We start from the raw sequence: 144,179 nt of genomic DNA, 5'->3' as shown, positions 1-144,179 counted from the left end.
CCTAAAAACTTCGACTTAAGGGAAAAAATTTTAGCACTCAAGGTACAAAAAAAGTTCTTGGGCTGAAGTAAAACTTGACTTAGACCGGGATTACACTATAAGTTTCCTAAAAGTTCTTTTATAAAATTTCAACCAAAAAGATCATCGCGAATTGACTATTTCTTCATACAAGCACATAACTTATAGAGCTGTTCCCTTGTACAGAGATTAACCACAACTTAAATTTTGCAGAAACAGACACGCAATAGACTGACTGACTGAGGTAGATACATTTTCTCAGGGCGTACCGAGTCTTAAAGACTCCCATAAGCTTCCCTGTTTGATGCTGCTCCGTACGAGCTGGATGAAGAAGTTAAGAAGCTGTTTGTATGTGATAGTTGAGTGTGTGAGTGTAAGTGTATAAGAGGCGTGTCAATAAAAGATAATAAAATTTACAGCCCATGCTGTACTCAGAGAGTCAGTATACGTCAAATTAATTCTGATCATATTAGAAAAAAATTAATTCGGTAAGTTGTGGCTTACTTATCACAGAAATTTGAAATTTGTAGAGCTATGTCCGAAGGAGGTGAAGTATCAAAATTCAAGAACGCATTTTATACACAATTACAAAATCAGTCAATTATCTCAGCAAATAATTGACAAAAAAGTGGAATACTGCACCTAATGGTTACAAAAGAGTATATATATATATGTTCATTCTAATAAATGGCGTGAATACAATATATATGATTACACGTGGACCAGACCAGACCAGCATCAGAATTTTTCCCCCATTCCCAGCTCCAAAGGGCTGATAGTGGGAATAAAGACGGGCCAAGATAGGCCTATGAAGAGGTGAAAAATGTGTATGTCAGTTAGTGAGTGCATGTAGGTTTAAAAGAAAGAAATTTTTTTTTTTTTGTCAATTTCGAGGGTTCTGGTCATGGCTGAAATGAATTAAGCCCAGTAATTTTTCTCCGAAAAAATGCCACCACAAGTCATCAGGTTTCAGAAGTGAGCTGAAAATAAAGTCAGTTATAGCACAAAAATGGTAGGTGGATCATCATGTAAATTCTATGCAAGTTCCGAGAGGTCCATACATTAACTGCTCGACTGAGCCATTTTCAAAGACTCCTACTTCGAAAGTAGCCCATTGTCGTTCGGGTGAAGATATATTTTTTTTTTTTTCAAAGTTTTGATATAAATAAGTTTGCAAAGAGAATAAATAGGTGCCACAAAAATGATAGAATATATAGGTGCCAATAAATGAAAAAATATATAGGTGCCAAGATTAACAATATGAGGACCAGATGAATATATAGGGTCCAAAGATTAAATAGGTGCCAAAATACACAAAAATTCAAAGAAAAGAAGAGACTTTATATATACACTTTATACAGATGATGATTAGTACCTTAGATTTTCCCAACGAAGATGGAAAATTTGTTTGGGTCTTCTATAAATTTTCCTCCGTGCATTTGATCGAGGCGGAAGAGCTTCATCATAATCAACAATATCTTTTATATGTTGAAATTCGGAGTTACTCATTAGCTCAAATTGATTTTTATTGAGTTGTTTTATGTAGGAAAAAATTTTTGGAAGTGACAGGTCTTGGTGAATGTTGTAATTACGAATGAAATAAGGAGCTCTAACAAATCTCCTTAAAATTTTGTTCTGCATTCTTTGCAAGATTCTTATATTGGTTATAGACGCCGGAGCCCACGCCGGGGAAGCATAAAGTAATGTGGGTCTAAGAATCGACTTAAAAAGCAAAATTTTGTTTTTGAGAGATAATTTAGCCTGGGGGAAAGTGATTTTGTTTAATGCTCCCAAAATTTTATTAGCTTTATTACAGGCATATTTGACATGTGGTGTGAAAGTCATTGTCCTGTTAAAGATGCAGCCAAGATATTTAACACTCCTTACAGGCCGCATTGGTCGATCGTCAATGTACAAACGGCGAAGCGGTGGAATTTTTGTACGTTTGGCAAACCAAACAAATTTGCATTTGTCTTGATTGAGAACAATATCGTTCTCTTCGCACCAGTCAGTTATTTCATCCACTGTTTCCTGAAGGTTGTTTGCAGCCCTACTGGCCGTTCTTGCATTACACAGGACAACTGCATCATCAGCAAACAACGCCAGGATCCCAACGTCAGGTGCTGGAAAGGTGTTGATGTAAATAAGAAACAACTGTGGCCCAAGGACACTTCCCTGCGGGACCGAAGCTCTAATATTTTTTTTTGAGGATAACACATCGCCATTCTTCACCTGGAAGGTTCTTCCAGTGAGATAATAGTAGAAAAAAATAACAAAGTGAGCAGGAATACCAGAGTCTATCATTTTAGCAAGAAGTGTAGGGTGGTCACACTTATCAAAAGCCTTACTTATATCGAAGAAGGCAGCAGCAACATATTCATAATGGTTAATTGATTCAGTTATAAAGTCGGTGACACGGATTAATTGGGTAACACAAGAGTGTTCCCGCCTGAATCCATGCTGCTCAGGACGGATGATGTTATTGGTTGTCAGTACATTTTCGAATCTATGAGCAATAATTCTTTCAAAGACCTTACTTCCATTAGAAAGTAAACTAATGGGTCTGTAAGAGCCTGGTAGCATGGGATCCAGGCCATTTTTGTGAATTGCACGAATGATTGAGTGTTTCCAAGGGCTTGGAAAATAATTAAGGTTGATAGCTGCATTAAAAATATTAGAGAGGGTAAGAAGCATGTTGTGCGGGAGGTTCTTAAGTGCTAGATTACCAATACCATCGTAGCCCGCAGCTTTTTTTATGTTGAGCTTCTTAATGACGTCGATAACCTCCGTTATGTCAGTGGGTTCAATGTGCTGAGTGTGGTTATGTATATGATGATGTATATATTGTGCTACTCTTCTCCTAAGTGAAACCTGTGTATCATATGACTGAATCTGATTGGGTGTAAATTGTCTTTCAAAGGAAGTGGCAAGTGTATTGGCTATTTCACTGTCAGAAACAATGATACCACTAGGGCTTTGCAACTTATTTATTATGTTAAAACTCTTAGGTTTGCAAAGCTTCCACGCTTTCCATATGCTATTATCCTCTGTGGAGGCTGATTCAATGAAGTCAGTAAACCTACCGTTTACATGATTCTGGACTTCATTTTTAATTTCTCTGTTGAGCCTGTTTAGGGCAATTTTGTCAGTTCTCCTTCGATAACGCTGCCATAAACCACGGATGTAATTTTTGTGACGAATTTTTTGCAGGATATCTCTAGGAAGTCCATATTGATTTCCAGGCCTGATGATTTCATTTGAGGATTCTTTAATATCATTTTGCATGACCTGCGTGAATTGAGTAACTGCGTCATCAACACTCTGAGCAGTATTTAGATCACTCTGTGACACAGTATGTTCATTCGTCAAAAGATCATGATAAACTGGCCAGTCAGTTCTTTTTACAATATGCCTTTTGTGTGTACATAAAAAATCAATTTGGAAAAAAAATGGGATTATGAGGAGATCGAAGTATGTGTTTTGTGTACATTTTGATATTAAAAAGAAAATTCCTAGAGAGGCCAAAGTCAATAACGTCAGGTCGATATCTGACTTGAGGTGGGATATGTGTGGGTGTTGTAGACGAATGAATGTTTATAAATTTGTTAAGACAATACCTTCTCAAAATCCTACCACATCTATTAGAGCCGAGGCTATAAAAAATACCATTTTTACAATTCCAATCTCCTGCAATAAGCGTCGGCAAGTTAGTATTAAAAATGTGGTCAAGGAGTGGAATGTCAAGGCTATTCCGTGGAGGTTTGTAAATTGAACAGAAGGTCATTGTTGTTCTATTGATGATAATATTAATTGCAATAACTTCCATTTGTGTGGAGGCAGGGAGAGAAATTTCATAGAATGAAAAGGAATTGCGTACAAAAATTGCAACCCCACCACCTCGATTGTGACGTCTATCTTTGCGTACACCAGTATAACCATTAATTTTCAATTGTTGGCTAGGTAAAAGCCATGTTTCATTCAAAAGCAATATATCAATTTGATTGTTATACAGTTCTTCTTTAAGTTCGTGTAAACTGTCCTTGATACCATTGGCATTCCACGCCATCACAGTTAATGGCCGTGGTATTGAATTCTGTAAATTACTAATTGTTAGGGAGTGCAAGAATACTAATCAGAGCTCTTACCGTCAAATTAACCTTTTTTGTAGAAAAACCAGCAGCATATAAGAGTTCCGTAAACATTCCCTTAAAGAGAATGAATTCCGGAGTATTTTCAATAATTTCTTGATGATATTCGGTTGAATTTAGGTTTGAAATGTTCACAAGGGGGTTCATTGCATTAAAATCACCCTCAAGAGCATTGTTTGCTTCCTGGGGGATGCGGTTCGTATTATATCTTACCTCCGTCATCATATTTTGCACATTCACATCATTTTGCACAGAGTTCATTTCATTAGTTTGTTCAAGATACGAAATATCAGATGTAGACGTAATATTGAATCTGTTAGTATTCAATATGAGTTGGTGCAATACCTCTCTGTAGGAGATTTTTGCATGCAACTCGGTGAGTGACAGCTTGGCTTCCTTTACTGATTGATTAATTAATTTACCCCTAGCAAGCGGATGGGTGCCAACTCTAACTGTATTATGTACTTCAATTTGTTTTTTGATGTTATCCTGAATTTGTTGGTAATTTTCATTTTTTTCAGTATTTTCAGGGACATTCCACCTCTTTTTTTGTGCAGAGGGGCTAATAGTAATTGTTCCAGTTGTTGGTGTAACAGTTTCATCAAAATTTATAAGATCAGTGTTGACATCTGTTGCCATATTTACATTTTTATCAGTACTTTGCCCCGCAACAGATTTCTGCAATTCAGGGGGAACCTTTGGGATAAACACTCTGCCCCTATTTGTGTTCGCAATTGGTCGTTTTGGGCAGCCTGAATATGTAGATGTGTGCTTGTCACCACAATGAAAGCATCTGATTTTCTCAGGGTTCCCCTTATCCTGACAAAATCTTGTTTCATGTTGGCCGCTGCAAAATGCACAAATAGGTGACCGTCGGCACCTATAGGCACTATGCCCGTACTCTTGGCATGATCGGCATTGAAGGGGCCCTTGAACACCTCTGTATCTCTCAATCTGTATATTTATCTCTGCTATTTCCGTAATGTTAGCAAAAAGTTTCTCAGCAACTGGAATTTCCACCAGAAACAGTGGAAGAGCCCTTCCCGTATGAAAATTCCTCATGTTTGTAACCTTTAAGGGGTTAAAACCCTTGCTTTCAAGGTTTGACTTGATTTCGTTAGTATTAACATTAGCAGGCAAGCCTCTAATTACAAATTTTAAAGTGCGATCTCCAGGTGTATTATAAGTATAGTATTTAAAATTTTTCTCATCAAAAATTCTAGTCACCAGTCTGTGATCCTTTTCTGTATATACTTGAAATACCAATGTATTTGAAGTCGTTTTAAACTGGGGAGGCACCTCACATTCTTTCTTTATTGAGGCAAAATCTGTGAGCCATTGTTTCCCCCAGTCTGATAAAATGATGGGGGGGATGCCCTTGTGTCCCATTAATTTAGTATTTTGAATTGGGGCTGCCATGTTCACTTTGAAGGTGTTCCCTTTATCAGTGTCATCAACAGCTGTTGTTTTAGCAGATTTCTTTTTTTTCCTTGACACGGAAACAAAACCATTATTATTCACTTCAACATCAGAAATACCATCAGAAATACCATTACTAATTGGCAAGGTCCCATTTGTAGGGTTCTCATTAGAACCATTATTACTGTTATTGTCAGTATTATGAATAGAATGATCAATTATTTTAGGTGTCCCTGAGGTGCTAGCATCCTGATTTATAGGGGTCTCCTTAGCAGTCAAAATGGAGCTGTTTTCAGGTGATATTGGATGCAATACCGCCCCAGTTATATTGTTAGCTATTTCATCAGAAGTATCGCAGCCATCAGATGATCTTTCAGATCCAGTACTACTCGACGATGTCGAAGAACTATTAGTTCCATTAGTAGAACTTGACTCCGATGTCCCACTGCTATCTGCACTACCCCTATCAGAACTAGAGCCACTTTGTCGCTGATTACTTTGCCCACTAGTGTCAACATCATTTACAGATCCCACCTGAGGGTCATTTGAGGAGGTTTGAGCACTGTCACTCACCAAGTCACCGCAAAGTTCCGTGGATTTATCCCCAGATGTATCCAGAGAACTAGACCTCTTTTTCTTTTTTTTCTTATTTTTCTCCTTCCCAGCCTTATGAGATCCAATTTTCGGTGTCGAAGTTAGGGGGGTGACATCAGAATTTTTTTTGAACATAGCAGATTGCTTATGCTTGCATGACTCCAAATTTAATGCATCAAAATATGTTATGGAATTAAATACAAAATTTTCATAGTATTGTACCTTATTCTTACTTTCAGAGGTTTCCCACAAAACGTACTCCGCCATGACAATTAACTCAAACTCTCTGGCCAAATTACAGTTTTCACCAATGTGACTAAGTTCATCACTCTCCTTTCTTTTTTTTTTAACAAAGTCCAGTAATAATTCCTCAAATTTGTCTCTAATTTCCTTAGATTCGTAAGCTTCAGTGGCCCATGAAGATAATTTTCTAACTATTTCAATATTAGAACTTGCATAGGGGCATATACGGCCCATATTTACATATGATTCCACTTACCTCTCGCAGGGAGATCACTACTCCACAGAATTGCACGATGGGGGGAATTATTAGGGGCAGACGTAACACTTGGGAGGGGGAAATCACAATTATCACTAATTGAGAGCGATGACACACGCCGGATCTCCAGAGACCGTTATGTCGCATTGCAGGTATCCATAGGCCAATAGAAATACTCCTTGATGGCAGGTCACACTCAACACCGTAGAGTTCCTGAAGTCCGTAGCTCAATGAACAAGAATCCCGTAGCGTTATGGTACTGACGCTAACGTAGTCCTTATATGAAGCTTGACTCGGCAACGAAGAGCGAAGAAAAAACACGTCCGTTCACTGCGCAGGCTGTCACCTTTCCCATATGATTACACGTGGATACAAGATTAAATGCGATAAATATTGGTAGGCGTTCAGTATATATGCAACACTATGCTTCCAATCAATGAAGAGAGAATTAGAACTATTTACACTTTTTACAAAACTAAACCAATTCATTGGGCCATATCAGGCCAGTATGTTCTTAGGTCGAAGAAACCTCAACACCTCTACCGCAGGATAAGGCGAGATGTCTCTTATGTGCTGATATTCTGATGTTTCAGCTCTATCGAAATATCCTCTACATAGTTTGACTAAGTAGTCATGTATGGTTTCAATGTTCAAATCCTTCATTATGTCAAGATTTCTGATATACCATTGTGCCCCGGTATATCGCCGAAGTATTTTATTTTGCTGCACTTGTAATTGTTTGATGACCGAGGGTTTCGCTGTGAAAAAGCATGGTGCTGCATAGCACATAATTGGTCTAATGACTGACTTGTACATAATGGTTTTGTTTTTGAGGCTAAGTGCAGAGCGTGTGTAACAGACTCTGTTTAGAAGTCCTGCAGCCTTAGCGGCTCGAACTTTTGCCTCATGAATGTGAGCTTTGAAACTGAGCTTTTTATCCAAAATAACACCAAGATATTTTGTCTGAGACTTGGGTTGTAATATGGTCTGCCCCACTGTGATAGTGGTGTTCGGAGGGAGTTGTCTCCTTGCAAACCATATAAAGTTGCATTTACCCTCGTTTAAGACCACTGCATGTAGCTGACACCAGATCTCGACCCTTCGGACCATTTCTTGCAAGTTCCTCAGAGCTTGCTGAGGGTCCCTAGATGCCATAAGGATTTTCGAGTCGTCAGCATAAGAAGCTAAGATTCCTCTTTGTGGAGCAGGAAAATCGTTAATAAAAATATTGAAGAGTATTGGGCCAATTACCGACCCTTGACAAATAGATGCCTTTAGTGGACGTCTGGTGGAGAGGGCGTTTTTGATACGGACCTGAAATGTCCTATCCCTGAGGTAGCTGTGAACCATATGTATAAAGTGGGAAGGAAACCTTCTAAGTATCATAATGGCAATCAGTGTTGAGTGCTTAACCTTATCGAAGGCCTTCTGTATGTCTGAATCAAAACATGCTACATATTCCTTGTGGATGAAAGCATCCTGTATGTACTCCACAACACGGACCAGTTGTGTTACACAAGAATGTCCGCTACGAAAGGCATGTTGTTCATCTCGGATAAAGCTGTTATCCTCGAGATACAAAGATAATCTCGCCTTAAAAACTCGTTCAAAAATCTTGGACAATCCCGGAAGCAAGCTGATCGGGCGAAAATCATTCGCAAATAGACTTATCTCCCTAGTTTTTGGAATGACTTTAATAATGGCATGTTTCCAGCTATACGGAAAATGACAAATTTTTAACATACCATTAAAGATGTTTACTAATGTGGTGATAATATTATATGGAAGTATCTTCAAAGCTGTGTTAGTAATATTATCAAACCCAGGGGCCTTTTTTTCTTTAAGTCCTTTAATTATCTCGAGGATCTCCTCACGATCAGTGGGAGCAGCCGTCACGATGTTATGTGGCTGGTTGTTTTGTAGAAAGTTGTTAACCACCTGTTCAAAGTGTGTTTCTACAATAGGCGGTTGGTTACTATTTGGTGAAAACTGGTCTTCATATGTATTAGCGAATGACTCCGCTATCTCTTCATCAGTGTATACAAGACCATTTGTACCATGTATTCTGTTGATGTTGATGGCTCTGGGCTTACAAATTCTAATTAATTTCCAGAGAGACCCATCCGATACATCAGCCTCATCAAGAAAATCATTCCACTTCTGAGAGTGATATTCCTTGAGGCTGTTTCTTATTTCTCTGGATATACGGTTCAGCATGTTACGGAGATTGGGATCTCTCGTACGCTGTACTCGTCTTCGGAGTTGATTTTTGAAGTTAATTTTACACTTCAACTCCTCAGGGATGCCATAATTTTTAAAAGGCTTAATACGCCTTGTCGAATTATTTACGGCATTTTGAATTACCTCAGTAATTTTTTCTGCTGCTATATCAATGCTCTCTTTTGTCAAACTATTGATCTCAATGACCGGTTCATTTTCCAGTGTTGTACGGACGTTGGTCCAATCTGTACGAAGCATGTATGGAATTTCATAAGTGATACCACTGTCAATCTCGAATAGTACCGGATTATGGTCAGATCCGAGAGCACTGAGTACCTCAATGGTGACTCCGTGTAGAAGGTTTTTTGTCAAACCAAAGTCAAGTACGTCTGGCCTATGCTGAAGGTTGTAGGGGTAATGTGTAGATGATTGCGGCGCATGAACATCAATCATATTTGAATGACAAAAATTTGCGAGCATCCTACCATCCTGATTTGTTGTGTTGCTATTGAAAAGTTGGCTTTTAGAGTTGAAATCACCAGCTACAAATATGGGCTTATTACCGTTACTTCTAAATATCGCTTTTACTAAGGTGATATCGAGTCGATATCGTGGTGGCTTGTAGAAGGAACAGATTACCATCGGTTGTTGATTTGGGTGATGTACCCTAATAGCGATGGCCTCACAAGTTGTGGATGTAGGAAGATCAACTGTCTCAATATGAAAATTCCTCTTGATAAGAATAAGGACACCCCCTCCCTGTAGGTTGGGGCGGTCAAGCCTATGGCATTCATATTTATGGACTTTGAAGTTGCGTGCCGGTGAAAGCCACGATTCTTGTATGAGAACCGCATCCGGGTCAAATTCATCAATAGTTTCACGCAATTCATGGCGGTTATTATGGATTCCGTCAGCATTCCAGCTGATGATTCTAAAAGGCTTAGGAGCCGTTGTAAAAGTGGTGTTACTAATTGTTATCGTATTAGTGTTTGATATTCGCAAAAAGCAGAAAGTGATAAGTGAATTAGATTTTCTTGGCCAATAGGATAACCTCTATAAAGCTCTGCCAGATAACTGCGAGCTTATCTTTCTCTTCAGTGGTATCCTTAAGCTTTTGGAAGGTGGTATTTGTGATGGTTGTTAGAGCAGTAGCAATGTCATTTGCGTCATGCTCAATAGTGTGCTCGTTCCTCTCAACAACCTTTTTCGACGGCCCTTGTGATTCTACATCGATCAGTGATGGGACCAGTGGGTCCTGGGCCTCCGTTGTTGAGGTCATTGTTGAAGCATGTTCCCCACTCAAAGTATGAGGGATAGGACGTTTCTTCAGCGCTCCCACAAATTTGTGGATTTTGTTAACCACCTTTTTAGGCTGAGCCACATCGGAAAAACTTACCCTGGGCTGAGTGTTTGTTTCCTTGTTTTTATCTTGGAAGTCTATGAGATTAACCTCTTTTTCTACTTGAGGTGCGTTTTCACCCGAAGGAGTGAAAGAGAGGGTCTTAGGTTTAGGCCAGGGCCACTTCGGACATCCTTGAAATGAGCTTCTGTGTTCCAGACCACAACGAGAACACTTGTTTTTATGCGCTTTGTTCGTGTGTTGGGGGCAATCTTGAACCCTGTGTTTTTGTGCGCAAATGCCACAGACTGCAGAATTAAAACAGGTCTGGGCCGAATGGCCAAACCTCTGACATTTTCTACACATTAATTTTCCAGGGCCACCCCTAAGTTTCTTAATTGTGACTGGAAGCCCCATCAACTCCTTGATTTTATATATTCCACTATTTCCTTTTCCCGTTTCAATTATGAACAGGGGCATGAATCTCTTGGTTCTGAAGTGTCTCATTGGGCTTACTTTCCGAACATCATGACCCTCACTAATAAGAGCCGTTTGTATGCTAGTAACTTCCATGTTTACTGGAAGCCCTCTGATAACCACTCTTAGTGGACGTTCAACGTCCACCTGGAAAGTATGATACTCAAAACCAAGCTCATTAAAGAGCTTCGTACAGTTACGAAAATCATCAGTGTGAAAGAATTTAACTGACATCTTATTAGCACCCGATTTAACCTCGGGTTTGTGCTTGCACATATCAACGATCTTAGGATAGTGCTCATGCCAACCCGTCCATTTATTCAACATGACAGGAGGGATATTGTCTTTTTTCTTAGTGTGGGTCACCTTCTGAAAACCGGTAAGATCAATATCTTCATTAGCTATATCATCTTCATTACCCTTATCCTCTGAGCTAATGAGATCCTGTAGTACCGTGCTACTGCCGCCTTGGTCCGATTGTTGTATTCTACGATTCCCATCTTCATCCTCACTTTGTGACAGCACCTCACAATGGGCTTCATTGGAAGCAGAGGGGATATTACTGTCGTCATCTGGGACAGATTGAGAATGAGAAACCAACTTTGGGACAGAATCCTGCGACTTATTGTGTTTCTTTTTAGCCTTCTTTGCACTTCTAAGAGAAGACTTGCTAATGAGCGGCGATGATACCGGGGAATTTTCCTGGGCCTTGAATTTGGATGCAAGCGTGTGCTTACAGGGGGCCTCATCGATTTCGAGAAAGAAACAAACAGAATACTTGAGGAGTTCATCTAAGTTAGAAGTATTAGTCTCATCAGCTAAGTAATCCTCATAGTGTGCCATAACGGTGCTGAAATTTGTAGCAACGCTACATTTGTCCTCAACAAGAAGAAGACGATTGTCATAGTCAGCTAAGTAAAGTCCCAAGAACGACATTAGACGTTTTTGGTATATCTGACGTATATCGTCATGTTCAAGAGCGAGTTTCGCTAGCTTGCTCAAGGCTTCGAAATCGCTAGTGGCCTGACCAGGAGCGGGCAGACGGATGGGACAGACCTTCATGTTTACGCCTGTAAGATTGTAAGCCACAACTTACCTTTACTGATGTGCCATATAGTATGGCGCTTGAAAGAATTCAGTGAATTAGGATATTGAGAAAGTTTAGAAATTAAGATTGGCCTATCCTGGTGGCCGAAATAGAAAAAAGAAGAGAAAATAGGAAAGATCAGAAAGTCGAATCTTTTCCACGGGAGCTCGAGCCTCATCAAGGCTGTTTATTCACACGAATAAGTCCACGCCGGAGCCACGTGCAAGTTTAAAAAGTTCCGTAACATAAGATTACGCAATAGAAACCGAAACCGAAAACCGAAAACCGTAATTGGTGAAACGGGGTTCCAATGGATAGTTATAATCCATCAAACCCCCTTCATCATGACTCTGCCAATTCCTGTGCAGTAGTGCGCTTTGCAATGATAGTTAGATTCTAATAAGGTGGGTGAAGACGTAGGTTCACCTGAGACCCAAGGGGTTTTTTTTTTTTTTTTCAAAAGTTTTCAAATCTTCATAGACCTGGCAACACAGGTCGAGGCATGTGTAGAAAATTTTTTGGTCTTTTTAATCGTGCTTTGTGTCCACTGTCGTATGATGAAATCTCCGCAAGGTGTGGAAATTCAGAATCGTTCAATTTATCAAATAAGTTCTTTGCCAGTTTCTTTGCATATGACGTTACATCAGTCACTCCGGAATCACGTCTGATATTAACGTTTCTAACGTACCAAGGTAGTCCGGTGTATCTCCTCAGAGTCTTGTTCTGAAATCTCTCCAGAGCGATGATATTCATTTTCTTCGAGAACAACCAGACAGGCGCAGCATACAGAAGAATCGGTCTAATTGCCATCTTATACAGAATAATTTTATTTCGAATTGAAAGACTTGAGTGCCTGTGGCTTAGTCTGTTGAGCATGACCGAGGCCACGGTCGCCCTACGGATGGCATCAACACACTGCCGGGAGAAACTGAATCTCTTGTCCATTATCACCCCCAAATATTTATTGTGAATGACTGGGTTGATTATAACTCCTTGTACCTCTATGTGTGATTGTTGTGGTAATGAGGACTTGTTAGTGAACCACATGAATTTGGTTTTATCTGCATTCAGTTCAACACGGGTTCGCACACACCAGCGCTCGACCAATCTTACCATTTCTTGCAAGTTTGAAAGGGCCTTGCCAGGGTCCCTATCTGTGCAACAAAGGGCACTATCGTCGGCATAAAGAGCGGTGAAACCCTTAGGGGCAACTGGGAAGTCATTCATATGAAAATTGTGTAGGATAGGACCTAACACACTTCCCTGAGCTATTGATGAACGAATCTGTCTAGAATTAGATATTGAGTCATTTATCTGTACTCGGAAGGAGCGCGAGTCGAGATAATTGCTCACAAATTTGATGATGTTATACGGCATTCCCATGCGAATTATCTTAAACAGCAGCCCATTGTGCCAAACTTTATCAAAAGATTTCTTTAAATCGAAAAAGGCTACTGCTGCAGTGTCTTTATAAATTTTGGCTTCTTGAATTCGTTCTACGAACCGCAGTAATTGAGTGGTGGTCGAGTGCTTGCTGCGGAAACCGTGCTGCTCTGGACCGATAATGTTATTGTCCTCTACAAATTTGTGTAGTCTGATGGCTACCACTCTCTCAAAAAGTTTCCCTAATGAACTGAGAAGTGAGATTGGGCGCCAATTCTGTGGATAGTGTAGGTCATGTCCAGCTTTGGGGATGACCTTAACTTTAGCGAGTTTCCATTCTGCCGGAAAGTGGTTTGTACGAAGTAATTCGTTGAATATGTTGACCAGCTGGCGAACCATATTTTCGGGGAGATTCTTGATAGTGTTGTTGGTGATGGTGTCCTGACCAGGTGCTTTTTTCTTTTTGAGGTTTTTGATAATGTTTGTTACTTCTTCAGTGTTCGTAGGAAATAAAGCAGAGGGTTGTTCTGGGGGAATATCCCTAAAGAATACTTGAACTTCTCTGTCAACACTAGCAATAAGCTGAGGAGGAGTGTTATCATATGGAGAGAACTGTCTCTCATATGTGTCAGCAAATACTTCCGCTTTATCACTGTCACTATATACTGTTCTGCTTGTGCCGACAATAGGAGGAATCCTCGAATAAGTGGGCTTACAAGTTTTATACACTTTGTATAACGTGCCATCAGCACAATTTGCCTCACGTAAAAAGCTGAAGTAACGCTCACTCATAAATTCTTTGATTTCTCTAGATACTTCTCTTTTTATAGATCTGTATCTATCTTGGTAGTACGGATTTAACGTTCTTTGCCATTTCCTCCTAAATTTGTTTTTTAATTTGATGCGTTCCTTAATCCAGCGGGGAATACCCAGTGGGTTATTAGTGGGAGCATCTCGGGTGGATTCCTTAGCAGTGTTAGTGATGGTTTCTGTGAGAAACAATAAGTCAGATTCAATTTGATCAATATTGCCACCCGTGAAGGAAGGCAAGGTGATTCTGGCCAGCTTTCGCTTAAATAATGGCCATATCACTATTTTCTTTGGTTTACATATAAAAGGAATATTGAAATCCGCTACCAGAAATATAGGGTTGTGATCAGAATCCGTGACAGGGTGAACGTGAACCGACATAGCAAATGTAAGGTTCTTAGCAAGCGCTATGTCAAGAATATCTGGTGACTGGCCAGCCTGGTCAGGAAAATGAGTTGGAGTGTATGGCGCATAAGGTTGAATGCTCTTTCTGATACAAAAATTTTCGAGCACCCTGCCTTGGGTGTTTGTAGAGTACGAGTTCCACAGAAAGGATTTAGCATTCATGTCGCCACACATTATCACTGGGTACTGACAATTGAAAAATTCGTTAAAAAGTGGAATGTCTATAGTATTTCTCGGAGGTTTATAGCACACTCCTATCCTAATTTTTTGATTGTTTACATAGATCTCTATTGCTATTACCTCACATTGTGTCGAGGGAGGTAGCTGAATAATATCATAATTAATGTGTCGTTTTACATATATAGCTACTCCTCCTCCTGGACCAAAGCTTCTATCCTGTCTGATACAGTCATAATTTGCTACTTTGGCAGTGTGATAAGGACGAAGCCAAGTTTCCCCCACCAGTGCCAAATGAACACCCTCAGTGTCAAGGATGTCCCTGAACTCAGTCATGCTAGAGACCAAGCTTTGGGCATTCCAAGCCATGATCTTCATGTTATGCAACACAACATTTGGTGTACTAGACATTTGTGAGTGTTGAAGCAAATAAGTGTTCAGCTGCAGTTAGAAAACAGTTGAAGAAGATTTCTATTTTCTCCTCGTTTGAAGTAGCTCTGAGGATTTTCAGAAAGCAATCCTTCGTAATAGATATTAGTTGTTGAATCGGGAAAATTATGCTATTAGAGTTCATATTGATATTGTTATTTGCTATTTTCGTGGGTTCTTTTTCCACACGGTTGCCACCACACATGTCAGATCGTTGATTCGAAGCTGTTGGTTTCACCACATTGCAGTTTACTTTACTGCTATTGGAAGCTGCTTTGGAGACCCGCACGTCTCTAACAGCTGTTGCCGGTGATTCACTTCGTCGAGGAGGGGACCTTAGTATTTTGGCAAAAGGCACCATCTCGTCGGTAGCCCGCTGAACCACGGCACTCTCGTCATCATGAGTTGGCACTGCCTCGGCCGTTGGTACAGTAGAAGTCCTTTTAGGTTCGTTGAACCTTCCCTTCCATCCTTTGGGCCAGCCTCTAGCTGAACTGACGCTTGAGCAGTCATCATCATGGTCATCTTGAGATTTATATTGAGATTTGTGACTTGGTCTCAACTTGTCGGATTGTCTATCATTTTCACGATTATGCATACCAATATTTGGTCTGTTTCTTGGTACATCTGGACGTCTTGTCATGTTTTCATTTCTGGCCATTCTGCCTTTGCTAGTGGGGCACGATAAACAGCCTCTGTAATTTGCACTGTGTTTTCCACCACAGTTGGTGCATATCGGGTCTTGCTCACCCCGCTTCAGACTGCATTCAGAGGAGTGATGTTCCCCTGGACACTTGACACAGCGTGGATCATTATGACATGACTTCGATGTATGTCGCCAGGCCTGACAATTGAAACACTGGACCACACCCTGGCGTTTTCTATACATCTCAACTCGAATTCTGATGTAGTTCAAAGAAGTCAACTTATAAATTTCCTTACTCCGATTTTTTCGAGGCATTTCCACTAGCCAAATCGGAATTGGTACTACTATTCTGTCAGGGCCCTGTCCTCTATGGCTTTTTAACTGAGCAACATTTATGATTTCGAAGCCCTCGGTTTCCAGCGACTCTTTGATCACTTCACAGGGGGTATTTCTTTCTAAGTCCTTGATAACCACTTTTATTGTCTTATCTGAATGGAGCATGTATGTGCTATACTTTATGTTATTCGCATCGAACATTTTTGTAATCGCACGGTGGTCATTTTCACAGTTCAAAAACAACATCATATTTTTACCGGCTGTTTTTGCCGAAAAAGTCTCTTGGCAGGTGCTTTTAATTTTTTGCAGCAATTCCATCCAGTTCCCATACTTGGTAAGAGTCAATGGGGGAATGCGAACTTTCTTATGAGCGACTTCTCTCCATTGATTAGGATTATCAGGGTCTGGATCATCAATTTCTTCATTTTTTGAATTATTTCCAGAGTTTCCGATATTTTGTCCTGTATTTCCCGCATTTCCTACGGTACTTGTTGATGGTATAGCTTTAGTGACATCGCTCCTGCGCGTCTTATTGCTGGTTGAGTCCTGATTGGCTGTAGCAATGACGTCACGAGTAGCTGTTTGCCCATTGGCTGGAGCGACCACGTCATTACTGGCTGTTACAGCATTAGCCAAATCGACCTTTGATGCGCTGGCCACAGCGTAGGCACTAACAAGCGGGGATTCGTTTGAACCATCATTACACAGGGTACCCTGGGGCACCTCACACCTTTCTACAATAATGGGCTCACAAATAATGTCCTTCGGGCCATTATCTCTCTTCTTTTTCTTCTTATTTCTCTTTTTCTTCTGACCTCCCTTTCCATTGACGCTATTTGCATCGTCATCAGATGATTGACGGGGAGAAGGGCTGTTTTTGCGAAATATACCACAAGATGATGCCTTGGCATCGAGCACTTCACCCAGTTTCCATATCATAGCATCCTCAATTTCGTATTTGTCATAATCAACTTCACAGTTTACGAGCCTAAAGCCCAGTTCAATAAGTTCACAGAAAGAATTGTTACCACTGCACGCGCCTCTTGAAGACGATTTAATCTCTGCATGTCTCGTACGGGACGAATGCATGTCGAGAGTTTTTAGTATGGCGACTATTAGGTCGTGTCTAACACTAGTTTCGTTAGGGACCTCGTCGTCGTCACTACGTGCGTTCACATCATATTCAAGTAATGAAATATAAGCATTAGATACCTTGTCCCACGCCGCACGATGGCTGGCAAAAGAAATCCCATGCAAAAAACACAGTTTCGACATACTCTTACTTCCCATTTTCAAGCGCACTGACTGCCCAACAAAAATGAAATCGGCATAATCAGAAGACTCACCCCTCACAGCAACGAATATCTTCCGACCAGAGCGATTGCAATAGATTTAATAATTAGAATTTTATCAAATAATATTCCTCAAGAAAGTTTTAACGAACAAAATAATTAATAAAAATTGTTTTTATTTTTATTATATTTCAAATTTTTTTCATAACTAAAAATAATTTCTTTCGATTTCTTACATAAAATAATCTAAAATTCATAAATAAAGTTTACTCCATAGATGTCACTTTCATGTTCATGTAAGTCATTTTTTTTTTTTTTTTTTTGTGATATGTAGAGCCCGGAAGTTTAGGCACTAAAAATGGTCGAAATAGGCAGGCAAAGAGGCACTAAAAATGCCTAAAAAAGGCATTTATAATTTATGGAAGAAAGAAAGAAAGAAAAGGGTCCAAAAACTAGCTGAAAAATTGGTTACATTTAATCCTTCTACTGCTTTAATTATGGTTTTACAATAACGACATTATTATCCAAGTTATTTGATAATTTTGATTGAGCTGATTACAAGCCCAGAATAAAATGCTAGTAGACCCTAAGGATTAGGTTAATTACAGGGCCACTATTACCAGACGCGGAGCCAGTAGAGAAAATTACCCGTGGGGCTCCTTCCAGTTGCGAACAATTCTCGTTTATTTGTTGCATTATATTTGGAACTAGCTGATACCCGGCGACGTTGCCCGTCCCGTAAAAAATGTATATATGTATAGCTTATTAATTATTTCTTAATCAAAAAAATTTCTGCATCTAGTAAGAAAAAAATTACTTTTATTTTTAAATGTTTTAATTAAAAACTTGAGGCAATCGCTTGTGGATACACAATATTTTTTGTTTTTCCACCTGGTGTGTAGATGTACAACTTTTCAGGATTACCAACACGCGAACAGGCGACGAAAAGCTGTCCGCGAGAAATACAGGACTCAAGTAGGATGATACCTGCCACTGCCAACGACTGGCCTTGCGCTTTGTTGATTGTCATGGCAAAAGTTAAACGAATCGGGAACTGTAATCGCTATAAAGTGAATGGTATTTCTTCAGTGATAATTGGGATAGGGGCCATTAAAGTATTACGAAAGCAGATTTTCATCCATTTTTGACCCCCTCCCTGCCCTTGTCAGCTAAAGTCAGCAAAACACTGACCCACCCCCCCCCCTTCCCCCTGTCAGCAAAATTTTGTTAGCGGCTTAGAATATTTCATACCATCAAAAAGGGGTGGTTGATGACGTAAGCAACCTTCAAAACCCCCTTCCCCCTGTCATCAAAAGTCAGCAAATCCAAAACCCCCTCCCCCCGATGCTGACGTAATACTTGAATGACCCCATACGTGGAATGAAGACGTCTTCTCCTTTGGCACATCCAGTTAGAATCGGTGGTTCGATGATGTGATTGTGCAATTTCTTCACGCAGAGTCTGCTGCCATTGCAGTCTCGGTGTCTCCAAATTTCTTAAAAGCATTATAGGTGCTCCGACTTTGAGGGTCAAATTGTGGCACACCCGGAATATCCAAAGAGTTCAGAAATTCTGCAGAATACAGAACTGTCTGCTCTGTGTCTGTGACAGTGTCAACCGATTTGTAAGATGTGGAGTCTCCCGGAATAATTTTTAGGATTTTTTTGTTGATCTTGTTCACACTGTCATTTTTCGATGCCAGAATCGCTCTCTCACAAAGTCACTCATGGTTTCGGTGATTTTGTTCAATGTTGGGAAGACTTTGTCTGCAAATTCTTGAACTGAGTTTAACAACTGGCAAAATTCATTTGGGAACGTAATGAGTCCAGTCCTTGGGTCTCTATGGGAATTCTTCCATTGCCAAGTTTTACCAACTGACGTGAAAATGATCGCAGTGCTGAGTCATTTTTCAGTTGAACTCGCATGTTGGTGGATAATGATAATTGTTTAACTTCGTGCCAGAGTGTTGATGATTTGAGGCAAGGATTGAGTTCATCAGCTGGCGTTAAACATTTTTATTCCCAATTTTGTCGTCGTAGTTGTTGTCCTCTGTTGTTAGCGACGTCATACGTCCAGCTTGTGCAGCGAATATTATTCAAACACCTTTTAAGCATTTTTTAATTTGAAACTATAGCTCTACGATGGGCGGTTGATGAGATCAAGGCCGCATTAGCACTTACAGGATACCCAGCTCTGACGAACTTTTAAAGTAGTCTACGGTTCAATCCCGGTCCTGTTTGGTATATATATGCAAAATCTGGCGACGATCTGCCTAAAACTGTAGATTTGCATAAGGAACAGACAGACATACTTTCACGTTTATATATAAGATAATCATTATCATTTCTATAGTTGAAACATAACTACCTTGTTTTCTATTGTAGTAAAAAAAATATCTTATTTTATATAACCACGTATGCGAGTCTCCTTAAATCGCGGGGCCCTGTGTGGCCGCATCTGCCACACACACACCCTTCTCGAGGATAACCGGTCAATTTAACTCACACGTTGCTTCGTTCGCCTGCGAGAGAGAGAGGCCTCATTATGAACCGAAAAGCCACTTGGAGGTAGCTTTTCATCCAGCATGAGACATCCGATTTTTTACGTTGATACAGATCTCACATTTTATTTTAAAGTGATGTTTAATACATTTTTTTACTGTGTTGTTTTATATTTACTTTGTTTTTCATTAATTAAAAATTAATCAAATTCAAACATTTTTATATTTAAAACAATATTTAAAAAACTATCTTCCAACAGAAAAACTGGAGGGGATGGTAAAGGGGGGTTGTAAATTAATTATGGTTTCATGGGCGAAAAAAGACTGAGAACCACTGTTCTAAAGCCCGATTTACTGGTCATGTTACCGCCCTGCAGTCGTGACACCATACAAGCTTTTGCTGATGACGTAGTGTTGTGATATCCGGCAATAATCACACTGATATAGCAGAAGAGGCCAGTGAGCGTCTAGAACGCTTCCAAGAGTGGCTTCGGTCTAACAAACTTCAAATAACCAAGGATAAGACCTGCTTTTTATCACATGGAAAGAAGAAAAACCCCTATAATCAAAGTTGATGGCATAAAGATCCGGTCGTCTCGATTTATTAAGTATTTAGGTATTTACATCGATCAGAAGCTCAGTTTTATCGACCACCAAATTAGGCAGGCAAATAAAGCAAGAGATAAGCTACAGTTACTCAGACGAACAGCTGCAGCCAAATGGGGCTTACCGCAATAGCCTCTATAAGTCAATGGTTCAAAGGATGATGGCATATGGCTGTGCTTCATGATTCGCTCAGCCAACACAAAGGCTGATACGGAAGCTAGACACACTGCAGAAGCCATTCCTACTTAACATTTCGGGAGCCTATGCAACAACATCAAACGAAGTATTGAGGGCAGCCACTGGAAATGCACTGCTCAGCACATACTTGAGCGCTGAAGCAAACAAAAACTTCTGCTTTAAATGAGAGTGGACGTCTCGGATGGTGTAGCATAGCAGTGCATTGAGCAAGCGACTACGAGGAACTGATCAACACGAGTGTCGACCTGCAGGAGGGACAAGTGTAGCAATTTGGATTACACGAGGATGCATCAATTTAGCAAAAGATCTACGGACGGCTCGAAATCAGAGCTTGGCACAGGATCAGAGTTTGTGGTATACAGAGGCAGGGCCGGATTAATATGTTTGAAGGCCCTAAGCACTTAAATACACTGCTGGCCACCGTAAATGCAACACCCTGAAGGAAGCATGCAAATAATATCAAATTTACCACATGCATTAGCGGAGGTGAGATATGCAAATGATTAGAATTTCAGCGTAGACGCACATCACGCGCGCCTGTGGCGCCACTTCAAAGCGCTATTTAAGGCTTGGAGATTTCGACGATTTGAAGTACGGCAATCGTGTTTTTCTTGTGGTTTTTTCAAAAAAACGATCAATTATGCCTCGTAGAAAACAGCGATCATCTTTTGATCAAGTATCCGAGTTCGACAGAGGAAGGATAGTGGCCTACCGAGATTGTGGATTATCTTTCAGGGAAATCGGTAGTCGTGTTGGACGAAACCAAACAACTGTAATGCGGATATGTGATCGTTGGATGCAGGAGGGTACGACGGACCGACGTGTTCGATCGCATCCACCTCACTGCACCACTTCACGTTATGACAGGCGTATGGCAGTGTCGGATAGCTCAGCCACATCACGAACCATAGCACAGCACATTCAGTCTGTACCGCATCATCCAGTGTCTGCGCGTACCATTCGACGCCGTTTACAGCAGAGTGGTCTACCCTTGACGCAGAACCACAGACGTCTCCGCCGCCAATGGTGCTATGAAAGAAGGATGTGGGTGGCACAATAGAATGAAATTGTCTTTACTGACGAGTCACGCTTCTGTCCGCAACACCACGATGGTCGGATTCGAGTCTGGAGACACCGTGGAGAGAGGATGCTGAACAGCTGCGTTATGCACCGCCACACTGGTCCTGCACCGGGTATTATGGTATGGGGCGGTATTGGATATCACTCTTATACAAATACAAATACAACGCCACAACAGGCAAATTGCCCAACGAGGTGGCTGGCGGTGGGTCGTAATGAATTTATTAAAGATAAATTTTGTGTTCATTGCCTTCAAATAACAATGAAATTAACAGAAATTGATTATGATAACATTTAAAGGTATTTTCTTCCGAAATTTCCATTTTAAAAAAAAATATTTTTTTGCATTAAAAGAATATATTTTTGATCATGGGAGGGGGCACGAGCCCCCCTATGTCCCCCCCCCCTTGTGTACGTCTCTTACCCCACCAATATGCGTTAGGATTCAGAGGGACAGCACTGATGACGAAATTTTGCTGGCAAGGGGGGGGGGGCAAAAATGGCAAAAAATTTTCTTACATAATACTTGAACGGCCCCTTTTCGATTTTTTTTTTTTTTTTCATTTTTCAGATAGACCATGGATTTACTACAGTATATAGGGTGGCCTCTGTTAATTCGCCCTTCATCTCATCAACTATTTGTCGTAGACGTAAGGTTCCAATTTGAAAAATGCTAAAAATGTGTCCAGAAACTACTCTGTTTCAGTTTTCAGAATGAAAATACAGTGCGTCACAAAATTTAAAAAAAATTCACTTTACATGGACATCCTGTCCTAAAAAACCCAATTAGAAAGTTGGTTCAAATACAAAAATCTGCGAAAATTTTGGGAAGAACATGTAAACTAAGGGACAAGCCACTGTTTCCCTCATTTATGCTGTTTCCCAACTTGTCTCCGACCAGGACCGGACTTGGGGGGGGGGGGGGGTGAAAGGTGCTGTCGCACCGGGCGGCCGCAAAATTTCAGGGGCCGCAATTTTTTCAAAAGAAACCTTTTCCTTTCTCTGCAGATGCTTTGGAAATCTTTTTCACCATTAAACTATTATTGATTGTGAAAGGAGGCTTTCAGTTTAAAGCCCTAAGGGCCCTTTCACACGGAGCGGATGCGGACGCGGATGCGGATGCGGGTCCGGAAGAAGTTTTAACAATTGGAATATACTGCGCCTTTCAGACGAGCCGAAAAATCTCCGCACCTAGGAAATGTTCATGCGGGTCCGGACGTCGTCCGCATGTGTCAAAACCTAAGTGCGGGCTCCGCATCCGCACATAGAAGTTTTGACAATAGGTTTATTCGGAGCTATTCAGACGATGCGGATGCGGAGCGAATTCGTCCGCATCTTTGGCTATTTTTTGAAGGTGATTTTGCACGGAATTTTTTTAATTATTTGCCATAAATACCCTTAAAAACACCATATGATGGTCCCTGCTCATTAATATAATGTACCTACATACGTGTATCCCTTCGTTTCCTTCTGAGATTGAGATATAGCAACTTCAACTGCCTTTTGTCCATATTTCACAATTTTATACAATAAAACCTGTCAACAACGGCCACTGACGGGACCAAAATTATAAGCCGTTCTGTTCATTATGAATATTTAATTGACTAAATACTTTAATAACTTTCAAATTTAATTCAAAAATAATAATTTTTTTCTTTTTAAATTTTTAAAATTCTTTAAAAATATAAATATCTGAAATATTATTTTAAATATTTGTTGTTTTTTTTAATTTTCAATCTGTTAACTTTTTTAAACTTTAAAAAAAATACTTTTATTAAACAACGTTATCCACGTACGGTGTTCACTCAGGGCCGGATTAAGACGTTTGAAGACCCTAGCGCTTGAATAGTTTTGGTGGTTCCCCCCGAATACCTACAAGTTTATTTTACTCGATATTCAGTCTGTAAACTTAAAAAAATAAAATTTTATATTTCAGAAGTGACTAAGGATGGGATTTCACTCTAAAAGGTTTATGAAAGTTATTTTATAAAACTTGAAAAAAGCAACTAATAAATTGCAAGTGCAACCTATAAATATATTAGTTGCTTTTTTAAAAGAATTATTATAAAATTTTTATAGTGTAATCCATACTTGAGGCCGGGATTATACTATAAAGTTTTGTAAAAGATCTTTTATAAAAGTTGAAAAATTCAACCAATAGGCGCATCGGTTGCATTCAAGCAAATGCAACCGGTGATCTTAATGGTTGAATTTTTCACGTTTTATCAAAGAGCTTTTACAAAACTTTTATAGTGTAATCCCGGCCTAAGACAGAATTGTGATGTGAATATTTCTAAGCACAGACATTTTGAAAGTCCCAACCCCTCCCTTTTTTTATACTTGCAAATTCTTTGATATTTGCTGAATTTTTTTTTTTTTGGAACATCGAATGTTTTTGGATTGGATTTTTCGAACATTGGATGTGTTTTTGGAATTTTTCTTTCATATTTTTCCGAAAAGACAGATTTTTTTTCAAAATTTTTTGAAAATATTTCAAGATATTTTCTCCCATCGACTACTTGTGAGGATCGGAATGGAGGCATCTTTAGGCTCAATGATAAAAACCACCAAAGAATGCCTCTAGGCTGCCTATGGGCACTGAATCAGGGGTGAAGGAAAAAAATAATTACAAATAATACAAAAATTGCGCAAAAAACAGTTTTTATGCACGAATTTCGAACTAAAGATGCGGGCGATTCGTCCGCATCTTCAACGCTCGTTTGAAAGGGTATGCGGACCCGCGTCCGCATCCGCATCCGCGTCCGCATCCGCTCCGTGTGAAAGGGGCCTAACAGTATTATTTTTAGCGTTATTAGGTACGGCAGTAGCTTATTTCTAAAAGAAAAAAAGTGTATGTTATGCAGGTGAATGCGTTGTTTATCCCTTAAAAAAGTCTGGCTTTTCTTTAAGCCGTTAAAGAATAACATGGGCTATATTAACTAAAAAACATGTTTAGAGCATCAAACGAAAATGGAAACTAGAAAAGATATCTAGCAATTTTTCCCCCCTGAAAACCTCTCCTCCCGTTAAAGTTACCATCTGGTCTGGAGGTACCAATAGTGCGCACAAGGTGAATGTTTGTAGTTTCATTCGGCGATGCTTCCACTATTGATGTTCCATAGTAGACTGTAGCATGGATATCTCTAGATGACGATTTCCCCGAGGCGAGGCAACATCGACTGTCGTTCGAAGTGTTAAATGCATGTCTTCCTGGGGAACGTCTGAACGGTCACGTTTCCCTTAGGAGGCTTGAGATTTTCAGTCGTAAACATTACCATCTGAATCATTCTCTCATATATTCCGGAAGACGGATAAACAATGTGTGAATTCTAAATTTTGACAATTTTTACTACTGAGCTTCCGAAAAAAAATAAGAGGCTTCTCTCTGATTTTTTCCCCTCAATCTAATTATTTACCTAGAACAGTACCAACATTAGAGATATTTTGTTTCATGAACAGAAGCCGGATCTTGAATCCTGCGAACTACGAGGCCGCAAAAGGCGCCAAATGAAAGGGGTGATTTTTTTATCACCAAAACGTCATTCGCTTACACTTGAAAAACGTCCAGAACCGACCCTGTTCATGAATAGAGAGTTCATGCATGAAAACATTTAAGAGCACAAATTTCCGAACATTTAGGATGTAGGCTGCATTGCTGACAGCCCCGGTAGTTCATTGCCTACCATTAAATTACATCTGAGGTTTAGGCTGATTGCAGCTAGTGTTGTTAATATTCGACACAATCCCTATTCCAGAGCGTTTTTTTTTAAATTTCGAATTTGAATATTCAAATATTGAGATTGCAATCTTGGATTTAAACAAGTAATGTCATTGAATGGTTCATATACAGTGAATCCCACTTATAGCGTTTTCCAAAAACGCTTTTTCCATGAAAAACGTTGTTGGTGGGAAAACGTTTTAAACGGGAAACTTCAATATGTGTTAGCTAGTAAAAGTTAGGAGATCGCGAAAATAAGTCGTACTAAGCGAGAAAACTTTTAAATGGGACCGTTAAGCGGAATATGCTGTAGTAATTTTGAATTAATCTACATTTTCAAATGTAGTTCTAACGGGTTTCAGAATGTTTTTCTTTATTTTTGTGAATTCCACATCCTGGAGCAGGGGCCCCGAGGCTAAGATCTTTAGTGGGTCCCAAGCCAGACTTTTCACGGACCCTTCTGTAATGAATTTATTGCGTGAAAAAATGATGGTTATTGTCCCGGATCCCGGGGCCCCAGTCAGCAGTGCCGTCTTAACGCATGGGCCCGTGCCCTGATGGATCCATGCGTTAAGACGCATGAGAGGTGGGGCCTCAAGAGAAAATGGGCCTCACAAAAAATGAGATATAGTTCAAATTTTCGAGGAGTATGCATGTAAATTTGTCTGGTAGGGCCTCAGAAAAATCACTTGGCCCGGGGGGGGGGGGCCCATAGTGCTCTTAAGACGACCCTGGCACCCGAACAAAGTTATACATGTAAGCCCCCACCCCCTCCCTTCTGGCTGGAAATGTTCACCTGATAATTTTATGAAAAATGCTCCGAAAAAAAGTTCACCAAATCCTATTATTCTGAGCTCCCCCCCTCCCGGGGGGAGCCTGGCCCGTAAAAGAGCTGAGGCAACCAGAGTTATGCCTCGAGCAAATGGGGGGGGGGGGGAGCTTACAAAAAAAATATACACTTATTTTGCATGATAATAAATCTTTTCAAGAGGTCCCAAGAAAGTCTACCCCGGGTCCCCGAGAAGGCACGCTACGTGCCTGGGTGAACCTAGGCTCCTTCCCACAACAGGTAGCAACAGGATCGATGTTAGGTCAGCCGAGCAAGATCACATTTTGACGCCATTTGTAATGTTTGGTGCCCTCTCTGGTCAGGTGTCAGGAGCACTGGACTCGCTTGCCCACCCCACTAGTTGATGCCCTTCGCACAAGCGTACGTTGCAACGACCGCAACTAGATGCTTAGTCAGCCGGGGCAAGGACGCATTTTGGTGCCCACCCCCTCTGATCCGACGCCCGAGTCACAAAATTTACGGTTCGAGAGTAACTCATTCCGCTCCTCTGTGATTGGTCGAGTTCACTAGGGAATGTCGGATTTTCAGCCGCTAGTGTGGTGATGACAAAGCTCAGGTATATAAAAAACTAAATTATCATTCAGCTTTGCTCCTTATGAACAAAGCTTATAAACTGACCTGAAAGATCAAACTTCCAGTTCAGTAATTTTTTCAAGACCCAAGGAGACATCCAAAACAAAGGATAAAACATTCTCCACACCAGCAAACGACAGGTAAGATCGTAAAAAGTGAATTTTTCCACACTCCACTTCATAGTTATGTGCTGCCATCTAATATCGAATTTAAAAACTACTCATTTGGTGATGATGAAGTTCAAAGTAAAAAAACGATATTCTTTATTCGGCCCAGTTCCTTACGAACAAAGCTCATAAACTGAACTGGAAATTCAAACTGAAAGTTCGGTTATTTTATTTGAGCATAAGGAGACGTCCAAAACAAACAACCTCTTAATGAGCAGACGACAGACAAGAAGTCGGTTCCCTACAAGCCACGCTCACAAACAGAACTGGGAGTTCGAACTGCCGGTTCAGTAATTTTTTCAGGACACAAGGAGACGTCCAAAACAAGGGACCTGAGAGAAGCAGACGACTTATTGTCCTGTATTTGTTTTCTTCGATAAATATGGTAACAAAAGGAGCAAATACACCTTTCGAGTTTAACGACATCAAAGTTGGCATCACAAGAGTTTGTTTTGAATTCTTGTCTTTGGCAGAGCGAGCGTGTTCAAACATGATCGCCGGTCACTAGCATGTGACCAGGGATGACATCATTTTGACTCATCTAATGGTAATAATTCACATTGTCATTTTTAATCGAGGGGAAAAACAACCAAAGATTGCACATGAATATTACCATGTTAGCTATTTGGATGCATTTATTGGTCAATTAATTATCCAATCATGTCTTAGTACTTAAGGGAAAGTGCCCACCCCAAGCAAAATCGTTGATTCTGAAAATTCGTTGAAACAGATGCAGTATAATCCAGATCCCTTGGCGACTTTTTTTCCGTCGCCAAAAACGTCATGGTGACTTTTCCTCGGGCCAGGAAAAGTCGCCAAGGCCGTGACTGGTTCCAGATGCCATAAGCGGGGTTTGTGCGCCAAATGTGTGCTATTATTTCATGTCGCCAACTGATCAGTGGCTCCTTCGAAATTTTTCATTGGTGACAGTAATGTTTTTCAAGCTGACATGTTACCCTTATCTATTTTTAAGCCGTTTTTCTAGGAGCAGGCTTTCTATGCCGCGTGCAATGTGAATTGCCCATTGTGATGCTGTTCACTCGCCAATAAGAAAAGCAGTTCAAACTGTTTTCCTACAGAGCGCAACAAGCCTCACGCCGGGTGTGATTGTCAGACTATTTCTGGAGGAGTCATGTGTGTCAAGCATTTCATGGATCTGTTGTTTTCTTTCACTTTAAACCAGAGCTGCCTTAAGCTTATGTGCCACATTAGAAAAATACAAACAGCGCAAAAAAACTTACTTCTAGAAAAACCCAGCTTTATTGCCACCAGTGTCTTACGTCATTATACCGTTTTTGGCATTATCGAAGTTTTATTGAGCCAAAGGGGCCATTTAAGTATTATGTAAGCAGATTTTTAGCCATTTTGACCCCCCCCCCTGTCAGCAAAACACTGACCCCCTCCTCCCCTTGTCAGCAAAATTTCATCAGCAGCTTAGAATATTTCATATCTTCAAAAAGGGTAGTTGATGACGTAAGCAACTTTCAAACCCCCCCCCCCCCCTTGTCATCAAAAGTCAGCAAATCCGAAACCCCCTCCCCCCCTCGATGCTGACGTAATACTTGAATGACCCCGAAGAACATTTCGTCATCATGCATCCTTTTGCTTGGGAATATTTCAATTTTTTTTTCTAGACGAGTATTCTTCATCAAGACAAAAAAAAGCTAAGTTTTTCGACAGAATTTTGTGCGATACTCGCAAATCTTGCCCAAAATGTATAGCATAGTTTCAAACAGCGGAACACATGCAGTATAATCCAGATCCCTTGTAGACTTTTTTCCGGCCAAACACTTTCGACAACCCGAGGAAAAGTCCCCAAGGCCTTGACTGACTATGGATGCTGAAAAAAACCAGCATAGAAAAAATAACAAAAACGGAAACAAATAATAATGGTACAAATAAATATTCTCAGTATGAAAAAAAATAAAACCAGAACTCTCTTCGGAATAATAAATCGATCCGGGCACAAGTCACTCTGGGTATCCAGACTCTTTAAAGTAATAGTAAACTAAAATAATATTACACTGAAAACAAAGCAGAAGTTACAAAAAATAATAAGAAATATATTAGAAAAATATAACCTGAGGGAAGAAGCATAATCCTAGTGAAACAAGACAACAAAACGTTTAGACAACGGAAAAAAAAAATGATGCTTTTTCAAATACTATTATACAAAGGGAGACACCATTTGAATAGCCTGCGTTACCAGCGCCACCTAGAATGGAAAATCTAAAAAAATTACATTAACCTGACACCATTATGCCTGCCTTAGTGACTTACGGCACCCTTGGCGATCTGGATTATACTGCATCTGTACCGTGATGGGTCAGTGTGTGAATCCTATGGCCAATACTTTCTGCCACTGTGATGTGGTCGAGTGGATCACAATGACTATTACTACTTAACCAAGCACCAACTCTGGCCATATCACTATATTGCAGTTTACTGCCATTCATGAGATGCGTTGCAAATGAAGGCGCTGTCTATCAGTGGTCGCCTCAAGCTCATTTGGGAAAATATCTTATCTATTATCCTCCCTCGGATTCGAACCCAAGACTGTGACAGCAACCTTCACAGTGGTACACGAGCATCTTACCACCACACCACTCAGAGACAGGTCATAATGACTAACTCGCATTGAAAGAACCTGGGTTCAAACCCACACCATTGCATAGCTGCCAACTCTCCCAAATTTTCCGGGAGTCTCCCGCATTTTAGCTTCATCTCTCGACCTCCCGAAAAGTTCTTAAATCTCCTGAATTCTTACAAAAATCACAAAAAATCCCTAATGATCTCCTACTTCATTTGGAAAGAATCCACGCTTCTGAAAGCAATCCTTAAGGAATTTCTTGTGGGGGTAAAAAGTCTTTTGTTTCTGTTTTTTCTCCCTTTCGAAATGGCGTCACACGTCGTAAATGGGGGGGGGGGGGGAGATAGTGAAACATTCCTTTTTAAAGAATTTTTACAAACCCCCTGATGGTAACAAGAAAAGTTGTTTGTTTTATTGTGCAGGTAAATAGCTTAGCAGCCAATAGTCCTGGATAATAATTGAAGATTAGAGTGACGTTCATGTGGTCAAAACTTGCTCTTTTGTTGAAGTTACGTACGTGCGATATAAAAAAACATGAATACTGATAAGCAAAAAAATATTTAATTAATTTTAAAGATACTTATTCCAATGAATTTCCTTTCATCAAACGTTCCATAAAATGGCCGACTTTTTCTTTTTGCACAAGTTGTGTTGAGGGGGAAAGACTACTGCTATTTCACCAAACACCAACTCTGGCCATATCGCTATATTGCAATTTACTGCCATTAGTGAGATGGGCTGGAAGCGAAGGCGCTGTCTATCAGTGGTTGCCTCGAGTTCGTTAGGGAAAATATCTTATTGATATCCTCCCTTGGGTTCGAACCCGGGACCCTGACAACAACCTTCACGACGAGCATGGTAGACGAGCATCTTAAAGGTGGAAAGACTGACATCATCACTCATGTGAACTCAAAAAACATCAAGCAAGTGTTATAAAAAGTCAGTGCTCTTCAAAAATTAACGTTTTTTTTCGCTTCATCTTATGATGATTTTGGGTCATTTGCACAGAATGTTTGTTCACATCGTTTCTGATTGAAACTATATATATATATATTTTAGACCATTATTGAAGTTTTGTTCAATTTTTTCACTTGTTTTTTGCATAGGGATTTTATTCCAAGGGTTTAACTTCCATGTGTCAAAAATCCCTATTTTATTTGGAAAAATCCCTTTTGTATTTATTAGGGAGTGGTTTTACTATAAAATACGAGTTTGCGCGAAAATCTCCCGAATTTTCATTTTCAAAGTTGGCAGCTATGCCGTTGCCATAGTGGTGGATGGCGCATAAGATAATAAGAAAACAAATATAAGAGATGCTGATAATTTGCTTACTTATCGTAATGCAAATATGTTGCAATATTTGTGAATCAATGATAGCAGGGCCCAGCTTTGCAACTCGTTGTTATTGTCAACTTGATGCACCTGAAACACATCTGATTAAATCATAGTTTCCCAAACTTTTCGTTCCATCACCCCCTTCTTCAGAATTTTTTTTCTCTCATCGCCCCCCAACTCAACCGAACCCATAGGATCCTATGTTAAATCCGTAACTTCTATCGCCCCCCCTGGACCATTCTATTGCCCACTTTGGGAAACACTGGATTAAATCAAAGAAAACATGATTTTTTTTTATAAAGCCCCCAGTATTAATATTATTTCACTAAGTATGTTTAAAGCCCTAGCAGACTAAGAAGGTTGTATAATCCAGTTGGAGCGAAATCGGCCAAAGTCTGAATTGCGGACACAGTTCGAGACTTTGCCTGGCCATTTCGCGAAGCGGTCTGAAATCCCAGGCCAAAGCTTGATATGGTGATTTAAGATGGCCGGTAGGAGAGCTAAATCCATTTTTTTGTGACGAGAAGGAAAAAAAATGAAATTTGGGAAAAAAACTATAAAAATAATTCTATAAACGTAGTCTTTTCTGCTAAATACTTGAGGGGAAAAAATTATTACCGCATCGTGACTGCGGTTTGATGGGTTGCCAGCTAACATGGACATAATTATCAAGAAAAAATATACCAACTTGACGATTCAGAATCATGTCTTTTGGTAAGGGATCAGCGGTCACTTCGCGAACTGGCTGGCTAATGCCAGTGGTTCGGACATTGGCCAGGTCAATATTTAACGAAGTTGGCCAATTTGAGAAGTGGCCGGCCCAGTCACAAACTGGCCAACTTCAGTGTTTAGTAGTAACATAAATATTAGATCATAACATATATATTAATCAGCTTAGCTAAATTTTTACCCTAAACATCTCAAACGCTAATTTCTGTTTTTGTTTTCAGTACTCTGTATTGACAATCTCACGTGACTATTTATAAGCAGCAAAATGCAGCAAGGCAATAATAATAACAACTTTGACAGTTCCGAACACTATAATCTGAACAACGATGAAGCTTACCTGTTCCACAGTATGCTAGAGTGAGTATTATAATTCATTCCAATTGTAAATACTATAAATTATTGTGGCTTGCTTTCCTCTTGTAATTTTTTTGATAACGGTTGAAAACTTAATTAGTATGTGTGTGTGTCAGGGCTGGAACTGGAGGGGGGGGGGGGCAATTGCTCCAGGAGGGGATAATTTAGGGTTCGACAGTTTTAGGTGGAAACAAAGAACACTGCTATAGAATTATGTAATTTTTTAAGTTTGGGGCAGCAGCAAAATAATGCTTGCCCTGATGCAGCTGAATCAGGTTTGCCCTGGGCGGCTAAAATCCCAGTTAGGGTTAGTGTGTGTTGAAAATTTGATAGTGCTCTGTGCAGTTATTCTTGCATGCTGATGTCTTCTAGCTCAAGTTTTATAAGACACAAATACGAAGTGACTGTATGAGTGACCTTTGATGACCGGACACACCTTGCTTCCCATCTTGGTGAGATATCGAAGCATTCCTAGTATAGGTGTATCCGGAAAGTTTTATCAAAAACGGCATAACATGACCACCTCAGACGAAGGCAGCAAAAACTAAAACAAATTACATAAAAATTGAGTGACAAGTGAGTGGATGAGTGACCATTTGAGTGACTGTGTGGCTATATGAGTGGCCATATTAGTGATCAAATTAGTGACCAAGTGAATGACTATTATTGAGTGATGAAGTTGGTGTCCATATGACTGTATTATTGAGTGATGATGTTAGTGACTAAGTGCATGATCATATGAGTGATCAAGTGCATGACAATGTGAGTGACCATATTAGTTAGTGAGCAAGTTAGTGACTGTATTAGTGAGTGAGGTAATGACCAAGTGTGTGAAGAGTGACCAAGTGAGTGATTAAGTTGGTGACCATATGACTGGCCAAGTGTGTGAATGTATGAGTGACCAAGTGATAGACCATATGAACGACCAATGCAGGGGGTGACTGACCATATACGATAGTGATGCTGTGCATTTGGTGCATTTAAAGGGCTATTTTAATGAATTTGAGGGCCCTTGAGCCTAAACAATTTTTGTTGCGTATGATTTCTGTAGCGTTTTGAGAGGCATAATTTGGCATCAAAGGTACTATAAGTACATGCATGCCAACTACTAGGGAATGTTCATAGTTTCTACAGATTTCTACCATAAAATATAGAATCACAAAAAACTACAGACATCAGTTTTTTTTTCAAAAGTTTTGCCAAATTGTTTTCGATTGAAGATTTCTCTGGATGCTATTATCCTATCGAGTACAAAATAACGCCACAAAGAGGCTGCATCTCCAAAGTAGTGATGGGATGAATAATGATTTGGCCGAATTTGCTGAAAAGACAGAATATATGGCTAATGTTTTGGCTGAATACCAATTTTTTTGAAATCCATCACAATTAAAAATTAAATTGACATTTTTAATCTAAAATAAAATTATTGGTAATTTCAAATAATATTGAATTTTAATTTATGCAATTTATTATTTAAATACATATTGAAAAACTGGTAGCTGAGAGATTTTTATTGCCATGATACTGAGAGAGACAATGAAATTTAACGATGATATATTGCATTTTAATATTACAGTGATACCTTGGCTAACAAAGATGGTTCATTCTAGGATCACATTCGTTAGCTGAAACATGATTTCCCATAAGTTTCTATGGAAAATAATTTGATTTGTTTCAGGTTCTGCCCGAAATTTAAAGATAAGTTTCTAAAACACCAAGGAATGCTATAAAAAGGACAAAAACTGATTGAAGGCTAAAATGAACAGCTTCAAAGTTGTATAAATGGCAATCTATAGGAAGATGAGAGATGCTGAAGATCTTATTTTCTTCACATTATGTACACAACCAACACCATCTGTAGTCTAGTGTAAAGCTAGTGTTGACACAACCCAATCGAGTTCATAAGTGTCCCCATCCATTAGTGAACTGGACACCTTATTTCTTTGTCTAATAGACACAGGTAGAGAAGATAAGCTCTCAGATTGTTCAGCTTGATGCGTTCTTGAGTCTTGCACTGAAAGAATGCATGCTCTGAAAACAAAGGCAACCTTTTTTTTTTTCAATACATTTTCTATTTCGGCTGAATCTTTCATTTTATATGAAATGGTTCACAGAATTTCAGAAAGAAAAGTGTAGGTACATCTGAAAAAAATATTAAGGTGGATATGTGTTAATCCAGCCCTAGTGATCGTAATTCTGATGATGATTAGTGCAAAAATCCAGCTCACGACGCTGGCATTCATATCATTGAAAACGTTCGCTAGCTGAATCTTTATTTGTTAGCCAAAGCAGAAAAATCATGAAAAAAATATTCATTAGAAGGAAAATGTGTAAACTAAGGCATTCGTTAGCCAAAGTATCACTGAACCTACAGAATCAATTTATTTTTCAACACTTCTTACAATTTTACATCTGATTAAAAGAAACTGTTATTTACTCTCAGGTATTAATGTGCATCATAAAATTTTCGATTTATTTTCCTGCTTTAGATGTTCTTTGCTCCTTTCAGTAGCTCAATACATTTCTTGTTTAGATACATCTTTCAATTAGTGAACTTGTGTAATTCATGCTCACTTCCACATTACTACAGTAGAATTCTGTTTTCAGTTTCATGTTTTACTTATTCTAGAGAAATTCACCCTGACGTAACCTCTTGCACAGAAACTCATAGGTATGCACAATAAAATATAATCAGTAAATTGTTAATTTATGTAAAAAATTCTAATTAAAATGATTTTGTAAAGTTAGTCTGTTGTGCTTAGATTTACGCAGATATTTGGCTGAATTACTAAGCATTATTCGGCAAAACAGCCGAATAGGCCAGATACCAAATAGCGGCTGAAAATTTGTCCCATCTCTACTCCAAAGAATGAATATTGAGCTGAATTTGAAATGAAGTGAAGCAACTGAGTATTTCTTAGTAAAGCAACATTGTGGTGTTGATAGTTGTTGTGAAGGTTTGCTTTGTTTAGCTGTCCACACATCTGCAAGTTGAATCCTCCAGGTAGGCCATTATCGAAAATGTTTTAATTGCTGAATTGAAACACAGAAATGAATGAGTAGAAGTTTTTACAAGTTTTTTCATAACATTTTTTATGGATAAGTTTCTACATAGAAAGTGTAAGAGGGATGTTAATGACAACAAAGTAGTGATAGCCTCCTGTTCCAAAAAAATCAAGGACTTTGCTTTCGTGAGGAACATTCACAGCAAACGAGCCCAAACATAAACAAAAGGCTACTTGTCAGAGACTTTTGAAAAGTCTGGCCTGGGTCTCTTGCCAAAGATCCCAGATTATAGGGGCCCCTGCTGCAGAATTTTGGGGGCCCATGAAAGGAACAGATGCGAATCATTTAAGCAAAAATAACATGATGGGCAGAAATTACCTCTCTTCATAGCTCAAATCCAGTGTACCAACAAGAACATGCTTGGCTCTTCTCTGCACCCCTTCGAAAAAGTCCATGTCTCTATGTAGATACAGTCTCCAAAACTTTATGGGATGGGATCATTCAAGTATTATGTCAGATACATATCAACTAATACTTGAACGGCCCCGTACTCCTGTCCAGAATGAACTAAGCTCTTGAAAAGTGGAAGGATGACTTTAGGAGAATGCAAAGACCCCTTTTTAAGAAAGAAGCCGAGCTTTCTTTCCTTCAACTACTGAATGTGATCCTACAATGAACCATCTTTGTTAGCCGAGGATGTTTTAAAATTAATTATGGGCCGATAAAGTACATAGAAGGAATTTTACAGCTTTAATTAAGCATTTTTGGAAGCAGAAACGGGCAGAGATGGATATCTTGAAGTTCAAGGGGTGCAAGGAGAAATAGAAATACTTTGGCACCCCTTAAAATAGAAAACTATTAATTTCTATGTTCTTATTTCTATGTTTCTTTAAATCTAGATTTGTTTCTTTCATAAGCCCCACAGGAAGTCGCCATGTTGGTTAACTTGGACACAGTTTGTATGTCCCTCAAGAAAGAAAGAGGGGGATATCTATGATATCTCTCTCTGTGTATCATTGATAGATTGAGGGAGATCCAAAAAACCTCATTGGAAAAAACACGGGCATCGCCGGGTATTATAGCTAGTAAGAGAAAAACTGAACATTTTATTTAAAAAATAAGTTTTGACAGCCAAAATCACATTAATGTTCTATAAAATAAGGGTCATGTGGTTACTTATACAGGTCTACAAGTTTCTGGTCAACGATTGGAAGAAATAAAGCATATCTGGGCTGCTGTGGTGGTCAAGTGGTAATAGTGACAGACTTTCATCACAAGGACCCGAGTTCAAACTCTACCGTCACCACAGTGATGGTTGGGGGAAGTTTTCTTTCTGTGGTTCCCAACTTCGAGATGCTAATTCGAGCCAATTTCCATTGAAAAGTCACACCTCAGACAGCAACAGGCCTACAATGGTACAATTATTCAATCATTGCACTCCACTCATAGTTAGAAAAATTGATGGCAGATGTGTGGCAACACTACACATAATAAGCATTTCACAAAAATAATCTTCCTGTTTGGTTCGTGCAAACACATTCTAACTTGTATCCATTCATTAGAAGTTCTGCAGAGGAATATATGGAGGAGATGCATGTGGGGTTTAGTAGTAGCATATCTGGACCGTGAACTTGAAAGGTTGTGCACCCCCTGCTCTTAGCCCTAGTCAGTTTTTTTTGCTCATTATTATTATTGATATTGTGTGTTCAGATGTTTGTTTTGTTTCTAACTCACCAGACCGATACCAATGGAAATGCAGAATGATCCTTCTCTACATGTATCCATTTACCAAAACCCTTTAGCAGTGCACCAAGATCTTGTGCCAGCGTATCAAGAAACTGTACCAGCGTATCAAGAAACTGTACCAGCGTATCAAGAAACTGTACCAGCATATCAAGAAACTGTACCAGCATACATGGAATTGGAAAGAACTCAGCATTCAGTAAGCAGTGTGTAATTATACTTATATCGTATAATGCTTAACACTAGAACCGCTGCACTTTCGGTATACCTAGAACCGCGGACTGGGTCAAATTGAGTGACCCAAACTGTGAAAAAACGGTATTTCATAGCGAAAAAAACAGGAATTTATTTTTGGTTCCTGGGTTTTTTCTTACTCTTATTCAATGTTGTTTGATTGTGTATTCATAATGGAAAATTATATTTGTTTATGAATATATTATGGGCTTCAAAATTAGCTAAAAAATGATGTAATTCAGTAAAAATAAGATTTAGTAAACATTATTTACTATATTCAGTCCAAAAACAATTTTCAGTAATCTTATAATAGGACAAAGATGTAAAATAAGCGTGTCAAATTGAATATGAGAAAATCTATAATATGATTCTGTCAAACAAGTATTGATTTCTTACTGATAAGTGGAATTTATGATGAGCAGTTGAGCAATTTTTTTTTTTTTATTATTCTTGCACATTCATCGCATGTTGAAGTTGCACATCCCATGCAAAAATTAACAGTTTTGTTTCCACATTTTTATGTTACCTGGCACATCAGATCGTTTATTTTTATTTATTACTATTTTCTTTTGATCGCTCACGAACAGTTACATGATAAGGAGCGCACGAACGTTTCCTTTTGCTCAAGGACAACACGTATGATGAACGCAGTTCTTCAATAAGATTTGAGGGGAACTGCTTTCAAAAAATAGTTCTGGCCAGCTGCTCATACTGCTCTTTACAAAATACAGAAATGTTTTACAGTGAGATCCAGGATGTTGTAGAAAACATCTGTGATGCCACCTTCACCGAATATTTTCTGGGCATTTGATCGCTACAACTACGATCGTTATACTTTGCTGAATTGTAGTGTGAAATAATTTCTGTGTGTGTGTAGAAGCTTTTTGGGGCTACTACTGCCAATATCGACTGCCAGATGAAACGTGCTGAGTAATGAAAAACTTATATCGTTCTTTCCTTGATAAACTGTCATTTTGGCATCATTGTTCTATACAACTGTAGTTTCACTATCTTTATTGCATCAGATAATATTGCTCTTCGATTTCATCTCACCGTCTCTACTAAGCTCGTATTTTTTGGCTTTTTGCATTTGAGTCAGCTTCAGTGTAATGAAAAAAGGTGTCAGTTGAGGCATTTCTGTCATTCTCAAATGGCTTGATGAGTTATATCACTATGTGCTCTGAAAGAGAGAGATTCGTTGGACGCTGATACTTCCCAAGATTTGGAAATCTATTCAAAACGTATTTGGCCAGGCCAGAATTTTATTCTTTTTCTGTGACATCGTTTGCCTACAGAAATTTCAACTACACATTTTTTCTAGAGTTAAACTTTTACTCCCCCAAAACCTTTATTGAGTCTCGTCAGAATTCCAGGTATTCAAGTTTACAAAGGAAAAAAAATATTTATCTCTACTTGACATTCCTCATACATGACATACGAAGTTTGATTTGGGTCAAATTGACCCACTCTGCGGTTCTAGTGTTAAATCAATGATTCTCAAAATGTGGGTTTTGGCTCCTTGGGGGTATCGCTTGTGAGCTGGTAATACTCATATGTACCTGCTCTTTGCTTTGACAAGACAGTTCTTGGGAGCGATAGATGATAGACTAAGGCATGAGAGTTGTGTATTTCACGCTTAGAGTGAATTGGACGCTCACATCGTTTCCCACGTTGACAACCTTAGTATTTACTACGTTTCGATGGCGAAATTAAAAAAAAAATTTTTTTTTGTTTCTTATAGTTTACCATTTCTGGTCTCCAATACTTAGGGAGGCTTTTTTACATGTTGATAAATATACAGTGAAAACTGGGTATAAGGATAAACTTGCATATAACAATATTTTCTTTGATCCCAGTGAAATTCCTATTCAATAGGAAGTAGCACAAATGTGCTCAAACTACAATGATAGCCTGTCTGTAGCAATATTTTTCCTAAGTCCCTACAGTACCGTTATAGACAGGTTTTACTGTAGTCAGCAATGAGGTTTGTTTAGAATTCATTGTGAAAAAATTTGATTTGGGTTTAATGCAGGGTTGTTTGGTTTAAACCTTGGTTTTAACCAAGTGGTTTTTTTAAAAAAACCACTTTGGTTTTTTTCAAAAAACCAAATAAAAGTTGCCTAAATATAATTTTTTTCCTTAAAAAATATCATATTGGTTCATTATTAGCCAAAATGTTTCATTTTTACCACATTTTATATCCTTGGGGTACATTTTGATGGTATATCTTTAAATGACATAAGATTTTATAAGTGGTTTTTTTAAAAAGTCTCATAAAAGTGGCCAGAATATATATAGATTTTTCATATGAAGTATCTTAGTCATTTAAAGTTATATATAAAAGCCAAAATTTCTCATTCTTACAACATTTTTTAACCTTTGGCTACATTCTGATGCTCTATCTTAAGCAAATTCATGAATAAGGAGTGCATCACACATCTAAATGTAGTGGTGTATTTTATCTCACAGGGTTTCTTTTTCTCTTCACAAAGAAGCAGCTACAGTAGTGACACCATCATGCTAGGGGCAGGTGGTCCTATAATCCAATAAAGACACCGGCTGTCCTTAAAGGACAAAGACTAGTGTACTAGTAGTTACATTACCTCACATTTTCATTTTCTTTCCCATAAGAAGTAGCACATCTCCTACTGTATATCTCCCAGTCTTAATATTCAATAGTTGTTTTTTTTATACTTTCACACACACACACTGTTAAGCCCAGTTAATCAAGGTTCTACTGTATAGTAGTAACATATTTATGAAAAATAATCAGCTATATACAGGGTGATTATAATTTAAGTTTTGATTCCAAAACTATACAATAAGTACTGATCGGAATGACTTGAAAATTTGCATGGATACTCCTGAAGCAATGGAAGTTTCTTTCGCAAAAGAAAAACGTGCAAAATGTGCAAGTAGATGATGCTGTACTTGGCCAGCAGTATAATCTATTTTGTGCAACCACATCATTTCGGCACTTCCACAGCATCAGTGTGTGGATAGAACTTCTATCAAGATGCACATTGCAATACCAGCAAAGCAGCTGCTGAAGACCCATTTTGACAGGATGCACCTTAACCCTTGCAACTTCTGGCTGTGGGGGCACCTCAAAATGTTATGAACAGTGGTCAGATTGCAAACTTTGGTGAATTGCAATCTCCAGCACCCCCAAAGCAGAATGTTTTGCGATGTTCTGCAACGAGCCCTCAGCTGACTGAAAATGTTCTGCGGTAAAAATTCACATATACATAATAGCGCTTTTCTACACTTTTCTTAAAATTCTTCCAGATTGTTCTGCAACAGCACTGGTTGTTCTGCGACATATGTCGCACATTTCGGCATATTCTGCTTTGGGGTCCAGCACATTCCCTATATGTTATAAGTTCCTCAGGAATATTAATGGGGGGGGGGGACGCGTTTGGTTTAATAAAGCAATTGCAAGCACATCCACATTATGACCATGGCATACTCCGATTCTGCTGTTGAACAAGAATTTTTGTGCTTTCAACCTCATAACCAGAACACGCGGTGGACAACATATTTAATATTTCTTAAGTAAGTTGTAGTTATTTGTTCAATTACTTCGTTTTTTGTGATATTTCCATGAATTATGAAATCGTGAAATGCTATAATTAAGCTATCATTCTGCCATGACTGGCTATCGTTTCCATTCTGCGTGCAAATTTCCCACATGTTGGATGATGTTATTAATTTTACATTTTTAAGTATTTTTTCCCCCTTATCAAATAAAGTTGAATTTTTTCAGGAATATTCATGTCAATTTTCAAGTCATCCTGACAATCATTCTTTTTTTTACAGTGTTTTGAAATCAGAACCTTAGTTATAATCACCTTGTATATCGTAAATCATTGCTAATTAATCTGAATTATTTATGCTTCATTAAAGACATTATATTCACCTAATTTTTATTACTTTTTGCGAAATAGCTTCCTAATTAAGTATACTGAAAGTAACTGGAGAAAAAACCTTTATATATTTATATGATTAATAATAACATTAAAAGAATTTTCAAACACGCAGTAATCCATTGAGTTAAGCAAAAAATAATTAAGTAAATTATTAAGTAAAATAATTAATGTAAGAAATATTTTTCGATTAATTAGTATGGGAATAGTGTTAATTACATTAATTACCATTTTATTTCAGTTAATTATTAGAAGTTTGAATGATTTTTCAGAAATTTCATTGTTTTTAATTTTAATACTATTTAAAACAAAAAACCGGTTTAAACCAAAAAAACCTGGTTTAAACCAAAAAAACCGGTTTTTTACCAACCCTGGTTTAATGATATTAAGAGATATGCAAATCTGACGTTGCATTTTGCTTAGTCAGCACTAATTTGATATTTATGCTTGACACACTCAACATGTTCCACCTATTATTTTGGTTGTTCATTTTCAACCTGGACAATGGACAAGTGTTCATACTGTGAATAGTGTTTTTGGCCAATTGCATTTTTATCTCTTCTTTTTGCGGATTTCATGGAGAACAGATTTCTAATTTGTTTTTGTTTTGCTAGAGCACCACTCTCAAAACAAAGTCTTCAGATGAAACATTACTGCAGCTCTGATGTTGCAATCAATAAATCTTTTATCTTTTTTTTTTTTTTTTGTTCTCTTTCCCTAACTTTCAAACTTTCCTTTTGATTGCCTAATATATGTTAGAAGAAAGACATTTTTACATGTTTTGTAACACTGATGAAAGAACTATTCATGTTGAAAGCATGTGCTTTTCGGAAATATAAAAGCAATTTTCAATCATGCATTACTCAGAATATATATATATATAGTTTCAGTGATGGCTATGTATCTCACATGGTCTAGTGGTTAGGATACCTGGCTCTCACCCAGGAGGAGCAGGTTTGATTACTGGTGTGGGATGTGTTTTATGGCCCAACACCTACATGGGTAAAGGGTTAATATCCTGGAAGGGGCAAAGCCCGGGCCTTGTCTGGTCTGGCATTGTTCTTAACCTTTTCAACACAAAATTTGATAGGTGGCAACTGTTGATTTCAATGTCACAAATGGAAAAAAAGAAGCTGGGGAAATTTTTCATGTGACTGTGAACAAAAAATATTTAAAATTATAAAAAAAAGAAAAGATGAAATATGAAAGAAAACCGATCTTTTTATATATAGGCCTATATTATTAAAAACAATGTATTTTTGTTTCAAGATGGAAAAATGGGCTGGGGGGGGGGGGAAAGCCAAGAGAAACACCTTTCCTTTTGAAATGAAAAATTTTTTTAAGCAGATTTTAAAAATCAATTAATAAAAAATTATCAGTAGAGTAGTGACATGTCAGAAACAGGATTATAAATAAACCATGATGAAAAAAAAAAGTTCTGTGCCCAATATATTTATTGTAAACTGCTGTAGACACAATTTAGGCCAATTTCATGAAAATGACTCATTTATAAAAGTCAAAAGTTTTGGCTAGATTATTGCCAAATATTGCTATTTTTGTCCAGCACTTTCAATTTACATGGCATTTTTTTCAAGAAGCTTTCCTATCCATTCCAAAAATTGAAATTGTCATTAGGCTTGAATCAGCCGTATCGGGTGAACTTTTATGTTTAGGTCTACATTTTTAATAAAGGTCTCATACCTTTTAACGTGGTGGAAAAACTGCTCTAATAAAAATATCATTAAAAATACTATTTAACCATCGATTTATTCCACATTTGGTACACATGTTCTCGATTGTATGTGCTATCCTATGCTGGTATAAAGTTTTGCATATCTTAGATACTTAATTTTATTGTAAATTTTCAAAACAATGCATTAAAAATAGCTTGCGCGCATGATAAAATACCACGACATCAATATGATTGAATAAAAATTGATTAAAAATAAAGGAAACTGTTAAATTCCTGAAATGAAGATTGATATTTCATCAGATCAATCTTATTTAAAATTGAATTTTAAATGAGATTGAGTCAATGAAATCTCAACCTTTTGCTTCATTTCATGAATTGAACAGTTTCCTTTATTTTTAATTGATTTTTATTCAATTATATTGATGTCATGGTATTTTATCATGCGTGCAAGCTGTTTTTAATGCATTGTTTTGAAGATTTAGAAAAAAATAAGTATCTAAGATATGCAAAACTTTATACCAGCATAGGATAGCACATACAATCAAGAACATGTGTACTAAATGTGGAATAAATCGATGGTTAAATAATACTTTTAGTGATATTGCTATTAGAGCATAGTTTTTCACCATGTTAGAAAGTATGAGACCCCTTAAATTTCTGAAAAAGAGTAGGCTAGAATAAGTTCATTTAATTGTTTTTTCAATTCTGATAATTTTTGTTGTTTCATTTTCTGACCATCAACGAATAACTGGACAGAGAGTCTTTCTGGCCATCAAGTTTCTCTTTCAGTTGTATTGAGATAAACTACACAAAGGAGTGCCAAATTTTGTAAATAAACATTGCAACAAATCGACCTGAAAAATTGAAAGTCTGTTGCATGTCCGACAAAGATTTATTTTAAATTCGGTACACGTACAGGTGCTTTAGAGGTATGAAAATACCCAATTTTTCAACGACCTGCTCCGCGTATTTGTGGAGCTACATGAATTTAAATTTTGATGAAAAAAGAAAAAAAAATTCGGTTTTTTTCAATGGTTTTGTTTTTGCCACAAAATTTAAATTCATGTTGCTCCAAAAATAAGCGGAGCAGGTCGTTGAAAATTTGGGTATTTTCATACCTCAAACAGCATCTGTACGTGTACAGAGAAAATCCGAGTCGGACATGTGATTGACTTTCAATTTTTTCGGTTGATTTGTTATGATGAGCCCCTTTTTAAAACCTGAAGCAAAGTGTTCTTTTTGATTTTGTGATCCTTTTTCTCCATCTAAGTGGTTTCCATCTCTGGTAAAAATTTCAAAACTATAGTACAACGCATTCGAAGTGGTGGATTTTTAATTTCCGATAAATTAAAATGCTAATAAATTAAAAATAAAAAAAAATCGAAAATTTAGTAGCTACTAAGTTCTCTGAGGGGTGTAAGACAGTTTCGCATAGAGCCATCTGTAAATTTCGAAAAGAAATCGAAAATAATGGTTTTTTTTTTGTTTTTTTTACTTTTAGAAATATAAATTCGGCATCCGATTTTTTTGGATATCTTAACATTGTACTTAATGCAATATTCCCGTGCTATTTGTACCGCATCTCTTTTTTTTTTCTCGACCATTCGTAACTGCCGGAAATGCTTGAAATTCCTGAGTTTTCAACATGATCCTGCATGCACACCGCGCAGAGAAAAAATATGCGATACTCGAACCTCGAGGAGTTGGGCCCCCCTCACTGGTTGTATAGGCCTCTTAGCATGTTCCTAGAAAAGGATCTATATCTTATCCCCATAGGATAAGACGTCCCGAGGGAAAGATAATATTTTTTTGGAGAAAAGACGAAAAAGTGATGGGTTTGTACTTGTTCCAGTAGAATTCCGACAGTATATATATATTTTTTTTACGGTCGACGTAAAATCCGAGACGTAGAATAAAAGTTGTGTTATACTGTGCCTACATTTTCCAATGGGGCGCATAAATAGCATCATCAAAGGTCGTAAAAATTCGAATTTTTTCGCAACATTTTCTCAAGTGCTTGAAGGTAACGTCATACGTACGGATACGTAATTTTCGTATTTCCGATTTAGATGCGATAAATGCGAGATTCGCCAATTTTCGTGTATAAATTTGATTTTTGCTCTTTTTTTTTGCGAAATATCCCTAATAAATATCCCCACTATTTAAAGGGGAAAAAGGACGAAATTTTCCTGATCTGAATTATTTTTAGTTTTCGCTCGCGAAATGCAAGTTCATTTGATTTTCTCACCTGAGTTGGAATCGGCAATTTGGAAGGGTCAAGCTTAGGCGCCTATTGTGCTTTATTGAGGTTTTTCTAGGAGCTCTACATCAAACTATTCCTTCTAGCACGTTTTGTGCAGTAAGTTTGTAGACAAAATTTTCTCACGAGCGCCAAAGTCGTTTTTGCGAAAAGACAAAAATCCAGACAAATGAGAATGGCGAAATCGATGAAGAGCTCAGCGTAATGCTGAAGACGATAACAGATTAATTCAAATAATTTTTTTTATTTTACACGACATCCAGCCGAACAAATGAACCCTTTCAGCGCACAGAAAATGATTCATCTGAAGCCAACAACATTTGCATCATCTCTTAAACCCAAAATGTATTATTGAAAAGCTTATCTCCAATATATATTTATATACAGTAAAATCGCTCGTAACGGTCACCCTTCTTTTACGGCCAATAATAACTTCCCCTTGTATAATAGAATGCATTTAAACTCTTGATTAATGGTCACCTTTCTTTTGTGGAGGAACTTTTTTTGTCCAGCTGGTGTCCGCAAGAGGGGTTTTACTTTTTGTTTGTTCGACGCGCCACGGGTTGAACATCTATGGATACAATCATATAATTACAGTGAAACCTCACTGTTGGGGACACCGGTGGGACAAAAAGTTTCGTCCGTAAAAGATAGGTGACCGTGTCAGGTGTTTGAAATGCGTGCTTTTACTATACAGGGGTAAGTTATTTGGCCGCAAATGAAGGGTGACCGCATCTGAGATGTGTTCGTTAGCAGGGGTTTTACTGTACTTTCACTGGTCAATGAAGAGCTTCCTTTGACAGGGTCACAACTTGGGGGAAAGTGCGGGTGGGTCTGTGCCCCGGGTGTTCTGTACTCTAGCGGACACCGAATCTACCCGTTAACCCTTTCTAAGGCCGTGGGAAGCGCTATATTCCCCACCAAATTCATCAGTTTTAAAGTGTCCATGGTAAGCTGTTTTACTACCTCTCATCAAAGCTACTATCTATTAATAACTTCAAGAAACAACTAAAAAAATTAATTTACCTAACTAATTAAAGAAATAAATCAATTATTTTTTTGAAATTGAGCTAAATGAGTTTCTTTTCTTAAATCGATCTAAATCCCAGAAATATTTTAGTGTACCAACAAAAAAAATGGAAAGTTTTCGTAACTAATAGCATTTCCGCTAATGCTGGATTCTGAGATAGATTTTAGTATCTAAAACGCCGTTATATTACTGACAGAAGACAAAGGCTAAAGGAAGAGAATATTGAAGACTGCTGAAATAGATTTTAACTTAAGTACTTAATACTGAGCCTCATAATTAAACTTAAAAAAAAAAATGTGTCGTTAGTTTTGTCCGTTTTAGCGAATAGAGAATTTTCCCTCAAAATTAATGCAAAATTTCTGATTTTGATTTTTTTTACTTTCGAAATTTATGTATCTGTAGCCATACATATGTTACGGTAAATGTGATAAATCTGGTTATTATGCATAATCGCCTAGCATTTCGGTAAGTTTGATAAATTTTCCTAAATTAATCACAAATACATGCAGTTATGCATAGTACCCAAGCGTGGCGTCGTTGCTAAACATGGTAAATCGCTCTATATGACAGGTTTGAAGCAACGGTTGAATTTTTCGCAAAATGCGAAAGAAAGAAGTAGCCACTTTAGCAAAAATGCGCACAGAAGGTACGAAACGAGTAGACGTTCATCCGTCAATCATTAGCATTTTAGCATTTTGCTAAAGCTTTTTTTTTCCCATTTTCGACATTCTTGCAAAAGAAATTTTTTATCCAGCTTAAACCCTGCTATATGATATACAGTAGAACCTCTTTTTTGCGGAACAAAAAAAAAAAAAAAACAGGTGGAACAAAAAAATTTACTGTACTATACATGATAATTCATATATGTATCATTATATCGGGTCCGACTATGTATTCATCACACATACGAAACTCATTTGGAATCAAATTCACCAATTACACTTGGGTATTACGCATAATCACATATAAAAGCGATAAATTTCATGTATTTATCTAATTTACCAATGCACTTGGTTATTATGCACAATTGCCGGTAAAAATGATAAATTTATCAAACTTACCAAGACGATGGGTAAGTATGCGCAATAACCGATTCATCACATTTACCGTAGCCCATATATTCGATACTGTATATCGAAATTCAATGAAATATATTCATTGGGAAATACTAAAGAAAGGAGTTTCATTCTAAGGCATTTATTTTTTCCTTCAAGTTTATGTAACAAGTTACGTCACGAGTGGCTGAAAACAAAGCCGATGCTTGGGGGGAGGGGGGGGGGACTGTGTCTGGCTTTATGTCTGGCAATGTGTCTTGTTTGGCTGCTGTCGTTCGCGTGTGTTAATGATATGAGTTGGGAGGGAAGGATGAAGAAACCCGTTGGTGTTGTTATCATTATACGCGATGAGATGAATAAATATATATACAAGGCAATGTAAACATGTTCCGACTTGCAGTTCTGCTCGAGTAATCGTATTTTCACTCTCACTGTTGAATATAGCTATCGGAGTAAAAAAAAAGTGGGGGGGGGGGGTGTCCTTGAAGTTGTACATTGAACTCTGGCTGGTCTTGTTGATGTCGGTTACTCGGTGAATTTCAGGTTTCTGAGTGAATTTGGTACATTGATCACGATTCGTGATCATTGTTGAACTCGATGTAAGGTTTTGTATTCTTCGATCTCCTACCCAGAGATATTTCTTAACTGCTCCAACCCTTTCCGGCAGTCTTTTTTGGTAAAAGCAAAATTTTAGATATGGAAACATCAACCAAGACTCCACCTCCTGCCCCCACCCCGCTCTTTCACCATAGTGTAGTGGTTCTCGAACCTTTTTTTCACCGGTGGTTCTCTTGCCCTTTCGCAACGTGGATCCGCGGCTCCCCAGAACAGTTTAAACATATATAATTCAATGCACCGAATAGGCGATCACCAATGTCAACAGCTTGTCGCATCGTTCCAGGATCCGCGATGTACACTCAAGAAAACGCTGCCATCCAAAGAGAGGATTTGAGTCATGGTGGAATATGGAAGACATATAGCAGCACCAACAAGAATACGAAACAATCACAACTCTGACACGTAAGCGGATATAGGCTTTTCGATGTCGAGAGCAGATCACAGAGTGTGTATAGTGAACGGGAGGGGGTGAATGTCCGGCTCCGCCTTCCCACTTATGCTAATAATGAACGAGGGGACAGGGCCGTCATTTCAACTTTTCCCGGGGGGGGGGGGCAAAGTACGTGTACTCAATGTATGTATATATATATTTGTGTATATATATATATATATATATACCCTTTTTAGTGTATTTTCAAAAGCCGGGGGGGAATGGCCCCTCCCTGCGCCCCCCCCTCAAATGACGGGCCTGCGAGGGGATTCCTCCAGGCTTATTAAAAAAATAGATTCTTCTCATTCTCCTGCAAATGCGGTAGGACGTGGGAGATTACTAATACATTTCGTGAGTTATCTAAGTGTGGGCCGACCTTCTCAGACGCGGGGCCAGGTACATCTGAAATATTTCGGGGCACCAAAAATGTTTAGTACCCCCCCCCAATTTTAAATATTTTTCGGGAAGGATCGGCATTTATTATTTCAGAATTTATAGGAAATGTGGAGCAATATCCCTACAAAAAAAATTTTGAACACCCAATTAAATATAAATTACAAAATTAATATAAATTAATAAAAAAAAAACCAATTCAGCGCTGAAAGAAATTTCAAACTAATGAGAGAAATAATGCTCCCGCCGCTTATGGAAATTTTGGGATTGATGATTTAAAAATAATTGAAATAAATAATTCCAGCACCATTGAAGTTTCTTAAATATTGAAAGAAATAATTCCCCAAAATTGATAAAAATTTGGAATTAATGGGAGAAAAAAATTCTAAAATTCATGAAAATTAAAAGCCAATGGTAGTATTAATTAAATATTTGAACAATAGTTCCAGAGTCGATGAAAATTCAGTGTTAATGATAGAAATAATTCAAGAATCGATGAAAAAAATAATTCAAGAATCGATGAAAGAAGTAATTTTCAAGAATCGATGAAAGAAATAATTCAAGAATTAGTTTAAAAACAAAATTCGAGAATTTATGAAAATTCGGAATTGATGCAGCAAATAATTTAAGAATTCGTGAAAGCCTCCAATAATTTACTGTGAGAGCCGGGCCTCACGAAGCGCGGTGGCCGGTGTGACCGCACCTGTCGCATACTCCTAAGGGCGGCTTTGATCTAAGTAGTACTGTATAATATGACAAAGTCGCAGCTAATGCATTAGAAGTAAACGTACTAACGGTACGACAATCCTTCATCATTCAATAACTTGTGTAACAAAATCTCCGCGAAGCAGCTCTTCTTCATTCATGACCCAAACTCACGAATTTTTAATTTCGTTCTTTTTGAAGTAACCACGTTTGTGTTTCGTTACTGTGCTGTTTTTCCCGATTGAATAAGTACATTGTGGCATTGGCGTACGCGGGGGGTGGGGGGGGGATTCTAACCCCCCACTCAAACCAAGATTATAGTGTTGTTTTGCAGGAAAAAACGTCAAAAACCCTCATTGAGAAGAAAAAAATTGGAAACCCTTCCCCCCTGAGAAAATTCTGATTACGCCTATGCATTGTGGCCCTGGGTTTTCATAGTTATAATTGTCTTGAAGTGTACCATCACTGAAAAGAGATGGCAGGTTTTCACAGCCGGAGTTTATAATAAACTTCATACCTTTCGGGCTGTTATGCCGTGTTCTTATTTGAAGCAGACGTTTTGTCCACTATGATGGTGGACGAAACGCGTGCTTCAAAGAAGCCTGGAACACGGCATAACAGCCCGAAAGGTATGAAATTTATTGTACCATCTCTCTTCTTATTTTGTCAGATGGAAAAAATTTTCATCTGAAGAAAAACGTCCAAAATAGTGCTTCTTTTGACGTTTTCAGGGTATACTGACCCCCTTTCATGTTGGCAGATTTGCTGCTATAAATTCCAAACATTTTGTCCTACTCTCATCCCGCAATTTATTAACCACACAAATAAAATTTTAGGCACCAATGTCAATTGTCAATTTTTTAGTCACCATAGCGATCTGATACTTGGTATTTGTCCAGCGAGACAAACACCCGATGGACACGTGACGCCTATTTGCATATGTTTCGGAGTGATTCAAAAATGTTGATAGTTTTTTTATTCTTGTAGGAAAACCTGTGGCAGTTTTTGTTGCAAATTTTTTCGAATATACATGTGGTGTTTTCGGAATTAATTGGTCCTAATTAATCGATATGCAAAATTGCAGCCCGATTTACGCGCGTATCGTCTGGCCCAACCCATATAGTAATACTACTACTAATATATATATATATATACTGTATATATTTAGTCTATGGACCCACCTGTCGCGTAACTTCTGGTATTATATATCGTCGGGCAGTGCCGCAGCTGGGGGGCGGATGTGCAGGAGGGTCTGGTGCCCCGGGCGCCGGACTAGAGGGGGCGAAAATTTCACTCTTTAACCTCTCCTTCGACATTATGGGGGCACCAAAATGCGTGCGTGCCCTGGCTGACCAAGCATCTAGTTGCGGCCCTTGTCGTCGGGGTATATTCTCTGATTAGTAGAGCCCGGATTATAGGCACTAAAAAAGTGGCAAAATATGCTCTAAAAATATGCAAATATGCACTTAAAATACAAAACATAATTAAAATACCAAAATGTGCGCTTGAAATCCCAAAATATGCATTAAACACTCCAGACTTTGTACTAAAAATCTTGAAAAAGTCAAAAATTCCGAAATATGCATTAAAAAATCACCATGCAAAAAAAAACCGCGTTTTTAAAATGCATCTTTTCTATTTCTTGAATCATGTGTATTCGTTTACGGAAAAATATCCCCTCATATATATGCAGTCAAACCTCGTTAATGAGTCACTCTTGGGAGAGCAAAAATATGACTTGATAAGCGGAGTGACTCGTTAAACGGAGTAAGCCATAGCTGTGCCAATTCCTGCCTGAAGATAATTGGGACTTCCAAAAAGTGATCCGGTAAGCGGAGTGACGTGTTAACCGGGTGACGCACTAACGAGGTTTGACTGTATATATATATATACACAGCATATGCACTTAGAAAAGAGGTCAGAAAACTTCTAATGTAAAAGAGGAGAAAACTTCTACATATTTTTTATTCTGCATATTTATTATTTTTTAATTTTCAGTTTGTTGTACCTGCTGAATAACGAAAATACCAGTAGCAAAAGAATTTCGACACTATTTCTAAAAAAACTTTGGCATATCTCTAGAAATAGCCTTACAATAAAACGATTAATATTCGTAAAATATATATAATGCAAAATTTATAAATATGTATTAATTCACTTAATTTCATCTGCGGGAAAAAACTGATGTTATGAAAATATTAGGAACAACATTTATTTGAAAAATTATGAAGGAAATTGAATGGGCTTAAACGAACCTTCAAAAATATGCATTTATACTGAAAATTCTTTGATTTTATGCATTTATATGTATTAATGCTAAAAAGGGCCACAATATGCAAATGCATATAATCCGGGCTCTACTGATTAGTAATCGATCGGTATCTCCGCTGGTCGTTTTCCGCCGAAGTTTTTAGTCGTCGTTGTGTTTTCGAATTTAAATTTTAGAAGAAAGAAATCTAATTTCGGACCATTATTTTCTTTCTCATCAGAGATGGAATAAAGCCAAATTAGCAAACCGCCCACCTCTCCGTTGAAATTATCTCAAGCGCATTTAATAGCTGAGGACCGTATTGTTTGTGCGTTCCGCTTCAACGATCGAACAGAAAGAACTTGTCCATACGTGACTGAATTTTCTCCCATTATTTTTTTTGCGATAGTGGGTTTCGAAATTGAAACTGCCATTCTATTCAAAACAGATTTACCTCCCCACTCGGTTTGTGATAATGATCTGACTCAACACTCCTCTCCGTTATACTGGCAATAACGTAGGCTGTAAAGTTAGCGGCAAGTTCGAACTTGCCGAGAAGAAAGATCTTTTTTTCCTCCTACTCGCATGCTTGTTTGGGTTGCCCTCTGTCGGCCGAAAACGAGCTCGTGACGTAAAAAACGCACACACTTCTCTCTCTCTCTCTTTTCCTGTGCGAGGGATTTTAAATATAATTCGTCTGCTATCGTCATTTTACTGCAATTCTGAGCTTTGGCTGCTGGTCAGTGTCGAAAATGGAGAGTGTGGGAAAGTCAAATTTTCAAACACCCGGTGGCCCTATAACTGTGGTGAGTTGTTCATTTCGTATTCCATTGAATTCGGGTTTTTTTTCCCCCTGGGAATTCGGATTGATTCCCTTTTTCTTTCTCCATAGAGAATTTGATCATCGGAGGCGTGGTTACGTGAGCTTACGCATTGGATTCAGAGAGTGGTATTCCTTTCATTACACTTAAATGTGGTTGAAATTGGTGTTAGAATTTTGTCTGTTTTAGTTTGGATATTCTTAATAATTATAGAAATAAAAATGTGTTTCCAACCAGCATTCTCAGTCAGTTATGAGTGTTCCCTCATGCTGTTTGATTTATTCAAGTCGATCATGACCAAAGATTCCAAACTATGAATGCAGAAAGAGGCATACTTGTGGTTACAGAATCCACAGAAATTATGAAAAACACGTTCCTTCAAAAAAGGAATAATTTTTGGAATCATTTAATGTAATTTCAGAATTGGTGAGAAGAAAAATGATTATGGAATTAATGAAAAATTTTCAATTGTTTGAAAATTTAAACGTTCGATCTCGGGGGGCTACGTTAACCCATCTGTCAAGATGCCACTGTACGTATTAGCCGAGCCGCCCTTGGAGGGAGGGTGCGATATGTGTGGTCGCATCGGGATCAGAGTTTAGCGGTGCCCCGCACTTACGGTAATAATAATTTCTTTCATAAATTCCGAGATTCTCCTCATTTCTGGAATAAAACGTTTCATAAATCCTGAATTTTCATCCATTCTGGAATCCTAAATTTTCATCTATTCTGTGAATCTGCATTTTTTTTTTTAAAATCTAGGAACAAATAATCCTGGAATTTTATGCATTTTTATGCAGAATTAAATGAGTCTGGAATTATTTCTTTAATAAATTCAGAATTTTCATCATATCTGGAATTCGATTTTTTATCAATTTTGGAATTGCTTCCCTTTTTCTATGATTTTTCATAGGTTTTGGAATTGTCTCTGTCAATTATTTTTCTTATTTTCGATTCATCGATCTCGAATTTTCATTAGGTTTCGGACAATTTCTTTCATTAGGTCCTTATTAATTGGTTTCGGTATTATTTCTTTCATCAATTTCTTTCTGTTGAGTTACATTTAATTGTGTTTTTTTTTTGTTTTTTTTTTCTGTATAGATATTTTTCAGCATTCCTATTTATTTTGTAATAATGTAAGGATTTTTTTTTTTCGGATGTCGATTCCTCTTTCCCACAGAATCTAGGCTAAGAGGCCCGGAAATTATTTTCGCACCGGTCCGCGTCTTCTTATAACGGTTCCCCTCCCCCCTCTTCTTCTCAGATCAAATAGAACTAAGTGCACAGACTTGAAACTGATATCGACCGTGTAACGGGGGTACCTACACAAGAGCGTATTTTTTCTAATTCAGTAAAATGACTGAGGACATGATGATGCTTCGATGTATCCAATTCCGCGGGATAACGGGTGTATTTACAGCGTGGTTTTCCAACTGGTGTTCCGTGACAGCTTTTTTTGGGGTTCCGCATGATCAAACGTCACGGAACACTTCAAAATCCCGGAAACCGGAAAACTTTCCTGTTACTGATACCCACAAAGCTTCTTTTTTTTTTTTTTTTTTAATTTTAACGAGAAAGTCTTGCAAAAAAAATCAGACCACTTTGATGATTGAGCAACATAGAAACAGTAGCATTACATTTTTTAAAGTCGATTCAAGATCTCATAGATTCGTAGATTTTAAGATCTCATTTGCAAAGAGGTTTCCACGGTAAGATTTGGGACAATGATTTGCGTTAATAAATATGTAAATTAAGAGGTGGTGCATCTTTAACTTTGCTCTGGGGCTATGATGCTGTTGAGATGGCAGTAGGGAGACACCGTTTTTGGATGAATATCCAAAAATTTGTTCCATAGAACAGCCTCATTATCATGGAAACTTCAATATCATCCACAGCCTCATAACTATATCAAGGGTTCCGCGAGAATAAGGAACCCCCAATGACATCTTCACATATATTTGTTGTCACAAACGGAAGAAATATACCCGGAAGCGATATTTTGTTTGCAGTAATCGGGGACAAAAACCTCAAACCACAACAGGAAGACTAGACTTGCACGATCATGCAGGCAGCGGCTTTCATTTTTTGGCACGCGTTCAAAATACGTGCGTGGCTATTTTGACAGCTGTTATCATATTAACACTCCATCTGCTCTTTTTCTCCCTTCTACAAAATTCTTCTTTTGACTGTTTGTTATTCAATACGGCATGCGCGTGTAGCTCAGTAAGTTTCGAGAAATAAAAATGATACGATAGGAAACATCGATACCAATCTCAGATCCCCTACATCCTGTTACGGGGCCTCCGAGGCCGGGTCCTATGCCTGATCCCTTCCTCGCCTGAGTAAATTTGTTTTTGCTAAATTTATGATGTAAAAGTTTATTCTCTGAGGGGGACGTGGGAATATGGGGATAATGATTCAAAATTTCTCATTTTTGTCTCCTTTTGAAAATTAAAGAAATTTAGGGAAGACAGGGCTCCCACTCGTCCTACTTTTCCTACTTTTTGGTAAAATGTCTTACTTTTGTCCTACTTACTGGGTTTTGTCCTACTTTCTCGGTTTTGTCCTACTTTCTCGGTTTTGTCCTACTTTTCCTACTTTTTTACCAAATCCTATTGACAAAATTTGTGTAATTGATTTTAATTGAGCAGAAAACTATTGATATATTGCCAAATATTACAAATGTCGGAGAATGCAATTAATGATTCTGCCAAAGCAGAAATTGTATCATTTTTAAGGTAATTTGGGGGGGGGGGGTAAGTGGACCATTTGATTGATTAATTTTTCATTTGCTTAGTTTGAGGGTTCAACAAATATAGTAGTGATTAAAAACTTCTGTCTGGATGGAAAAATAATTTTGTATTTATGGTCTTGGACAGTAACTTTCATCATTCAAAATTATGGTGCAAATTGCAAATAAGTGAAACAACAGTTTGCATTTCAAAGCAGTTGGATACATAAGCCTATTCTAGGTTTGGTGATTCTGATGCTACCCAATAGCATTCAGTTGTCTTCTGTATTTTTAAGGCATGAACAAGCATAAACAATATTTACAAGGCTCAGCAAAGAGCTAGAAATGGAAGTGCTTCATTTGTCAAAAATGATTACACTGGCATTGAACAGTAAAATGGGAATAAAACAAAAATTTAAAAAATGATGAACAACGCAGTAAAACTATCTGGTTCACCTTGCCTTATTTACATCGGATCTTGTAATTTACACATTTTGCATTGTGCTTTCGAAAGTGGTCTCGAAGGTGCATCATTCTTAAAAAATGTATGTCTTCAAAATTTGCTGTGCCTTGTCGAAGAGAGTTGACAAGCTCGTCACTTTGGAAGACTCCAAAAAAGAATGTAATATATATGAGGAGAGAGACAGCAAAGAATTATCTGTGGTCGCTAGTGCACTGTTTTGGCCAAAAATTGGTTTTGTAACCAAGTCACTTGTCATTTTGTTTTGGCTTGACTGAAATAGTGCTAGGGGAAAAAAAGTTGATTCAAAATTTAAAAAAAATTTTCTTAATTATTTAAAAAATTTTTTTAGGGATTTTTTTCCATTATACTATGATTATGTTGTCTAAGGGGGTTACCCTCCCCCATCCTACTTTTTAGTCCTGCGTTTTCCTACTTTTTCTCATTTTTTGAGTGGGAGCCCTGAGGGAAGATAAACGTTCCCCCCCCCCCAAAAAAAAAAAAAAATTTAGCCCATTGTCAAAACTTAGACAATAGGCTAGCTATATATTCGAAACATTGGATTGGACACCTGGTATATGGCCGGAATTGGGGGGGACAAATGTCTCGGGTGGCAAGTTTTACGTGGAAACGAGAACACTTGTAAAATCGTTGAATTTTACAGTGCCGATTCAGAAAGACACTCTAAATCAGTGTTTCCAAAATATCATAAATATCAGGGCAATATCACCCCTTAGGGGGGGCGAGGGAATTACCTGGTGTGGGGGGGGGGGTAGAAGCTTTGAGTTTAGTATAAGATTCTATAGGTTGGCATGAGTTGGGGTCTATAAGAAGAAAAAATTTCTGAAGAAGGAAGTGATGTGTGGAACAAAAAGTTTGGAAAACTATGCTCTATACCAGGGGTTCTCAAACTTTTCGCTATAGCTGTCCTGACAAAGGTTTTTCAAAAAAAAATCTGTATTAAACTGTTCCAGAGAGGGAAAAAGGCACTGCAGGTAGAAAAAGTTTGAGAAGCCCTGCTCTACACTAAAGCAGTCTTCTGTATCTCCTTCTGACGGAATGAATGATTTCTTGGCTGCAATACTTAAGCAGTAGCTTTAGCAAACTCAGAACATAACTGTGAATTGCCTGAAGATCAGTAATTTCAGTGTGAGTTGTGCGATTTTCCACAACCAGGCAAATGTCATCTTGAGTGTTTTGTGAAGACAAAAAAAATACAGTTCCATTTCTTTCAATCATCTCTTTATATCTTTTCAAAAGCATGAGATGTTTCAGTTTAACACTTGTTTCAGCAACAAACTCGTTGAATTTTATTAAAAATATTCGAAATTCAAAAGACAAAAGCTGAGTGTGTAAAATACAGAATCTAGATGAAAGGCTTTGTAAACCTTAGCAGATTTTAACATCAGTAATATGACATACTATTTGAGAAAGAGGACTAGTTCACATAAAAATGTGCCAGCTTGTACAATCAAGTTGCAACTGCAGTTTGAATGTTTTTCTACATATGTAAAATTGAACAGATGTTGTTTGTACTGCATGTGCGTGTTGAATTCTGTGTGTTTTTCTCACTCTTAAACTAACTCATGTTTTTTTTTATACTTGCAGATAGATTCAAATGCTCTTCAGACAGCTACTACTTCTGTGAATCTCTGTACTGTTAAACTAGTAGGTTTCTTTAGATTTCTTAGCTTATACTTCAACAGCTCTTTTGTGAGCATTCAATTGCCAAATAATATGGCGACGTTCGGAAAAGTTTTTTTTTTTTTTTTCAAATGTCTAGCTACTAATACCTACTGGCTTTATGAGTAAATCTTTTGCAGTGAAACTTTGGTTTACGAGCACAATTTGTCCAGTGAATGTGCTCCTAATTCAGATACTCAGATGATTCGTTCCACAATTATTCACATAAAAAACTGTATTTAATAAATAGCACTATAGTATAACAAATAATAAAATAACACCATAAGCAGCATTGGAATTAAAAAATTAAAGTCACTTGTTTCATGGACCAGTGAAAACAAGAACCTACTGGTACGCAGAGTGGTCCGTACATCATGAGTGGTCCGCTAAACAAAAAATCTCTTCTGAATAATAATTTATTTTCCTAAATATATTCGCATTTAGAACAGTGATATACCACCAAAGGGTGCAAAAAGCCATTAAAAAAACAATTATAACTGTAGTCAAACCTTATGAAGCCACCACTGTTGATTCTGTGGCTTTATCGATAAACAAGTGGAGGTTTGAAGAGACATTCCATTTTGAAATACATTTTCAAGAAACATTTTGCAAAAGATATTTGCTACTAAGAAATTATAATGTAGTGAATAGTTGAGAAATTGAATTTTCTGGATGTTATGCCGAAAACTAATATTCAGAAAGAAAAGTGATTTGTCTCCTCTGGGAGCTGAACCGGGGTCCCCTTGCATACCGGGCAAGTGTGCGCTATATAAGGGGCTATTTCTGGTATGCAAGGGGACCCGGGTTCGATTCCCGGTAGAGACAAATCACTTTTCTTTCCAAATATTAGTTTTCCCATAACATCCAGAAAATTCAACTTCTCAGTATATTTCAGGCCAAAAAAATACCATCTCTTAATATAGTGAATAGGTTTTTTTTTTTTTTCAATTAAGATGAACAAGCAGCAAATTACAATGCACAGATATATAATACAATATACAAATACAAACATATGTTACACGACACAAAACACACACACACATAATACATACACTATAGGGGACTATGAAGTCCTTCCAGCAGGCCTATATGATTTTTATTACATGATTTTCTCCCTCAGCAACAGCTCTTTTCTTCAAAAAAAAATTGTTTTAACTATTTCATAATCAAAACAAAATACCTTCACATAAAATGCATGTGGGTTTTTTTTTAGCATATTCAGCAATAAATAAGACATTTTCAGTTGTCAAACCAACTGCCAACATTTTTCACTGCTTATCCTGGTGACCAGTAAAATTTTTTTCTCAGTAGTCCATTTGTTTAATCACTGGTCTCGGACCAGTGGACAACCAATGGTTTTGAATGCTGAAAAGTAAATACATCAAATTTTTTTTATAAATTAACCTTCTCTAAACAAGAGAGATAGATGAGGATTGTTGTTTTTGACAACTTACAGACTCACTGCTATCCACTGGCTCCCCGCAATCTTTTTTTTTCTGCATGACTTTTAAAATGAACCAATGGAAAGATATTGTTTTTGCTTCCTTTCCTGGATTTTATGGAAATAGGAAATTGCATTGTTGCTGGACAGATTCATTGCTCGCACCACTACAGCTATATTTTGGTGATTCTTATGTAAAAAATACTGAATTTGTGCTATATTTGTACCAGCTTGAAAAATGATGTATTAAAGCAAAATAAAAAATTTTGCATGCATGCATGATACACATCTTCCTGTTATTTGAGCATTCACAAAATGAATAAAGTAATATGTTTTAATAAATATTAACCTTTTAAGCAGTTTTTAAAATTTTTCTTGATCTGCATTCAGACTTGCCAACTCTCCAGATTTAGGCGGGAAACTGGATTTTTCATCCTTCCTCCCGCTCTCCGGATTTTCACAGAAAATTAGATTTTACGCGAGCTTTCATGTTGTTCTGACGTCAATGACTGTCGTCGTCATTAGGGAAAACACCCATATATGACAGCCATGGTCATTTCCATCGAGCAGCCGTAAAAAAAGGCCTTAGTGATTGCATTTAAACAACTGGCAAAGACGTGACTTTGTTTACGTGTTGTTTATCGGCAATCATTTATCAGGAGCATGGCCTAGGTTGTCAAAACTCCTGTATAATCGTTATTGTATTCCATTAACAGCCGTGCTGGTTTAAACACAAGATTTTTCGTCAGTAGCTTTGTATTTTGAAGTTTTTTAATTGATTCCTCCGATTAAATATGTCTTCAGAAAGAAAATATAAAACTTTAAGCTATATAAAGCTAAATATAAAGCTTTTAAGAGTTCATATACCCAAGATTATCAATCACTGATAGCATCCAAGAAAGGAAACATGTTTTATGAGCAGTATATGTAGATGTGATTTTTCTATTCTGCATGGAAAGACTGACATGGCATTATATTCTGCTCGGGGTGGGGCAATGCAGAACCTGCCTGGGGGGGGGGGGGGGGGTGTAACTTTTTCTTAATTAAAAAAAAAAGTTCGAAAATATTTTTTTTGTGAATTTTTTTTCTTTTGATCGATCGAGTCTATGAGTGCCGGGGGGGGGGGGGGGGGGCAGAATCTCTGGATTTCTGGATTCTGTGCATTATATCTGCGACATTGGAAATAAAAGCATGTTAAGAACCCGAGATATTTCTGGGTCACCGAAATAAAACACATCAAGTTTGACGAGATATCTGGAGATTGCTGCTATGAGGGTTAAAATTTCTAATTAAAATCTCAAATTATTGAATACTTGAATGAAAATATTTGTCAATCATTGTTTTATATGTATATACATATTGTGGACTTCGAACTTTTTGCATTTACATCATTTTTATCAAATAATAATGCAAAATATCTAATGGTTTTTTGTTGTTGTTTTTTTGTAATAAGAGCACAGGCACCAAAAAGAAAAAGAAAAATTGTTTCATTTTTTGAAGCATTCAAAAAAAGAATAACAAACTTCAAGTAATTCCGAATTTATTTGTTTTTCGATATCTTGCTGTCTTTTCCACTTTTGGCTTTCGACCAACTGTACAGCTATAATATTTAAAGCAATAAGTCATGTTTTGCAGTTGGACATTCTTAAAATTTATTTGTATGGGATAAAACCACTACAGCCAATGACCAAATCTAGCTGGAGAATGACAAATGTGCACTAAAGGTCTTTTGGAGATTAGATTCTTGGGAATAAATATTTTCAATCCCTTTTTTTTCTAATGAGGTTTTCTGCAAACAAAATAAGCTATAAGAAAAAGAATGAAACCCTACTAGAATGTTTTCCAAGGAAAGGAAGGAGTCATTATCAGTCGTAGAGAGGTGACTTTACAAATAAGATTAACAAAAAATTTGTTACAATTCCATGTTCAAAAATCAGTCAAAAATTTGTTTTATGCATACTTTGCTGAAGTCTGTGTTCATTGTAAGCAATCAAAATAGTGTTGCTAAGCAATATGAAATTCATGAGACATGGAAAATCTTTGTTATATGTAAAAATTTGTAATATGTAAAAATTTGTAATATCCGTCTTTGTTTTGAGCTAGTCCAATTGTATATTCAATATTCAAATCCCCCACATAATAGACCTCAATAAAATAACCACCATATTTTAACATGAATGAGGAACCCTCTGATCTTTCTGTCTTAAAATTTCGAAGGAAGTTTTCATCAAAGAGGTATTTCTTAATTTCAGACATAAAAAAAAAAGAGATCATCACAGAAACCATTTAATTCCTCATCACTCCCATCTAATTCATCACAATCAGCTACATCAACCAATTCTCTCTGGTCTTGCAGTGTTTCATGTTATGAATATTTGAGTTCCGAGAAATTGAGTAATATGTTAACATGTAAAAAACAATCCATGTGTAAGAAACCCTCCAATTTTTGCAAAAAGGGGGTTTCTTATATACATTTAAATATGGTATAACTCATAATTTTAAAAAAAAACAGTTATTTGGCGCATTTACAATTATAACAATGCACATTTGGTCCTTTCCGACCTATAATAGCACATCCCTTTATTCCAACTATTCTTTAAAAGAAGAGACTTTATGTACTCGCATGCCTCTATTCCCAGAAAGTTAGTGCATCTTATATTGTGGGTCTTTCTGTCAGCAGTTCAATTTTAAAAAAAAACTGCTATCGCAGCGCTACCCAACATTAAATTTTTGTGACATAGAATTGTACTGAATAGTATTCTTTTTTCTATATTTTTTTATAATAAAGGAACAGGGTATGCAAGATGTTCCTGAAAATGATGAATTTACAGTTCCTCCTCCACCCAAAAAACACAGGAAAAAGCGACGTAGGAGAAGCACTTCTAAGGTACTCATTTATATTGCTCATTCAGCTATCAAATCTTCATACCACTGAATTTCTTTCTGTCTGAAGTATATCTTTGTAAAATTGTTAGTTCTTTTTCTTACATTTGCACTGTAAAACATGCCATTTTATTCTTCAGTTGTGTATGACACACACATTTGGAATTGAACAATTTTCATTTATTTTAATTCATAATAGGATGGAGCTTCAGAGAGGTCATTTCATGAAGCAGTTGAAGATCTTCTTGGACCGTTTGATGATGAAGCCAGCAGAACTTCTCGGCCCATTCCAGAATAGTAATTGGCTAATTTATATTGTTATTAATTGATATGTTATATATTACTAATGTAGTTTTCAAAAAATTTTTACATATTTTTTATTTCAAATTTTTTCAAAGGAATGGTTTGTTGCATTTATGTAATTAATTATATAATCCGTCATTTCTTTTCTTCTTCAGTGATTGCTGGCCTGGAAGCTATAAATTTGGTTTGAACTTGCCCGCTGAGAAAAATGGTCCAGATGGAGTTTCGGTGACTGTAAATATGCTTTATCTCGTATAGAAAAATTATGCTATTGTAGTCTCTAACAAAATTGAATCAAGTGCTACACTAAAATTTGTATGTGATTGTGAATATCATTATTCCAATATTGCTGGATTCTGACTGAAAATCCATTTTAATTGGAAGCTGAATTTATTTTAACTTGAATATTACAGGGCATATTCAGTAGAATTCCAATTTAACACCTTTCTCACTTTAAACATTTTTATTTAAGTCCCTGTGTGATCATTCCTTATTCATTTTTTGACCCACCCACATCTTTACTTGAAAAACTTCTGATCTCTCCTGCATGATTTGTTTAACAGGGTTTCAGTCATGTTGGGAATCTACGTGGTGTTTCAAAACTCATGGTGCATATGTTAGGGGGCGATAGAATTCAACTAGACAAACACAAATCAGCAATGCCTGTGCAACATAATGTTTCACTCCCAAATCCTGTTTATCCACAGTTGACAGACAACTAAATGAAAAAGAAGCAGGGAACATTTTTTTCACCAAAAGTCATTTTATTTGTTATAAATTAGTTTTACAGTTAACATTTAATACCTCTTATTTTGTTTAACTCTTTCTCAATGAATTTCAATAAACAATCTAATACAGCATGTTTCATAAATTGAAAAGTCAGTCACTAAGGTCAACCGTCATGGCTGATGAGTAATATAGAACTATATCCTCAAGGTCAGGATATTCTCACTTCACATTAATGTAACTCATTTGTATATGTCATTTGTTGACTGACCAGGAAGAATACAGTAGAAGTCCACAAGTCTTTCGATTATCACCAAAAGCTCTCACAACCAGAACACCATGTAAGCTGAGTATCCAGGGGTTAAGTCGTTATAGGTGACAATGGTGAAACACAGTTTTCACCCAAGTGTGAAAACATGTAAGAAGAGTGAATCTCCTCAGACATCAAATTAACCTAGTTCAGATTGCAAGGTCACTGAGGACATCATTAATCTTGTCTGTCTCAGATCGTCATTGAATTACATTCAGCATTGATTAGCGTTGAAAGGGATTTGAACCTCTGTAACATGCTCAAACAAAAATTAGCTTATTCTTAAAAATACCCAGATCGGCCAGCAACAAGTGGTATGCCTAGGCACTGATTATTGAGTCTTATAAATTCATTCTGGATACTTTTCCTGGGTAACGACCAAATCAAGTGTACAAAGGTACAACCCAGGTACAGAAGTGCAACAGGAGATTCAAGTCAAACAGTGAGAGAGAGTTTTAGTCATGAGCCCTATATACAATTTTAAACAAGTTCTCCAAAACCTATAGAAACACTCCAAAAATATCACAATAGTTTGCATACTTTCAGAATTGCGACAGGCTGCAATCACTGCTCCCGCTATCAACTCAGCAAGGAGAAAGGCAAAAACATTAGGTAAACATTAATATATTTTAACAGTAATTTAAAAATATGACTAGATTAGACTTTTCAGCTGGAATCTGTGAGATCATGTTACACCTGGAACTCAAGTGGTTAAGTGCAAGAGGGCGGTACATGCTGTATCATGAAATGATGAAAAACAAGATAGGTAGAGACAGAATGAAATGACACCAATGATTTTTTTTAAAATTAAAATTTCAAGTAATGTGATCCCCAAGAGATTCATGTGATGAGTCCAGGGAAATTTTTCATTCAACAGATTTGAACATTTGCAAAGGGACATCTCAGCAACAGTACAAAATCGATGAAAGATTCTTGATTCTGGCACGTGTCTTGTCGGGAAAACGTTGTTGTTAAATCTTCTGGCTTCCTTTGCATTACTGTCTGCAGCCCTGTATGTATAACATATGTCAACCTTCTGATTGGTGTCTCCTCGGTCATCGACAGCACAAGTGACAAGGGCTGCTCTGTACAGTATATTTATTGCTTTCACTAGGAAGGGCCCTTAGCACTTTACCACTCAAGTTCTGTGCATGTATTGTATGTTGAGAGAGAGAGGTGTTCTATCTTCCCACTTTCTCCTAATACATATATGCCATGAGTTTTGAAACATGCTGTTTAAAAAAGTCATTGAAATTATTATGCAGTTTTCTGGCTATTAACATTGCAGGTAATGCAACAGCTTTGATATCTCACTGAGATAGGAAGTTGGGTGAGTTTGGTCTTCAAAGATGATGCAACATTCATGCTTTCGACTCAATAAATTTATTTCTCTTTTATTGTTAGTACTCTGAAGCTCGAAACATGTTATATGTCAGAAAAGACCAATCATTCATGGTTACATTCTTCACAGTCAGCATGGTACCCGATGGGACAAAAATCAATGTTATGGGCATGTTCACTCAGCAAGCCCATGTATCTGAGATTGTGAAACGATGTGATCGGCACACCATCATTGATTACAAGAAAGGTGGGAAATAAGTTGTGATTATTTTTCATTTTGTATTTTCCAAGATTTTTCTTTTTTAATTGAATGTGATCCAATGTTTTGTATATATATCAGTGTTTTCAATATGGCCAGAGTTGGTGTATGGTGAAGTAGTGGTGTTTTCAAAGTGGGGAATATTGCCTTCTCTGATGGCACTGGAACAGACTTATTACTACTCGAGCCCTATTCACTCACATTCGCCACAACCACGGGGATCCCACTTTGTCTCAGTTGCAAAAAAATATTCTTCTTGCCTCTGCTAGCCTTTTCATTCACACTCATCTAGGGCTGCAACTAGTGGGGGTGCAGGCAGGTATGGTGCCCTGGGCGCTGAACTAGGGGGGTGCAAATTTCACTTTTTATCCTCTCCTTCAACATTGTGAGGGGGTGCCAAAATGTTTGCTTGCCCCGGCTGACCAAGCATCTAGTTGCAGCCCTGCACTCATCAAGTGCTGTGCAAAATCCAACCCATCAGTCTGATTGCAGTCATATTTCAGTTTCTTTGGAAGGAAATTTTACAACAAATAGGATGACTGCCTTAGGGCTCCATCAGCTAATTTTTTCTGCATTTTAATGAAAATGTGTATTTTTATTTTTTTCTCACTCCTATGCTCATTTGCTATCTCATTTGCTCATTCAAGTGAATCATTAAGTGATCGAATCAGTGAGCATAGGTCTTAGCGAATGAAAAAATTAGTGAGCATGAGAATGATTGAATGAGCAACGACCATAAAAAAGATCAAGTGAGCATGAGACTGAGTGAACAAGCAAGTAAGCTTATAAGTAGTGAATGAGCAAATCAGTGAGGTATTGAACATAGGAGTGGCGATTGAACAAATGAGTTAGCAAGTGACTACAAAAGTAGTGAGTGTAGGAAAAGGGATTGAGCAAATAGGTGAGCACCAAAGGGATGAAGGAGCAAGTTAATGATCTAATGATCTTACCCCCGTTCCTGGAAAAAGTTGAAATGATAGGCCTGGAGGAGTGGCAGTAGGGCAAATAAGTTTGGACAACTCACGTGTATTATGATCATTCATACTTGAAGACGATTGTGTACATTGATTTCTGTGATGTTAAAAATTTATATTTTCATTTATATTGATGCTATATGTGGAGCTATTAAAATAATATTTTACTTAATTTTTCTCTGAATGATAGTTTGACAATAAGTTTTTCAGGCAAAACAGTACCAAAACTACCAAATAAATTAATGAAGTTATTCAAAAGAACTCTGTATTAATTAATGTGTGTTGATGCTGAAACTTTATAACTTAGCGTTGAAATGTGAATATTGAATTGTAGCCTACGCTTGTCTGTTTCTTTCGTAGACTTTGCATCACCTGACCACTTGATTCGTTGCGAATCCGATCAAGTTTTATATCTCAAGGACTCTGTTTCAGGCAGAAGACATTTGATCGTTCCGTTTGAGACTCCACAGGGTGAGTTTCCTATTTTTTGTACTATGACTAAACCCCACATGCACCTGGTCTATATTCCTCTGTGGAAAACTATTTTTTTGTGGAATTTTTTTTATTTATATTGTCAAATGCAAGTATTCATCCTTATGATGTGTGGTTATACTTTTTGTTGATGTATGCCACACTCTTTTTACTGAAACTCTAATCGTTACTTATTAGTAAGTCAGTCAAACTCAGTAACCACTGCATTCAATGAACCATGAGATTTCATTGTTATAATTGATGTTCAGTTTTTGAGAAATGTACACTAAATATACAGCGTGTCCTGTAAGTCGCAATGTGGCTATCATCTCATCTACCATTCATAACAGAGAAATGGTTCGGTTTAAAAAATGCTCAAAATGTGATCAAAACTCACTCTGTTCCAGTTTTATAGTGAAACTATAGTGTGTCATAAAATAAAAAATCTAATTTTTTCTATGGACACCCTGTCCTAAAAAGCCTATTCAAAAGTTATTGCACATGGTATCTTTTGGCCATGGACAAATAAAGATTGATGAACATTGGTTTAGGTGCAGCCCGAGATACAAATGTTGCCTATATGGAAACGTGGGCGTTTCATATAACACAAACAATGATAAACATTAATTGTTCCCTGTTTGTAACTTTTTATGCACTGTGCCAGGGTTTTGTGATACAGTGCTATTTGGGAATGAAGTTATGAACTTTTTTTTTTTAATTTAATATAAAAGAAGAACTCCACACCATGATAAATATTATAGTGCAGACCACACTCTTTTATGTCAATTGGTTGATTTGTCATCGAGTTTTAAAATGTGCCAAGGACCTTTTGACCAACCTGTATGTATAAATCAGGGGTGGGGTGCCCAACCTTTTTAAAAGCCATGCCACAATCAAGATTATTTTCAGTAACCACTCTTTGAATTTTAACTTGCAGACAATACGTCCCGTTTTTACTGGACGTAAGCATTCTCTCCATTCCTGCAAAAGATTGGTTGGCTGCCCTCTTATTTTCGTAAAAAAATTTCAGTTTGTCACTCTTTTGAGTTCTAAATTATTTTCTTGTCATGAACTTGATTATTGCAATGCAGATTATGTATTTATGTATACCTGAAAAAGTTCATCTTCCCTACACCATATTGGGCATAGATACCGGAACCTGAGAACTCAGGGGGTGATTTCACCCCTCTCCCCACTCCATGCACAGCCTGAGGCCCGGATTATACTTTAAAAGTTTGACGTAAGATCTTTTTTAAAACTTGAAATAAACAACCAATAAGCCTGTTAGGTTTGAATGTAAACCGATAAGCTAATTGTTTGCATTTTCAAGGTTTGTAAAAAACTTTTCTAAAACTTTTATAGTGTAATTTCGGCCTAAGAAAATGATTGTTTAAAAGTTAGAGAAAATTATTTTTTTTTTTTGACTGAAAAATTGAATATATTTTCTTTCATTTTTGAGAAACGTTCACTTGCCACTCCTGATATCATGGCCTGCTACTGCGGGTCACACTGGTTAGCCATCCCGATATAAATAATGCAGAAATAAAGTTTGCTCTACGTTCTGTAAGGTCTCTTATTACAAAAATGCAGAACAAATATTTGAAATCTTAATTGATGTTAAAAATTGACACTATTTTTTACCATGGCACATTCCTTGAAATTGTTTTTTAAATATTAGAAGCAATGTTAATATTATACTCTGTGGGAATTAACTGGGACTCTGCCTCTTGTTTACCATATAGCCGAAGTTGGTTTTCAGAATTCAACTGCATATGTGTGCAGTTGGATACCAATCTATATATTTATCACTTTATTAACCTATGAATTTATTACAGGGATTGAACATTATCCATATGTAACTTATCCATTCAAATTCATATGCAGTGGTAATTGTGTTGGTGGACTCAACGGAAGACCGTTTAGAGTAATTTTTACTCTAGAAAATGGGTATGTGTGAAACTTTAACTTCTTAAGTATATGAAATTATCCTTGATTAACGAAATGGTTGCTTAAGAATAACCCATTTGCATCCAAAAGCAAAATAAATTGTGAAACTATGAGTGCACCTTATCGCAGAGAGCAGAATGTTTTTTGTACACCACACATAAAATGAATTTCTTTAGAGATACTTGATGATATGAGATCTGGCAAATTCAGAGGGAGGATATAAACGGGTTAATCATTGAACACCATCTCTTTCCTATGTTTTTCTGTTGTCTGTGGAGGATTTCCATTGATATGATCGATTCACTGCTATAGTTTAGTATGCTTTCTAAAGGTGTTATCACATTTTCATACTTCATCTAAAGAGCAATACATTAATAAATTCATGTATTCGATGCTATTTAGATTATAGGGGGTTAGGGTAAAACCCTTGAAAAACCTTGATATAAACACATTTATCATAATAAGGATCACTTAATGTCTTTAAATGTACTGTGGGTCACTTAAGTTATCTGTAAATGTGTTGCCAGCTGCTTGAGTAGTGTGTGTGTGGGGGGGGGGGGGAGATTTGGTGCAAACACTTGAGTATGTGGGGAACTGAACAGGTCGCTTAAATCATCTATAAACACGCCCCTTAGCTCATTTTTACCAAATTGAGTTTGAGGTCACGTCCCATATCAGATGATTCAGAGGGTACCATTTTTCCCACAGGTGATGGGTTGATGATGTGTGTTATAGCTTGTATGACAAAGTTTGACAAATCCCAGGTGCCAGGTCTTTGCCATGGGGATTAAAAAAAATTGGGATCGGTGCCTAAAATTTTTTAAATGTGGTTACTTAATTGAAGTCAGGACAACACAACTTTTTTGGAATTCATATAAGCGTATCTACCAACATGAAAATGGGTTGCTATGCCCTGGAAAAGTTGGGAGAAACATTATTTTTGTACCTGTTTTTTTCGAAAAAAAATGTTTGGCTCCTACGTTTTTTGTTTTTTTTGTCAATCGCTATTGTCAGTGTTAACAGTAATTTCACTTCTCTCTGAAATTTTAGAGGGATACAATTGAGTTTTGATGTGTGAATTGTGCATCTAGATGCATATTGACAAACGTCATTGGCCCGTTATTTGGGGGGGGGGGGAGTCGGGGCATTGCCCCCGGCTTTAGAAAATACACTAGAAATGGTATATATAAAAATATATATATGCATACATTGAGTACATGTTCTTTCTCTTCTCCCCCCCCCCCCCCCCCATGGAAAAAGTTTAAATGACTGCCATGATGCTGCCTGTTATATGATACATGAGTAGTTTCCTTATATTTATCCTAGCTGATCTATTTGTGATTCTCTCATAGGGGTATTGTTATTGGAAGACGGTCGGTGGAAGTTAAAATATGTGAAGATCCTCATAAGGAAATCATGGCCGACAATAAAAATACTGCTACCACCACAGTGCAAACACGTCCTCAGCCTGAAATAAATAAAGTTGCGTTGAATGAAAAAAAACGTAAATGTAGGTGTACTTTTCTTCCTGAAATTCAACATTATGCTTTTGTTGCTTCTCTTTTTATAAATTCTTATCAAATTTTCACCGTTTTACAACTAAAAAAACCCTTATTGGCACGTGAAAGAGATGTGCATAAATCATGTGGTTTTTTTTTTTCACGTGCAGTGTATGTTTATGCAATAGAACCTCTTGATAATGAACACCATGGGACCAAAAGTTTTGAGTTTTTTCTTCTAATTGAGGAGTGGGCATTAATATACAAGGTGTGACCAGTAAGTAGGGTGAACCACTCCTCTTGTCAAAAATGTGGACAAGCCTGATGCACTGACACATTATTATGTTCTTCCGTATTGTTTCCTGAATTTCTACTCCATCTCTCGGACTCCTGAAAAACTCATAGCTCTCAAATGTATGTGAAATTACTATTACTGCGTCAAACCCACCTTGCCATATGTTGGTAAAGGCGGGACGGCAGAACATATTGATAGATATATCTCTCGAATTTCAAGTGATTGTAAAAAAATACCTACTTTTGTTTAAAAAAATTATTCCAAAAAAGTTTACCCAAAAAAACACAGTTGTTTTCATTTTTAATCCCCAAAATGTTGTCACAAGTGAATGTAAATTGTCACCATTGTGTCGAATCACAAAAACATATTTCATTTTTGTGGGGGGGGGGGATGAAAACAAAATTCGCCTAACAACCAGCATTAATTCTATCTCTCGACATCTGAAATTTGGAAAAGGACATATTTGCTTTGATCATGTGTCCCATTGAGTCTCTATCTCCCATTTTGGATCCGATGGTGATTCTTTTTGTTAGCATGATTTGATTTGAGAGAAGTAATAAGTTAATCAACTGTTTGGCAATTATCATTTTCGTCAAGGAGTGGGGGAGATATAAGTTTTGGAGGGCAGTAGCCTCACACACATATTCCCCTGCAGTCAGGGAAACCTCCTAGATAGGAACCAGTGCCAGTCTATGAAGCTTAGACGCAGCTTAATTTTTGCTAACAAAGAGACAAAGAGGGTCAGTGGTTTTTGCTTACTTTTGCTGATGAGGAAGAAGGGGGATCAATGATGGCCAAAATTCTGCTTCAGTAATAACTTAATGACCCCTAAGTAAGATAATGACATTCTGTATTTTTCAATCCGGTTTGCTACAGGTAACTTGTTGTGACGAACCAAGAATTAGCACCATGAGCAAACACAAGAGTCAAGATCTGAACTCTGAATAATTTACTTTTATTTGACAGAATTAATTTTAACATTTATATTTTGATTGAAATTTTAACATCCCTACAAGCCGTTGAATTGTATAGTTGTGCCTAGTTCTGGAGATCGGTATACCCTTTAATCCATTAGACTGTCAACCAGTCCTTTGTGTCCTGTAGCCTTACGATCAGGAAATGGCCAGAGTAGATGTCAGGAAAGATTGATGGCAGAAGAGTTAGCCCAAGATTGGAGGCTGCAGACTTTACCAAGTGGAGTCTACCAACGAATGGAGAAGAACATGACTGCAGCTGATCAAAACTGCGGATAAACTTGGAATATACCCAGACAGTCTCAGTAGGCCTATTGCCTTATATGTGACTGACTGCTTATTAAACTATGAATTACCTATGATCAGATCACATTACCATATCTTTTGGAGCTCTTCCATCACCACGATGGCATGTTGTTTGACCTAAACGACATTCATGAGGCAGACGTCTTCTGACAATCATACCTTTCTCTTTCAATAACTTCCGATCTGCCTCAGATGGTAAGACTTGAGATCATGGCCAGAACTGGCAGGGGGGGGGGGCAGTTTTATGTGGGAACAAAGAACATTGTTAAGAAATCCTGGTTACAGCTCTGCTTGACAGGTGAATTTATAAATTAATGGCAAATATATCAAATTTATATAGATATAAAATAACTTTTTTTTTTAAATGGGTGGTCCCTTGCCACTCCCATAGGTCTGTACCATCATATTGTAACTTTTCTTGATCTTAATCTACAAGTTCAATCAGTTAAGTTATTTTTTTCCTTTTCGCCACTGATAGCTTATTTGCTGGAAGACTGCATAAGAAAAACTTCATCTGAAGAAGAGAGTTCTGGAGCAAAATCTTTTCAAATAATGGTAACATTTTTTACATTTTTTCATAATATGATAGAAGAAGGCATTACAGGGTTTCCAATAATCTGAAAAAATCAAAGTATCTGTGAAATGAAAAATGTTAAGTGAAATCATCAAGCAGATCTCGTTTGGATCCCTAAATTATTATCTTACAGGGTGTCCCACAAAAGATTCCCTGATTTTTAAAATGAAATAAGTCGAAAACAGTGATTCATAAAAGAATAAAACATTGTATTCTTATTTTGAGAGCCGTAAAAATCTGATACAGAAGTTTCAAAATTAGTTACAAATGTTGCTGACAGGTGACCAAACTCGCAGTACTGAGTCAAAGAAATTAGCTATAAACCAACCTTGGGGGGGGGGGCAACCTTTAGGATAGTGTGGGCCACTTAATTAAGTGCTTTGGAACACTGCCGCCGGTTACTTAAGTGATCTGGAACCAGGGTTGGCAAGTTTTTGCCATAGTGGGAAAAAGCTGCGATAAAAACCGCTTCGGGTAAAATAGTTTTTGCCACATTTTTGCCAGTGCCAAAAATTCATAGTATTAAAAAATTGGATTTATCTGTTTTGAATTTTATGAATAAATAATTAGAAAGCCTTATACTTATAAGTTTTTTATAATAAATGTGGATGATGCATATTTTATTTGGATATATTTTCAAATATTATTTTTGCTGATTATTCATTTTTATACACTGTGTAATTTTTTTAAGTTTCACATGTTTTTTAAATTTTCATATTGAAAATAATATTTCATAATTGAAAAACTAAGCTTGGTATATCTTGAGTAAAAATAATAATTTTTGTGAATTTTTGCCTGGTTTTTTCCACGTTTTGCCACTGTACCAGCAAAAATCTATTTTTAGCAGCAAAAACCCAACTTGGTCTGGAACTGTTCTGTGGGCTACTTAGATGCTCTGGAACTATGCCGCGGTCCACTTAAGTGATCTGGAGTTGTGTTGCAGGTCACTTAAGTGATTTATAAATGGGCCACAGGTTGCTTAAGATCTTGAACTGTGCCGCAGTGATCTGTAAATATGCAGTGGATTGCATTAAGTGATGTGGAACTGTGCCTTTCAAGTACTCCCTAAATTTACTGCAGGTCACTGAAATTATCTGAAAATGTATGGCGTGCCACTTTAGTGATCTGTAGATGAGCCACAAGTCACTAAAATGATCTGTAAATGTGCCATGAATCACTTAAATGCTGTGGAACTGAGCCAACGTGATCAGTAAATATGCTATGAGTCACTTGTGCGCTTTGTAAATGTGCCGTGTGCAACTTGAGTGAATTTTAATTATGACACACACACAAGTAACTTAAACAATCTGCAAATATGACACAGGCTACTCAAGTGATGTAGTGATGTGTAGCTCTGCGTATCACAAATGATCTGGAAATAAGACACTTGGTTCACTTTTACAAAATTAGGTTTGAGGTCGCAGACCACATCATATAACTCTTAGGGCCATATTTGGCCTGCGGGTCATGGGTTGAGCAAGTATGCTGTAAACTGTTCTTTGCTAGTAGTGATTGCAATCGCATGACAATAAATTCAAAATGTTCAGCTTTCACACAGCACTGTGGGGATGCAAACTAAGAATGAAATTTTGTCACCCTCTGTAATGTCTCATTGGGAATGGACACACACATGCCTCACCATTCAACTATTCGAGCTCGTCCAGTGTTGCAAGATTGTTCCGGTAAACAGTGTCCTTCAATATACCTCAGATAAAGTAGTTGCGGGGGTAGGATCGGATGAGTATGAAGGCCAGTCCATGCCTCTTCCAGTAAATGTGGAACAGTTTAAAGCAATGATTATTCCCGAAGTATTACTGTTTCTAAAGAAAGGCAAAAAAATCTTTAAGGGACGGTGTAGTCGGACCCCAACTTGCTCCTTCGATTTGCCTTACAGAAAGTAGCTGCGCAGAGTTAAGATTAGTTGATCATTGAGGCCAATCCATGCCTGTTTCCAATAAATATGGAATAGTTCAATGCAATGACTCTATTTTTCAATTGTTCTTCAACAAAGGCAAAAACAGTTGTTTTGCGATGGGATTGGGCCGATCTTGCATGAACCACGAAGTGCCTCGTAGATCCTCCAGCCCAGGCTACAAATTATTCTGAAACTGCAACATACCGTTCACTAGTGATCATTTGTGTATCTTTGTGTAGTGAAAGGTGCATATCTTGAATTGATTGTGATGTGATTGCTACAACTTGCAAAGATGTTCGGACTATATACTGCAACATCATTGTGCAGCACAACCTGTCGCAATATTTGAAACTTTGGTATCAGGTTTTTACGGCTTTAAATATAAACATACCACTTTTTTTAATTATTCTATTGATCACTGTTTCCAAGTTATTTCATTTTAAAATCAGGGTGTCCTTCATGGGACTGTATAAGCACAGTAAAACTTGTGGCCATTACCACTATGTAACTAAGCATAGACCTTGTAAACCATTCCTCTGGAGAATTTCCAACTAATTAATGCAGTCTGAAAAGTGTCATTTGTGTGGCTTTAATGTATTAATGATGCCAGATTCATGTGCATGGTCGTTACTGGGAGATGGTCATCATAATTTATGTAGATACAGTGAAATTCTATATAGTCATATCACTCTATGGTAGTGGTTCTCAGAATGTGTGTCGCTAACCTTTGTCAGAGGCATCTTTGTCAGAGGCATCGCTGTGAGCTGCCAAAATTGATGTGTGCCTACTTAGTGCTTGGAGGCAGTTCTTTGTTAAGCTACAGTGAAACCTTGATACAACAGTATTAGATATACCACCCATCCCCACTTTACCATTTGACAGGGTGCCGCCATAATGAACTTCTACTGAAACTTACCCAAGCATAGGTGGTAAATTTGATAAATAATGAAAACATTATCACTTCTACTGGTGATTATGCATAATAACAAAGTGTTGGTAAATTTTATAAATATTTGAAATATGTCGCCTTTATCTGTGATTACGCATAATGCCCTAGTGTAATTTGTGAATTTAATTAATATGAAACTAATTCTCAAATGTGTCTAGTATGTGTGGTGAATATTGTGCGACCCCGATAAAATGATAATTTATGCGATCACACATACCCTGATATAACGATTGTAAGGATGCAATACATGTATGAATTATCAGGTGTAATATATATATATATATATCGTATAATGCAATTTTCTTTTAAATGTTTCATCAATTGTTCGCTAGCATTGCGATGCTCGGATATTATGCATAATTGCCAATAAAAATGATTAATTTAGGGAGATATATCAAATTTACAAACAACGCTTGGGTACTATTCATGATTGCTGGTAAAAGTGATAAATTTGGGGAAATTTATCAAACTGCTTTGTAAGAATGCATAATAACCACATTTATTACATTTGCCGTAACAAATATACTCCATCTGCAAAAATAAATTTTGTAAATGACACTTATCGGTGGTCCCTTGATTATCGTTACATAGGAGTTTCACTGTATTTGCAGTTGTTACTTGAAAAATCACCTATAATGTTACTAAAAATGCAATGTGAAATATTTTTTAGTGAATTTAGTGATAATATACAATACAGGGTTGTAGGGAAAGTCACTAGCCCACATTTTAATCATTCATCAGTCAAGCTGTGTTTGAATTCTGTTTATGAAAACCTAATTTGTGTGTGGGTTTTTTTTTCTCAAGAGGTAGTGCCGTTTTTCAAAATGCAAGTGCAGATGATTGTATTGCAGCTCAATTGTATTTTATTCTGTTTCAGACAACTGATAAAAAGATGTGTGAATTCTTGACGCTTGCTCTGCAAGGGTATAGGCTTGTGAAGAATATTGAGAAGCTTAGTCCTTTTATCAAGCAATATCTTGAAGAGTAAGTTTTTAGATATCTGTACATTAATAGAATAGATGCTGCATATTAGAATCATGTAATTTTTAATATTGGGGATGTTATATTATATGATATCCAGGGGTCAGTTTTCTGCATCCTTCAAAAAATTCCAGATCTGGAAAACGGACCCTGCACAAAATAGTATTTCAACCTCTTTATCATTATGGTGTAATATTACCTCCATAAACAAGTGAAATAAATTTAAACAATAGTTCTGTTTTCTTTCCTCTGTCTTAACCATCGCAAAGTTTTATATACAAATACAAGGCTGCAACAGACAAAATGCCTAACGAGGTGGCTGAGAAAAAGATGCCCATAACAAATATGGATGTCATATATTACTAAAATACAGCAGCCCAATTAAAAATGCAATTAAATTTAATACATTTTTAATAGTAAAAATGCATTTAAATTTTTTAGTAACCCTTGCTTTTTCTTTCTCTCCTGATTTTTTTCCCATACATATAACATATTTTTTTGTACATGTAACAGCGAAAGAGAACTCTAAAACAAATTCTCATATCTACCTTATCTATTATACTTTCTTTTATATTACTTTCTTTCCCCCATCATCTTTTTCTCTAATGTTCAGTTGGGTTAGAACAAGGTTACCAGATTTATTGCCGATTCATTAAATAGAGATAATCCAAATTTCTTGTGTAAAACCATGTACATGAAGTGGTTAGTGAAACTATAAATTTGGCATTTCTTTTCTACTTTTTCTAACTTTTTGCGTGGGAGCCCTGCATTCATGAACTTTTGATTTTATAAACCCATTGTTCAAATCCACACGCATTTGTAAAAATGACCGTTGACTGTATGTTGGTTTCTACAAATAAAAAGCAAATTTTACTTTTAATCCAAATCAAGCTTATTTGGGAATGATTCATTGTTTGCCTTTCTTAAATTTCAAATTTTGCCCGCATAGATTTATTGTGATTTACGTGATAGATATGTTATGATAGATGTGATTATTATGCATGCTTACCAGGCATTTTGATGAGTTTGATCAATTTTGTGAAATTTATTGCTTTTACTATTTTGCCGCACACCAACTCTGGTCATATATCGCCATACGGCAATTTCCAACAGAGGAGTTGGGTGGCCAATGAAGGCTCCATCCATTGGTGGTCACCCTAAGCTCAGTAGGTAAAGAACTTGCTTCTAGCGTTCTATGCCCGGATTCGAACCCATGGACCTCAATGGTAACCTTCATAGTGGAAGACAAGCATCTTACCACTGCACCACTCAGTCTATTGCTTTTACTGGTCATTATGCATAGTACCCAAGCGTCATTGGTTAATTTGATAAACGTCTCTGAATTAATCACTTTTACTGAAGATTGTGCTTAGGAATATCCAAGCATAATCTTTGGTAAAAGTGATAATTTTTTTAGTATTTGTTAAACTTTAGTATTATCAACGACACTTGGGTATTATCCATAATCTGCTGTAAAAGTTTTTCAGTTTGTATCAAATGTACCAAGACAATTGGTAAGCATGCATAATATCCAGTTATTATGTATGATAACCAATTTATCACATTTACTGTAACATATATATTGGATGCAACATTAATTTTACAGACTTTCTTTATGTTCCAGCAATCAGAAGAAAAAAAAGAAGAAAGAATGAAAATATTATTACCCACTGATCAAGGGCTTTTGCGTTCTTCCTTTATAGACGTTATTTCTGTGCTTTGGGAGGGGGGGGGGGTGGTATAATTTATAAAATAATAATTATTTTTTGTACGTGGGTCGTAATTAGAAATTGAGTTTATGTCAAATGTGTCTGACGTCATTGTGATGAAATGTAGTTGTTTGATATTAAATGTATTTTTTGTCAAGAATATGGTGATGCTTTTTGTGTTACCCAATGATTTGTTCAGAATCTGTTTTGACTTCTGTGATTGTGAATTACAAAGTAAATTGTCTTTTTCTGATAAATGAAATCTGATCTAATGTAAATGTCTAATACAATCAGCGTAACTTATGATCTATTAAAAATTGATTTTCAATGCATCATCGATGAGCTAATGGTGAAAATACTCATTTGTTTATAACAAGAATGTGTTCAAAACATTTGACCCCAGTATTGTAATCTTCCCTTACAGCTGATTCATATCATAATTTTGCAATAAGACTAGCAAAATGATTATTGTAAAATGTTAAAATGTAACAAAACTGAAATCTGTTTGTAAAATAAAATGGATCTCACTTGATATATTGTCTTAAATGAGAAATTTTTCTTCACAAGAAAATATAAATTTTAGAAATAAGAAATTTTAACGTAAAACTGAGCCACATACAGTAACTGATTTGCCAGTGTGCTGTTTATGCGCTATTTCTGGAACTTGCTTTATTTGCTCTAAACACCATACTGGCAAGATATAGTCTATCATCTCTACTCTCTATGACTATTGTACTTAGAAACGTGTAATTTTATTTTTTGTACTCAGTAGACAAAAATTTTTTCAATTGGAAGTTATTGGATGGAGTGACTAACTAAATTGAAGAAAACTAAATTTTGTATCTTTATCAAATGTAAGAGATTAATATTCTTATTTATAATTGTAACTATCATAATATAATTTATGAGTGGGAAAATAATTTCATTCTTTGACTTCAATAATGAATAAAAATTCAGGTAAGCTTCGTGTAAGAAACGAGAAAACCGGGACACTTTCGAAAAAAGTCGAGACCGTCCCGGGAAATACGGGACGTATGGCCACCCTACTTAGTAGTGACCTTTTTCTGATAGCTAGGCACATGCGCACTCTGAAAATGCTTTCCTGTCACGAGATGCTTCTGATCAATGAAGTTCTCTTTTGCCGCCAAGGTGCTTTGGTTCATGGAGGAAAGAATAAAGTTGTTCTTTCCTCCATGGCTTTGGTTGCTGCAGTGTTTGTTTTGTTTGTGTGTGCGCGTGCGTGAGAGAACACACGGACGTAAATTATTCGCCGAAAAAAATAAACAAAACACTTTCTCGTATGTTGTTCAATTGTGGTGAAACGCACTTGAAGTAGAAGTGACAGACAACGCCGAGTAAAGGTGTAACTATAATGTACAACCGGCAACGAGGGCATACGGCAATGGTTCAAGAAAAAACATTCACGTGTATCCCGTCCCACGGTCGGAAGTGAACTTTTTCGCAACCTGTTTGAGCAGTCCTCCGTCAATCAATTGTCAAGTTTCCAAGTATGTTCATTCTTTTATATCTATCGTGAGCAATGCCAACCCCATCGTCAATGACGGAGCCGACTGATGTAATGTTTAAGCATATATATGAATTGGCATCATTATCATAATGCCCTACTCAGCTATTTGATGTGTCCATCTCCACCAAAGATATATACATATTATGTATTCAGCTTTAGAAGCAAAAAATTGAAGGAAAAAAAATTGGAACACCATTGACAAAAAATAGGAGAAAAAATATTCAATTTACAAATCATCGTAGCATTTAAAAATGTTCAGTCATTGAGAATCACGCCTTGAATATTTTAATTATACAGTTATCCAGTGATATTTCAAGGAACTCACAAATTCTAATCAATTCTAAAAATCAAATTTTTAAGAATCAAAATGAAAGTATCAAAAAGCACACAGACATACAATGTATATATAATAGCAAAACTAAGAAATAAAATAATCAAATTTACCGAAAAATTTAATTAATGATCAAAGATCTTACCACATGATCCGTTCCTTTCTACAAAAACTATGTATAGGCGCTATATAGAAATGTAACACATGCATGCTCAACCCATCGTCTGCGGACAGGATGTGGCCTGTGACCTCGAACCTAATTTTTGTAAGAATGAACGAAGCAACGCAAAAGACTGCCTTCACGACTCGAGGTTTATAATGACGAGCGATCTTCGAAACGGGCAGCGCGAATGTTTGGAAGAATTCATTGAAATGTATAGGAATAAGAAATGCTTGTGGCAGGTGAAAACTAAAGATTGCCATAACAAAATTAAGAAAGATGATAGTTATGAGAGATTGGTGTGGAAAATGAGAGAAATTGATCCTCTAGCGAACAGAGACAGTGTTGTTAAAAAAATAGACAGTTTGCGAAGCAATTTCCGAAAGGAATTGAAAAAAAAAAGCTTTGAGTAGAGAGGTATCTTGATCCATTCTGAGAAAATTATGCCAATCTTTTGGTGCAAATCTCAATTCCTGTAATAATTTAACGTGCGAATATTGTTGCCTTTTTTTTAAACCAATCTTTGTACCACGTTACCCGTTTTTTTCTTTTTTTTTGAGTTAATAACTTCCAGTGCCATAACCAATCCAACTACACCCAAAGCACACATCATCTGTGGAAATCATACTAGAAAATTCCGAACTTTATAGACTATGAAAAAATCCGAACTGATCAAAAGACCGCGAAGATAGAGATCGAAGAATGAAAATATCCCCACAGATTGCCTAGAACCGGTTCCAGAAGCTTCGCCTGCACAGGTATAACTGAATGGTGTGGATGCATCGAACCGTTCAGTTATGCCTGTACAGGTATAACTGTGCAGGCATAACTGAACGTGTGTAGGGCCCTTAAGGATGTGCTGATAACGATGTCTTCACAGAAGAGGGAGGGGGAGAAATGAACCAATCAGCAGATAACGAAATTCCCCACGTCGAGGTGTAAACAAACACCGTTATTCGAATCCCGCACCTCGTTTAGGTATCTCTTCCTCCTCCTCCTCTCGGCTATGTGAGGTTCAGAACAAAACAATACAATTGTTTTCGTCGCTAGTCTCCAATATGCACTCCCGAATTCGTGGTTCGGCCTAAGAAATTGGTATGGGTGCCTGGAATTTTCTATGTGCGGATAACTTAAATTGGACTTTGAAGACGTCACCAAGTTCTTAGGAAAGGAATTATCTGCGGACTATCAGCTAAATTTCTTTTTTCCTCGTAAAAACATGTTCGAATTGATGTAAATGAAAAGTATGATAGAGTATTTTCAAATGTTCTATTTTTTTGTTTTGTGGATTTAATAATTTACCGTTGTAGGTAAATCCGTAAAGAAAGACATTTTTTCATATCCAAGAGTTATGGACTGCTGCCTGAGCGAGGAAGAAAGGGAGCGGAAACGCATCAGCCGCGAAATTGATAAGCATATCCTTGAAGACGAAAAAAGATTAGACAGAACATCGAATATTCTTATGTTAGGTTTGCTTGCTTTTCTTTCTTCATTTCTTCCACAGCAAAATTATAGCTTAGTCCCCGATAATTTCAGTATAATCCAAATTCAATTATATCTGTGGTTGTCCACGTTTTTTTTTTCCTGTCGCATGAGCGTGACCTCAATTTTGTTTTTCTCTCGCTAAAAGGTTTGACGCTCGTACTTTATGATTCAATGAAATTTCAGGACCCAGCAATTCGGGAAAGAGCACTTTCATGAAACAAATGCGTATCATCCACGGGACTGGCTATTCTGATGAAGACAAAACACTATACGCAAAGCATGTGTATCAAAATGTATTTATGGCCATCCAGAGTATGGTTGAAGCTATGGAGTTGCTGAAAATACCATATGGAGACGCGTCAAATCAGGTAACGCTACTCTTTGTGCAGGAGTTTTTATAGTGGGATCATAAAGTTATAAAATAATGCATTGAAACTCTCTTTAGGACAATGATTCCTCAATAGGCATGTTTTCAACTATTTTTCTCCATTAAATAAGAGAAAATCCATACAACGGGACTGAAAAGAGAGAGGGGGGGGGGGAATACACTGTTAAAGGGTCAATTACTGTAAAATTCTCTGGGATGAGTTTGAATCTTTTCAATAACAATTCTTTAACTTGATGGTCCTATACCTTCTCTTCCGGCTCGCGGGCAATTAGCTGGTTCATTTCGTAGGGAAGAAGTCCCAAGAGCTCAGTTAACCAATCTTCCCGTGCCAGGGCCACGCGACGAGCTTGCCGCTCGAACAGCACCAAGTACAGACTGGCTTCTTCCTTCCTGCATTTTTGCATCATGTTCTTTAAATCCTGGCTAGGGATTCTGCCGCGCCCAGCCTGATTTCACTCCTCTCTTTTGGCTCCTGTCTCGATCCTCCGTCTTTCGAGTTTATGTTCCATCTCCCTTTTCTCTACGCCGCTCCTCCATTTCTTCTTTCCTATCACTTATGATCGTTTCCAGCATCTCTCTGCATGTCGCTTCGTTGTATACTTCACTTTCCTGTATGGCATTCACTAATTGCATTAAATTGAACTCCGGTCGAACTTCTACCCCTAAGTTGGTGGCAATGGTCTCCAGATCTTCGTTGTTCTATTTTTCCAAATACGCCATCTTCATTTATCGTCTCGATACCACCGCACAATACTTGCTTCTCTTCCCTAAGCAGGATTGTTCCTCTCAGCTCCGTAGTCGTGTTGACTTCACGAAAAAACAAAAAAAACAGCGTGGGAACTCGACGCTGCTGCTATCCTTCTATACAAACCCGTGTGGTTGCACCGTGGCTAGGACACTTTTCTTCTTTTAATTCACCTCACTGTCTTGAGTTGTTGAAGCCACGATCCTGCGCCTGTAAACTTTTCCCCGACTTCTTCTTGTCGACTGTAGGTCTTAGGCTGTACTTCTACTGCGATTTCAGGGCGAAATAACTGGGTTCTAAACTCCCAAAGGAAGAAAACAACACTTTATTTCATTCATTATCCAACATCCCCAACGAAATCATCATGCCTCTTCGGTACAAACTTTCACACCACTTCTCTTTTTCGAATGCCCCTTTCCGTTTCCTTTCTCTCGCGACTTCTGTTTCTTCCTGGCCTTCTTCCAACTCTTTTCTCCTGAACCTCATACGTCCCATCATCCAAAAGCACATCCATCATTTCTTAATTTGATTGACCATGTAAAGATTGTAAATCGATTCCCAGACTTACTAAAGATATTTCAATAGCTTTTCTTCAATAAGAAATGCAAATATTGTTTATTGTAACAGGGCAATTTGTCATTTAGTTCTGGAGATGTGGTCTTTATTTTCTAGAATTACATTTGTTCAGAACCTTGTAATCAGTCTTTGAAATGATAGATACGAATGCAACTTGTTTGTCTTTTCACTACAGGAAAATGCTGATCTTGTTTGCAGCGTGGATTTTGAAACGGTCACTACCCTGGAGAAGAAATACGTCGATGCCATAAAGACACTATGGAACGATTCAGGGATTCAGGAGTGTTATGATCGAAGGCGAGAATATCAACTGTCAGATTCTGCTAAATAGTAAGACTCCCATTGGTACTTCAATACTTTGGACTTGTCAATCTGAACAGGCAGGCAGTTGGTAAAATTTTGCAGAAACAATAAAGAAAATCAGGGAAATTGTAAACGGGACAGCAGTAAACTTTGGTTATGCAAATATGAAACTTTCTTATCACAAAAAAATTCCTTGTTGATTAATTTCAATATTTAATTTATATCCCTTATTGTATTTTTTAAATTATTCAATTATAATCGACGTCGCTTATTAAAATCACGGCTAATATTGTTGCTCGGATATTATTATCACTTTTGCAAAGAATTGAACAGATCAATATTATAAAATGGGAAAAAATTCGTTTACAGTTATTGGGACTTCGGAAGATGATATAAATTTTTTCCCGTCGAAAGATTTTTTTTCGCATTCTGAAGCTAAGCTGGGCTTAGTCCACCCCACCCTTGCGTGTATCCGGATTTGTATTGAAGATCAGACGACGCAACAGCAATCCAGCCCGACAGGGAAGGAACCGCCAGGGATGCTGATGCCTCTTTATTCGGATCAAAGCGGGTCACAACTGCCGTGCCTCCCAACACGGCACCAATCCGTTCGTCTAAGCGGTGACAGGGCCAATTCCCAGACTAATCCCCCAGCTGGGGATCAATTGAAAGTCAATCTCCCGACCGGGTTTCTGAGCAAATGGGGATAAGGCAAATTACAAAATTGAGGTTTACAGACCTCATGTTAGTACCATTTTTTGCTGGGGTTAGTGTCTAAAACAACAGCACAAAGAGATAATGTACAATATGTACAAAACAAAACAAAAAGAAACAGAAAACTGTCCTTCCCAACAGATAGCTCACTGCTCCTCGTAGGTGATGTTTGCCCTCAGTCTTCTGATCTTTGTTTCGAGGATCTTGCACTCCGATGCACCACACCGATGGCTGGAGGATGCTTGTTCCTCTTTTTGTTACGTTCTCCGCAGTTGCTGCAGTCAGGCTCACCAGTGCAGTCTCTCTCCCTGTGGTTTTCTTTACCACATTTCCTGCAGGTCTCAGGATGACTACAGTTTCCGGCTAAGTGCCCGTATCGCCAGCACTGAAAGCACTGCAAAGGGCGGACATGCTCCTTCACATCACTCCGATGCCAACCGACGAGGATCGCCCCTCTCTCCGTGAGGATCGTGAAGGTCCCTGGGCCCACTTCGAGCACCCAGTTCCTGGTGTTCCTCCTTTTCGAGTTGTATTTTGTGACCACTATGAGAGTGAGCGTTTTGCTCCTGGTCTGCTCCCCGAGATGTTCGAGGATCTCCTCCTACGTAACCTCCTTGGTGCCGTCGAAAATAATAACAATCGGGTTATTTTCTCTTGGCTGTCCGACTTTGAACCTGGAACTCCGGGTCCCGTTCAAAGTCGCCTTTGATTTTCTTTGCGTCATCGCCAGTTTCCACCTCTGCGAGTAGCACTTTTCTGGTCTCCCAGAAATCAAGGACCTTTATGCCAGCTCCTGCCGGGTTGTAGGACCTCTTCAGTTCATCTGAGATCTTGCCGGTCTCTTCGCCATTGAAGCTAAATGCCATAATGTGTCGTGGCCGTCCTTTTCTTGTTTTGATCCTGCTTTTGCCAAGTGCTCTTGTTGTCACAGCTTCTGCGTAAAGAGCTTGTGTATATCATGCAATGTCTATTTCTTTAGTCTTGACGGCCAGCAACGTGTTGCATGCTGAGAGCGCTCACTGGAGCACGTCTTCTTGCGACCCTAATGGTTTCCGCTTTCTTTGCGTCTTCAGTTCTATTATCAGAACATTTCAGTTCCTCCACCATCCGTAGGATGGTTTCATGATGGCGCTTAACCCTTAATAGGCCAATTTCTGTCTGGTCTGCGTTGGTTTATACCATTTGAGTCACTTCCTCTTGGAAGAACTGATTGAGAGATTTTTCCAACTGTTTGTTGGTCTCTCGTCTCATTTCGAGCCCTTTTTTTAAGGAGATTCTTTTTTTAACGAGACACTCATTCGACTTCCAATTCAAATGAAATTGGATGTTTTCACATTTATCCTGCAGTTCTTTGACCCGTTGTTCCAGGTCCGCTCTTCCTGCTCAAGCTGGGTCTTTTGTTCTTCAAGTTCCTCGAGTTCGACTAGCTGCTGTTGCAGCTGATTGTCTCTTTGAACCGGAGCAGTGGTACTGCTCTGTATGTTCCTGGCCTCTTGTAGCTGTCCGGTGAGGTAGACTTTATCTTCTTTAAGGAGTCTCACTTCCTCGGCTTGGGCATCCGAGTTCGCAACAACTGCTAGGAGTTCCTCAAAAACTTGAGTTTTTTCTGCAGGTCAACTTTTGTTTTCTTCGCTATGTGTCCCATGTGGGCCACTTCCGGCTCAATCTTAGTTGCGCTTCTCAGGACACTGCCAATTTGTCTGGGAGATTGGGCAGAGCCCCACCCCACACGATCTTACTTGTCATTCTTGCTACTAAAGTGTCGCCGGGCGAACGTCTGTTCTGTCTGGAGCCCCCTCACCACCGTTGGCTGACCGTAGGGCTACCCACCTATTTCACCAAACACTAGCCATACCACCATATATTCTCCTTCGGGTTCGAAACCCAGAACCGTGACAGCAACTGCAAGGTGGAAGACGAGCATCTTACCACCACGCCATTCGGTCGCACAAAAATTTCATCTCTGCCGAGACTCGAACGCGGGTACCTCGAATGCCGGTCGAGTTCTCTACCAATACAGTGAAAGATAGCACCGAACCGCGAGGAGGTGGAGGTGAGCTCCCTACAGGTGATTCGACTGATTTGGGGTGTTGAAAAACGCAAAAACAACCACTGGCTGAATTTACTTCAATCTAAATTTGCCATAAAAGAAAAATGCTTGCTAATACTCGAATCACTGTTGGCTCTCGTCACCTGATGATTGATAACACCATTCTGAAGCTAAGATTTAACCCAATTTATTCTTTCCCTGTAAGTTTTATCGTTATCAGGCTGCAGGACTATGCTAGAAAGGTATTCTCTCGCCCCCACCCTTGTTGACAAAAATTTCCGTACTTAATGTCATAATCAGTCCGTAGCACTCGCTCAGACCCATTTCGCATTGGCCTTCCAATAGTGAAGGCAAATGACATGACGAGAAAAAAGTCCTTTCTTTCAGATCTTAACTAGATTCAAATTTCTTTTTCCGAGAGTTTATCTCAAGAAACCTATGAAACGTATTGTAAAAGAAATATCGCTATTTGCGATATACATTAGACCAGCGGTTCTCAACCTTTTGTGGACTCACGGAGCCCTGATATCCTCTTTTTCTTTCTATACATATACAGCGAAACTGGATAAAAACGACTTCGGTTGTAACGACACCATAAAAATGTCATAATGTCACTTCGTGGAAGAATGTTAACGGACCTCGCTTATAACGTCAATTGAAACGCAACAACCTCAGGATATAAAACATATTTTTGTCGTTATTCCGTTTTATCATAATTAGGGTGATAATATGACACATATATATATGGAAAGGGCCCTTTCTTTTCAACGAAGCGTGCCTTAATGCATAACCCTTACTAAAATAGGGGACGGATGTGTGTATGTGTGGTAATTATGACTGTGAAACATCAATATTGATCTCGCATATTCAAATGTTTTAACGCATTGGCTCATCTAGGTACGGTCTGATGGTCCAAAGTTCAGAAAGGGCCTAGTGGAAATGAGATCTGGTCAAATTTTCGACAGTCAGTATGAAATTGGGTAGCAGGTATTTCTCTATCTCTCTCTCTATCCAAGTCCAGAAAAATCACTTTTCTCGTGGGCCTGTGATGCCCTTAAAACGCCCTGCCTGTGTTCAACATTTTTTCCCCTGTGAAGTACATTTCAATTCACTACAGACTTGCCGTAGCATTGTATTTTTTGCAAATGGTCATTAATAAGGAATTGGCAATTTGTCTGACAATCGGCGACATTTTAGCGAGAATCGGCGATGCCCCATATTTCCCCAGATCAAATATAGTCACCCTGAATAAAGCCCTTTTAACGGACACCCCCTCAGATGAGGCAGCACCTCCTAGAGATAGAAGGCCTCCGCACTCTGCTTGTGACGTCAGTAAGTAGTCCATTTTACCTCAGAATATTCAGGGGAAAAAAAATTCCCTGCTCGTTCCAGTATCATCGTTGTGAGGGAAAAGAAATGAACAGGCTCAGAATTGGCGACTTCTATACCCCCCCCCCCCTCCAACATCCAATCACTATGCGGTATTTGTAAGCCAATCAGGTCAGGAAGATTCTACGCCAAAATAAGAAGAAACTAAATAGGATGCTGTATTTCAAAATGTGGCAGACTTGCTAGGTAGTCTGAATGAAGTTTATTTCAAACAGCGCAGAGGCCTTCTATCTCTAGGTGGTGCTGGATGAGGTCACTCCTCTTTTAGGCAAATAATAATTTTCCCTTGTATAATGGACCCCCCCCCTTTGTGGTGGTCGGCTGAAGTTGGTTTTCTGTGGTTCCCAACTTCAAGGCGCAAATGCGAGCCGATCTCCCCGTTAAAAAGTCTCGCCACAGAGAGCAACAGTCCTACAACGAAAAATTATTCAATCATAACACTTCACTCGTAGTTTGAAAAAACTGGTGGCAGATGGCAGCACTACACATAACAAGCATTACAGAGAAACAAAAAAAAACTTCACGTCAGGTTTCACTACACGTACACGCACATTCCCGCATGTACCGATTCGTTGGGGGTTCCGCGGGGGGTTGTGGGCGGGGTGCATGTGTGGTGTAGCAGTAGTAGGTAGGGCTCGTAGGTAGGGTAAAAAAGGGCTAGGGGATCCATGATGTTCTTAAGTCAGCCACCTCGTTGGGCAATTTGCCTGTTGTGGCGTTGTATTTGTATTTGTATAATAAAAGTATGCATTTCAAACCCATGATTAATCGTCAGCCCTCTTTTACGGACGGATTTTTTTCCCGTCGGTGTCCGCAAAGGAGAGGTTTTGCTGTAATTAATTAAACACTACTTTATTGCATCTGAAAATATTTTTCATAGTTAAAAAGCTTCAAAACGTCCACCATGGCTTTAACGCTCTACCTCGGTTATACAAAGACAAAATTTCGCGGAATCTTTGATGTCGTTATAATCAAATTTTCTGATTTATTTTATTTTCCTCGAGCAGCCGCGGAGCTCCTGGGACGTGTACACGGAACCACAAGGGCTCCGCTGAGAAAGCGGATTGTTTAAAAACCTGAATTTCAGGTTTTTAACCAATCAGCCGCAAAAGTTCTACTCCTAGGAAAACCCGGCTTTAGCGACAAATCTGTGGCGCTGCGATCGTCACGAGAAAACGCGCGCTTCTGTGGAGGAAGAAAAGAATTCATTGGTCTTTCTTCCGGCGCTCGACAAGGTTGTACCTAAGACACCTTCATATATATATATATATATATAGGGTGTATATAGGGGTTCTAGTTGTACCCATCGAGTTTATATTACTGGAGGGAGCATGACGTCAGCGGTCTCCGCCTTGGCAGTGCTGAGAATTGTGTCCCCCAACGTCTTTCGTCGGAAGATCACGTGACTCGGTGCAAACAACCACGATTCCCCCATAGAGATCAATGTTAAAATTGCCGATTTTTGCATAGAAATGCGGAAATTTAGTGGGGTTTTCCGCCACATCAATAATTTTAAAAATTGAATTGAGTTCGCTTAGAGATACGAAGTCCAGAAAATTAAATATAAAGTAATGAGCCAGACCCACTTTTGAGGTGGGTATCCATGCAATAACATTAATTTCAGCTTTTTATTTATATCTTCTCAAGCACGAAAATGAAAATTAATGTCTCCGTATTGTCTTATATTATCCAATTGCATCTCAATCCATATAGTTTAGGACGTTTTGAAACTAATTATGGGCCCATTTAAATTACATTGAAGAAATTCCGCAACTTCAATCAAGCATCTTTTGAAGCAAAAACAGGCAGATTGATAACTTAAAAAAAATTTCGAAATTTTAACCAAAGATAATTTTAGCATTAATGAAAGATAATTCCAAAATAAATGAAAGATAATTCGGAATTAATGAAAGATGATTACAGAATAAATGAAAGAAAAATTCTAGTTTTAACGAAACAGAATTTCAGTTCAAAAATAAATGAAAGCGATAATTTCAGCATTTATAATAAAAGAAATAATTCCAGAATTAAATGAAAACGGGATAATTCCAAAATTAATGAAAGAAAAAATTATAGAATTAATGGAAGAGATAATTCCAAAATCGATGAAAGAAGTAATTTCAGCATTAATGAAGTGATAATTCCAAAATTAATGAAAGCGGTAATTCCAAAATTAATGAAAGAAAAATTCTAATTAATGAAAGAAATAATTCTATCATTAATAAAAAAGTGATAATTCCAAAATTAATGAGATATAATTTTAGAATCAATGAAAGAAATAATTCCAGCATTAGTGAAAGAAATAATATCAGCATTAATGAAAGAAACAAATCCAGAATTGATGAAAGCAATTACCCTTTTTGCAATTATTCAAAGCAATTTTTCTTTATTAATTAATTAATAACAATAATTAATAAAGAAATAATTCCATAATTAATTTCAAAACATCCTAAACTATATGGATAGATGCAATTGGATAATATAAGACAATACGGAGACATTAATTTTCATTTTCGTGCTTGAGAAGATATAAATAAAAAGCTGAAATTAATGTTATTGCATGAATATCCGCCTCAAAAGTGGGTCTAATTTTCTGGGCTTCGTATCTCTAAGCGAACTCAGTATTTCGAAAATCAAAAATTCAATTCAATTTCTAAAATTATTGATGCGGCGGAAAACCCTACTGCATTTCCGCATTTCTATGATAAAATCGGAAATTTTAACATTGATCTCTATGGGGATCGTGTTTGTTTGCACCGAGTCACGTGGTATCCTTGCATTAGATGTAGACCCTGGACGCTCCCTCCAGTAATATAAGCTCGATGGTTGTACCAACTCTGTGTGAATAAATTTCTCTTTATCTATTTTGTTGTTTTGTGAAGCAACAGTTTGGTGACCTGGCATTCAACGATGTCCAATCCATCGGAGCAACCAACGATGTCTATTTATTATTTCCTTGATATCATTATATCAAGACTTCACTGTATATATATATGTCATAATTACTTTACAGTTTTCTTAGTCAAATAGACATAATTTCTTCTACGGACTACCTACCTTGTCAGCAAGATATACTTAGAGCCAGAGTGCCGACTACTTCAACTGAAGAATGCGTATTAGAATTGGATAACTCCTTTTACAGGTATCTATAAGGTATTTATGTCACTATCTGTTTAAGTAAAGAGTGGAATCGTCATGTTTTACCCAGAACAGTGGCGACTCACCACAAAACATTTCTGAGGTATGGGAGGTGAGGTTCCAAAAATCAGGGGCGTAGCCAGAAATTTCGTTCGGGGCGGGGGACCACTTTCATTTCGGGGGGGGGGGGCAAAGTGATAGAACAATAGATTTGGTCATCTTTTCCCCTTTTTTTGGTCATTTTTCTCACATTTCTTGGAGGACCCTGAAGTTCCCCCCCCCCCCCACCCACGCTACGCCCTTGCCGAAAATCATTTTGCATTGCACATTGAGGAAACAAGTAAAACTGGCACAGATAAGAATATTCAAGTGGAAAATGCAATAAATTAACGTAACTCGTTATCAATTTAAGACAACCGATAGCTGTGCAAGCTGTTATACATCGGTTTCTGCTGCTGCAATGGCTAGTTATTACGATTTAAATAATAATTAGGTTAACAGAAGATTATGGGATGATTTCAGTAAATGATAAGAGGATATATTGTTGTTAATTTCAGATTCGTTGATGTAAGTGCACAGCGTTCTGAAAGAAAAATATGGCAACAATACTTTGAAGAGAATGCAATCGTTTTTTTTTTGGCTGATATGAGTGAATATGATCACGTTATCTTTGGATCTGACTATAAGGTAAAACCCATTATAATATTTCTCTTGATTACTATTTGATAGATTGATTAAATCGATTGACCAAGTATATCATATTCAATATCCGCTTGCACCTGCAAGTGGTAAATGCTGAAAGTGCCAAAAGAGAAAATGTTGGGAAATTCACATCTGCGTCCTCTCTACCCATTCTTTTGCACCACTTCAGGACTACCAGGCACTTACACGTTACAACATTATAGATTATAGAGCATCGCTTATTTGACAATTTAACGTGAAAAATGGTGTTTGAATTTCTTTGGCATTTTACAGCGTTAACCATTTTCACCCTTCTTGTGCACCCCTGTTCTATAGTTAGTCATGAAGTATTGGGGGTGGGGGAGTTCAGTCTCCTTGCAAAACTTTTGCAGGGATCATCGAGTACTATGAATTCCACATTCCAACACCCATGCATTTGCAGTAGAATAACAGCTACTATTTGTATATTTCTGAGGCATTCAAACTCTTGGTGGTCTTACCAGTTTCATGATATACCATAGTGCTGGCAACTGATAAAGAACATGAAAAAATAATGCAATCGAGCATTATCTGAAGATGTCACTCTGCGCTATTCATACAAAGGTTTCAACAGCTGGCTGATGTGAAGATGAATTCAGGAAGGAAAATTAAACTACTCCCGGGAAGGGGGGGGGGGTTGAACTACATGTCTCACATGCCGGGGGAATGTGCTAGACCAATACATTACAGAAGCAATGAACTACTTTTCTCAGAGCTCATGTGCATTCAACGGGGTTGTACATGAACAGTCAGAGCTATTTCTCAGCTAATACCTCACCCGTTCAGTACATGTAAGCTCTAAGGGAAGAAGTTCGTTGTGTAACGTGTCTTTGGTTGGTCTTGGTGCTCGCCTGACTTTTTGACCTTTCTTAATATAATGTACATAATTGGAATCTCTGCATTTGCTTATAGTTTGTTATAAAAAATTTCTATTGACTAAGGCAATTCTATTTTTTTCTACTAGAGGTATCACGAACTGCCCTGGTGGGGAAAAGAAAATGTTTCCCAAGATTGCCGCTTGGAACGCCGACGTCAAGAGGGGAACATGTGCGTTATATCTCATTTGCATATTCGATGTTTTGGTGTTGTATATAATCACGGCACCGTGGTTTCAGTATTTCACTTCAATCTCAACCTACAACTGAGTCGCGGAGAGACTTTGTGGTTCGGCTGATACGACGCTACCGCTGCAGAACTTCCTTGCCAACTGTTGTCCTCCAGGATTACAGTTCAAGAACTGTATTTGGGTTTATAGGAATTTATACAAATACAACACCACAACAGGCAAAATGCCCAGCGAGGTGGTTGAGAAAAAGATGCCCATAACAAATATGGATGTCATAATTGGAAGTTAGAGGACAGGGGGACCGTTTAAAAATTTATATTTTTTATTCAGTGACAGTGTATTTTCATTCTCGAAACTGGTAAAGGGTAGTTTTTAAACGCATTTTGAGCATTTTTTAAACTTAGGCCATACCTCTATGCAAGGCCGGACTTAAGCAGGTGCGAAGGGTGCAGTCGCACCGGGCCGCTAAATTTTAGGGGCCGCAAAATGAATTCAAAATACTTTGTTTACAAGGAGAAAAATACGTTACATTTTGACTTCTTATCAAAGCAATATCTTAAGATTCTGTCCAAGACAAGGGACCCTCGAGATCTAGGATTTTGACAACCCCCCCTCCCCCCCGAACTGCATCTCATAAGTTCGTGCCCTAGGCAAGTACTATTTTTGGGCGGTTCTTGTACAGTTTGAGTCAGAGGGACGTGGGGAGACATTTGCCTGTAATGCAAAAAGCAGCCAAATTCTGCGCCCTGTAAATTTTGAGCACGTGCCTAATTCGCTCAGGGGCGCTGGACAAGAAAGAGCGCTGAATTCTCACTCTAACGACATACTTATTTAAAACTGCGGGGGGGGGGGGGTGTGCGGTGCGGCAAGATGCATGCTTGTCACAGCTGAAAGCGTATTTAGTTGTAACTCTGGGCAGATAATCCATCGTCTATAGCCCTGACAGCCCGTGTGATGTACTGTGTGTACAGATGTTGTAGAGATGGCACCCGCATTTTGCAGTAGAGTAAGTCCGATGCCGATGCTATTCTCCGGCATAGGCATCGGAACCTGGGGGCTGAGTCTTATTTAATCCCCCCCCCCTTTTCAAGGAGGATCTTGAAAAATAATTTCGGAGGGCCGCAAAGCAGCTGTTTTCGCACCGGGCCGCAAAATGGTTAAGCCTGTCCCTGCCTCTATGACCAATGGTTGATGAGAGGCAACATTAGCATTTATAAGACACCCTATATACAACTCCAAAACATCGAATATGCAAATGAGACATAACGCACTTGCGACCCTATTGACGTCGCCGTTCTGAGCCGCAATCTCAAGAAACAGTTTCTTTTCCAACCAGAGCAGTTTTCGCGAACTCGTCACCGAAACGTCAGCGAGGAGAAAAACTTGAAATTGTATATATGTGTGTATATAGTATATATATACAAAAAAAGGAAAAAAAATTGAATTTTATGAGAGTGAAATAAAACCTATATGCAGTGGGTCTTCATCGGGGGAACCCCATGAATGTTTCAAAACTTGTAGGCGTTTCTGAAGGGTTGCTATCCCTAAATGCATTAATAATGCCAACCCTTGTTCCCGTCCGCATAAATAAACATAACATATGCACAACATTATGCATACATAACATAGATTCCAATTACACGTAACATAATTATATGCATTACATTACTCAAGGTCAAAAAATCAGACCAGCATCAACCAAAGACAAGAGAGTTACAGATGTTTCCGTATCGTAGTGGTCTTGCATACTCACCGTTACAGTAATCACCCATTCAGTAATAACTTACCTGAAATGCGAGGTGGTTGTAATTCGATTCGCTCATGGAGGCAGTTGAATTTTCTTTCCTGAATTCATCTTCGCATCAGCCTGCTGTTGAAATCATGGCCTTCTTAAGAGCGTCATGGGCACTGGGCCAGCACCTTCTAGAGATAGAAGGCCTCCACTTGGGTTGCTAAGTTCATGTGTAACATCATTAAGACTACCTAGCAAGTTTGCCACATTTTGAACTACAGCATCCTCTTTCGTTTCTTATTATTATGGCGTAGAATCTTCCTGGGTGGCTCACAAATACCGCATAGTGATTGGATGTGGGACATAGAAATCGTCAATTCTGAGCCCGATCATTTCTTTTCCTCACAACGATGATACTGGCATGAGCAGGGAATTTTTTCCCCCTGAATATTCTGAGGGAAGATGGGCTTCATGCTGACGCCACAAGCAGCGTGCGGACGCCTTCCATCTCTAGAAGGTGTTGCTTGGGCCAATCTGAGGTGCCCGGGTAGGCCCCACGTGGTAAGATGGCCTTGGTTAAAACCTCCATAATCGAGCATTAGTAATTATTTTCATTTCTCAGTAGAATCGTATGGAAGAAAGTATGGCGTTATTCAAGACCATTGTCATGTCTCCATGGTTTAAAAATTCATCAATAATTCTCTTAATGAACAAGAAAGATATATTTGAAGAGAAAATCATGGTTTCGCATCTGGTTGATTATTTTCCAGGATATGATGGTGAGTTTTTGAGTGATAACTTCTCAGTTATTCTTTCTTCTTTCGCACCTATAACTTACTAAATGTCTTTCATTTTCATTGATAAATATTAATCACAGAAGAAAATTTAAGAATCACAGTTTGACTCTTTCAATGTTCAGAACGCAAGGTGGGTGAAAAGTCCTTGGCACATTTTTAAATATTACTAAAAAATCAGCCAATAGACATGAAAAAGTGCGGTTTACACTAAAATACTTATCATGATCTAGAGCAGTGGTTCTTAACCGGGGGCCATATGGCCCCCTTGTGGTACTGGGATACTTCAAGGGGGCCACGGAAGAAAATGGAGAAGGGGGGCCATGACAGGTGGTTTGGAGAGCTGAGAAGAAAAATTAAGGTGTGAAGAAATAAAGATTTTATATTAGTGACTAACACTTACAGTGAGAGAGAGAATCCAAAAAAACCACCCATAAAACCAAGGCCTTCTTTAGGGCATGGACCCACCCAGGCCTCACCGCCTACATTTTGCAACAAGTTCCCTAGGATGGAGTTTTTCTCAAGTCCCCGGCTAAAATTTTCAGACCCCCTTCCCCCTATATGAAATTTATTGTATGAAAAAAAAATGATGAAAACCATATTAAGCCCCGAGCTGTAGCTCTGTCACTCCTACTCTTGTGAGAGGCCTCATGCCCATAAGTGACCCTACCTTATGATATTTTGTTTAGTACAATTAATTTTGAAAATAAATAGGAAATATGTAGGCTGTTTATTTCCAGCTAAGTATAGGACTACCATAGCATCACTTTGCCTAAGGAGGGGGCCCATGATATTGAGACGGTCCTGATAGAACTCGGACTAGCGGGGAGATCAATAAATTCTAGGCTACTGGTCTGGAGGCCAATTTCAGTTGCAAAATTTTTGTTCAGTATAAATTCACTGAAAAAAATCATTTCAATACGTATAAAGTGTTTTGCTTTTAGATGAGAGTTGAAAACTCTGGGTAAGACAGGGGAGCCCCGAGAAAAAAATATGGCTCAAAGGGGCCACGGGCAAAAAAAGGTTAAGAAACACTGATCTAGAGCAAGTTGTCCTCAACCTTTTGGAAAGTGTAGTCACTTTATTGGCAGCGCGACGACAAAATTTGTACATCTTTCGGACTTCTTTCGTCTGATCCGCGATCACGGTGTCATGTTTCAACAGAAACAGTGAACTGGGAATCTCTGGATTGATATTTACGATCGCACGGCACCACATCTGATGGCATTGGGCTGATATTAAATTTTCTGATTTGTGATTACAGGTGAAAATATTTTAATCAAAAGCATGGGATTGCGCATGGGTAGCATCCTAACTCAGCTAACAGAATGTGGCCATCAGCAAACGAATACGTCGCTATCTGGGACTTGAAGTCTTAATGGCAATAACCTCCAGATGACGTATAGAGAGAAACGATGCCACTCTCTGCGATTCATACAAAGTACAAACTGGATAGTTTGTACTTTGTATGAACCGCAGAAAGTGACATCGTTTCCCTCTATGCGTCATACCAAGCAGAAATGAAGAGGAAACTCACAAAAAAAAATTCGCATGCCTCTCATTGGTGATTAATCAGTCTCCTGCAAAGCGGGATAGTGCTCTACCATTAATTGCAGCTTGATAGTAGAGCGCTAACTGGACTGCGAGAGATTGTTGTTTCTCTTTATATGTAACCATCTGGAACTGTTGGTGTTAAGAGCTATTAGCTGAAATATGATGCTGCCAATGTGCAGTTCCATTCAACGCGCATGTGGAAAGAAAATGTCAGCCCTATGTTGCTTAACGGCAGAGCGCTTACCCGGACTGGGAAAGGTTGAGGTTCTGATCCCCGCAGAGGCATGTAAATGTTTTTCCCAAACTTGTCCTTAGTTTTGCTGGTCGTGTGGGGTAGTCCAGGTCGATAAGACACTTGCCTAAAGTACTAAAGGATGTTTAGAGATGTCGCGAGTTTTCGATACCTAGTTCATCCTTCCGAAATTTTCCTGACACGGAGGTGCAACAGAAACGACGTCAGTATAGCCACAGAAAAAGTTTGCTCCCGCATCGAGGAGTCAGTGCACCAACCTCTCGGTGAGTATAAAACAAAATGCCGTTCGGAATCGGCAATAAATTGTAGTTTCCGGTCTAATTAATCCACGTGTGTAGGAAGCGACCGCGGTTCTACAAAAAATGAGCAGTGAGTTGTTCATGTGATTAGAATTTTTTTTTCATTACCGTAGGACCTAAACGGGATCATGATTCAGCCAGAGAGTATATATTGAGAATGTATCTTTCTCAAAACGATGATGTCGAAAAATTTGTGTATTCTCATTACACCTGCGCAATAGGTAAGAATAAGTCTAGAATTTCAGTGTTTTGAAATTTCATTGCTGTTTTTTTCCTCTCTCACCAGTTCAAATTATTATTATTAATTTCTCAGGAGAATTTCTTTCCAAGTAGTTCAACTGTTTTCCGTTCTTTTACCTTTCCTTTTCTTGGATGTCATATAAGTCTTTGAAGCTGGTTCAGACCCAGCGAATAGCTTTTGTATGATTCCTTCTGCCTCAAAGGTGCTGAGCCTTTTGGAGAGTGCGGGCCACTTAATTGGTTTGAAAAGTGTTGTAGGCCACTTAAGTTATCTATAAATGTGGACCGGGTCATTTAAGTGGGTCCTTCAGTGGAAATGTGCCACGAGCTGGAAAAGCAATCTGGAGCTGTGTTGCGGGTCATTTAAGTAATCTCTGAGTGTGCCGCGAGCTGCGTAAGCGATCTGGAACAGCGCCCCAGGTCACTCGACCCATTTATAATGCATATAATAAATGGTCATATCATTAAAAATGTCATATCATTTTAATTTAATAGGGTTTTTTTTTCCAGCTTAATTTTCAGCAGGTGCAAAGTAATGGGGGAAAAATGTTCCATTGAGAAGTCAGCTTTGCAAAATATCTGGACTTGTCACAATGCCGGGATAAGTGGAACCTTCAAGGAAGCGAGATATCTCGTCAATGCCGTTCAAAATGTTGAGTAATCTGGGAATGAGCCGCAAGACACTTAAACAGTGAATTTTTTCAGGCCAATTTTTTTTTAAATTTAATGTAACAAAGCACAAAAGTTATGTAAGAACACTCATATAGACATAGCAGTGGTGCCGCTGTACTCCAATTTACCAGGGTCCCGCAAAAAAGGATATTGGCATGATCTGGGTCGTTCTTGAGTGAATGTGGGTCCCTATATATAAGTGGCGGCTCGTGGTCGAATTTCGCGGGGGTGCCAAAACAATATTTCATTCCAAGACACCAGTAGTCAATTTTCACAAATATGATTTTTGTGTAAAGGTTTTTCCATTCTAATTAAAATTAGAATTAATTTGTGTATTGAAATTTTATTTTCAATACGTCTGCTGAGAGATAGAAAAAAATTCACGCTCAACTTGGCTGAATTGCACATTATGTCCAATTATTTTTTGCATATGCACAGGTTTTAAATCAATTTCTATTTAAATTCTCACGATTATATTTTCTACGTGCAAAAATGGAAAATATAAATAAAGCTACAGCATTTTTCTGTCCCGCAGGCCGTAGTTAGCGTAACCAAAGAAGAAATCAAATTATGTAAACAAATCAAATAATTTAGATACTTTTTCAAAAAAAGCGTAGAAAAACATTAGTCTAAAACCGCCATATTTCCGTCTATAACATACACTGAAGAGCCAAAAAAACTGGTCCACCTGCCTAATATCGTGTAGGGCCCCCGCGAGCACGCCGATGTGCCGCAACACCACGTGGCATGGACTCGACTAATGTCTGAAGTAGTGCTGGGGGTAATTGACACCATGAATCCTGCAGGGCTGTGCATAAATCCGTAGGAGTAAGAGGGGGTGGAGATCTCTGCTGAATAGCACGTTGCAAGGCATCCCAGATATGTTCAATAATGTTCATGTCTGAGGATTTAGGTGGCCAGCGGAAGTGTCTAAAGTCAGAAGAGTGTTCCTGGAGCAACTTTGTAGCAATTCTGGACGTGTGGGGTGTCGCATTGTCCTGCTGAAATTGTCCAAGTCCGTCGGAATGCACAATGGACATGAATGGGTGCAGGTGATCAGACAGGATGCTTACGTACCTGTCAGAGTCGTATCTAGACGTATCAGGGGTCCCATATCACGGTACCCCATACCATCACAGAGCCTCCACCAGCTTGAACAGTCCCCTGTTGACATGTAGGGTCCACGGATTCATGAGGTTGTCTCCATACCCGTACACGTCCATCAGCTCGAAGTAATTGGAACCGAGACTCGTCAGACCAGGCAACGTGTTTCCAGTCCTCAACAGTCCAATGTCGGTGTTGTCGGGCCCAGGCGAGGCGTAAAGCTTTGTGTCGTGCAGTCATCAAGGGTACACGAGTGGGCCTTCGGCTCCGAAAGCCCATATCGATGATGTTTCGTTGAATGGTTTGAACGCTGACACTTGTTGATGGCTCAGCATTGAAATCTGCAGCAATTTGCGGAAGGGTTGCACGTCTGTCACGTTTAATGATTCTCGTCAGTCGTCGTTGGTCCCGTTCTTGCATGATCTTTTTCCGGCCGCAGCGATGTCGTAGATTTAATTTTTTACCGGATTCCCGATATTCACGGTACCCTCGTGAAATGGTCGTACGTGAAAATCCAAATTTCATCGCTACCTGGGAGATGCTATGTCTCATCTCCCGTGCGCCGACTATAACACCACGTTCAAACTCACTTAAATCTCGATAACCTGCCATTGTAGCAGCAGTAACCGATCTAACAACTACGCCAGACACTTGTTGTGTTATATAGGCGTTGCCGACCGCAGCGCCGTAGTGTGATTGGTTCCATATCTCTTTATTTGCATACGCATGCCTGAACCAGATTTTTTGGCTCTTCAGTTTACATTGTGTATGCACGTATCTATAACGTGTTTTCCAGCAAGAGAGCATTAATTTTTACAACGAAAAATTTCAATGATATAATAGTTGCAATTGTTATCGGCAGATGACGCAATTAAAATATTAATGAATTTTACCACCATCTGTTGGCAATAAATATAACTATTCTGACAACCAAAATTTTGTTATTTAATGAAATCCTGTCGTTCTGTGTGAACTAAATCGTTCATGTTTTTTGAACTATTGAATTTTTACTTTTTTCTTTATCACATAGTTTTAAAGGAAAATTCCCCTCAAAAATTTCCTTTTTCAGTAAATTTTTTTTTCCACATAGTTAAAAAAATGTGCTGCCACCTATCGGTAAAAATGTGTAATCAAATATGCTATGTAAATTATCAAACTGCATGTATAATTAAATTTTTCTTCTTTTTTTTCGGTTTGATGAACCTTTCTGCAAATTATAAGAAAATTCCTTCGTTTAGCCAATTTTTCACACGAATTCGGGAAATTTATCATCAGTTACAATCACTGGGGCGCGGAGTCTATGGTCTAGCTCGCGAAGGAAGACATAACAGACTGCGTGGGACCTTTCTTTACCTCTCCACTGCTGCGTCCTAACTAGCGTGACCATACATCTCGTATTTCCCGGGACAGTCCCGGTTTCCTTTGTTAATCTGGCCATCTCGACTTTTTTGCAAAAGTGTCCCGGTTTTTGCTGTTTTTTACATGACGCCTAATTGGATTTTTATTCTTTATTGAAGTCAAAGATTGAAATTATTTTTCATCTCATAAATTATATTATGATAATTACAACTATAAAGAAGAACATTAATCTCCCACATTTGTCTTGTTCAACGTTTTATTTCGTGGAATTCATTTTAATCCACTGCAATTTGCAGTAACGCTTCGTTTCCCGCCATTGCGATTTTTCCGTAATTTCAACAATATTTGGCAACTTTGTGCAAGAGCGCTCACGAAGAAGAGGCTGCTCCATTAGCGCGAAAAATATGAACTGAACTTGTCGTTTAATGTTGAATTTCTTCCTACAAGTTGTGAATAACTTTCCTGCAGACGGAAACCACATTTCGCTTCAGAATATTTTTTTCGATCAAACATGAATAAAACCCACGGGAAAAATATCAGTTTTGAGAAATTGAATTAACACACACACACACACACACACACACACACACACACACACACACACACACACAGATGATTTAGGGCAGCGGTTCCCAACCGGTGCTCCGTGTGAACTCTCCAGGGGTTCCGCGGCAGCTCGAGAAAAATACAAAAAAATCCCATTAAATTCGAAAAAAATAATTATAACTATTTTTGAATAATAATAATAATAACAAATCAGTAACTTTGAGGAATGAATGAAAAATAGGCCTACAGGGCTCCTCCATAGAAATTATATACCAGAAAGGGTTCCGCGAGTCAAAAAAGGTGTAGAACGTGACGAGGCTTTTAATCCTTGCTGCTGTGTTTTTGTTTTTGATTAACACACACAGAGAAAACCAATTATATACAGGGTGATTATAAAAAAACTATACCGACATATGGGCCCCTAACTATCATACCATTCACAGAAACTGAATGAAATTTTGGCATAAGGTATTTTGATGTATGCGCTCAAGAATGATGTGGTAAACAACAGTGTCACTCTAAATTAATGCTCTCGTGCACGGCAAAGTCCTTTTTCCTTGCCTAGCTCCGGGGATTTTCGTGCTACAGGTGCCATTCCAACGCTATTTAGGGTTTTTCACAATGGAGATCACATTCCAATACAAAAAACTTGGTGTTGCCATTTGATATTTTCGAAATTTTCTCACTGTAACCGTAACTGTTAGAGTGACACTGTTGTTTTCCATATCATTCTTGAGCGCATACCTCAAAATACCTTATGCCAAAATTTCATTCAGTTTCTGTGAATGGTATGATAGTTAGGGGCCCATATGTCGGGATAGTTTTTTTATAATCACTCCGTGTATATATATATATAGGCCTATATATATATATAGATAATTTGAAATTTGCATGACTTGATATTGCTTTTCGACTATATTTTTCAGATACTGAAAACATCCGATTTGTGTTTGCTGCGTTGAAAGATGCGGTGCTCTCTTGGCATAACATCGTGGAATATAACATTATCTCAGAGACGATCTTAGAGCGGTGCAACCGGTGCATTTGCATATGGCGCCGAAATACGTTATACATATAATAAAAAAAAATTCTCAAGGTACGTATTTAAAAACTGTATAAAATATATATGAAAAATGACAGCGATGAGAAAAAAATTGAAGATTTGAGTTTATACGTATAATATTACGGTTATTTTTCGGAAAAAAAAATCGATGGGCAGTGCATCTATATATGTATGTACAGTAGGATACATAGCGATTTCGATCAAATAAAAATACACACATCTGAATTTACCCCTGCAGGAGATTTTGGGCGGAAGACACAACCTTCTTTCTCTTTTGTTGTGCTGTAAAAAATAAAAAGAATGGAGGAATCTCCCTGGATCAGCCAATTTTTCAGCTAACGAGGGCAAAAGCGTTTTCCTGTGTTATGGGGAGTATTACAGAAACTGAAGGTGTTTCTTTATGTGAGAAAGATTTCAAACCAGAGTTCTTCCATGTCCCTTTTTTCCCGACTTGTATTAAAAACGCAGAATCGAATCGCCAACACAGTAGAGTATTTCAATATATATGTATATATATATATATAGTTAAAATACATCAATTTTTTGTATGAAAACAGAAAACAAAAATTATGTGAACTGGAAAGCAAAGAAAAAAAAAATGAACAATGATAATTTCAAAAAGAAATACATCGAAGAATTCAAAACGTCATAGCCAATGTCTAGGGCTCACATCAGGGGGGAACATCCTGACATTGGCACACCCTGACAGGGTGTTCCCCTCTGATGAGAGCCCTAGACATTGGCTATGACTTTCTTCATTTTTGAATTCTTCGATGTATTTCTTTTCGAAATTCTCATTGTTCATAGATTTTTTTTTTGCTTTCCAGTTCACATAATTTTTGTTTTCTGTTTTCATATTAAAAAAATCGATATTTTAACAATGTTTTTCCACTACTCTGCATATTACAGCTGCCTATGGCGTATATGGTATTGGTGGTATTGGTGAGTTTCGACAAATATTAAATTTTCATAATGTTCAATATATGAATTAAAAACTATTATTTGCTGACCATTTTAAATAGGGATTCAATTTGGGCGTCGTTCCTATCTGTCACACGAGGAGAAACAAAAATGTTCTTTTTCTCTCCCACACGAGAAAATTCACGCACTTTGGCGCCCCGATCAATGATCCGTCTCTCGACTCGCCAGATGTTTCTAGTTGTGCACCCAGGAGCAGCTCGGTCGCACTACTACTACTACTAAGCCATACATGCACCTCGTCCACATTCCTCTACGGAATTTCCAACGAATTGGTACATGTTGGAATGTGTTAGTATGTGTTGTGAACCTGAAGTTGCGAAGACGTCAAGTTTGTTTCTGGGTAATGCTTGTTATGTGTGTAGTGTTTCCATGTGCCATCAATTTTTCTAACTATGAGTGAAGTGTAATGATTGAATAATTGTATTGTAGGCCTGTTGCTCTCTGTGGCGAGACTTTTTAACGGGGAGATCAGCTCGCATTCACGCCTCGAAGTTGAAAACCAACTTCAGTGGCGACGGGGGTTCGAACCCGGGCCCTTAATCGTGAACTTAATCAATCTATAGCTGCACTGTAACTGTAAGGTAGGCTTATGTATTACGATTTGAGGAACAGTGGAAAACATTTGGATACACAAAGGGTACCTGGAACCCCAAAAAAAAAGAAAATGTTAGTAAACGAGAGTGATTTTTATGATTACGTTTTAGGAAATGGAAAGATAACATGGGAAAAAGAGAAATGCGAGATTTTCCAGGAGCAGATTGGGTGGTCTTTTGTTGCCATTAAAAGGAGATGTAGAACAGTTGGAAGTTACGCTTAGCTGAGTTTTGCATGACCATAGACCAGGCATTTTCATCCCGTTGCTCGTGAGCACCACGGTGACCCCCTGAAGTACCCAGAGTGCTCGATGCTTGCTTGCCATTTCGTGCTCGCGAGCACTTGATCAGTGTTCCAACTAAACACCTCGGAGGAATTGCATTCAAGGATTGAAATCATCATTTCATGCATTCGTGTGTTGAACTTGCCGTATGGGTGTTCTCCTTTTGATGATGGGTTATAGGCACTAGACTGGAAAAAGGTTGAAGACCTCTACAATAGATTGAACTCCCTTTTCAGAAAAGTTCCATCTGTACAAGTGGAGAAGTCGATAGTAAAATAGTTTTCTTTCCTTCAAAGTTGAGGAGGTTGATAATAATCGATTTAGAACCAATACTATATAGGAAGCTGGACACATCTATGTCTGTCGAGTCAGAAGATAGGGATGTAAAATGATTGTTATTTCCACGTTTTTTGTAAAATGGCTATTTAAGTGTGGTTGTGCCATTGATTGCTGTTCAAATGTAGATGAAACAATAGTGTATATACCTATAATAGTATACACGTATCGCGAGGGGATCGGGGGGTGGGGGGAACGTTGCCCCCCCCGACACCCCCCCCCCCAAATGACGGGCCTGGAAATGATCTACCGTCATATAAGTTATGCAAATTTATTTATTCCATCCATAATTTGAATAACGATTGATAATTAAATAACTTTTGTTATCATATGCTCCAGAGGGCCCCACTGATTCTTACCGAAAATTTCAAATATTACCCTTTAAAACTCATTCCCGAAGCTGGTTTAAGAAATTATAATGAAATCGCTGTTATCCGCGGCTTTGCTCGCGTGGATTTGATAATCTGAAAATTACTCGCGGTGATGATTCCCCCATTCAAAATTTTGAAATATGTTTTTCCAAATACTGACCAAATTTCATATTCTTCACTTCAGCGGTTTCGGCTCGGCGTCATTTGTCTATAATATAGACAATATAATCTTTGAACCCCCTTATAACCCCCTTACGGGGCCGAGTTTAGAAAAACCCCTTCTTAGTGAGTCTTTGTGTCATGAAACAAAACTACTGACTAAATTTCATAAATATAGCTTTAGTGGTTTCGACTCTGCGTGAGTTCTCTATGTAACCTTTGATCCCTCTTACCACCCTCTTAGGGTTTGAATTTCGAAAAAAAAAACCCCTTCTTAACGAGTCTTTCGTCATAAAATAAAACACTGGCCACACAATATTCGTGTTTATAGCTTCAGCAGTTTCGGCTCGGCGATGAATTAGTCAGTCAGTTAGGACATGTTATTTTATATGTGTACATGATAGTTTCGTCATTCGTGAACCACACACGATCAATATCCAAAAGTGAATTTAAAAAAATTAACCATCCTTAATTTACTAACGAACTAACAACAGCGTCATCTTTGCCTTCCTGGTAAACGTCAACGCTCTTTGGTATAAAAGAAAGTTTATCTGATGCTGTAATGAAATAACGTAAAATTTCCCAAAATCGTCAATGATTATGGTTACTGTAACGGAGAAGAGGAGGTTGCTTAACTGATAAGGATTTACGTTTCCCAGAGTTTCAGATTCTTTTTGCAACAAAGAAGCTTGAAGCGAGAAACAAAAAAAAAATGTTATTTATGCATAGTATATACTTTATATTCGTAGTTAGTATTAATAATTTGATAAATTTACGTGACATAGCAATGATTGCAAATATAAAGAATGTAAAATCGTTTCCTTAATTATAAATGCAACACAAATTTTATTTAAATGTAATGTTATGAGAAAAATAAATATTTTAACAAAACACACAATAGTTTAAGTATCAAAGCCATTCCACCTTTTTACTGTTGGTAAAGAAATAATGTTTCAAGAAACACAACACAAGTTATTCACACTGTCGTCACTCAGATATGTGTGCAGTTTAGTAACGAAATGACCTGCTGCAGAAAATGCCCGTTTTGTTTCAACAGAAGTTGGTGGAATAGTGAGCAGTGCTTGAAGCGAATCATTTAGTATATATGTGTGTGTAATATTGCATCAGGGCCACAACTAATCACTCCTTCAAAATTTCAAGGGGGAGCCAAAATGTGTACTTGCCCCCATCTAACCTAGCATGTAGTCGAGGTCCTGCATTGGATTATATCTAAATTGTGAACAAAGAGGAGAAACTATACACGGAAGCTCTTTAATTAAAAAGTGTTTCCCCAAAGTAGGCAATACCGTACCTTGAGAGGGATGATGAATCGTGAGAAGTAGAAGCCTCAGATATGATACCGGATCTTCTGGAATGTCTGAAACAAGGAAGGGGGAGGGGGGGGGGGTGAGACAACACGTTTAGGAAACTCTGACTTGAAAAAACTCGAGAAGAAATCAAAATTAAAAATGTTTTTGTTGATATAAATCATAATTATATGAATTTTTATTTAAATTTTGTCAGAATTTTTGTTGATGTACTTCCGGATTTCTCTTTTGCCTCGAAGCCGCTGCTGGGCAACTTTCCTGCATTTTCCTGGATCGAGATTTGCCAGATGGTGTCGACTTCTCTTCTCCTGAGACAACTTCAAACGTTTCTACACAAGAAAGAAAGATATCTAACTTTGAAATTCGGCGCATCATCGATAGACTCAATGACAAAAAATCCCCCCGGTCCAGACAGAATCAACAACGTATCATTTCTTATTCGAATATGTCATTTCTGAATTGTCAACCAAATCTTATGTGCAAAGTTTTTGTCCCACATTTACGTTTTGTCGATCTTTCAAACGTTCTGCGAAATGGTTCTAATATTGAACATATTTCGATGCATTAGTTTGCAAACATTTCCGTTGTGTCATTGTTCTGTAGTTGCATCACGAGTAATCTTTGTCAAAGTTTTATTGGAAAGTAATTTTGAATGTGTCCATGTAGCAAGTGTAATTCTGGAATTTTAGACCGAATTTTGTGTACAGAGTTTTTGGCGTATATTGGTGTTCGGTCGATCCTTCGTTATATTTGTATTTTTGTTTGCACACATCAAATTTTTTTGACTTATTTGGATTTTTTTTTATTTTGTACGTTGTATTTGATGCATCTATGATCACCATGTATCATTCGCAATTCTTTTGTATTTTTTCATGATTGCATTGTTGTCTATGTGCTCATATGTGTATAAATATACAACTTGTATGACTAATTTTCGAGGGCCCCACTCGTGGCCTGCAGGCGATGTGCGTCTGTGCACTTGCCCATGTTTCCTCATATCTTTCTACTGATATCGTTTCATGTACAACAAGTGGGGACGTATGTGTGTGTGTGGAGGGGGTGAAGTTGTATGAGGGGTCCTGCTGCTGGTTGGCTTGTAGCTGTGTGACTTGGTGTGGGTGATTTGCTGGTCTTGGATGTCGTCCACCGTGGCCCACGTCTTCTGAGATGGACCAGCTTATATCCCCTAGTGGGACAGAGCGGGGGTCACGGTTGGTCTGGTGGTGTTGTCTACTGTTTCATTTAGGAGATAAAATTGTGAGGGCTCACTGAAATCATTCTAAGCATGAAAAAATATGCATGAATATATATTTCATTCCAACCACTGTAGCATTAACATTCTTTTACAGGACACCTGAGCATTTCTTCATACGAGCCCTGCTCGGGCACGGCACGAGACCTACCTCATTTACATAGTATACATCATACACAATAAGATTCTGGCAGAATGACTCATGACAATAAATATGTAAATTAAGAGGTGGCGGGTTAAGGTCTCTTTCATTTTTCCTTGAATCTTTGATTCTGTTGAGACGGCAGTCGCAGAGCCGTAACTAGGATTTTTGTAACATAATTCAGACGGACCGGGGCAAACATTATTTTGCCACCCCCACAACTTTAACACTAGAAGGGCAGAACGATATACCTAAAAGGGCCGATGGCAGTCATTTTGACTGCCGCTTCTTTTTAGTGAAATGCTGTATATTTAACCACACTGAATTTTTACAATAAAAAGTAACAAGCATTATCCCACATTAATTTGTTAATTTTGAAGAAGTTTGCGTTTTCTTAAGCATACAGGGTGTCCACAAAATGACTTTAAAACTAAAAATATGAAAAATTAGAGGTCAACTGTGGACAACATTTACCATGAAAAAAGATGGATAAACATTGCATTTACATCGTACATTGCTCCAGTTTTATGATATACACATTTTTATATGTATATCACGGTCTTTTTTATTCACTTTATTTAGTTGTTCGCACACGCTATGGATAACATATACTATTTTACCTGTAAAATGTACATCAGTCTGTAAATTTGCATTATTGAGGAAAAACTAGGGCACTATTATAATTTCAAAGTACAAATTAACTTGTATAGAATATACAATAAAAAAATACATCACAACCCTTTCTTTTTCATGAGTATTATCTGATTCAGACCAGTCACTGCTTTCTCTTTCGGGTAGATACAACAAGAAATCGTGATTTCCGTTGTCACAGAGTTTGTTTGCATCGTAAGTCTCCTCCGCCTCAGATTGTCCGAAATATCATTCAGCACTGATGAAATATGACTACTTTGTTCTAATGCATTCTTTTTCCTCAGATCCATTTTTACACACTGTGAATGAACCTGTGTTTCCTAGGAAGCTTTCAAAGCAGATGGTGCCATGAAGAGGTTTGAAGTGTCAAATCAAGACAAAAACTGAGCTTGCCAGGGGAACGATCGGGGAAGAAAAAAAAAGTTTCCTCAACTCTTATAACAGAGACTATAGCTATATCAAGACATAGGGTTTTGATTGCGAATACACACTGTCTCTGTCAATGTACGCTTTAGATTGCCCAGTAACATGATGCAACGAATTTCATCATTTTATTTATTTTTTCTTACTGGTATGTTACTCGTGAATACATGTTGTGTTGTGTGTGCCATCAGGGGAATGATAGGAAATAAACCAAAAACCAAGTATACACCACAAGGAGAAAACATATTACAATTTGCATGTTTTGCATAAAAATTATATTTGCTCGTGGCCGTTCTAGGTATAAACGCCGATATCTCCCGAAAAAACCTCCAATGTCTTCAAATTTCTGTGCACAGAGATAAGTGCAGAAGTAATGAAAGGTCACCGAAAATGGAGTGTGCACGTCAAATACTGCCGGAATTATAGCGTTTTCAAAATTAAAAACCATCAAAATGACTGCTCCAGCCGTTCTAGTGTTAAAATTCGATAATTTTATAACGGTGTTCTTTGTTCCTACCTAAAATTGCTAAATCCTAAATTATGTCATCCGGGGCAGTTGCCAACCTCCCCCCCCCCCCCTGGTTCTGGACCTACAGTACGGACACATTTTAATTGATAAATATTCAAAATTTTGTTTGAGTTCCCAAGAAGCTAGTTGAAGTTCTATTCGACAGAAACTAATTCTTTGTTTGTCGCTCTTGCACTGATAACAATAAAAAAAACCCAATGAAGAAAAAATTAAATTTTTTTGCTTTCCTACATGAGCATACATTAAAACTCGGTTACAATGACATTCATAAAGTAACGTGATTACGCCGTTAAAACCGAGATATATACTTTAAAATACTTGAATGAAATGCATTTGATCCCGGTTATAACGTTTCAGCAAAAAAAAAAACTTTAGCGCTTTCGAAATCCCATCATCCTCCTTGTCAAACCAAACCACTTAATAGACAATGGAAGATAGCAACCGCGAGTCCAGCCGAACCGTCATCAGGGTGTTCAAGAATTTTCAATACATGGCAGCTTTCCGGTTACCCCAACCGTCCAAAAAAATGGGGATTTTCTCGGTTGAAAAAAACCGCCGTCAGCGGTTGCATCTGTGCGTTCACAGAATAAAACTATAGATGATGCCTTCCCCCCCCCCCCCGAACCTGAACCGCTTGCAACCGCGGGGTGCATTATTTCTGGTTATTTCTGTCACGGGGTGACAGAAATAAACAATATAAGTATTGTCTTAAATTTTTGTTTTCTTTTATATTGTTTTCTGTATTTTTTTTTCTTTTCAGTTTTCTTTTGTTTCCTTAGTTTTGTATGTTTTTAAAAAATTTGCTTTATTTTGTTTAATTTTGTATCCTCTCAACTTTTGTTTCCTTTTATTTCCATAATTTTTCGTTTCATGGAATTTTTCTTGCGCTTCAACTTGTTCGCGCGTACAATTATTGTAAATATTGTAAATATTTTTTATTCATATCTTGTATGTTGCATACAGTCGATCCCGGTTATAACGTTCCCACTTTTAACGTTTTCCCTCTTAGAGCGACTTTATTTTTTCGGGAGTCTCACCACTGAGTAATTCTCATTACGATTTTCCGTTTAAACAGCTTTCCCGCTTACGTTTGTTCCTTCATGGCGGTTTTTTAAGGAAAAAAAGATGCAGAGATAATCACTTCAAAACTGTTTTCATTTCTCAACATAATCTCCACCAATATTTATGAACTGATTCCATCGCTTCATCAGTGCCCCTATACCAGCTGCATAGAATTCTTTGTGGGTTTCTGTCTGAGCCACATTAGGACTTAATCTGCAAAAAATTAGCCTTCAAGATGGTATTTTAGTGGACTAAACAGATGGAAATCGCTTGGGGCTATAAGGTGAATGACGAAGTAGTTCCCGACCAAAGTTTTGAACTGTCTCCTATGTTAGGTGAGCTGTATGTCGAACAGTCCGAATCAGTTCCTCCACCTGCTGCACTATTGGTTCTGCCTCAATGAAAATGGGACGCCCGCTTCGATCATTGCCACGAATTTTTGAGCGAAAAATTGTCGACCCAATTGTGCTCTGCTTTACGCGATAATCACTTCTCTCCATAAACAGGAAACATTTCTTTGTGAATATTCCTTGCGTCAAGTCCTTTTGCCCACAGAATTCGAAGGACATCAAGCTGCTCCCCCATCGTACAACCATCGATCACCATCGCCATGTCTTCAACAGTAATGTTTGTAATGTTGATGTATATTCTTGGAACAGCATCCATACCGTATAGTATGTACTGGTATCACTCTCATAGTTTCAGAGCACAAATGAAAAACATACATAAAAAAACGTTCGTTCGAATTGTTAGCGCAAATGGAGGATAAATAAAATGAGCGGAAATGAAAATCGGCAACTTGTAAAATTCCGTATATGAATTCAAACACAAAATCAGACTGCTGAAATATTTAAAATTTTAAAGGGAGTTAACGCTGTTGAACAAAACAAATGAATCTGATGCTGAAGACAAATTTGACTAATTAAATTAGCGCTTTCATGCGTGTTTTTCTTTTTCCCCTTCCAGCTTCTCTCTTTTTTCTTTATATATGCCTACGGTGACCAATACGTCCCGTATTTGCCAGGACAGTCTTGGTTTTTTCTGTTTTTCTGGCTGTTTCAATTTTTTTGAAAGAATGTCACGGTTTTTTACGTATTTTTAACGAAGGCAACGTGACTTTTATCCTTCAAATCAAAGAATAAAATTAGCTTCCCAACTGAGAAATTATGTTACGATAACTACGATTACAAATAGGAATAGTCATCTCACATATTTGTCATGTTTTTTTATTTTCACTACAATGAAGTGGTGCTTCATTTCTCGCAATTGGCGACTTTTCTGTGATTTGAGCACGAGTTGGCAACTTTGTCTACCTTTGGCATAATTTTTGGCGATAATTACTAATGTCCCGTATTTCGAAGAACAATTTCTCAGTATTTTTCTCGAGAAAATATGGTCAGCCGATAGATGCTATACCTCATCATGTGTTGTTTGAATGACGTCGCTAACACTCTAGGGTTGTGGGATTTTTTTGTCTTTCTTGGCCTCAATTGAAGAGAAAAAAAAATTAATATTCACACATTTTTTTGGATGACCCATAACAATTCCACCAGATATTTTTATATTTTCGTGCATATTTTAACGAGTAGAATTGGTTGTAATGTTTTCGAAGCTTTTTGAGGACACCCTCTAACCCTTCCCTTGTTAGTGAGTTGGCAAGGCTTTTATCGATCTATCTTGTCTCCGTTAATCGCTGCAAGAAATGACGCCAAAGAAGTGGCGCCAGTTGGAAGAAGTGACCTTTTCTGACAGCTACGCACATGCGCATTCTGACAAATGCTTTACTGTCACGAGACGCTTCCGATCAATGAAGTTCTCTGTTGCCGCCAAAGCGCTTAGGTTGCTGCAGTGTTTGTTTTGTTTGTGTGTGCGCGTGCGTGAGAGAGGTTATTAACACGGACGTAAATAATTCACCAAAGAAAATAAACAAACATGATACACTTTCTCTATGTTGTTCAAATGTGGTTTGAAACTCACCTGAAGTAAAAGTTAGAACCAAAGCTGGGTAAAGATAAAGATTCTTCAACCGCTTTGGATAACGAGGACGTATGACAGTGGTTCAAGAAAGCAAATTCACGTGTATCCCGTCCCATGGTCGGAAGTGAATCTTACACAACCCGTTTGAGCAGTCCTTCAATCAATTGTTAACTTTCTAAGTATGTACTACTTCTTTAATATCTATCATGGGCAATACCCCCTCCCTCCCTTCAGCGTCAATAACAAAGCTGATTGCTCTAATGTATATGCATATATGTATGAATTGGCATCATGATCACGCTCCCTCAGCTTCAGGGTTGACCAAAAACCCGGGTTTTTTTTTTCATGTTTATGATACTAGAGCATGAGGAAAGCAAATTATATGCTGTAGCCTTCATAAATATAACAGAACCTAGTTATGTATGGCAATTATTTATGTAGTTATTAGAACAGTGGTGGCTTGTTATAGAGAATTATTGCAGGGGGGCAAAATCGTTTAGCATCATATGACAAATGGGTTTATGAAATGGGTTTTTTCAAGGTTTTCCCCCCCTCTAACCCCTACAGTCGATATTGCATTATAAATACATAGATTTATTAACGTACTAGCTATGATACCCGGTGCTGCCCGGGTTTTCTCCAATTACTGAGAGGATTGAAAAAGTGATAAACCATTACGAAGGCATATAAACTATCATGCATAATACTGGCATCATTAAAGGAATGACAAACCACATTGTAAAGGCAAAAACGTATATTACTGAAGGGAGCATCCAGCCCCGCGACATCAAATGCAAGGAAATCACGTGACTCAGTGAAAACAAAGTTCCCGCCTGGCAATTTGCCCATAAAAATGTACAGTTCAGTCTCTAAATATTGGGTTTTAAAGATTAAAAAAAGGATAGAGAACTCATTCTAAAGGTGAAAAAAGATTAAATTATTTATTTCATTAATAATGAAATAATTTCTTTCATTAATGCTGGAATCATTTCCTTCATTAATTATTATTTCTTTTATTACTTCTGCAATAATTTCTTTGCAATTGTGGGAAATTTTGAAAGTTCATCAAGCAAAAGAATTTTTTGAAAAAAAGAAAAGAAATTAATGCAGTACAATACTTTTCTATTGTAAACTACTTGATTAAGTCTTTTTCCCCGCTAGATGGCAGCAGATTTTCTGGAATGCATGGGAAAAATTTAGTCAAAAGGGAAATTTTGCTGGAAGAGGTTTCCATCAGTGAGTGAGGTCGTCTTTACCTCGGCTCTGGTAATTGAGAAGATGTGGTGTTAAGGGAACCATATACCCTATAATCCTAAAATGTAAAAACAAAGCATAATGCTACAGTGAATGAAAGAGTAGTGATCGTCAGTAATTTTCGGTGCTTAGAAACAAGCCCTTTTCGAGTTTGTGATTTTATATTATAGAGTAGATGATTCAGTTTGAGAATGATGTTAAAAAGATATTGATTGTCTTCTTGCTGCCCCTGCAGCCTCGGTAGTATTTGCAGTTTCCATTGTGTATATAGTTCAGGATGCGGTATGTGCATGTGTTTTCTTTTTGTTTGTGGTTGAAGGTGTTTTCCCTATTAAAGAGACTGTAATCCATATGGATGAGAGGGTTTTGTATTTGCATATGAATAGGTTTTCAAGTGCAAGTCTTTTTCCCAGGTTTCCTGGGCAATTTTTCAATTTCTATTCGAATGTGATAGTCGGAACCCATATTTCAAGAACTTGCACGCTATAACTATAATAATGTAAGCAGGTTTTAGTTGAGCGCCAATCCAGATGGCGCTATAGTCATAAACAAAAACCACAGCTTGCCTCGTTTTATAGCGACCTAATTATGATCTCAGCCAATTAGCACAACCCCGTGTTAAAAACCTATGTGTAGAATGGAATAACGCGCCCGGGCTCTTTCCCGTTGGGGATGTCCGCTCGTTACGGGATCCCGGGAAAGATGGCAAGAATCTCGGAATGCCCAATCCTGGGCATAGGCGTAAACTTGTATCCGGTCCATGGGCCCGAGCCCCCCCCTCCCCAACATTTGCGACCATCTCCATAGTCACCTATGAAAATATTAGGTTTGAGCTCCACCAATATTTATGAGCTCTCAATGTTTTCGATAACTTTACGCCTATACTCCCGGGTGCGTTTTTGGTGCTGGATCGCGGGAGAGGAAACTGTCTTCCTTCGAATCTCTCTTGTGGATTAAGTGGGCCCTAGTCCGCTTGTCTGTGGCCCCTAATCCTCTTTTTTTTTGTGTTCCTTATTTTGACGCCAGAGCGTTTGACCTTTAGGGGAGGGTGGGCCGCTCCATTGGTTTGTGGGTGAGCCGGTTTGTGTGTCCGCTTTTCGAAGGTCAAATTCTATTCCAGGTATAAAAATCTGTCTTTACCAGTGGTTCTAAACCTTTGGAAGCCCGCGGCCCGGTAGGATTACTTTTTTGAGTGGAAGGCCCGGTCATAAACTCGACTAACGGGAAATAAATGGGGAAAAATTAAAAGTGATGAATCACTCACGGCCCGGTTTGAATGATCTCAGTACCCGGTACCGGGCCGCAACCCAGCGGTTGAGAAACACTGGTCTATACAAATGACATCCTCTTTAATAACTTCGCTTTCACCTTGGGAAAGAAAGTTCTTGGAATAGAACTCTAAAGACTTCGCTCTCTACAATCCCCCTCTGATCTTCAATGACTGTAATAATTCTACCGACCGAACTCTTCACACACACCTCACCCCCCCCCCCAAAAATACGTTAATAAAAAATGTGTGAATAATTAAAATATGAACCTCATTATCTCATATTTTACTCGTATTACATCACATAAATTTAATGAGAAACACAAACCACTGTTTTCCTATACCCAGGTAATCAGTACTAACTCATGGTCCCATCCGTGCACGGCCCGTGGGCCCTCAATGGCAGAGGCAGAGAGGCTTATGAAAATTAGATAAGATAAAAAATTTCGAGAGTGAGCATGCAAATTGGCGGGCGGGCATTTCTAGCCTGGAATGGGGAAAATCACACCGTAAAGGATCCCATGATGGTCTCAAGACCATTATAACAGGCAACCCAATCCTTTCATAGGCGGAGATTGACTTGGAAGTCTGGAGGACAAGGTCATTATTGCTGGGGGGCATGATGATGATGATGATGTCAATTCATCTATACATATATACATACATTAGATCAGTCGACTCCACGTTTGACTCTGGGCAACTCCCCCACGCACCCCGTATCTCCGCCCATGAATCCTTTCTTTAACACGTTAAATTAGTGGAGTTTTTCGCCTACCAGTTTTCTTATTTGGCCAACCAGTAAAGGGAAAAAATGTTCTATGACTCCCGTCAAGAACATTATACAACACAAAAATATTATGACTCTCGTCACACTGTTGGATGCTCTTTGTTCAGATATTGTTCAACCAGTTAATATGTTGGATACTCACTGTTCAGATGTTGGATGCCCTTTTGGCCACCAGTTTGAATTTATTATAAAATGGCCTGCGGCTACTCGTGTGAAGAAGTGGGTCGAAGCCAAAATATTGTCAACCGGATGTTTTTCCATTTTTCACTTAGAATCATATGCAGTAGAACCTAGCTTATCTGGCACTACTCGGACCAGATCCATTTTCTAAGAGTCTATTCACGCATACCAGCATTAGCCTCAGATGCATTCAAGACATTTCAACCAGGCCTATAGGTACACATCCTTTTCGGTCCGTATTCGTGACACGTCAGATTCAGTTCCAGATACACTCCAATCATGTCAGTTAGGCCTCTCCACACCTACATCAGTTTCAGTCCCAGATGCATTCGATACATATCGGTCAGGCTTATCCACAGGCATCGGTTAAAGTCCCAGATGCATTCAAGATGGGGCGCAGTAGCCCAGGTCGATAAAATGCCTAAAGTACCAAAGGGTGTTTGGGGTGAGTTCGATACCCTGTGTTTGTCCTTGTCAGAAACTTTCCTGAAGCAGGGGTACAAAAGAAACGGGGACATGACCACATAAAAATATTGCTATCGCAGGCAGTCCCACACCCAGGAGTTTGGCGCACCAACCTCTCGGTGTGTATAAAAAAAAAGCTGCCGCTCGGAATCGGCATCAGTCTGATTAGCCCTCGTGTGCAGAAAATGACCGCGGTGCGACAAAAATAATCAATGCATTCTAGACATATCAGTAAGGCTTATCCACAGGCATAAGTTTCAGTCCGAGATGCATTCGAGACATGCCAGTCAGTCAAGAAACAGACAACTTTGATACAGTGCAGAAATGAATTTCCCAAGTATATCCCTCGCTAAAGTAAATACAGGCTCATCGAATTGCGGGTACGGATCGCCGGGGTGAACGGATGGGAAAAGTGGTTTTGACAACCACTTATTTGACAACCACCACCTGTGCTAATAATACAATTTTTTTAGTCGGCATGGGAGAGGGCAATCGGATCCCCCCCCCCCCATGCCCCCGGTATCCTCTTACGCATCTTCAGCAAACATGCTGTAATGAAAGGCTGGACAAATCTGAGGTCACTATGATGAAATTTGTGTGGGTTCCTGGAATTTTCTATGTTTGGAAAATTAAATTGGACTTTGAAGACATGACTCAATTCTTAGGCCGGTATTACACCATAAAAGTTTGATAAAATCCCTTTTATAAAACTCAAAAAATTCAACCAATGAAGCTCATAGGTTACATTCGAGCAAATGCAACCGATAATCTTATTGGTGACATTTTTCAAGTTTTATAAAATTACTTTTATCAAACTTTTATAGTGTAATCCCGGCCTTCGGAAAGGAATTACCTGCGGACTATCAACTGAATTTCTTTCTCCCCTTCCCCCGTAAAAGCATGTTCGAATTGATGTAAATGAAAAGTATTTTTAAATGTTCAATTTATTTATTTTTTTTGATTTGTTCATCGTTCTTAGGGAAATCCATAAAGAAAGACATTTTTTCATATCGAAGGGTTATATGGCCTGCTGCCTGAGCGAGGAATACAGAGAGCAGAAACGCATCAGCCGCGAAATTGATAAGCAGATGCTTGAAGACGAGAAAAAATTGCGCAGAACTATGAATTTTCTTATTTTAGGTTTGCTTGTTTTTCTTCATTTCTTCCAGAGCAAAATTACTTTTTAGTGCCCCGATAATTTCAGTTATCCAAGTTCAGTTATACATCTGTGATTGTTCATATTTTCTCGTTGGAAGGGTTTTGATTCATACTTTTTGATTCAATGAAATTTCAGGACCCAGCAATTCGGGAAAGAGCACTTTCATGAGACAAATGCATTTATTCCACGAATCTGACTATGATGAATACAAGAAAGGATTCGTAAAGCATGTGTATCGAAATATATTTATGATCATCCAGAGTATGGTTGAAGCTATGGAGTTGCTGAATATACCGTATGGAGACGCGTCGAATCAGGTATAAAATAATATTATATATGCATTGCAACTCACTTTAGGATAATGATTCCTCAATAGTCATGTTTTCAACTATTTTTCCTCCATGAAATAAGAGATAATCTACACCAGTGTTTCTTAACCTCTTTAAGCTCATGGCCCCCTATGGATCACATTATTTTCTCATGGCCCCCCTGTCCTATCCAGGGCCCCCTCATCCAAGAGTGAGATACTTTCTATTTTTTTTTATTATGAATGAAATTTGAATAAATCAGATCGGAATCCTGGCTAGGCACAGATTCAAATGGTGGATTATCATCTCTCACAGGAGTCAAATTATAAGGTAAAAAGCGGTCTGTATAAAATACGGTACGATCCAACGAACGTGCACTATGAATTGACCCCCCCCCCCCAACACGTCAACCGTTGCTCTGGCGGCCCTCCATACTTAGCTGGAAGTAACAGCTTACATATGAAAATCATAGTACCAGATCCATATCTGCAGTCCCCCTCCCTCCATTATAGACATGAAGACCCGGGTCATGCCCACATAGACCCTGGGGTTAAGATGCCCCTGGTTCTATGGACCGATCTGAATGAATTCTGAAAGTAGTAATATTTTTCAACCATGTTTCACTTTTAAAGCTTTTCTTTCCATAGCTCTCTATGACTCCCTTCACCACCTGTAGTGGATCACCTTTCTTCTGATTTCCTCCCGTGGCTCCCCTAGAATATCCCAGGACCACAAGGGGGCCATATGGCCCCAGGTTGAGAACCACTGATCTACACGACGAGACTGAAAAAAAAACCCCGCACTATTAAAAAACCAATTATTTTAAAATTAATCAATTGCTATTTGTAATTTTATTTGTTAATTGTTGTAAATTTCGTCTCCACGAACTAATTAGTGTTTCAATCAGTTTTTTTTTTTCACTATGAATATATTTTATTCAAGCATTTCATATGGATAATTTAATGCTAGAACCTCTCGTTATATAATAATGCATATCTTGCAACAATGGGAGTGATTTAGATGGACTAAGATTTTTTGGTCTAAATTGAGTTCGATTAGAATTTTAAGAGCAAAGCTCAAATTGTATTGTCTTCACCGTGGACCATGCGCGGATCCAAGAGTAGATGGGGGGAGGGGGGCGATGGAGTCGTTCGCCCCTACCAAAAGCCTAAAAATAAGGAAAACATATCCAGTCCCGCAATATACGGGACGATACAACGAATGTAATGGTATGTCTTCCTCCACTGCATTCGCAGCTGATGGTGTCTGCTTTGGCTTTATTCACAGCTGAAGCTATCTGCCTCCGCTCCATTCACAGCTATAGATGTCTCCTTCGGCTCCCTTCGCTACTAGAGATGTCTACCTCGGCTACATTTACGGCTGGAGATGTGTGCCTTCGCTGCATTCTAAAAGGCCGGAGATATCTACCCCTACTCCATTCACAGCTGAAGATGTCCGCCTTCGGTTCATTTGCAGCTGCAGATATCGCCTCGGCTTTATTCGCCACTAATGGTGCCTGCTTCGGTTTCATTCGTAGTTGAAAATATCTCCCTAGGGCCTAAGCTTTAATCTCATTCGAAGATATCTGTCTAAACTCTTGCGTGGATCCGGGGGATAGGGGGATCGTCCCCGTCGTGCAAAACACTTACCACCCCTACTGTTTCGAACCGGTGTTTGAAAACTCCCGCTAACCTTCATCCCAAAACATAAAAGTTAGTTCCCTGAAAACTAGGAACCAGTCTTTTGTTATCAACCTTACCAGAAGAAAAGTTACAGTGCAAACTCACGATACGATGATCACTGGAAGAAAACTCGTTCTCCACCGACCGAAACATGTTCATCAAGATCCTCAGAACTAGTAAGAACTAAATCCAAAACAGCAGTATCCCTAGTGGCTTCTGATACGTGCTGGTACAAAAAAATTTTCGAGCACCAACTTAAGACTGATCTCTAGCTGAAAGGTTCTCCTAATCGATACCCGGGTGATTGAATCCCCTAGTATGACAGCTCTGTTTCCTACACATGTAGGAAATTTCATCATGAAATTTGGCGATGTAGTTTGGATCCCTCTCCCGTGCATTGTAACAAACCAGTATCAATTAAAATATTATATAGCATAGCTGCCAACTTTTGAAAATGGAAATTAGGGAGATTTTCGCACGGACCCGTATTTTATACTAAAACCACTTCCTAATAAATACGAAGGGAATTTTTCCCGGTTTTCGGTTTCCCCTCTTAAGGATCACCGCTGTTTCACGGCCAAATAAAAATATCCCTACAAATAGGCTATTTTATTTTTTTTTAACCGAGCACAACTCAGGTCTATCGCCATAGGCAATTTTCTACCTAGTGAGTTGTGCCGGAAGTGTAATTGTGTGCACCTAACAGTCTGAGTGCGTATCTAGTGTTGTGTATGATTTTTTTTCAATGCTGCCATCTATATCTCAGAAGTGAAGTGAGTGATGTATCGTGACTGAATATTTGTACTGTTTGTAGGTCTGTTGCTCTCTGTGGCGAGACTTTTTAACGGGGAGATCGGCTCGCATTTGCGCCTCGAAGTTAGGAACCACAGAAAACCAACTTCAGCCGACCACCACTGTGGTGACGGTGGGGCTCGAACCCGTATGACCACTCGACCACCACAGCGGCTACAAATAGGCTATTTAAATAACGGATTTTGAACCCCTGCTTAACGGTCATACTCAGATAGGGTCACGGACACCATTTTCGTCATTGGTTCCATTGGCCTAAAACCCCTGTACGGACACCAATCTTAGCAATTTTGGTTCAAATTATGCGTCTGATGGCTGGACCACAGTGGGGACTGACACGGGCTCTGAGGAGATCCCTCTACTTGACAGTGGTTGAGCCTATGATAGCTTATGGAGCTTCAATATGGCATTCTCCCAAGGTCCAGATGTTCAGACGGCTCGATTCTATACAAAGACCCTTCCTTCTATATATCTCTGGTGCGTATAGAACTACACCTACGAATGCTCTTCAGGTGATCTTGGGGCTCCCGCCATTATCCCTCAAGATAGAATTCCTGGCAAGAGTCACACGTCTTCTAAAGCTTCACAAGCCATGTCCATTGTTAGAGGAAACATTAGTCCCGGACGCCTTCGAGCAAAAAACTATAGGCTGGACCTCGCATCCTGCAGAATCTCTGCAGGCCAATCAAGTATTAATAGAATCTTCGGAGGATGATACACCTGAGGAGAAATCCGTCGTATATTACACGGATGGCTCTAAACTGGAATCAGGTACAGGAGCTGCCTGTATAAAAACCGTGGGAACGGAGATCGTGCATAAATGGGCTGCTAAACTAAAAGAAAATAATTCAGTATATCAAGCTGAGATGCTCGCTATATTTACAGCAGCTCTGGATGCAGCCACAAACAGGAGGCAGACTGTAATAAGATCCGATAGCCGTTCGAGTATCCAGGCCATTCTAAACCCGCTCTCTGAAAACGCAATGGCGAGAAAGATAAGGAGTATACTTGCATCTCACCCATCAATACGCATCTCCTGGGTAAAAGCCCACAACGGCCAGTGGGGAAACGAGCTTGCGGATGCGGTGGCCAAAGAAGCGACCAATACCGGAGTCTTTTACGACGAACTCTTATATCCAGCTTCTCACGCAAAATCACTCCTCTGGAGGGACATGATAGCAAATTGGCAATTGCATTGGGATATGCCGGAGGCGTCAGGAAGATCAACTCACGAAGTTATAAAGAAAGTAGATACTAGGAGCAGGGGCTGGTCACGAGAGCTCATCTTATTTGTCACCGGTCATGGGCCTTTCCCAGCAACCTTACATCGCTTTAAAGTGATTGCCAGCGATAAATGCTCTTGTCTTGAGCCTGGCACGCCCCTGCACTACGCCACATGCTGTCCAGAAACGACACCCTATCACTTCCGTTCGCCGACTGCCCATCTACACAGACCATGGATGCTTGGGATACTACGTCGAGAGGAATCAAAGGAAAAGATGAGAAAAATGATGAAATTCCTTGAGGAACATCCCGAGAAGATAAGGGATCCGTCTCCTCCAGCTCCTGCAACTCCGGTACCAGCGCCGTTAAGGAGATCGCCGCGTCTTCACCCTGAAAGTGCGCTGGTGGCACTGTTTGCGAGCGAGGAGCAGGATGAATCCCAAACCTAATTAATGACGTCTCGGAGAAATTAGGCTGACTGTATTGAACTGCCGGAGTGCAATGAGGTGCTCTGCCCTTCTTGTCATTTGATTCAATCCTTGATCAATCAAATTTCTGATTGCGCCTTTTGCGATACGATTTTTATACAACTTTCCATGATTATTTATTATCCGTGCCCGTTGCACTTTACTTTAACTTGATTAATTTGATTCTTCGATTTACATAATTTTTGATTTCTTTGCACTATATGTAATCTTTGACGTATCAATAAATTTTGGTTTTACCGGAGATGCCCTGTTTCCCCCCCTCCGGGGGGGGCGAAGTGCTTACGTTGCTTCTTGCGACAGAGCCTGGGTGTCTCGCGGTTTCTCCAGTTCTCCAGTTCACGAGATAACAGCACAAGTTCTGATATTTCATCCCCTATTCGGCTACTTTTCGTGAATTTTTATCTTGAATTTTTTGTTAATGTTTGGCAACTCTGATGTTAGTTTTTGCTGGTTGTGATCGTGCATTTTACGTGATTTCAAGCTGTTTAATATGGCTTTTAATAGTGGATCCTCGCTGTTTTTTTCCCCCTCTCACTAATAGAAGAGATTCCGAAGGGGAAAAATCGGGGTCATGGAATACAGTGAATAACGTTAATGGGAGTTCATGTTCCTGTAAATGACCACAATGTCGGCAGGATACCGGCATGATTCATTTTGAAGCAAGGGGAATATTGACAAAGCGAATGGCTGAAAAACGGAAAGCCAGCTATGAAACCCCCCCCCTTTTACGGTCTTGAATATAGTGTCCACAAAAGAGAAAGTTTTCTTGTACTATGTTTGTCAGGGGCCGTTCAAGTATTACGTAAGCATATTTTCAGCCATTTTTGACCCTTCCCCCTTGTCAGCAAAAGTAAGCAAAGCTCTGACCCCTCCCCCCTGTAAGAAAAATTTCTACAGCAGCTTAGAATATTTCATATCTTCAAAAAGGGGTGGTTGATGACGTAAGCAACCTTCAAACCCCCGCCCTTGTCATCAAAAGTCAGCAGATCGGAAACCTCCTCCCCCCCCCCCCATCGCTGCTGACATAATACTTGAATGACCCCTTGAGAATGGGTCAGCGTTCAAAAATATTTGATTAAAATTAAGATAGATTTAATCAGTCGATTAAAAAATGTTTGATTGGCCAGATAAAAATTGTAATCGATTCCCAGCCAGGACCATCATTTCCACTTTTTCCAGGGGGGGGGGGTGGCAAAGAACATGTACTCAATTTATGTATATATATATATATATATATACCATTTTTAGTGTATTTTCAAAAGCCGGGGGGGGGGGAGCAACGAAATGACGGGCCTGTTCTCAGCCCTACATTAAGAGCTTTCCGTCAATAAAAAATGCAAATATTGTGTTGCAACAGGACAATTTGTCATTTAGTTCTGGAGATGTGGTCTTTATTTTCTAGAATTACATTTGTTCAGAACCTTGTAATCAGTCTTTGAAATGATAGATACGAATGCAACTTGTTTGTCTTTCCACTACAGGAAAATGCTGATCTTGTTCGCAGCGTGGATTTTGAAACGGTTACCACCCTGGAGAAGAAATACGCCGATGCCATAAAGACATTGTGGAACGATTCAGGGATTCAGCAGTGTTATGATCGAAGGCGAGAGTATCAACTGGCAGATTCTGCTAAATAGTAAGACTCCCGTTGGCACTTGAATACTTTGGACCTGTCGCCTGAACAGACACAGGCAGTTGTTGAAATTTTGCAGAAAGAATAAAGAAAATCAGGGAAATTGTAAGCGGGACTGTGCGGTAAACGTTTGTTATTCAAATAAGAAATTTAATTTTTTATCTGAAAAGAAACCCCCCCCCCTCTCCATGCTCCGTTTAAGTAATAAAACTGATCAAACGGTGGGCAACAGCGAGGAGAGACGGATCGTCATTTTCTTTTCTTCTCGAACTTATGTCTCTATGCCAAAATATCGAGACGTATCAAATCCAAGACGTATAGATTTTTGGCCGTCATCGTCCTGCTCCCCCCCCCCCCCACACCTTTCCGCCTGGTCTGAAATTTTCTGAAGGAAAAAATAAAATCAATGGATGGTAACATTAGATAAGCTTGATATTGTAAGAGCGACGTATTAATTTTTGCAGATTGCGAGATTAGTACTTCCCAAAATCTACTATATCAGTGATTCCCAACGTGGGCGTTAACGCCCCCTTGGGGGCGCTGGAATGTTCCAGCGGGGCGGTAGAAGCTACGGGTATAACATGGGATCCTATGGGTTAGATTGCGTTGGGGGGCGCTGGGAGAAAAAAATTTATGAAAGAGGGGGCGATGAGACAAAAAAAGTTGGGAAACTATGTACTATATCATTAACATTATTTTCCTCTTTGTTGCCAACTTATCGGGTGAGTTCGAATGACCTTTTCCATAACTAAGAGCGCGGATTATACGCAAGTAGAATGCATAAAACTGTATATTTGCTACACATTTATCAAAAATTTTAACATAAGCAACATTACTGATCGAAGCCTGAAATTCATCCTAGGCTGAAATTTCAGCAAATTTCTAGTAAATTTGAATAATTTATTGACGATTTATCATAATACTAGCTGGAGATTACACATAATCACCGGTAATTGTGAGAACAAGATTTATTAAACTTACAAAAATGGTTTGTAGCTATGCATAATATCCGGATTTATCAAATTAATTAATTTTCAATAATTTCATTTTCGTAACATATATAGTGATTCTGTCTTTTAGTTGGGAATTTTTTTTTTTTTTTTTGTGGTTTGGCATCTGATGCGAAATTTGAGGAAAATGACGCCATCGAGGGTGCGTGCGCAGGTTTCCTCCGTTGCTTTGCATTCGAGCATAAATATGCAACCGATAACTTTATAGGTTGCATTTTTCAAGTTTTATAAAAGAACTTTTCTATAACTTTTATAGTGTTATGCCTGCCTTCCATATAAAAAGTTCATAAAAGTTCTTTTATACAACTTGAAACTGATAGTTGTTTTATAAGACTTAAAAATGCGGCCAATAAGACTCTTATCAAACTTTCACAGTGTAATCCAGGCCTAAAAATGCTTTTCAGAGTGGTGGGGGGGGGGGGGTCTGTGGCCTTCGCTCTACTGACACAAGGCTTCCGTGGAACTGAAAAGGTTAAGAACCACTGCTTTATTTAGTTAGGGTTACCAACCGTCTTCCTTTCTGATGTCATTTCAAGCGTCCTCCTAGGTTTCGGAAAATTCTCCTTTCCGCCCTCCTATTCAGGTTGTGGTGGTCGAGTGGTCATAGTGACAGACTCGCATCGCGAGGATCCGGGTTCAAACCCCACAGTCGCCGCAGCGGTGATCGGCTGAAGTTGGTTTTCTGCGGTTCCCAACATCAAGGCGAAAATTCTCGCCGTAGAGAGCAACAGACCTACACAACGGTATATAATTATTCATTCATTACACTTCACGCACTGTGAGTTGGCAGGAGAGACTCATAGTTTAAAAAATTGATGGCAGCACTACACATATTACAAGCATTACACGGAAACAAACTTCACTATACATACAGACACGTTCCAACATGTACCAATTCGTTAGAGGTTCCGCAGAGGAATATGGACGAGGTGCATGTGTCTGGTTTAGTAAGTATCCCTTATGAGCCGCTGGGCGCAAGTGAAACTTTTCTCCCTATTCATTGGGTTCAGCTATATCCACTTTTAGTGAAATGACTTGTACGTTACATCGACTTTATGGCTGTCTTCATGGGGAGAACGACGCGAGTGATTTGATACTTGCGAGCACGGGACAAGGGGAGGCGGCACACTACTATTAATCTTCCCGATACAACGCTGCTTCTTTTGAGGTAACGGAAGCAAGTCGCTTTGCATCCGTGCGGGGTTGTGAGCGGTGCTATCTATAGTAAACGCACAAGTATTTCAGTGGCTCCACCGTCACTTACAAATATGGGGTCGTTAAAGTATTACGTCATCATCGATGTGGGGGGGGGGAGGCTTTCCAATTTGCTGACTTTTGATGACAAGGGGGGTTTGGTTAATGCTTACGTCATCAACCACCCTTTATGAAAATATGAGACATTTTTAATGGCATCTTACCCGGTGAGCTAAAACCGAGAAAAACCTTTCGATAGTTTGTGGGCACTTGAAGTAACATTCCCCCCTCCTCCCCTCCCCCATTGATAAGTACCCTACAGAGCCACTTTAGTGATCTCTAAATGTTTCGCGGATCCAGTAGATCTGGAACTGTGCCACGCATCACTTAAATAATCTGAGAATGTGCCGCGGGTAATTTGAGTGATGTAGAACCGCACTGGGGGCCATTTAAGTGCTCTAAAACTACGTCACATGTCACTCAAGGGATCTCTAAATATGTCACGAATCGCTTAAGAGTTCTGGAACTGTGTTCCGGGTCATTTAAGTGATCTGAAAATGTGCCACGGGCCGCTTAAATATTCTGGAATTGTACCACGGGGCATTTAAGCGATCTGTAAATGTGCCGCTTAGTTCATTTTTACAAAATTATGTTTGAGGAGGGCCGGCCGCATCAGATAAGCCCCAGGGCCATATTTGGTCCGCGGGCCAAGGACCTTTATATGATTTATCATTATATGGCTTAGAGGGTGGGTCGCTATGAATTTATTAAAGATAAATTTTGCGTTCACATAGCCTTCAAATAGCCGCTGTGGTGGTCGAGTGGTCATAATGACGGACTCGCATCGCGGGGACCCGGGTTCGAGCCCCACCGTCGCCACAGTGGTGGTCGGCTGAAGTTGGTTTTCTGTGGTTCCCAACTTCAAGGCGCGAATGCGAGTCGATCTCCCCGTTAAAAAGTCTCGCCACAGAGAGCAACAGTCCTACAAACAGTACAAATATTCAGTCACTACACATCATTCACTTCTGAGATATAGATGGCAGCACTGAAAAATCATACACAACACTGGATACGCACTCAGACTGTTAGGTACACACACTTACACTTCCGGCACAACTCACTAGGTAGTAAATTGCCCATGGCGATAGACCTGAGTTGTGCTTGGCTTGGAAAAAAAAAAAGCCTTCAAATAACATTGAAATTAACAGAAATTGATAATAACATGTAAAGGTATTGTCTTCCGAAATTTCAATTGTCAAAAATATATTTTTCTGCATTAAAAAAATAAATTTTTGATCGTGAGGGAGGGGGCCCCCCTCCCCCCCTGCGTACGTGTCTGATCCTACCAATATGCGTTAGGATTCACAGGGGCAGAGCTGATGACGAAATTTTGCTGACAAGGGGGGAAGGGGGGTCAAAAAATGGCAAAAAATTTGCTTACGTAATACTTGAACGGCCCCTTTTCGAATTTATTTATTTTTTTCATTTTTCAGATAGACCATGGATGAGCGAAGGCATAGACAAGGGGGGGGGGGGAGGGTGTATAAGCTCAAATTAAACCCAGCGAATACACTACTGGTGGTGGTGAGTGCTAATAGGTTGTGTAAAATATTTGAAGTTGGTGTTATAAATACATATTAATGAAACCTCACTACAACGATTCTCGATATAACGGTAATAATATTTCTTCTTGGTCCGCAGATTATCGTTATATAAAGATTTGACTGCATATTAACTATATGTCATAATTACTTTACAGTTTTCTTAGTCATATAGACCGAATTTCTTCGAAGGACTACACACCTATTATGGAAGATGTACTTAGAGTCAAAGTGCCGGCAACTGAAACTGAAGAGTACATGTTCGAACATGCTGGTTATATTTACAGGTATTTACAAGGTATTTATGTCACTATCTGTTTAAGAGGACACATCACGTTTCCAAATGAAAATTTGGAATTCATGTCATAAATGAAAATTTCTTATCTGCGTATATAAAATTGATTTTCTGTCTGTGCGTATGTTCTCTATACAAATCTACGATTTTGGATCAATAGAAGCCAAATTTTGCATATATACCAACTGGGACCCGACTTAAACGATAGGCTACTTTAAAAGTTTGTGAGACCTGGGCAAATGCCCGAAATGGGCGAAAAACTGTCGGACAACAATGGTTTCTCGGACTCAACAATCACTTTCGGAACGTTTACTTTGGTTACCGTGGTTCCCTAGCAGTGCGTTTCAGATATGCATATGCCTTTACAATGGTTTGTCAGTTCTTCACCGCTGCCAGTGTGTATGTATCATCAGCATCACTTTGAGGGACAAGCAAAGGATGATCCCTCCATAGAAATCAGTGTCAAAATTGCCGATTTTACTGTAGAAATGCTGGAATTTGGTGGGGTTTCCTGCCACATGAATAATTTTAAAAATTGCTTTGAATTCTCGATTTTTGAAATATTGAGTTCGCTTAGAGATATACGAAGCCCTGGAGATTAAATATGAAGTAATTCGCCGGACCTGCTTTTCAGTTGGATATTCATACAAAATAACATTGATTTCAACCATTTATTTACATCTTCTCAAGCTCGAAAATGAAAATGTGTCTGTATTGTCTTTTAATATTCAACTGCATCAGTTCATACAGTTTAGGTTGTTTTAAAATTAGTTATGGGCCCATAAAGTACATCGAAGAAATTCCACAGCTTTAATTAAGATTTTTTGGAAGCTGAAATAGGCAGAAATAGATAACTTGACGTTCAGGGGGGGGGGGAATTGGGGAGGGGAATCGAAATACTTAGCGCCCCCTGAAAAAGGAAAAAAATATATTTTCATTTCTGCGTTTCTTTAAATCTAGATTTGTTTCTTTCATGAAGTCGCGCAGGAAGTCGCCATATATTGGTTAACTTAGACACGGTTTGTATGTCCCTTAAAGAAAGAGAGAGATATCACGTGATCTGAAAAGCCTCATTGAAGGAAACCCTGGCAGCGCCGGGTATTATAGCTAGTCATTCTATATTTCTTGCTAAAATTGCTTTAATGACAATGTAATATAGATATAAATTATATAATAACAATTTCAAATCGCTTGGTTTAAAAAAAAATGTGTTTCAACAAGCTTAGCGCGTTATTTATACACCAAAAGGTGCCGAATCGGAATGGTAATTTTTAATAATATTTTGTCCCCTATATCTCAACATTCCGTTGAAAAGTATTTTTACTTGTGCTCTGTAGGCATATATCAATAAATCGTAGCATGCATTTTACTGTGCGATTTTATTTTGGCAAAAAAAAGTTGCAAATTTGTGCCACAAAAAGATTTATATATTTCTTTATTCATTAATAGTTTCTCAGAATACAAAATGCAATCCATTCATATATGCCAACAGAGAGAAAAAAAATGGATGGCTTTCAATGAGATTTGAGACACGGGACAAGGAAATGGCCATTCCAATTTAGCGCCTATTGGTGTATAAATAAGGCGCCAAGCTTGTTGAAACACAATTTTGAAACTAAGAGACCTGGAATTGCTATATTAATACTGAAATGTGATTAAAAAAAAGCATTTTTTGCAAGTAATACACAGTAATAAACGCTAGACAAACGTATTCAAATAAGGGGAAAATACAACCAATTAATGCAACTCGATGTGATTACCCATGTAAGACGAAAAAGGTAGCTATGGCAGCTGTTACTGCAGTTTCCGCTGCCACGATGGCAGGTTACCACGATTTAAATAATTACAATAATAATTAGGTTATCAGAAGAATATGAAATCATTTCAGTTAATGATAAGTGCATATATATTGTTTCTAATTTAAGGTTTGTTGTTGCAAGTGAGCAGCGTTCTGAAAGAAACAAATGGCTACAGTATTTGGGAAAGAATGCATGCTTAATATTTTTTGCTGATATGAGCGAATATGATCAAGTTATCTTTGGATCTAACTATAAGGTAGAACACACATTATAATATTTCTGTCGATTGCTATTCTATAGATTTATTAAATCATGAAAATCTGTTATAAGTAGATCATATTTTACTAATATTTGCATATTAAACCAGAAGAAAAAAAATAATTTTACAGTTGAACTCTGTTATAACGACCGCGATTGTAATGACACCGTGATTATATCGTCAAAAACTGATAGTTTCGACTAATTCTCGTAGAGATTAATGGTGACGAACCTTGCTTATGAAGTTAATGAAAATGCAACGACCTCGGATATAACGAGAAATTTTTAGTTGTTATTCCGTATTATTTATGGCTAGCATATCCTTCGCTGCCTGGGTTTTCTTCTTATGCTGGGAGTAATCAAGAAATTAAAAACCATTGTAAAGAAGTATTTGTAAGAGTATATATAAGAAAGTATAAGTAACATGTCACAAACGCATTGTTTGGAAAAACCACTGTAACCGAAGTAAACGTTCCAAAAGTGATTGTAGAGGCCCTCAAACCATTGTTGCACTAGTTTTTCTTTTTGTCCATTTCGGGCACTCGACCAGCTCTGACGAATTTTTGAAGTAGCCTATCGTTCGTCTGGGCTCCACTTGCCTTGATAATGCGATTGCGTGATGGATATGTCCTGGTGGAATCGCTCACTGTGATCATCGCTGACATCATCTAGATTTCCTTTTTATAGGGAAAAAATCCCAATGTGAATGAAGAAAATGTATCTTCAGTGACATATTGCAACCAAGAGCTTTATAGTTCTGAAGTAATTCCTCCAACAAGGTCCTTATATTTGTCCGTCTTGTTATTTCCAAGAAAGTTCTGGACTACTTTCTTGAATGACTCTCATGCTGGTGTTTCCCATTTAGGGTGGCATCGAATTCAGGACCGTTCATTAATTCTCGAATTTGAGGGCCAACGAATATGCTTTCCTTGATTTTAGCGTCACTGACTCGTGGAAATTTGTTTTCTAGAAAGTAGATTCTAGATTTGTTTTCTGAAGACCGAGTACAAGAGCAATGGCTTTCAAATCTCCGCAAAAGTGCCAGGCATGTCTTTCATACTGAACCATCCGTAATAAAACTTTCATGTTTTCATATGAGCATCGACGTCATTGCAATAGACTAAGTCATCTTCCTTCGAAAAAAAAGGTGCTCAAATTGCTTTGGTCGAGGAGCAAAGCTTGGACATTTTAGTCAGGAATTGCCTGGAAAGGGTGAAAGGGACTCGTAATTCCCTTGTCCCCATGGCTAGCACATGATCAGAGGTACCTCAACAGAATCTTGATGTACTATTCCATAATATTTAGTCAGATGAGTTAACTTTTAATATTCATAATACCTATTATTAGGCTAAAAATGTTGATCTTCCAAGTATAGAGTATTAACCCTTTAACTGCCAAAAACATTTTTGGCCGGATAAATTATATATATGCACAAAAAGTTATATATATGCACAACGTAAAGCACGTAAAATTCCAAAATCCCCAAATGGGAATCGTGGCAGCTAATGGGTTAAGGCTGGTTCATCTAACCCACAACAATGGAAAATGCAATTGCGGAAAACTGGTGCCTGATGGACGATTTCTGACGACGGATTCAGAATCAGCATCGGAAAATACGTAAGAAACAGTACTCAGCGTCCAAGAAACAAAAACCTTGTTTACCAGTGCAACCAGTTTTTCAATGAATCTTGTATTGACAAGTGGAAAGAACATTATATGTATCCCAGGACCGTCTTAACACATGGGCCCATCAGGCACGGCTCGGGGGAGGGGGAATTCTTCTCGGGTGCTCCATGATAATAGGATCAGGTGCTGTGATTAATAGCAGGTACCGCTCGGTCAAACGCTTCATCTTTCCCCCGTGGAAATTCGAGCAATTGATTAGGGTCACATAATTTTCGGGGACCCTCTGATTAGGTCGTTTCCCGATGCCTCCTCAGAAATCGGATTTATGATTTTGTCACCTGTGGGTAATACGAAATTCGTCATTCTTCACCCATTCTAGTCTAGTTTCCTTGACCTCCCATTCCTCCTAGATTTTCATCCTGGAATATAGCTCGCTTAGCCCCATGCGACACCATAAATATGCCTCTGTGTCTAAGTCAGTCTTTAGGTCGTTCATACACTTCCCACTCTCTAGGTCACTCTTTTCATCCCTCGCTCAGGTCACCAGTCCAGTCTTTTGATTATTCACACACGTGCACATTGTTTTGGTCGCTCACATGCTTGCACACACTCTCTAGGTCAAGGTTACCAACGTAAAACTTCTCGTTGAACCCTTGATGATAATGAGGCTATTCCACGGAGAACTCAAACAAAATTTTGAATATTTATCAAAAACAGAGTGCGTCCCTACGGTCGTCTCATGGCTCCAGGGCTTAGGCACGGCCTCTTAATTTACATATTTGTTGTCATGAATCTTTGTGCCGTGGAAGCTCCTACGCCCGGGTGGGAGGGCGTAAAGGTGGCCCGAAAGTGCACGTAAATTCTCTGTTGTTCCAGATTCCGCCTAACTCTTAAGAATATCACTAGTGGATAAAAAATTTCCCAAAAGCATCGCTTTTATAATTTATTGTTTTCTGATGAAACGGAAAATGACTTTAGTACTTCAGCTCATGGCCCCCTATGGATCACATTTTTCTCCCGTGGCTCCCCTGTCCTATCCAGCCCCCCCCCCCCTACTCTCATCCAAGAGTGAGATACTTTCTATTTTTTTTTATCGTGAATGAAATTTTAATAAATAAGATCAATCTCTGGAATCCTGGCTAGGCACGGATTCAAATGGTGGATTATCATCTCTCACAGGAGTCAAATTATATTGCAAAAAAAACGGTCTGTGTAAAATACGGGACGATCCAACGAACATGCACGATAAATCGACCCTCTCAACACATCAACCGTTGCTCTGCCGGCCCTCCATACTTAGCTGGAAGTAACAGCTTACATATGAAAATCATACCACCAGATCCCATATATAGTGCAGTCCCCCTCCCTCCATTATAAACATGAACACCCGGGTCATGCCCCACATAGACTCAAGGGTTAAGATGCTCCTGGTTGTATGGACGGATCTGATGAATTCTGAAAGTAGTACTATTTTTCAAATATGTTTCACTTTTAAAGCTTTTCTCTTCACAGCTCTCTATGACTCCCTTCACCACCTGTCGTGGATCACCTTTCTTCTGATTTTCTCCCGTGGCCCCCCTAGAATATCCTAAGAGCGCAAGGGGGCCATATGGCCCCAGGTTGAGAACCACTGGTCTAGCACACTCGTCTGGCATATGAGAGTTTTGTAGTTTGATTCGCCCCATGGACGCAGTTGAAACGAATTTGCGAAAATTTTAAAATCTCATTTTTTGTGAGGCCTCGGACCATACGGTAAGATGGCCTTGGTTAATTAAAATCTTGGTAATCGAGCACTAGTAAGTTTTTTTTTTCATTTCTCCGTAGAATCGTATGGAAGAAACTGTAGCATTGTTCAAAACCATTATCGCGACTCCATTGTTGGTAGACGTACAAAAAATTCTCTTCCTGAACAAGAAAGATTTATTGAAAGAGAGAATCATGGTTTCGCATCTCGGTGATTATTTTCCAGAATATAAAGGTGAGTGAGTTTTTTGTGATAACTTATCACTTATTCCTTCTTGTTTCACACCTATTACTTACTAAATACACTGATAATTATTAATCACACAAGAAAATTAATGACTGACTCGTATGGGTGTTCAGAACACAAGGTTAACAGTCCTTGACGCATTTTAAATATTGATAAAAAACTGAACCACTGGACATGAAAAAGCGTGGTTTGCACTAAAATACTTATCATAGCCTAGAGCAGTGGTGCTCAAACGTTTTGAAGCGCGACCTCATAATGACCAAAGAAAATTATCTGTGACCCCCTAAACAGGCTGAGCATGTGTCCCGGTTTTTTGCCAGTAAATGTGCTGTCAAAGCACTTTTCATAACGCTTGTTTCGATTTTGATTAGGCGATATTGACTTCCAAAGATATTCAATTCATTTATAATATCATATAAGTATTTACTTTTTTGACGTACTTAAGTGTCCCTTATGCAAGATGCAATTGTAGTGAGGCAGCACCTCCTGGAAATACTAGAAGGCCTCCGCAGTCTGCTTGTGACGCCGCTGTGGTTGTCGAGTGGTCATAGTGACGGACTCGCATCGCGAGGATCCGGGTTCGAACCCCACAGTGGTGGTCGGCTGAAGTTGGTTTTCTGTGGTTTCCAACTTCGAGGCGCGAATGCGATCCGATCTCCCCGTTTAAAAAGCCTCGCCGCGGAGAGCAACAGGCCTACAACATTACAAATATTCAATCATTACACTTCACTCAGAATTTGAAGTATAGATGGCAGCATTGAAATATCAAACACAACACTAGCTACACACTCTGACTGTTAGGTGCACTCACTTTGTTCGAGACTCTGCCACGAAGCTCGGCTGGAAGGGATCTCGGCAACGGGATAAGTCCGGTGGCAGAGCCCCTGGCGTTCATTCAGTCAGCTTGTGACGTCAATAAGTAGTCCCTCAAAATATTCAGGGAAAAAAATTCCCTGCTCGTGCCAGTATCGTCGTCGTGAAGAAAAGAAATGCTCAGAATTAGCGATTTCTATCCTTCACACTATGCGGTATTCGTGAGCCAATCAGGAAGATTCTGCGCCAAAATAAGGGGAAACGAAATAGGATGCTGTGTTTCAAAATGTGGCAAACTTGCTAGGTAGTCTGAATGACGTTTATGGCAAACAGTGCAGAGGCCTTCTATCTCTAGGAGGTGCTGAGTGAAGTAGGTGTGAGGTCATTTTGATTTTCTTGTACAGGGTGATTGAGAAAGAATAATCCAATTTCAAAATGATTCTACTCTTGAAATCGACCCATAAGGAAACCAACTTCAACCAACCACCACTGCGGTGGGATTCGAACCCGTATCCTCGCGATCCGAGTCCGTCACTATGACCACTCGACCACCACAGCGGCAGCGAATTGAGACGACTACTACTACTACTAAACCAGACATGCAACTCGTACATATTCCTCTGCGGAACCTCTAACGAATTGGTACACGTTGGAATGTGTGTGTATGTATAGAGTGAACCTTCCGTGAAGTTTGTTTCTGTGTAATGCGTATTATGTGTAGTGCTGCCATCTGCAATCAATTTTTTTTTTTTTTTACGGAGGCAGAGGATGACCAACAGTTAAGAATGAAGCGGGCGGATTTATTTTGAATAGATTCTAATTTATCTATATTGGAGAGAGTATAGGGGTCGCAGATTTCACAGGCATATGAGAGTACATACAGGAAGGATGTAAGTTTGGAAGCAGAGATGTCTGAGGTGAGTTTCTGAGGTTCCGACGAAGAAAAAAGAGTTTTTGGAGACAATATGAAAGAGGCAATCAACATGGAGATTCCAACGGAGGTCGGCAGAAATAATTACACCCAGATATTTATAATTAGGAATTTCGGTGATCAAGGAGTTATCGATAGTGTAAGAAGAAACGAGGGGAAGTCTTTTGCGAGTAATTCTCATATAAAAACTGTTTTGAAGAATTAAGGGATAATTGCCAGGACGAGCGCCAATTCAGAGACAATGTTGGGGTTATTTTGGAGAGATGTTTGGTCGGATTCGTTGTGCACTGTTTGGTAGTTGACGCAATCACCTGCAAAGAGTCTAATATGGCAATTGGTGGAATTTGGGAGACGTTAATATAAATCAAAAACAATAATGGCGAGAGGACCGAACCCTGGGGCAACCGAACACCTATGAATGCAATTCAGTTGAATAAAATAATTTTAATAACTTTTTTTCTGTGCCTTGCCTGTATATTTTAAATACGAATTCTAATAAGTTCTATTATAGTTATAATATTAAGTGTTCATATACAATGCAAGTCAATAATTGTAATAGAAAAAGACAAACAAAATGTCTCCCGAATTTTTCTTTCTAATTGTAAAACAATACATGTAAGTTACGAGTTTCAAATGCTTGAGTAAAGAGAAGCGTGTACGCGGTAGGACCCGGACTGTGACGTCACGAAGATATGCTTCAGGCTTGTAGGGCTTTGTCCATACCGTTACAAGACGACTGTGACGTTTTCTTCCCTTTCATCCTATAACTCGGCCAACAGAATGGGACCATTAGTTGATGAATATGTCTCAATCTGAGAATCTCAGGACTAAGTGTCTTAATGACAATAGCCTCCAGATGGTTATATATAGGAAGAAACGATGTCTCTCTCTCTGCTAGGGCTCGAGTGGCGTGGTGGTAGGATTCTCGTGTAACACCGTCTAGGTTGTTGTCACGGTCCCGGGTAAAAACTTTAGGGAGGATGTACCTATAACGAGCTTGAGGCGACTACCGATACTTCATTTCCAATCCATCACATTAATGTCAGTAAATTTCAATATAGCGATATGACCAGAGTTGGTGTTTCGTGAAGTAGTACACGGTGAGCAAAAAGTCCGTAGAAACTTTAAACATTCATAAAAACCGGAGAAATAACCGAAATAAAAAAGCTTACTGGTGCAGCACTTGCTGGACTACGAGAGTACTCCCCTGAAATGGGAGAAGTTGATGGTTCCAATCCCCGTCAGAGGCATGTGACTTCCCCCCCCCACCCAACATTCATCTTCATCTCTGCTTGGAATCCAGACTCTTGTACTGTCCTGAGGATCCAGGTTCGAACCCCGTTGACGGCACAGTGATGGTCAGCTGAAGTTGTTTTTCTGCGGTTTCTCAGCTTCGAGGCGCGAATGCGAGCCGGTCTTCCATTTGTAAAAGTCTCTCCGCAGGAAGACAGCATGAACACGAAACAAGCACACAATTCGACAACATAACTCCGTTAGGACCACACATACACTCAGAACATACATTCCGGCATGTGCCGATTCCTTAGAGATTCTGTACAGGAATGTGTACGATTTGCATGTACGCTTAAGTAGTAGTAGTCTCTTGTACTTCTCTCACATGAACAGCGAAAAGTGACATCGCGTTTTTCTTTAATGATAACACCTCTAACGAGATATTCTTTATTCGTCGTAGGTGGAGTTAGTCTCGAAAGTCTGGTGGGCGAACATTGATGATGATATCAATTACATGTATATTGGTCACCCGTAAATATCTTTGATGCTTAGGGGGGTCCCCCACCCCCCACCCCGAGTTTGGGGGATCCCCAACCCCCCGAATCCCTGTTAATTTATCGATCCGCAGATTATCGTTATATCGAAGTTCCATTGTCCTTAGTTTTACTGATCATGTGATTAGAAATTCTGATTTTTTTCATTATCACAGGACGTAAACAGGATTATAAATCAGCCAAAGACTTCATATTTGATTTGTACTTTCCTCATAGTAGGGACTGTAGATATATACCGTATATTAAATGCATCTGTGCAACAGGTAAGTATAAGTCTAGAATTTCATGGCATGCCCGTTAATTCAGGAAGGGTGTTTTAGGAATTCATTTGCAGTTTTTTTCCATACCAGTTCAAATTTAAAATAATAATAATAATTTTAAATAAGATTGATTCAATGAAATCTCAACCTTTTTGCTTCATTTCATGAACTGAACAGTTTCCTTTATATTGCATTAATTTTTATTCAACCATATTGATGTCATGGTATTTTGTCATGCACGCAAGCTGTTTTCAATGCGTTCTTATTTTTGAAAATTTACAAAAAGTTAAGCGTCCAAGATGATATGTGAAACTTTATACACGGATTAGGATAGCACATATAATCAAGAACATGAGTAAAACATTTGAAATAAATCAATGGTTAAGGCATCCGACTACATTGAAAACGTCATTTTGGAAGAAAATATAGGTTTTAATTTTTATAAAAGCCCTACTTCTTGTGATTCCAAAACAAGCCTTGTTTTGTTTATATGATGATTAGAATCAAAGTTAAGTTCACTTTTGTGTTGCGTTTTTACATACAAGCAATACGCGAATAAAGTCTTTAAACGTGTTTTACGAAGAATGCTATTTTTGACATTTTACTTGGCTTTGTGACATGATTTGTACAAATTGATGCATTGCATCATTACGAAATTTTAATGTGATATTTTGCTATAAATTGTTGAGGTTATGAACCAAAATCTAAGGTCTATCACATATATTTTTTGAATTACAGTGTTTTATAGACAAAATGTAGGATGAAATTTCAAAAAATTCACACGTACTTAAACAGATTTTGGTGTAACTTATGAACATGTCATGCAATCCTTTAAATTTTGGTTCATAACCTGCAACATTACTAGCTAAATGCACTGTGAAAATCACAAAGGATTTCATTGATAAAATTTTTTGCAATCGTGTTTCGAATATCACATGAATTTTGCCTAAAATTTTACATAAAAACGACTTTTTCATAGCAAATATATTAGATAGACCAAAATTTGTCACTGTTTTCACCATTTCGAGACACTTTCTATCAAAAAATGTAATTAAAGTTCACTCCAGAACCATTTTAAAGAAAAGTGACAAGAAAGGTAGTACGTAAAAGTTGTTGAAAATATTTATATTATAATTATTATTATTTGAAATTCGCACAACTTAATATTGCTTTTCCACTGTATTTTTCAGATACTGAGAACATCAGGTTTGTGTTGGCTTGCCTGCAAGATCATATAATCGCGCCTTATTTTAGGCCACCACCTAAGCGTTAATAATTCGTCGAATATCTTTGCATTGAAATTTTACCAAGAAATTATCATCTTATACAATTTCTGGTGCCAGATACGCACTGAGATATATACTGAGAGATGAGAATCTTCAGCACTGGTGTTCATCAGACGTGTCTGAAAAACTGGGTTTTTTTCAGAAGCTTTATTGGATCAGTGTGTAGAAATCTTGAATTCGTTCGATATCTTCCAAGTTTTTAATAGCGAAACTACTCAGATATTGTAATTCTGTTCGGATTTCTACTGTTGATTTTACCCCGATTACAGAAAAATGTTTCATTTCAGGACTAGCTGAAGGATCATATTTGCGAAACAATGAGTGTCCGTTTGTAGAAGAACGTGTCGATTTGGCCAAATGATCCTCGAAACTCCTTCAGCGTTTCGAGGTAACGAATTGTAATTATAAATGCAAACTGGAATTACTATTACACGTTCTAAATGTAAAGATTTTAATCCTTTTCGTAAAAATCAAACTGTAAATACGTTCACGTGGACGGAAGGGGGAAAAAAAAGCTGGCAAAATACGAAGGATCGAAGGATTTTTTAGGATTTTTGCCATGGTTATGTGAGCAGTTAATTTACATTGAACTGTAAAAACCAACTGAAGAAAATAAAAATTATTTCATCCCTAAGTAATGACGTATGAGCTTGTTTTATTATCTCAACATTCCAAAGCGGGAAAAGCGAACACCCCCTATTGATAAAGTCTATCTATAAGAGGGACAGCCAGCATCTCCTAGAGATAGAAAGCCCTTTGCTACAAACGTCATTCAGACTACCTAGCAAGTTTGCCACATTTTGAAAATACAGCATCCTATTTCGTTTCTTCTTATTTTGGCGTAGAATCTTCCTGATTGACTCACAAATACCGCATAGTGATTGGATGTGGGGCATAGAAATCGCCGATTCCGAGCCCGATCATTTCTTTTCCGCATAACGATGATACTGGCACGAGCAGGGAATTTTTCCCCCCCCTGAATATTCTGAGGGAAAAGGGACTACTTACTGACGTCACACGCAGCCGCGTGCGGAGACTTTCTATCTCTAGGAGGGGCTGGTATATCACATTCTCAACATACGCTTCACAACAGGGAATGGGGGAGAAATTGTTAAAAAAAATTATATGCTTGAAATGTCAGCATTTAAATTTTCAGTCCGTTTTGAATTTTCATGATTTTTGTCATTGTAGTGTATAGTCATATAGTGTATAGCAATGTAGTCCTTTACTGTCTCGGAACATTTATTTAGGGTTATACACAAAAATTGCCTAGAACAAAAAGTTAAATGACGTATTTCATGTAGGAAAATTTTTTTTATCCTACAAATTCGTTCCTAATGCGCATGCGCTGGACTCTGAACGTTTTTCCATCTGCGCGCGTTAAGACTAAAAAATCATTGTTCCTCCTTATGCCGTATCTTTCTTCCTTTATTAGGGGTCATTCAAGTATTACGTCAGCGTCGATGGGTAGGGGGGGGGGTTTCGGATTTGCTGACAAGGGGGTTCGAAGGTTGCTTACGTCATCAACCACCCCTTTTTGAAGATATGAAATATTCTAAGCTGCTGACGAAATTTTACTGATATGGGTGAGGGAGGGGGCAGTGTTTTGCTGACTTTTGCTGACAATGGGGGGGGGGGGGGTCAAAAATGGCTGAAAATCTCGTTACGTAATACTTGAATAGCCCCCTTACAGCTGACTGAAAGCATTTTTGTCTCGTGTTCTTACGTGGTTGAAAGAGATGGTATTGAGCTTTTTACAAAACCGCAAAAACATTAATTTTGATGTTTTTTGAACAAATCGTCCCCCCTCCGACCCTTCACTCTTATGAAGGAGGGGGGGGGGGAGAAACAACTGCATGCAAGATGTGAATATTGTGTCTTTGCAAGTTCCTTCGAACTAGGAACATTTGAATATTGCGCGACACATTTATGCGAGCGGAAGCTAAAACATGCGGCGTGAAAATGTAGACATGATTCGTATTGTTTAAAGGTATGAAATTTTTTTTGAAATTCGATCTTCCTAAATAAGCAGTGAACATGTTATAATTTTGTTTTTCCATCTCGCACCAACAAAACTGCTTTCCTGCACCCCCGTTTGGGAACCACGGTATTAGTGCCTCGAAGTGGGACAACTGCAAGAAACCAACTACCATTGTGTGGGAAACGGAGTTCGAACCTGGATCCTCACGATGAGAGTCCAGTACGATGCCCACACATTTCAATTACGTAATTAGTATCTAGAACGGCTCCTTTTTGAGTGCGACAGTGGCAAATGCAAGGTGACATTAAAGGAAACGAGTGGGGAAAACCACTACTACTGACCGCACATGCACCTCGTCCATATTCCTGTGCGGAACCTCTAACGCATTGGTACATGTTGGAATGTGCGTGTAGTGAAACCTGACTTGAAGTTTGTTTCTGTGTAATGCTTGTTATATGTATGTGTAGTGTGCTGCCATCTTCCACCAGTTTTTCTAACTATGAGTGAAGTGCAATGATTGAATGATTTATCGTTGTGTAAGCCTGTTGCTCTCTGTGGCGAGACTTTTAAATGGGGATGATCGGCTCGCATTTGCGCCTCGAAGTTGGGAACCACAGGAAACCAACTTCAGTCGACCACCGCTGTGGCGTGTGGGGGGAAATCGCAGAGCAGCGCAATTAGCCGTGGGGTGATCGCTTTATGACCGCTAAGCTGGATCGTACGCTGTTATCGTGGTCAGATCATGGGCGAAGATACGGAGGGGAAACATGGGGGGGGGGGGTTTCCCCAATGTCCAGTGGGGAGCCGGCTTTATGAATTGACATCGTCGTTATCATCATGGCCCCCCCCCCACCAGCAATGGTCATCGTGCTCCCCCTCCCAGACGTACAAGCCTATCTCCGCCTATAGGTCAGGTATTTATATCAGATTACCATCCAGCTGAATGATGCATATAGAGGGATAACCTGTATATGGACCATGTAACGCACACTTCACAGTATAAGATTCGATTGAAAATGAGGTGGAGTCCGTATGCATATAAAAATATGATCCAAGATGTAGATTGAAATCATAAAAGTTCATCGTCAGTGGCGGCTCATCGTGGTCTAATATTTTGAAGGGGCTCAGATTTCGAAAAACATACCGCCATCTATCGGTGATGACATGTACTTGACTACATATCATCACCGATAGATGGCAGTATGTTTTTCGAAATCTAATGCCGGGTTTTCCTAGGGGCAGGTTTCTACAGCGCGTGCAGTGTGAAACTGGTAAAAAAAAAAACCACCTGAATTTCAAGTTTTTATCCAATCAGCATTTTCACGCTGCATACGGCGCAGAAATTCTACTCCTACAAAAACCCGGCTTGAGCGTCGTAACTAGGATTTTTGCCGCTCATGGCAAACATGATTTTAAACACCAATTTAAAATTCGATAATTTTCCGCCTGGGGCAGGTAGGTGAATTGGCCTTCTTCAGTGACGTGACGAGCTTCGTGCGGAGGCCTTGTTCTATAGGTGGTGTTGGCCCAACTCGGGATGAAATAATTCGGGAAATTTTTCGCTCGCTGTGTACGTGTTGGTCGAATAAATGTAGTTTAGTTCGAAAGCCAAACCTCTGACGTTTGGCTCCGATACATTTTATCATATTAAAAACATTTGATTTCATTTCACTCAAAAAAGATGACGACCCAGCATCACCTAGTATAAATGAAAAATTTTGAAATATTTGGGGAAATATTTCGAAATATACCTATTTATTTTCCAATTTCTTCGCGGAGCACCAAGAAATCTTTGGCGGAGCCCAGTTTGGGATCCACGGCTCCAAAGCAAAGGAAGACATCAATCTGGACTGGCTTCCAACCACCAAGGATGGCATTAAGAGGGCGATTCTCGTCTCAATGAATTAAAACGAATTCTAAGAGGGGAAAACATTCAACAAGACAAAAACAGTATACAGTATACAGTGTGAGATATAATACAGTATTTATAGTTATTCTCATCAATACAAATAAAATTGATTTTCTCCGTGTGTGTTCTCTATACAAATTCTTAAATTTAGCTCTATCAATGCCAAATTTTTCATATATATACCAAACGGGACCCGATTTGAACGATAGGCTACTATAATTTGTCAGAGCTGGCCAAATGCCAGAACTTAGCAAAAACTGTCGGGCAACAATGGTTCCTGTGACTCAACAATCGCATTTGGAATGTATATTTTGGTTACCGTGTTTCCCAAACAATGATTTTCAGACATGTATATGCCGTTATAATGGTTTGTTACTTTTTCGATCCTCCTAGTAATTGAAGCAGCACCTAGGGCACCTGAATTGGACAGCGCTTGGTATTATCAGGTAATCCTGAATTCCACTGAAGTCTAAAAATTAAACATTCTTCTTCCATATTTTCTAAACGAATCGAATCTTTCGGAACCACCAAAACTAATTGAAAATTCGAAAAATGTCTCGGGAAACGGGACAGGGCTGAGTTGAGAAGGGCTGCGTTATGTGACGTCAGCAAATTCCGATTGTCGCAGGAACATGAATGGAATACAATACTTTTAGCAAACCAACAATAAGGGAATCGTTGTTGCGCATTTCAGGAGTTGATATTCCATTGTTGGCAAAAATATATAACCGAGCTTCCTTGTGAGACATTTCCCGTCGATGTAGATCTCGATGTGATTCTCGAAAAATTTATTCTTGCCAAAGATTTAGCAACTCGTAACCGTGCCCGTGTAATTTGGGTAAGGTGCTGGATATGAAACCGTATGCGCATTTTTCGAATTCACATGTTCGCAGAAAGCATTCTTTTCGGTTTTTCTATTCGAATGGCGAGTTGTCTGTGACGTTTGCAAGATTCGTTGCGAATTTGGAACGTTGTAGAGAGGTAGTAAAATCCTGAATTAAGCGAGGTAGTAATCCCTGAGGTAATTCCTGAGGGTACGAGCATAGTACAGGCTGGCTTCCGATTTTTCGAGTCGGTGGCGTGTGCTATGTTCGTACCCTCACGAGGTATGAAAGAGGTCGTAATTCCTCGTGGTAGTAAATCCTGCTCTACATGGGGCCCCAAGATATTTTGCGACGATCTTGAAATGACGCAGGTCGACGGGGAGAACAGAAGCACGATTAACTCAGTTTTTGATCCTTCAAATTTGTGACGGGGTAATTCAAAACTCAAAGTACAAACTTTTTGGGGAAAGTAGAAAACACAGAAACAAAAAACATTATCACATAGGAATATATGACCGGAAACCTCAACCTGGTCAACTGGAAGATAAGCGAGGATAAGATGCATAAATGACAAGCCAATAATGGGTGGAAAAACTATTTAGTGATTCTTCACAGCCGCTGTGGTGGTCGAGTGGTCATAGTGACGGACTCGCATCGCGGGGACCCGAAACCGACCATGGCCCCCGCTCTGTCCCCATAGGGGATATAAGCTGGTCACATAGAGGGTTTGGGCCATGGTGGAAGAGCGATGCAATATCCGGAGCACTAAGCACCCAAAGACCACCAGCGGATAAGAAGACAAAAAGTTGAGGTTACATGGGCAGGTGCATGCGCACGTCGCCAAACTATAGACACACATATATAAGATACATAAACATATATATACAAGCATATAAATACTCATATATATATATAATATATACAAGACAGGCGACATTGTCCATTGACAGCAACGGGAATCAAGGAACTTCATTGTCTGATCGCGGGGACCCGGATTCGAGCCCCACCTTCGCCACAGTGGTGGTCGGCTGAAGTTGGTTTTCTGTGGTTCCCAACTTCGAGGCGCAAATGCGAGCCGATCTCCCCGTTAAAAAGTCTCGCCACAGAGAGCAGCAGTCCTACAAACAGTACAAATATTCAGTCACTACGCATCACTCACTTCACTTCTGAGATATAGATGGCAGCACTGAAAAATCATACACAACACTAGATACGCACTCAGACTGTTAGGTACACACCCTTACAATTCCGGCACAACTCGCTAGGTAATAAATTGCCTATGGCGATAGACCTGAGTTGTGCTCGGTTGGAAAGAAAGAAAGTGATTCTTTACACGAGGACAGTACCTCTGTAAACGCTAAATTTACCTTCCCGTAACTTTAGTATCGTCCTCGTGTAAAGTATCGCCAAATAAATAGTTTTTCCCGCCCATTATTTGGCTTGCCAAATCAAACCTCGAAAAAGAGTAAGAGTGACTTTAGGACAACGCGAAGAGACCTTTTAGAAAATGAAACCGAATATCGTACAGTCGAATGCCGTTTTAACGAATACCGTTATAGGGAAAATCTCGTTTTAACGAACACATTTCTGATCCCCCAGATAAATTAACATAAGAACAATGCAAATACCTGGAATTTCTTTATAACGAAATTTCGCTATAACGTAGAGAATTCTCCGGTCTCCTGGAGTTCGCTATAACGGGATTCGACTGTATTTCTTTGTATATGTGTCACTGCCAAAGCCCGAGATTGGTCAATTCACGACAAGACCGGGCACTTCGCGGACACGGCGAATTTCATTAAATATTGACCCAGAGAGTTCGTGAAGGGGCCGGTGATTCCTGGCCAAAGTGCGATAACAAAAGACACGATTCGAGATCATCGCCAAATTGGCGTGTTTTTCCGTGATAATTATGCCACGTGGCAACCCATCAGACCGCAGTGATGATGCGGTAATCAGGCCAGTCATTTGCCCCCCCCCCCCGGCTTTATGAAAATACACTAAAAACGTACATATATACAAATATATATGGCATGTATTATAAAAGAGTTACAATTATTATTTATAATTATAAATTATAAATATAAATATATATATATATATACATACATTGAATACATGCCTTTGCCCCCCCCCCCCCGTCACATGGAGCTAATCCAATACAGCTGCTGCATAGACATGTACCACAC

At 38.6% G+C, this 144,179-nt stretch overlaps 3 protein-coding genes across 7 annotated transcripts; all 3 read left to right on the top strand.

Moving 5' to 3' along the window:
* The first annotated feature begins 27,227 nt into the window (after nucleotides 1-27,227).
* On the top strand, nucleotides 27,228-77,404 carry LOC149078121 (cellular tumor antigen p53-like). 4 transcript variants are annotated; one of them, XM_089241708.1, is made up of 15 exons: nucleotides 27,228-27,518; nucleotides 31,847-31,982; nucleotides 34,609-34,650; nucleotides 36,723-36,927; nucleotides 56,941-57,000; nucleotides 61,245-61,343; nucleotides 61,539-61,636; nucleotides 61,798-61,876; nucleotides 64,083-64,266; nucleotides 65,613-65,723; nucleotides 67,559-67,670; nucleotides 69,023-69,180; nucleotides 71,223-71,299; nucleotides 75,060-75,166; nucleotides 76,788-77,404. In XM_089241708.1, the coding sequence occupies exons 2-15, from the start codon at nucleotides 31,891-31,893 to the stop codon at nucleotides 76,816-76,818; spliced, it is 1,455 nt and encodes a 484-aa protein (XP_089097834.1). In that variant the 5' UTR covers nucleotides 27,228-27,518; nucleotides 31,847-31,890; the 3' UTR covers nucleotides 76,819-77,404. The 4 variants fall into 4 exon arrangements, with proteins under 4 accessions (XP_089097834.1, XP_089097835.1, XP_089097836.1 ...); XM_089241710.1 differs by having other exon boundaries at nucleotides 27,434-27,518; nucleotides 34,587-34,650; XM_089241709.1 differs by lacking the exon at nucleotides 34,609-34,650 and having other exon boundaries at nucleotides 27,325-27,518.
* A 477-nt stretch (nucleotides 77,405-77,881) lies between these two features.
* On the top strand, nucleotides 77,882-107,300 carry LOC149078120 (guanine nucleotide-binding protein G(q) subunit alpha-like). Of its 2 annotated transcripts, XM_089241705.1 has the most exons (10): nucleotides 77,882-78,380; nucleotides 80,202-80,360; nucleotides 80,560-80,744; nucleotides 82,261-82,415; nucleotides 89,555-89,683; nucleotides 90,237-90,366; nucleotides 93,823-93,976; nucleotides 96,211-96,318; nucleotides 100,945-101,114; nucleotides 105,373-107,299. In XM_089241705.1, exons 2-9 carry the CDS (start codon nucleotides 80,243-80,245, stop codon nucleotides 101,094-101,096), a joined length of 1,131 nt encoding a protein of 376 aa, XP_089097831.1. In that variant the 5' UTR covers nucleotides 77,882-78,380; nucleotides 80,202-80,242; the 3' UTR covers nucleotides 101,097-101,114; nucleotides 105,373-107,299. The 2 variants fall into 2 exon arrangements, with proteins under 2 accessions (XP_089097831.1, XP_089097832.1); XM_089241706.1 differs by lacking the exon at nucleotides 77,882-78,380 and having other exon boundaries at nucleotides 80,249-80,360; nucleotides 80,522-80,744; nucleotides 105,373-107,300.
* Nucleotides 107,301-111,057: 3,757 nt separating this feature from the next.
* Nucleotides 111,058-137,910, top strand: LOC149078119 (guanine nucleotide-binding protein G(q) subunit alpha-like). The gene is made up of 9 exons (XM_089241707.1): nucleotides 111,058-111,348; nucleotides 116,102-116,262; nucleotides 116,417-116,598; nucleotides 122,275-122,429; nucleotides 126,390-126,518; nucleotides 128,452-128,581; nucleotides 132,034-132,187; nucleotides 135,886-135,993; nucleotides 137,181-137,910. The coding sequence occupies exons 2-9, from the start codon at nucleotides 116,145-116,147 to the stop codon at nucleotides 137,261-137,263; spliced, it is 1,059 nt and encodes a 352-aa protein (XP_089097833.1). The 5' UTR covers nucleotides 111,058-111,348; nucleotides 116,102-116,144; the 3' UTR covers nucleotides 137,264-137,910.
* The last annotated feature ends 6,269 nt before the right edge of the window (nucleotides 137,911-144,179 follow it).

Source organism: Pholcus phalangioides, unplaced genomic scaffold, assembly GCF_987345545.1.
Source record: "Pholcus phalangioides strain wild (caught in Gottingen) unplaced genomic scaffold, Ppha-v1.0 ptg000014l_1, whole genome shotgun sequence".
Classification (NCBI taxonomy): domain Eukaryota; kingdom Metazoa; phylum Arthropoda; class Arachnida; order Araneae; family Pholcidae; genus Pholcus; species Pholcus phalangioides.
This window is presented reverse-complemented; position numbering and strand designations above follow the sequence as displayed.

What these genes read in the sequence shown, in the direction of transcription:
- LOC149078121 (XM_089241708.1), top strand. Translation starts at nt 31,891, where the DNA reads ATGCAGCAAGGCAATAATAATAACAACTTTGACAGTTCCGAACACTAT. An exon ending in TCTTGCACAGAAACTCATAG is followed by an intron (nt 34,651 to 36,722) that starts GTATGCACAATA and finishes CTAACTCACCAG; the next exon opens with ACCGATACCAATGGAAATGC. An exon ending in TGGAAAGAACTCAGCATTCA is followed by an intron (nt 36,928 to 56,940) that starts GTAAGCAGTGTG and finishes TTATACTTGCAG; the next exon opens with ATAGATTCAAATGCTCTTCA.
- LOC149078120 (XM_089241705.1), top strand. Translation starts at nt 80,243, where the DNA reads ATGGACTGCTGCCTGAGCGAGGAAGAAAGGGAGCGGAAACGCATCAGC. An exon ending in TTATTTTCCAGGATATGATG is followed by an intron (nt 93,977 to 96,210) that starts GTGAGTTTTTGA and finishes TCATTACCGTAG; the next exon opens with GACCTAAACGGGATCATGAT. An exon ending in TCATTACACCTGCGCAATAG is followed by an intron (nt 96,319 to 100,944) that starts GTAAGAATAAGT and finishes TATATTTTTCAG; the next exon opens with ATACTGAAAACATCCGATTT.
- LOC149078119 (XM_089241707.1), top strand. Translation starts at nt 116,145, where the DNA reads ATGGCCTGCTGCCTGAGCGAGGAATACAGAGAGCAGAAACGCATCAGC. An exon ending in ATGGAGACGCGTCGAATCAG is followed by an intron (nt 116,599 to 122,274) that starts GTATAAAATAAT and finishes TTTCCACTACAG; the next exon opens with GAAAATGCTGATCTTGTTCG. An exon ending in TAAATGCATCTGTGCAACAG is followed by an intron (nt 135,994 to 137,180) that starts GTAAGTATAAGT and finishes TGTATTTTTCAG; the next exon opens with ATACTGAGAACATCAGGTTT.